Genomic DNA, 144,179 nt, shown 5'->3' with positions numbered 1-144,179 from the left:
GCTGGTCCCAAAAGCAGATACCACTTGTCCCCTCCTCTTGACTGGCAGGTTCTGCCAGTGTGAGTGTGAGTGTGTGCATACATACATTCAGATACACTTTTTATACACATAGGTACAGTTATTGCATTCAAATACTTTTCAGGGGTTCTGATTAGAATTTCCAGTAACACTAACAGTGACGGAGAAAATGGTTTTATGTGGGCAGTTGCAGGAAAAGGAAGGAGCAGCTGTCAAGATTTCTGTGAAGAATTCAAAATTTGAACTCCATGTAGCACTTGGACTTTTATTTGGCTTCAGTAAGTGTGGTCTATGGCAAGTATATAGTATGCATAAAAGTGACATTAAAGAGATATTAGTCACTATAACCTACAGGCAGAAAAATGTAAAATCTGGCTCAGATCCCACCAAGAGACTTGCAGAAAGTCAAAAATCTGCAAATCTATTTCAAAGTCTGAGTTATTCTAAGCAGGGTTATGATCTAAACTAATTCCATATTAAATACCTCCCTTTCTGAAGGTTTTATCCAGAAACTCATGAAAGATTTTGGGTTTGAATTCTCAGCCTAGTTGAAGATAGATGCCAAAACATCCTCCTGCAGGAAGCACTGCAGCACACATGCCTGCAGGTGGCAATCACACCAGCAGCCCAAAAGATCCAGTTTGAGCTTCCTAGAAAGAGCCAGTGATGAGAGAAATCAATGCTCATTACTAGTAGCCCACACTCTTTCACTTTTCCATTTTAAAGGAAAAAGACAAGGCAATGTGTCACTTTGGAGCATATAAATCTATGACCCTAAATAATAAAGCAGTTCATATCATTCAGTGTGGCAAAATCTGAACAATTCAGAGCGAGTCCTGAGGACAGGTGAGGCGTAAATCACATAATTTTCACACCAGCTGGGAGAGGATGTGTGTGTGTCTTTTGTTCAATATCTAGCACTGTTGAAACCATTTGACAAAAAACATTCAGTGGTGGTCAGTAAGTTCAGTAGAAGCAAATAAATCAAAACTAACCACTCTGGGCAAATAAATTCCCCAGCTCACTGGTTTGCTCAGGCTTTGAAATATTGCTTTCTCCCTAACCACTGGTTTTTCAGACTTCTCTGACCACATGGCCAAAGGAGAGCAATTACATGGTCATGGTTGCCTGCTGCTGCAGGAGAACCAACCTGTAACAACACAAGGCCTGTCACAGTGACAAGCAAGGCTGGAATGAATGTGTCTGAACAGAGAATTTGGTAGTGCCCTGAAGCTCTTTCCCAGGTGAACTGACATCTATGTCTATAAATAATGAAATGAGGCAATTGTTCAAAGCCGAATTAAGAAAAAATAATCCAGTTCCAGTGTGTTAACATAAGTTATGAAGTACTCTGAACCATTAGTATTATGAAATTGCTAACTTATAGTTGATAAACTTATTCTGTCTTAGTAAGACCTCATTGGACCTGAAAGGCAGAAAAACAACTTTGTTCAAACCCAGGCATAACAGGAAACTGACACAGCTGAATGAAACCCAGAAACCAAAATATAGATCTTGGAGAAATTTGTCATAAACCCCATCTCCTCTTATCCTACAAACCGAATTTATGTGGTATTTATGTGATCTCTAGCAGAGAAATCAAAATACATTTCCTCCTAAGAGGTATGCTGGTGAAAGTAAAATAGTAACAGCATTTAAGGGGAAAAATGTAATTGCTGGTATCATGCCATGGTTTAGCCCCAGGGAGCAGCTAAGTACCATACAGCTGCTAATTCACTCCCCACCCTGTCCCCTGGTGTGGATGAGAATCAGAAAAAAAAAAAAAAAAGAAAGAAAGAAAAGGAAAAAAAAAGAAGAAAATCATGCATTGGGATAAGAATTGTTTAATAATTGAGACAAAATTTAACGTAACAATAATAATAATATGTTTGCTATCCTGACCATTCTCCCCCTTACCAGCTTCTGTGTGCACCTGCTGGCTGGCAGAGCATGGGAAATTGAGAAGTCCTTCACTTGGGGCAAACACTTTTGAGAAACAGCTGAAGCCACCAGCGCGTTAGCAGCGCCGTTCTCGCGGCGAATGCGAAACGCGGCGCGGAGCAGCTGCGGAGGCAGAGCGAGCCCGGAGCCGCGGCCGGCAGGCGGCGCTGCGGCCCCGCCCGCCCGGAGGCGCCGGCCGCGCTCGGGCATCCCCGGCCGCCCCTTGCCCTGCTGCGGTCGCAGCGAGTGAACCACACCACAAACGCTGTCTGGCTGGGGCTTTTTGTTTGTTTTCCCCAGCAAAGGCACGGGGTAAAAGAGCCTCAGTGTTGGCTGAATCATGTAGACGGATAAGCGTTTTCCCCTGCTTGTGGCAAAGGCAGGACTCCAGTATGTCGTTGATCAGGTCACTACTAGCTCCAAAAACAGCATCGTCTTCAGTAACATCTTCAGCCGTGTGACCTGCTGGATGCTGGCCATCGCTGGCAAAGGTTTCCAGGCAGCGAAACCTGAGTGGTTCAGTAACTCCCTACAGATATTTTATCCATGAAGCCTGGGAACTAATGTGCCGAAACAAGCATTGTGCTGCTGCATCCAAATTCCTCCTCCTCCAGCTTCTGAAGGACTTTCTCCAAATTTTATTTTCTGCATGCTACTTAAAAGTTTCCTGACTCACTCTGGCAGGATTTTCCTGATATGTAACTCCTCCTGAGGACATGTCTTTCAGTGAACTCCCACTGCAGAAAGATGCAGCTCAAAGCCTCGGGACGCCTATTAAACACACTTCATGTTTTGGTGTTTTATCTTGATGCTGCTCTCCTTCTGCAGGGCCTCCTCCTTCTGGTGTGGCTGTCCCTTTTGGTTACCCATCTACCTTGCTTGTGGCTCTTCTCCACCAGCAGATTCTGGACTGTTTCCAAGTTTCTGGTTAGCAGACACCACTGGGTAACTGATCCTGCTGTCACCTTTGTTCCCAGTCCCATGACCTGTGATTTACCTCAAAGGTGCCTGCCTCTGTTGTTGCCTCACTGGACTGGTAGCCAGGGGAATTCCTCATGGATCTGCAGACTCCATTTTTAGTCTTCTTTGCTCCCATCCACCCATTTGTTTCCTGGGCAAGGACTGATAGAAACCTCTTGGTCTCTGTGTTCTGTGGGATATCATTCCCCTGAAGGCTGCAGCAGACAATTGAGAGAAAGTGTGTGCAATTATTGTTTTCCACAGGCCATTTCTGTCAACTCACCTCTCTTCTGCCTCCTGGTTTCTTTAGTTTGATCCCATTTATTTGCTCTGCACTACTTGGACATGCTCGTGGCAGTCCTTCCCCAAGCTATCCTGTTTTTGTGCTGCAGTAGGCTGCCTTGCAAAGACCTCAGGGTCACAGTGCATACACAGACAGTTGTGACAGAGGTGCTCTGGAGCTTTCAGAGTTCTGAAGCTCCCAGGTGAGTGCAGGCTACCTGTCATATGTCCATGAAGGTGTCACCCACCACTCCAGTTAGTACCACTGACATGTGGAGTGTAGCCTTTCCCAATCACCCTCATCCCTTGTCCTGAATAGCTGCACCTGGATCAGAGACTGAGCTCTAAGTCTACACCTGAATGTAATTTCCTGCTTGTTCATGAATACATAGCTTCAAACTTTTCTAAGTTTTTAACTTCATACCCTGCATGAAGCATTCCTTCAGTGGATTATCCTCTTCCATAATTTCCCCTTTTTATTCCAAACTAAACCAAACTTTTTTCTTATCATATTCTGCAAACACGTTGTAGCTAAGAAAAGGAGAAAGATTTCATTTCAAAACTGGATGGAAATTTGGTGTCTTCTATTATACATTTGCAGTATAAGGCCCTGTATTTGTTGAAAGGAAATCTGGGGTAACAAAGCTGAGGTCACAATTTAATTAGTCTAATTCAGGGAAGAGTTTGACTCACTAATTTCAACTTTCAGCTGAACAAATTCGAAATTCCCTTGGGCCATACCCTTAGGAAACTAGCCCCCGTTATTTTATTGGTTTACTAAGATGGTGCCACTCAAGATCTAGCCTGTCAGCAGACTGGATCTGTGGAAGGCTCACATGCCTCAGCACATTTCTTCAAGGCAATGTTGCAATTTTGCTAGATTCATACAGCTCTTAAGACATGGTTTTTAAAGCCAGCTTACCCTTTTATGCCTAAAAATAATTGCAGGTGGGGTTTATAATTGCTAAGACAAGTTGCAACTCTTGCACAGCAAAATACCCAACTGCCTCTGCAAGTCTAGTGCCAGGAAATAATCCAGTGCACTGCAAGAGCATTGTTAGCAACTCAAGCACTCAAAAGTTAGGAAAGGTGAGATCAAAAGTAGTCCATACACACAAAGATCAATACAACATGGACATTTTGATTATACTCAATCACATTTAAACGTAACTTAATATCACATTTAGTCCTGCTTTGAGCAGGGCTTGAATCAGGTGACCTTTGAGACCTTCTCCAAGCCAAAGTATGTTACAATATATAAAGATTTTTCTTATCATTTTTGATTGAAGAGTGCATCTTGCTGTGGGGAACAATTCTCTGGGGCCCTGGATATCTGAGCTCCATAGCTCCTTTCCAAACAATTTAGTTCTTCATAGTCCTTCCACTTCCTTTTAATTCACCGCCTGATAATTTCAGTGGGCGCCTCTTAGTCCCTAATGTAATAAGTAGGTACATAACTGTTCTCTTTTCCATACCTCTCATGGTGCTTTTTCCTTCTCCATCACCTTTTTTAATAGCCCATGAGATCTGTGAAGAGCTGAATACATCAGTAGTTTTACTGAGTCAGTGTGGCCAACACTCAGGTGAATTCCCATTTCACACACAGTTAAACAACAATTCCCAATTCCAGCTCATGCTGGGTGCGGCACAGTCTTTCTTCTCCATATTTCTCATCCCTGCCCTGGGTCCCTAAGGGTGCTGTTCCATAGCACCTGTGGCTGATCCAAATCTGCCCTGATGTAATCCCTGTCTCTGTCACTGGCTTTCTTTTGCTGTTCCCTCACCATGAGGCCACACCATCTGTTGCCATCTGCTCAGGGATCTTAACAAACTGCAGACTCTTTGCTTTATTTGTGGGGTTGTTTTTCATCCTGTTTGGGTTTCTGAGCTCAGCCAATAAGGGGCAGAGAAGCTGAGCCGGGAGGGCAGGAATACACAGAGATGGGCAAGACCACGGTGGTGCTCACAGACTCCTCTGGGAGTCCCTCATGCCACCAGGAGGGTCTGGCTTGCTGAAAGTGTCTGAAACAGCTCCTGCCTTTAATACTTGATCCCAGCTCTGCTTTCAAAATCATCATCTGGGCCACAGGCACTGCGCAGACACTCACAGAACAGCTGTCTCAAAACACTAATTTAAAGCCTAAGATCTGAATTACTAATTCCAGGTTAGCTTTAACAAGCCAAACTAGACTACAGCAGTAGCATACATCATAAACTGAGAGAAATTAAATACTTTTTCCTCATGAGATGTTTCTGTTAGTGACAATGGTGCTTCCAGCTACCATAAAAAGTACTTTGGACCTAATTCATATAGACAAGGAGCCTAATTTCATCAAGATTGTGTGACTTTTTATTTCCCAAAGGAATATTAAATTACACTTGAATGTAACTTTAACCAAAGCAGAAGTTGCCTCATATGTTTATATCTTTTACTGTGTATAGCAGGGAAAATGAGAGATAAACAATGTGGAAAGACAAGAACCTGTCAGATGCCCATCGTACAAAGCAAGATGTATCCAGTCTGAAAAGATGCTCTTATAAGCTACAAATTTTTGCCCCATTTCAAGTTAGGGCAAGGACTATACTGAGGCAGGGCTCAGAGTAAAATTTTATACCTTCCTTCACAGACCATCATTCTCTCTGTCAGAAAACTTCCAACATGATGAAACAAAGTCAGGAAAACTGGGGGAAAATTGCATTTTCTTCCCTTTTTAAAATTATTTACACTATTCCAAGTGACTATCAGGCATGACTGTGAAGCCTTCGGAGCACACACTTGAAAATGGAAATGAGGAAGCCACACAAGGAATGCCACAGTGCATAAAGGGGAGAGACACGTGGCCAAGCACAGGACACAGAGAGAGAGATAGACAGGTAAGCACCCAGCTGGAAAAACAGGCACTCACTGTATATTTTACTAGCTCCATTTAAGTAAAACAGCACCAGCTCAGATGTCAGCTTGCCAAAGAGAGAAACCTTTCCGGAACAAGATCACCCTTTCAGCCTCTGTTTATAGAGTCCCAAGGTTAAGAGGCACTTGGTTCGTAGCTTCTGGGAGCTACCACAGCACTGAAAAATAAACATAAATAATGTCATTAAGAAATATCTTCTGAAGTCTGTGTCCCATTTTGAGAGCCCCACATGATGCACATTTCCCTCTGGGAAATTTTCCATTAAATTTGAGCCTTGGCATTTGCCCTCCTGAAGAGAATATTTATTTAAAATTTCCTTTGGCCTTCAAGACAAGACTAGTAGCAGCCCCAGCTGCCTGGCTGCATGCCAGCAGACCACATTTCCCTCCTATGTCCCCAGCCATGAGAGTTCTCACAGCCAGGACAGCTCTCATAACATTATCACACAGTTCCATCATTTCGGAGTACTTTGGTAGACCTCCAAAACCAAAGGGGGAAGGATTTGCCTGCAAAGACAAGGGAGGCAGGAGGAGATCCCCAGACCAGCCTGAGTATGAAACTGTGTAGTTGTGCTGCCTCCCAGAGCAGGCAATGGCTTTATCTGATGCTGTTGATAACATCTCTGGTTTAGTGCCGCTCTGCTTCTCTGTGTCATCCTTCCTCTTCAACTCTTTAAACAGATTATGGGGTCGAAGCCAAGCCTGAAGGAAACAGCTTCAGCAATTTACTAGTAATAAAGTACTGTTATGTGGGGGCTGACTGACTGTGCAGCACTCAGTGGTGTCTCAGAGAGGACCCAGAAGAGAACATCCCAAAGGAGCCGGTGGGAGACCTCAGTAGGCAGACACACTGCCTTCCCTTCCCTGTCTAACCTCTGGCTGAAAAACTGGCATCCCCTGAAGAAGATGGATCTCTTTTTCCTTATCTTTTTCAAAACATTTATTATCAGAGAATCAGAGAAACACAGAATCACAGAATTATTTGGGTGGGACCTTATAATATCTTCTAGTTCCAACCCCTCTTCCATGGGCAGAGACACCTTCCACTACTCCAGGTTGCGAAAAGGCCAGTCTAACCTGGCCTTGAACACTTCCAGGGATGGGGCACTCATGCTGTGTTACAACCTGTTCCAGTGCCTCCCTCACAGAAGCATTATCAATAACTAAAATCCTTGAGAATCTTATTGCTCATCATCAGCCCCTCAGTTTCACACAAGCCTTAATGAGAAAAAAATGGCAGCTTATATCCAGTGAGGACTATTTTAAAAGTGTTTAGAAATATCTGGACTTGGCAAATAAATCCACGTGCATTACATATTTACCTAAGTAGAGCAACTTTCGTCCTAGGGGTCTGTTCTTTCACATTTCAATATGTTGGTAGTATAACTACTAACATCACTATTGTTACTGTCAGTTTGAATGAGGGTGCACATCCCTGCAGAGCACATATCTGCAGACAGTGCAACCCAGCCTGCTTTTGTTCATTTGAAAGAGATCTGCAGCTTTGGCTTGAAGGACTAGACCTAATCCTAAACTTCAGAGATGTCCAAGTGTGATTTATCTAGTGGTTGAGTCTGTTGAGTGAAGCAAGAGTAGTCCTGATGCCTGGCTAATGATGCTTTTAACAAGATTGTCAGGTACAATTACCTTTATTGACTGACTTTACCGCATGTTGTTTGCTAGTGAGTTGAATGCACATAGTGCTATTTGCTATCTTATCACTTTGTTGAATGAGGCTATAAAATAAAAGGAAACTATAATGAATATATACCTTTAACAGCCTTTACAGGTAAGAAGAGGGGTCCAGCATCTGGGCACTCTTTCACTGAATCTCTGGAGATGTCCATATCCTGTTTTGAAGAGAACTCTTTTTGCCTCCACAATATGCTCCCACTGGCTATCATAAAACAAATATATTTATTATCTGACTTGTTTGAATTCCATCACACTTCTGTATCTTGCTAATGTCAACACACCTAGCATATTTCCACTTAGTAAACAAAGCTTGTAGGAGCAGAAAAATTATAATAAAATAGTAATCTATTTATTTGTGACAATTCTCTGCTGAGGGTGGACAATGTTTATTTGGTTAATAATCTCTCATCTATAAGTGGGGTTCACAATAGAACAGATAAAAAGAAAGAAAACATCACATCATGTTGAAATTTCAGGGTGATTTGTATTGGCACAGTGTTTATATCCTACTGAGGATTCATTTTCTACTGGTAAATAAAAAGCAACAGGAAAATTCAGGCTAGATTTTGAGACTACAGCCTCTAAACCACATATTCAGCAGGGGTCAGCTCCACTAACTTGAGCAAAGATGTGATAGTCCACACGAAGGGAGGAAACTGTCCTTTTGGAAAAAAGATCATTTTCAGCAGCAGAACAGTTTATCAGCCTGCAAATGTCTAATCTCTAACAGCTAGATATCACCATGGGTTATGATCATTCTTCCCCAGTTATTCCTCCAAACTGAAAGGTCCTCACTAATGTGGGGATCATTTATAGCTTTGCTATGTGCACTGTGTTTTGCACTCTCCTTCAGTGTCTCTCTCTAAAGCCCCCCTGGAAGGAAAGGGGAGCTTACTTGCCAGGCTTACTTCCAGAATCTGGCAAGTAGTCAGTCTAAAATATTCTTTGACCAGTGTTAATCAACTTCAGCAAGCATTCAAGCTCAGTGTGCAATGCCAAGGCAGCTCTTTTCCTTATCGATCCCACAAGGATTTAGACCAGGATGCAGAAACAAAGGAGCAGGGAACAAGGAGGTGGAGCTGGGAGATGGGTGGACCCCTGAGGACAACGGTGTTCAAACACCTTTAGAAAGGTATTAGCAATATCAGCTCCTGGAGAGGCAAAGCCACAAAAATGCCAAGCATTAAAGGTTTTGGAAAATACATTTTTTCCCCTCCACCTCTCCCATTCAAGCTACTGTAAACTTTGCAACTCTAATCTAGTGAGTGGCTTACCTCCAAGTCTCTTGACTGTGATCCAGCCTCTCTCTGTAAGACACTGGATGCCATTGTTCCTCACACATTGTTGCAGCTATTATTCCTTGGCCTAACATTTAGAAATATAAATCAGCCAGAGATAAAGGGTGATTGAAACAATAATCATTGTACAGTAGTGACAGCTTTTTCTTATTTACCATAATGAAATGTCAGAGAGAGCAGACTGAGAATAATGAAACTATGGGAGGAATAAATCCAAATCAAAAATCCTGGAAATCTTCTAAAACAAGAGAATCCAGATGTGGAGACAGAAGTGCACATTTATGGGATTCAGACTCACTGCACAGTGCATCCTTAGAAGCATTGTAGGGAAAAGGGACAATTTGCACGCTTTCCAAAGCGTGTATATGCTTTGGAAAGTTTTGACATATTTATGTGCCTTTTTATCAAAAATGGGGAAAACTATTAATATGGGAACCAGCAAAAGAGGTATGGAAGAGGAAAAAGGATTAAGAGACAGTAAATTACCTTTGATTCCCACAGAAGCATTTATCACAGGGAGAAAATCTGAGAGAGCAATACTCTGCTCCACTCTGTCTATCAGCTACTTTTCTAGTCAAGGCCTGTGAGCCTTAGCTGTTCTCACCAGCAGTACCAATATGTGGGCAGACATGCACAGACCACATGGCATTGACAGAGGATTGCTGAGTCTTTGTTCTTTGGCTGAATTCTAAACAAGAGCAATGAAAGAGAAAAAAAAAAAAAGCATGAGAGAACAGAGCTAGGTGGATCTGGCTGCAGTTCTCAGTGGCAGTCCCACAGCACAGAGGGTGCCTGATCAGCAGTGGATGCCCACCATGTTTCCTCCCAAGCAGTGTACAACATGCTCCTTCTCCCTTTCTTGCCACAAGGCCTCATTCCTGCAGATTTGCTGGAATTAGGAGGTAAGCAAGCTGAAGGTGCCAACTGTATGTGTACAATAGCCTTTAACCAGTTTCTTTGCCCCTAGCTATGCTGTAAATACCATAGCAGCATGGCCACATGATGCTTGGAGCTCTGCCAGTAGCTCTTACTGATGACCACCCATTTCGGACAGCTTAAGATGCAGCTGAGAACGTGAACCAGGAAATGACATCCAGAGCAAGTAATCCCTCCCACTCCTTTAGTTTTCGTGCAGATGTGGTAAAAAAATGCCGACTGGAAAGCTGCAGAGATATTTCTGAGGCAGCAGCTCGACACACTGAAGTGGGTATAAGTTAATAGTAATTCTAAAATTACTGAAGCCAAGTTTTCTTAACGTGTAGTGGTGGTTGGAGAGAGCATCCCTACTCTACATAAAGCTTTTCTATCCCAGTCATGTTTAGACCTGGTAGAAAATTGATCTTTTGAGGTTTACCAATGAATAACTACTAGCAATAACTAAACACAACCCCCCTTTTGGTAGTAGAAGTGCACTTAGAACAATCATTTTGCATTTCTGTGAAAAATTATCAACTCCATCAAAGCCAGTTATTTATGACTTATGAATAAGACCTCTGTTTGCAAAAAAAAAACAAACCCAAAAGACCAACAACCCTAGCTTGTCTGGCAACAAGCCTGTAATTATTCAGAGCTTCGTGTGGGTGTGGTGAATCAGTGAAGCATACTCCCTGCATTTATTTAACAAATAAGTATACCTCTAGCATATTTGGCTGCCAACTCGTGATAATAATGAAGTTTGCTTCTGAACTAACTCATCTTGCCTAAGGAAGGGCAAAAAACAAATCAATCATACTTGAATCAAGCTGCCCTTGCACATTTTCCAATTTGCCGTTATTTCAAACTTTGAGTTCCAGCCACCTTTGGGAGAAAATGCCTCACACCATTCTGTGTATAAAGATGTAATTATTGAACAAATCTGCTGGTTTCAGTTCCAGATGAGCTACTTTTAACACCAAGTAGCTGGAGCCCATGATTAGAGCCCTCTGGGCAGTAGCCACACAGTTCTGGAAGTCCCACCATAGAGATTTTGCCATAGCAACAAAGTGAAGAGCGTTAGCTTTTGGATTCTGGAGATTAATAACAATTCTCTTTGTCTCCCACAAAATTACTCTTTCAACATACCTGCTTTTAGTCACTCAGCTTCAGCCATGGGGGTAGGAGGTAATGTTTTAATATTTCTGGTCAAACTTTCTCCATAACGAATCAGAGATGTTCTTCTTAAGATATAAAAAAATATTAGCAAAATATAACTACACTCAGATATAGAAAATAGCTGCCTTATTTTTTAACAAGCCAGATATGTCATTTGCAGAATGTGCTCACACAGGAGCTGCACGCATATGTTGACAGTTTGTACAAAAATTATCAGAAAAGTAAATCAGGGACATGATTGCAAGTATTGCTTCAGCAAGTGTTCTGTGCCTCAAAACATGTGCTGCTGCAGTTCATTAAATTCTGGACACACTGCATTTGATAGGGAGAATTTCCACACAGATCATCAAATCACAGAATTGCTTGGGTTGGAAGGGACCGTGAAGATCATCTAGTTCCCAACTTACCTGCCCTGGGCAAAGACAACTTTCATTAGACCAGGTTGCTCAGAGCTCCATCCAGCTTGGTCTTGAACACTTCCAGGAATGGGGAATCCATAACTTTTCTGGGCAACCTGTTCCAGTGCCTCACCAACCTCACAGCAAAGATTTTTTTCTGTATAAATAATCTAGACATGCTCTCTTTCAATTCAAACCATTCTCCCTTGTCTGTCACAATGTGCCCTTGGTGAGGATAGAACCATTCCTCAGATTACTGAGAATGCCTACACAGGTGTGAGGGGAGGAGATCTGAAAAAGTTGCCCACAAGTTGCCCACATTGTGGCAATACCTCCTCCGGAGCTCCAAATATTTTTTTAGTATATTTTGAGAAAGAAAGTATTTTGAAACATTCAGAACTCACACCTCTTAAGTCTTACTCTTACCTCAGGAAATGTCTGCAATAAAAAATGCATTACCTGTAGTGGGAATTGCAGTTCAGATTTGCAGTCCCTGCCCCACTGCTGTGATCAAACATAGTTTGACCTCTGCTTCAGGCAGCTGTGATTGGATATGATGATACAAACTCCTGGAGTTGTCCCACTCTCGTGGCAATCAGTGTTCCCACAGAAGGAGAGCTGGCAGAACAGGTAGCCTGTCCTCACTGAACTGCCCCATTCAGCATTCAAAATTCAGTCAATGATTGTTGACAGAGGCTGAGCAAGGCTAGCCGAGGAGCAAGCACAGCATCTGTCCTGCCACTGCCCTGGAGGGAGGGATGCTCCACAGTGAAGGTGAGAGCAGGCAGCTGCCCAGGGCCAGCTTCAGCAGGGGACATTGCTTGGGCTCATGGGAGTGATGAATTTGGGCTCCCAAGGTCAGACCCAGCCCAGATATCACAGAGGGGACTGCTGGCTCTGTGATTGCAGCAGATTCTTTCTCCTGGCACAGCAGTGCGCTGGCTCTCCTGTCTAATCTTCTCCATTGTTTTTCTTAAAGTTTGCCGTTGGAATAGGAAAAGGTCACAACATATTATCAGACACAGAAAGGACATTATGAGTGTTTATATGTAAGCTAGAGAAGGCATTTTGTGTTCATCTTGGAGAAATCTGTGTCTATTAAATTCTCCTTTTTGTATTTTTTATTTTTTTTTGTCTTGAAGTATATACACGTTTTGCTCTCAAATGTTGACAAGCATTGGTCTCAGACTGCTTATAACTCTATCCATTGCCAGCATGCCAACATCATCGGAAAATCCTTCATTCTAACCTCCTGCTACTTATAATATTGTTGGAAATACATGGCTACAAAGTCACCCTAGAGACATATATTATTGCCTAGCCAGGTTCAGTTTGTGTTTTAATAGAGATACGGCTTTAGTTCTACTTTTAAGAGCTGATTTCAAATTAGGACTTTAGTTCCCTAACTAGCTATTTCACTTTAAGTCTCTCTAAGGGATCCATCATTGTGAGAAAGCTGCTTAAAGTATTTAAAGATAAGATTTATTGTACCCAAGTCAGCTATGTTTTCCTTGTTCTCTTTCTGTACTGTGCCTGTCTGGCATTTTATTACACTTCTTTATTCCTTTTTATCTTCTTCCTTTACTTCATCTCCAGTAAACTGAAATGGATATCGAGTACAGCACAAACAGCAAAGACAATGCAGAGTAGTTGGGATTTCTGGGATTTCTGTAGCTGTCCACCAGCTATTTCAACATGAAACAGTGTTCAGAGTGCCACTGAGAGGCATGTTTGCTCCACTGCTCATCCTCATGCACCCCAGCTGTGCAATGGCCATTGCCTAGGCTGCAGCACAGCTTCAGGACACTCCCAGCTCCAGCAGTGCAGCACGAGCCATCTACCCAGGGCTCATTCAGAGCTGGGAAGTTTGTTGTGAACAGGTTTGCTGTAGCCAGAGCTGGGCTGTCCAGGCCCATAGATTAATGGGTTAAGTGACTTCAAATCTTCCTTTTTTTTCAAGTTTGCCTCTCCTCTTTTTTCCTGAGATATTTCAAGTGTACAGATACATTTAAGAGGTGATATGATAAAAATACTAATAAGATAAACCCACTGAACAATATCGTCCTGAGTGGAAAACAACTGGCCATTGTTTCAGCCTCCTCCTCCTGCTTTCTTATCTTGTGTGAAAAATACCTGTGGTTCTCAGAGCACAAACACGAAGCATTGAGTGAGGCCAGGTCTACAGCACAGACTTCTGCTTGGCAATGATACATCTGCCGAAGGTGTGAAGAACAGCGTTCCCTGAGAGACACAACCGTGCTGGTCAAGAGCTCCTGCACTGGTATGGCTATATCAAAAAATCTGCACTTCCTCTGATTTTAATCACAGAGTTCCTGACCAAATTTGGTGTGTATTTGTGCTTTAAAATATTGGTGTTATGACTGGATTTACCAGGACTGCTGGGAGGCTGTCGCCCCAGTGTAGTGTCACCAGAACATGAGGCTGGTGACTCCCACACCAGGCCCGGGAACAGACCTGGGGGGCAGGTGGGGTATTCAGCTCCCTTACTCTCTCTTTGAGTCTTTGGGGTGAAAGCATTTGTGTCTGTCCTGTATAAACATCTGCAGGAGTGAAGACAGATGAGACCTGTGTGAGCAACTGGAGTGGCACCAAAACCAGGGTGTGATTCTGGGTCTGTACATCTTCCTCCTCGACAGAGTGCCCAGGCACATGTGTGGGGTCACACACTCACACTGGGGTGACTGTCTGGCTCACAGTTTTGCAAAGCCTAGTCGCTGCTCTCACAGATATCACCTGCTTCCAGCAATGCCCCTTCCACAGAAGCTACTTTTTTTCTCTCCTTCTCTTCCACTGCAACCCAAGACAGTGTTGTTTACCATGAAATGCAGCAACCCTGTGCCAGGCACAAATCCCAGACATCTGTGGAGAGGAGCAGAACAGAAAAGCCTTCAGTGAAGGCACTGGAAAAATATTTGTATCTTTAGCTCTACTCTAAAATAAAAGAGGAAAAAAAGGAAGACTACAGTTTTGGTAAAATTCGGTCTGATCTTCTTGCTCAGACTTCTTGGACATCTTTCTGAACTCCTAGGACCGTAGCTGAAATCTGTGAGTGAACATATCTTACACATGTAAGACTACCAGACAGATTTGTTAGCATAGTTACCTCAGCAGCTAAAAATTAAAGAGCCCTAGTTCTTGCTTCTAAATTGTGTCATTTTCATAATATCTTTAAATATTATATTTTTAAGCTACTTTTATGTCAGTTTGGTCCTGCAGCCGCATTTGGGAAGAGACCATGTGTAACCCAGGAGGAAATTTATAGGGAATGGAAATATATGGAGAATTCATTTACACCTGTATACAGCATACACCCATTTACATACAGCATTCACAATGTACACAGATGGGAGAACTGTGTATACTGAGAGGCTGCTATAAGGTGTAACCTGGAGCCCCTGCAAGGATCATTGTAATGGCTTTTCAATGTTTTCTCAACCATCTGTCAAGAGGGACTGAGGGGGTGCTGCTTTCAGGGAAGTAGAGCTGTAGCACTGCCAGTTGTACCTGTCCCAGGCATTTCAGCCTCCCCAGCACTTCCCACTCTGCCCATGGCACAGGACCCCTTGTCAGTCCCTGACAGTCTCTGGGGCAGGACTGGTTCCAGTTCCCCTCAGTCCCACCCTGCCTGGCCTTGGACCTCAGACATCCATAGATATAACAGCACAGTTAAAGCCAAGTTTCACACCTCATTTGGCTCCTGCTGACAAGCACATTCAGATTCTGCTCTCATCTTCCTCTTGCTCCTGACTGAGCAACTGCACCACCTCGAATGCTGTGTTCACAGCATGTGGTGCACCAGCCCTGGCTAACTGGCCTAACTGGCTCAGAAATTCTTCTGACTGCAGCCTCATTATTTTTATACTTTTTAGTGTCTGAAAATTTATCACAACATGACTAACAGGAGCTTTCACACCTTTCAGATGACAAGGAGCTGATATAACCCCAATCCAAATAATTGTCATTTTAACAAATGCATAAATTCAGTGAGGCTCAAAGGATTTACATTTAAATAGCCAGAGGATTGAAAATTATGTGTTTCAATACACTGTGTAGGTCTGGGAAGGCTCCTCAGAAGCATCACAGATAACAAGAGTTCAATTCTAGGCAAAGGGAACCAATGTTTCAGTATCACAAATTAGTCATCTTGTCTATTATTTGATCATCTCCATGGAAAATTGGAAAGTTCTTGGGATCTTTTTATTACACGTCATTCTGTCTGCTTTGTTATGAAATTTCAACTTCAGTTGTGCTACATCAACACTGGTGCAGAGCTTCAGCTCAGCTGAACGGTGAGCCTATGAGCACTCTCCCAGGCAAATTCCGAACCAGCATGCATGGAGTTGAGCAGTTGGGTATCTCCAGACTGTGCCTGTCAGTTCTAGGGCAGAAATCAGCCCTGAGTAAGATAAGTGGAAAATAATTTGTTCACTGTGATATACTCGCTTACCTTGGTTTGCATAAGAATGTACTAGTGTGTCTTTGAAATGCTTATTTGCTTACAAGGTGATAAGGAGGTTGAGATTAGAGTCCTGGGTGTGTATATCTGGTCTGCTTGCTGTATCTCAAAAGAAGAGACTTAGAAGCTATCACAACGACCAGACTCAGACTACATCTGGAGAGTCACGCCTGCAAGGAGAAGTGGGGGATAAAAGGAAGGTTGGGACAGAACATTTTTGCGCGCCGTTGGTGGAGCAGGAGACTCCCCGGCCACCCAGCGCTGTGCTTTGCCTGCCTTACTCGCTTGCTATTTTCAATAAAATTGCTTTATTGGATTAAGACGCTTCAAATTGCCGTGTCACAATTTATAACAATTTGGTGCCGTGATTCGGATGGAGAAGTAGATCAGTCGCTACGGGACGATCGGGAGGCGCCCCGCCCTTATGGCGGCCCGGCTGCCCCAGGCATTCTGATCACTCTCCACCGACGAACCTAAATTGAGTAACGGGCAAAGGAGAACCGGTTACCCCTGTAATCTTTGTGCACGAAGAACCAGCGAAGACGCAGGACGCGTGAGTATAGGCCGGTTTCCCGCTCGGTTTGGGGTGGTTTTCCCGGAGTGCTGTGTGTGAGAGGTCTCGTGGAGACCAAGTGAGTGCGGACTCTGTATTAGTGCGTTTTCCATTCCCCGCGAGGGGCTGGGCCACGAACCAGGGGAGCACGTGTGTGAGAAACTGAGTGCACTCCGGAAGATGGGACAGAGGAAAAGCAAGCCCTCTGGTCCCATGGGAGAGGGGACCCATGCTAAACTTTCCCAGATTCCCAATCCCCTTGGGTTTGATGATAATTAATTGGGATGCTTTCCCATCTAGAAAAGGGAAAGACAAAGTTAAAATGATACATTATTGTATGGAAGTGTGCGGGAAGGGCCTAACCCTAATTCCCATGCAAGGAATGTAGAACAAAGGGAGAATCGGGAGCAGAGTTATATTTCTAGGGAAGGAAAAGGAAGAGGTCGTGAAATTGTCTGCTTCTACTATGGAAAGAAGGGACATATGAAGAGGGGATGCAAACAACGGATAGCGGATGAGAATGCCTTTAAGGAAGATTAGGGGTGTCAAGGGCTCTATTTGTTGGGGAAGAAACATCATAAGGAGCCCTTGGTAAAGCTTAAAGTGGGACCCCAACAACAAGAGATGGAATTTTTAGTGGATACCGGGGCTGAAAGATCCACGGTGCAAGCCTTGCCGCTTGGATGTAAAAAGTCATCTGACACTGTACATGTAATTGGGGCAAAAGGAGAGCCCTTTGAGGTATCTGTTATCAAGGATGTGATGGTAGAAACTGATTCCAAATTTGGTATAGGTTCTTTACTACTGGTACCTGAAGCAGATTACAATTTATTAGGGAGAGATCTGATAATAGAATTGGGTATTAATTTAGAAGTTGTAAATAAAGAATTACAGATAAAGCTCTGCCCTTTAAGGGTGGAGGATGAAAAGAAAATTAATCCTGAGGTGTGGTATACCCCAGAAACGGTGGGGAAATTGCAGATTAAGCCTTTCTCAGTGGAAATGAGTGATTCTGGCAAACCCGTAAGAATAAAACAATACCCTATCCCTAGGGAGGGAAAATTAGGACTAAAACCTGAAATAGATAGGTTATTGGAAAAAGGGCTTTTAGAGCCCTGTATGTCTCCCTTCAATACTCCCATCCTGCCTGTAAAGAAGTCAGATGGGTCCTACAGATTGGTGCACGATTTAAGAGAAATAAATAAGAGGACTTTGGCCCGGTTTCCAGTAGTTGCAAATCCATAAAAAGATTTAAAGGTAATTGAATCCGGACCACTAAGTAACTCCTGGTCTGCACAAGCTTGTGAATTATATGCAGTACTCAGGGCTTTAAGGTTATTAAAAGGAAAAATTGGAACAATATACACAGACTCTAAATATGCATATGGGATAGTGCACACATTTGGAAAATTTGGGAAGAAAGGGGACTTATAAACTCACAGGGAAAAGATCTAATTCATCAAGAGCTAATTGTCCAAGTTTTAAATGCCTTAAGGGGCCCGGCTCAAATTGCTGTGGTCCACTTAAGGGGACACCAGAGAGGATTGGACTTTAGAAACAGGGGAAATAATTTAGCTGACCAAGAAGCCAAGAAAGCAGCCCTACGAACTCGGGGGGACATGGGGCAGAGCGACACTGTATCTGTGGACTCCCCCAAAGAAAAAATGGCAAATATATAGTTTTACCACTCAAGAAAAGGAAAAATTACAAAAGATGGGAATTGAGGAGGGGTCTGAAGGGCAATGGAAGCTCCCAGATGGGAGAACTGTTTTACCTAAAAGCAAGGCCTCAGAAATTTTGCAAAGATTGCATGACCAGACTCATTGGGGAACTCAGGCATTAGTAGATCAATTTGCCACTAAATATATGAGTATTGGAATCTATGATTTGGTTAAAAGAGTAGTGGGAGATTGTCTGATCTGTCAAAAAGTAAACAGAAAACATCTTAGGGAAAGGCCCATGGGAGGAAGGGAATTAGCTCACAGGCCTTTTGCTAAAATAAAAATAGACTTCACTGAATTGCCTAAAGTGGGTAGATATAAATATTTGTTAGTAATAGTAGATCATCTCACCCATTTTGTAGAAGCTTACCCCACTACTCGGACTACTGCTCAGACAGTGGTCAGAATATTATTAGAAGAAATAATCCCTAGATATGGGATAGTAAAAACAATAGATTCTGATAGGGGACCCCACATGCCATATGATTTGGAGGAACCCCGAGACCACCCCCAGTTGAAGGACTATAAAATAACCTCATATATTATTGCCTTAATGAAACGCCGCAATGAACTTTGGGAAAAAGGAATCATTACGCAAAGACCCCCTTTAGATTTAAAAATACATAAAATATACCCAGGAGACTATGTGTTAATAAAATCCTGGAAAGAATCTACACTAACCCCACAATGGGAAGGTCCTTATCTTGTGTTACACACTACAGAAACTGCAATTCGGACTGCAGAAAGAGGATGGACACATGCCAGTCGAGTAAAAGGACCAGTTAACAACACTGTGTGGCAAGTAACCAGTCCTCCCGGGAACCTGAAATTGAAGTTACAGAGAAACTAATGGACTCTTATCAGATTGAATACACATCAGACTTATATTACTTAGATAGTGGACTAATTAGTAATTCAAGTGTTAGAGTAAAGTGTAAAAATCAAAATTGTAATTGCTATCCTTTTGTATGCTATATCTGTAAGGTGTGTGGGGAACGGTGGTGGTCACATTGCAACAGAGGGTATCCTCCATTAGGAACTTGCAATTCCTGTTGGAACGTACAAAGAGAGATTACAGCTTGGGTACTGACCTGTAAAGTGACTAGAGGGGAAATCCGATTGGAATCTAAAGAGTGGTGGGAAATTTTCTCAAAGGGCATTCATCCAGACTATTACTGCTACCATACAAACGAGCCGAGCCCATTTGTGGCAGAGATCATAGAAGGCCTTTGTAAGAAAGACCTAAAAGGGGTCAGTTGTACCGCACCAGAGGTAAAAGATCAGAATTGGCGTTCTTATTGCATGCGGCAAGGCACCAGAGGGCATAAATCCCCTCCTGAAGAATACTCTTGCTGCCGAGATGGTACACCCTGTGGCTCGAAGCACCCGAGTCGATGGGCGAGGCAGAGGAGTAAACAGCTGTGGAGGAAGGAGCCCTCAGGATGGAATACGCAAGCAATATTTGCAGAACTACCCCGGGACTGGGAGTAACAAAGGCAGAAATAGTTTTTGGGCTCAAGGGTATTTTGGTGATAACCAGCTAATAGAGGGAAAGAAGTCACAAGGGTATAATTGTTGCAGTGTGAGAAACCAGACCCCACATGCCATTTGCTTACTGCTTGTGATTTTCCTTTGTATATCTTGTAATACTGCGTAAGTAACAACTCATGAACCTTTCAAGTGGACTTTAGGAAGATGGGAGGATTCACGAGTTATAAGGAGCAATACTACAGCTGGAGCTCCCACTTTCCAGTTACCTGTGGCATCCTTAGGTACTTGTTGGGGTTCCCATTGGGTTTCATCGTTTTATATGTGTCCTGCTTCGAATCCTGGTAAAGGGTATTGCAATAGTCCTGGACAATATTACTGTGCATATTGGGGTTGTGAAACAATAGCTGATACATGGGACCCCCCACTCCTGATCCATACATTAAGGTGGTCTGGAAGCCAGATGGTTGTATTCCTCCCGGCTACTGGACAGGTCATAAACCCCCAGAAAATATTTGCAGGAATATACAAATTACTGCATTAAGGCCAGAGGATAGTATATGGTTAATTGGAAAAACTTGGGGCGTTCGTTTATATTCGGCTGATTTTGGCAATTTTGGTAGCTTAATATTTATAAGGAAGGAAATTATGCCCCCTGATCCTGAACCTGTAGGGCCAAACCCAGTGTTATTAGAAAAGGAGGTTGTTTTAGCCAACCAAACAAAAGAAAGGGATCAGACCCAGAATAAAATTCAGAATGAAAACACTTCAGGAGACAAACAGGAAAAAACCCAGGAGGGTAATATACTCTGGAAGGTTATGAAAGCGAGTTATGGTGTCCTAAATAGAACCAACCCAAAACTGACGGAAGACTGTTGGCTGTGCTATAATTTAAGACCCCCATTTTATGAAGCCATAGGGGTCACTGCAAAGCCCAGAAGAGTGAATGGAACTAATCCAAATCAGTGTTTGTGGAAAAAGGGTAAAGAGACAACACCGGGGCTTACCTTGGCTCAGGTAACAGGGAAAGGGAGATGCATAGGAAAAATCCCAACACAAAGAGAATACCTTTGTGGAGTAATAGAAACAGGTGAAAAGAAACCGGCTGACTGGCTATTGCCAGCAGCTAACACTAAGTGGGTATGTAACACTCTGGGTGTCACACCGTGCATCTCACTGAAACTGTTTAATCCAAGCCAAGACTACTGCATCCAGGTAACGATTATGCCCAGAATTACCTACCATACAAGTGACTACATATATGAACAACAAACTGTGCCAGAACACCATCTAATGAAAAGGGAACCCCTCACTGCCTTAACTATTGCAACTCTCCTTACCATCGGGGGAATAGGAGCTGGAACTGGGGTGGCATCCCTAGTAAATCAACAAAAGGAATTTAAAGCATTAAGAATTTCAGTAGATGAAGATCTGAGTAAAATTGAGCAGGCCATCGATGGATTGGTAAAATCATTAAGGTCCCTATCTGAGGTGGTGTTGCAGAACAGAAGGGGTTTAGACTTGCTATTATTACAACAAGGGGGATTGTGTGTAGCCCTGAAGGAGGAATGCTGTGCATACGCTGATCATACTGGAGTTGTTACAGACACCATGGCAGAATTAAGGAGAAGATTAGAGCAGAGAAAGAGGGAAAGAGAAGCACAGCAAAGTTGGTATGAATCATGGTTCAATCAATCTCCTTGGTTAACTACCTTGTTATCCACCCTTGCAGGACCTCTGATACTGATAATATTGGGACTGACCTTTGGGCCATGCATCTTCAATAAGGCAATAAAAATAGTAAAGGGACGATTAGAGGCAGCACATTTAATGCTCATTAGGGCAAAATATGAACCCATACACAATGTAGATGAGACCCTAATACTAAGTCACCAAGAGTTACAAAGATTCAGTGAACAAAATAAAGATGAACAAGAAAAAGGGGGGAATTAAGATAAGTGGAAAATAATTTGTTCACTGTGATATACTCGCTTACCTTGGTTTGCATAAGAATGTACTAGTGTGTCTTTGAAATGCTTATTTGCTTACAAGGTGATAAGGAGGTTGAGATTAGAGTCCTGGGTGTGTATATCTGGTCTGCTTGCTGTATCTCAAAAGAAGAGACTTAGAAGCTATCACAACGACCAGACTCAGACTACATCTGGAGAGTCACGCCTGCAAGGAGAAGGGGGGGGATAAAAGGAAGGTTGGGACAGAACATTTTTGCGCGCCGTTGGTGGAGCAGGAGACTCCCCGGCTGCCCAGCGCTGTGCTTTGCCTGCCTTACTCGCTTGCTATTTTCAATAAAATTGCTTTATTGGATTAAGACACTTCAAATTGCCGTGTCACAATTTATAACACTGAGCATCCCTACTTTGCAAGAAAAACTATAGCCCTTGAGTCTTCATTGGCCTGTTTGCTATCAGGGAGATTTTGCACAGGCTGAGCAAGGCGGGATTTCACCCAGGGGATATCCCACAGTTGTGCCGAAGGCGCTCACACTCGGCTCGCTTGGGGTGCATCTGTTTTCTGCTGGCAGGATATCAGTGGCAAGGGCACTGCTCCAACTGCACGTAGCCCTGACCTCACCAAACAGGTACCGGGGCTGTGCACAGCAGGCAACTTGCACTGGAGGCTTTTGTCTCAAGCTTTGAAGAACTAACAAAAGAAGGGGAACAGAAAACTGTGAAACTTCTCCATTAAATAGGATCCATAGCTTAAGACTTATCTTTTGTTATGAGGCAAGAATGGGTTGACTTCTGTGTTGAATGCAAAGAGAGTTTGGGACAGGAGTGCTGTTTACAGATATTTGCCATATTCCCAGTGGTCAAACCACAAGTATTTCTTTAATTCATTAGAGCTTACTTACAACTCTACTTAAGTATGTGAATACATAAAGAATATGCAGACTGTAGCTGGGCTCAGGAAAACAGATATTCTCTCCAGCACAGCTAAAACCAGTCGCAACTCTCTTCATCTCCAGCGATAAAGTATGAATTACAATTAAGCAGCACAAAATACCTACCTTTCTGGGTTTGAGGTTTGTGACTATAAAAAGAAAAGTTTTATTCCACCTCTGCAGAATCTAAACTTCATACAAAAATCTTTAAAAGGCAACTGAGTGAAGCTGGCTTTTAAAAATTCATGATAATTTTAAAACATAACTTGGCAAAGTTTTCAAAAATACTAAACACAAGGCACAAAAGAAATATTTCATATAGGGTGAAATCCCTCGTTTAAAGTGCTACCGTATCCCCAAGCATCCTTCAGCTTCAGGCCAGTGACAATTGCTCCACATATCTTATCCTCCATGCATGTCCTTCCTGGACTACAGCAGAGCAGCATCCCTGGACTGATTGTGTGGAGCAGGGCCAGCTGCAAGCTGATTGTTGTCCTCTTGCACCTCACTTTTCATATTCATTCAGCCCTTCAGTGTGGCATATGATGGAATACTCATACTGTAGTACCAGTACCATCCATGTGTCATGAGAGACCCAGCCACTGACTGAGTCTGAAAATGCCCAACACTGGGCTGTGCTACTGGTCAGGCTCCTGGAAGGCTTTCCACGTCCTCTGTAACTTTCCTTCCATTGTCACTAAAGGCCAGGAAAGCACTTTGTACAAAACAGCTGAGGGACAGTCTTGTTGCTTTGTCAATCAGTAAAAAAGAAAGCAGCTTTATCCATCTTCTAGGTATCAACAGTTCTTTAGCCATCTAAAATAGTGGTGTTAATCTAGCTATCTGGTTTCATCTTCAGTCAGTGGAGACTACATTAAAAACACCTCAAAAGGACAGTTCTTTCCATATTTGCTAGACATCTGTTTTAACAGGATCAGTTGCCCTCTGGAGGTTTTCTCTTCATTGATTAAAAAGACAGACAAGTAGCGTAGAACAAGTGCTTAACTTTTAGAGAACAAAAGCTAAGTAGATCTTACCCCTGATCACATATTTTCCTACATGAAGGAAGAAGCAGAGAAGACTCCCTATAAAGAGGGACATATTAAAAATCTGAGGTATAAAGAAAGCAAAATTGCAAAGATAAATCTGTTTTATGCCAGTGGTGGACCAGTCAAATATCTAGCAGACATAGCAAGGTTGTACCAGGTGGGGATTGAGCAAGTCCAGGCCCCATGATTGTACCACAAACCCTGGAAGGGAAGCCTGAGAGGAAGGTGATTACATCAGGATCACTGGAATGATTTACAGCCATGGTAACAAGAGCTTTTTCTTATTATGTCATTTTTTATGGCAATCATAGACAATTTCTTATATTAATTGTTAAAAAAAAATTGAAAAGCAATTCTGTGATGTAGGAAAGGCTTTTAAGCTGGCACAGAAAATTCACCACAAACTGATATGACAGCAGTGAAATGGGAGAAGCAGGACAGAGATCACTGCAAGTCTAATTGTAAGAACCTGCTACCACACCAGCTGGGATTGCTGCAGCCACTATATTGTCAATATTCTGGCTTTGGTGATGATGGCCTCTCATGCATGAATGAGGATGTGTAAGAACAAATTTTCTAGAGCTGTGTTGAGGAACCTGGCCAGATGTTCCTCCTCCAGAAGGGTAATCATCCTGTGCCAACAAACCCTACAGGTCTTGCACTTCTAGAGAGAAATTCTGGACTGTAGAATAAGGACTTTGGTAATAGTCACAAAATCTACCATTCATTTAGTAAGAGGACAGGTCAAGGTCGTTCACTCAGGTGAGGAACTAATAGTCTGAAACAAGCCTGTGATGGATCCCCACTCTCCTTCTCCTCAGGGCCATGAGAATCTCTTCACAAATGCTGGTTACTGGGGAAGGGATGCCTGGAATTCCTGCAGCAGGGCCAAGGTGTTCTTTGCCTTTTCATCCCTCACAGGAGGTAAACATAAATGGGATATGACAGTAGAATAATTATGACAGTATAATTATTTGCAGTCCTTTGTGTTTGAATCAGTATAGCAAATTCACTGAAAATAAAAATTGGCAAGAGAAAGTGGGTCTGTTACTGGCAGGAGGAGATCTCTTTCCTGCTCTATACTGTTCCCAAATAACACATAAGCATTTTACTCTATAGTAGAAATTCTGGAGTAACCTTTTCAAAGTGCTGCTTGGCCATTTTACTGAGTATTCTTATAACATACAAGGAGGAGTAAATGCTTTTCTGTACAAGGAGAGGTGAATTTCAGTTATACCTTCACTCTTTGCATGTCTTCCCTGCATGCTGAATTCCTTTTCCACTGTCTGGCCATTCCCTGGAAAAAAAAATAGTTTCTTTATCTCTCAGTCTCACTTAAGATATGTTGGTTGGATTGGATTTCATTCATGGTTGGATTTCAGCAGCGGGGGCTGTGGTAGGGACCTGTGTGGTGGGGACCCACATGCCAGTCACAGCTGGGTCCAGCCAGGTCTGAAACCAGTCTGTGCAACCACCACACACCAGAGCTGCAGCCAGGCAAGCAGAGGATCCCACAGCAACCCAGCTCAGACATATTTCAGGAAGATTAGCAGCCCTTGCAAGCAGGAGATAGAGATAACACTTTTGGACAAATGAAGACAAAGATAATTGTGGAGACATGGAGCTGGGGACACACTCTTAGAAGATAGAGCTCCATGTTAAAGGAAGGCAGCCTGTGGCTTATAGGCACCCCAGAGTGGGCAGGGACAACCCTGTGGGACTGTGGCAATGGGTGATCAACACTATGGAAAGGACAGCTCTGAGGGACTGTGGCCAACAGGCAAAACTGTAAGAGGCAAGAAGGACAGAGAAAAAAACATAAGAATGACAGATGGCCAAAGGGATACCAGTAAGGAGTGTGGAAAGGCAGCAGAATAAACCTGTTGTGTAAATGGTCCCAACCTCTGGGATTATTCAGTGCAACCCACATCAAAAACAGGGGGAGGTGAGACTAGGGAGGAGGAAAGGTGTTTTGCTGAATAGTGCCTGGGGAAGAAGAGTCAAGAAAGCTGCTTACCCAAGTGTTTGTTTAATTGTTCACAGTTTCTTTTTCTCAATACCTAAATCAGTGATTAGAAGCTTCTGTTCACTGGCAATAAACTGAAGCAAGGAAAAATTCCCTGAATTGAGCCGGTTTTGCCAGTAACATCACACACTAGGCATTTTCTTCCTTTACCTCTTTCACCTTTTGCAAATAATCTTTTGCACACTGCCCTGGTGACACCAGAGGACCAGTTTTTCCACAGATCCACCTCTTTTCTACCCTCTCTTGCATCTTATCACTTCATCCATATTTGGTCTTTGTTCTGCCTGGCCTGATCAGCTCAGCGTGGGCTTCCAGCTAACAAAAGACAAAGTCACAGCAGGAGTCTGGTGAGCAAAGAGCACCTGGACAGGCTCAGCAAAAGATGGTAGCTTCATCTCTGTGCCTGTGTTGTGAACCCAGCCAGCTCCAACAAAGGACAGTTTGGGACTGAGGGCAGTTTGTGGTTTCTTGTGTGATGAGTGACAAGCTATGTGATGCTTTCTTCCGAACTGAAGCACAACATTCAAGTAATACAAACAGTATTAAATACAAATAGGAAGGAAATGGTTTGCAATACTCTGTTTGCCTATGGCATCTCTTCTTACATTTTTCACAAACAATTTCAGTATATTAGACTCCTGCTGACCTTAAGAGACTCCTGAATAATTTTGGTCCTTTTGCTCCAGAAATATTTGATAGTTTTACTTGAAGGTGCTTGAATGTCCAAACAAGCTCTTTATTTCCCATCTGAATTTATCTGCCTGCCTCTTCCATTGCAGCTTGCCTACCACTCTGTTCAGAAACTGGGGAAAAAATTTCATATGGTGTAAAATGCAGCATTGTTTCCTGACTGTTTAGCCAGAGAAAAGCACTACACTGCACTGTTGTTATTCAGACAAGAAACAGAGCAATCAAGAAGCAGTGGATTGGAATAAAGGGCAAGCAATGAATTTCACTAATATGCAGAAGGCCAGCACAAGTCTTAGATATTAATTACAGGCTGGTTGAGAAAGAGTCTGAAATCTGATTGGGATCCAGGTAGCATACAGTTTTGTACTGGCTTTTACTTTAGACCATGAGTTTCACCCTTACAGCCCCTGCCCTTGAAAATAGTGACTCCTTCCTTGTGAAAGGCCACGGGTTCCCCCTGTCTGGTGAGGGTGGTGGGTACCCAGCCCTGCTGGGATCTGCATTGAAAGGCAGGGAATGAGGAGCTGCTGAGTCCAGTAGTGAGATCTCTTGAAAGATATGAGCAGCCCGAGGGTAAGGAGACGCTGGGAGAGACAAGAAAACTCCTAGGGAGTGGTCGAGCTAAACCAACAAAATTCTTTCCCATGCACATGCCTAATACTTAAAATAATAAAAACACCTTTTGGGGACTACTGAGCCATGGGAAAGCCAAACAAAATCTGTTTTGGATTTACTTTAGTCAGCAGCTCAGGAATATTAGGGACCCTGCTACATGAACTGGATATTTAAATACTACAAAATTCCAGAGAGTGCGATAAAGGTGGACTTTTATTTGGCAAGAGGGGATGTGCTTGTGCAATGTTCTCAGCAACAGTGCATTTACCCTCACCAATGGAGTAGTGCTTATCCCATAACTGGTGGGATTGTGTCCTTTACTCAGCCCTTCAGCCCAGTGCTGAATCCCTTAGTAATAACTTGGTCATAAAGCAAAAAACTCAGCTATGGCCCAGCCCAATCTCTCCATGCAGAGAAATTCTGTGACACTTACACATACAGTTAAGCAAAGCAGCTTCTAAATTTTGCATTAAATTTTGATCCTAAATTTTGATGGGCTTTCTCCAGGCTGTCCCTACTCCCTGCAGCACTGCAGTCAAAGCTGGACATCAGAAATGCAACAGCTGCAGCAGCCAGCAGCTCCCACTCTAGGGTGGGCTGCTCTGAACAGTAGTAGGTGTTTTTGCAGAAGTGCATGAGCAGAAAGGCCATGGTGAGCAGATGGGCCTCGAGCTGTAAACCACGGTGTGTTCTCCCAGTCACAGGGGAAGATCGCTCATCAGATGGGTACTTTGTGTAGAAAATGTGTTCTTCAGTATGGCTGCCTCTCATTTGGCCTGGGATCACATTTTACCTGATGGTAACACCTGGGCAGATGTCTTCAGGCATTCCTTTTTCTTAATGCAAATATATGCTGGTTCTTTGAAAGACACCACATTTTTGCTGATTGTGGTTTAGGTGGTGGTGTGGAGACACTGCGTGGGACTGGCAGATGGGCACTTTGGTCTCTGCCTGAACTTTGAACAGGATAAATTCTTGAGGTGACTGGGGGTAGACAATCTGGAGGACTGGCTCCCCTTCCATGTTTTCCCCTTCATGCTTTCTCCTTCCACGCTCCTCCTTTTGCTTTGAGGAGCACCGTGAACACTGCAAAATACTCGTTGTGTCTGCATCCTCCCATGGGAACAGAATCAGACACAGTGGGGAACACGATATGGGGACTCTGAAACTGTTAATTCAAATTCGGTACAGTGTAAATAGCGCTGGGCTGCTTCCAGACTCGTTGAAGGACATCTGTGTACCACTGCACACAGCCAGGCTTGGCCTCTCACTGCTCACGAATGTCCGTCACGGGGAAAGCAAAGATGCGCAACCACTCAGCTGAGGATCAACTGGATGAAGAGATGTGTCAGAAAGCGAGGAACAATAGCAGTATTCAGTCATGACCAACATGGTTTGAAAGCACTGAACTAGAGATTTAAGGGATTTGCTACAGATGTGTCCTCAGATTCTTTGGGGCCCCAGGAAGAATCCAGGCCACTTGATGATATTGTAAATACAGCTTTAGTGCTCTGATTAGGTCAGAAATGCTGCATCCTCTTGCCAAAAAAAGATCTTTTAAAAAAAGGGTGAAGTAGAAGTAAGCCTTGTATCTACTATCCAGCCTACTTATTAAGTGTAACAGTTTTACAGACATATGGCATAGCAATTTCTCTCCTCAGATGCTGTGTGAAAGCAAGATATAAAGAATCTCAGAAGAAGACTGCAGGGGGAGGAAATAGCTGAACTGACAGTGCCTAACATCATGTTTACAAAGTAAACAAACTGTGAAGACAAAAGCAAACCTTCTCTCAAATCTTTAGTTAAAAGAGCCTTGTGTACAGCATGCAGCTATTAGCGCCAGCACAGGACAGATGAGACAGAGAGATTTCAAACTGATGTTTCTTTAAAGAGCTTTCCATGTGGTGCTGCAGCATTAGCTGTCTCTTAAAATCCTGGTTTACGAACAGACACTATTTACTGGATTACCACCAAGCAAAGGCCTGTCAACAAATTTATTTCCAGCAGTTGCATCAATGGGCACTGAGGTGCAGGATCTGCGAACCATTGTCAGTGGTAGACTGAACTTGCATCCGCAGCAGCCATCAACTGCAAACCAGCAACACAAACCCTGCCCATCACCTCTCTTAAAGGTGCTTTTTGAACCAGCTACAGAGTGGATTTGGAATATTTCAGTGCAAAAGGAATGAGAGTGCCTTGTGCAACTGCAGCTTGCCTTACACAGAGATGTTTCAAGTTATTCTGTGTGTAGAAGAAAAAATCCACAAGTAACTGCTGCACATGGACACCTTGAATAATTAGAGGTTCATGAACAGTGTAAAAACTGGGCTCACTAATGCATCCTGCTAAGAGGATCTCCGCATCACTGTTCCTTCTGTTACACCAATGTGCTACAGAGACATGGAGTCTGTGCCTTGAATTACTTACTAAATAAAGTTACTGTTTAGCTTCTTCTTAAACAAAGATGCGTCAGGTTTGCCTTTGCTGAAGCCAGCTCTGCCCATAAGTGGGGGCTAAGGTGAGAGCTCCACACAGTCCCATACTGATTCACTCTCTCTTAACTCTCACTTACTGAATCCTGAAGTAGGAAATTGCCCTTAATTTCCCTTACAACTTTGCCTTCCTTGGTCTCACTCTTTTTTCCCCCACCAAAGCCTTGTGGTGGTATCCAGAGCTACTACCTTGTGGTAAATATCCACTGTTTTGCTGCGGGTATAGGCTCTGGGGGCAGCCAAGCCGTGTTGTGGTGCTCTTATTGCAGACGGTAATGTGCAGAAAAAATTATAAGGAGGCTGGAGAAAGGCAGATGGCTGATCAGGGTCAGTCAGTGTCCCAGCTGTCACAGGTGTTAGCTTTCCACAGGAGGGCCTGGCCAAGGATGCCTGGGTGTCCTGATCTAAGGGACTGTAGGAAATTGCACTATAAGCATTCAACACTAAAGCCATTCTTCTCACAAGACATGGAAAATTCACTCCTGGATCAGAACATATCCTTGGTTCATTTTATTGGCAAAATACCCTGGAAATGAACCTCCTAGCTCTCACACAAAGGTCCAGAGAGCTTTGGTTTCAGAGGGGTGGGAGAAGGTGGTGGCGTGGGGGGGGATTATGCCTGGCTGTTGTTCTGTTGAAAGTCGGTCTGTTTCTGTCTCATAAAGTATGCAAGAATGTTCCCATGCTCTGCCCGGGCCAGCCCCCAGCAGCATGCTTTGCACATTAGCAGCTGATGCTGGAATGCGGCGTTCCCTGGGCAACTGGGAGCCCCCCATGGGGCACAGCCAGCCCCCACCATTGTGCAGCCCCGGCTGACGCGGCTTTGTTGGGTGAGGTAATGCCGTGTGTATGCAAACCAAGCCAGGGGCACAAATGGCACTTGGAAACTGTTCCATGACTTCAAAGGGCGGGCTGCCTGGCCCCCAGGAAGGCTCCCTCACTCCAGTCTGCACCTCCGCTACTGAATTTCACCTCCTCTCCCGCCCTGCTGCTGCTGTCACAGTGACGGTATCCTGGGCTGCATCATTTGCACAAACCTCTGTGGTATGGTTTAGTGGGCACAGTGGAATTTGGTCCAAGGCTGGGTGTTATAGATGGATGGCCATTTCTCACATGGGCTTGATGATCTTGGCTGTCTTTTCCACCCTTAATGATTCTATGATTCTATGAAAAGAAGAGTAACCAACAGGTTGAGGAAATGGTGCCTACTCCACTCTGGTGAGAGCCTACCTGGAGTACTGCATCCGCCTCTGGGGCCCCCAGACTTAAGAAGGACATGGATCTGTTGGAGAGAGCCCAGAGAAGGACTGTCATGGCTTAACCCCTGTCAGCAATCAAGCTGTACTAGCAACTCTGAAGAAAATTAACTCTACCCCAGCCGAAACCAGAACATTGGGCCACTAAGTTGATCACAGGCTGGAGCATCTCTGCTATGAAGACAGGCTGAGAGAGCAGGAGTTGTTCAGCATGGAGAAGGGAAGGGGCTCTGGAGTCACCTTATAGCAGCCTTGCAATATCAAAAGAGTACATGAATTCTGGAGAGGGACTTTTTACAAGGACATGTAGAGATAGGCCAAGGGGGAATGGCTTTAAACTGAAAGAAGATATATTAGATATTATCTAAGAAAGACCTTTTCTTTACAAAGCAGGTGGCAAAACACTGGAATACATTGTCCAGAGAGGTGGCAGATGCCCCATCCTTGGAAACATCCAAAGTCAGACTGCATGCAGTTCTGTGCAGCCTGGTGTAGTTGAAGATGTCCTTGCTCATTGCAGGATTGTTGGACTAGATGTGCTATAAACCTTCCAACCTGAAATATTCTATTCTATGACAGCCCTATCAAAGCGTGGCAGGAGCTCTGCAGTGGACAGGACTCAGGTATTGCTATCATTTTGTCAGCCCCAGCTCGCTCACCCATGTCTCCCCACATGGACCTCTAGCACACAGTCAGAAGGCTTTTTTGCAGAATATTTTATTTCTTGATGCCGGAGTCCCCTTCAGTATGGGACTGAAAAGAGTGCTGCCTAGTAAGAAAGAAGAACTGTCCTCTCAGATCCATATTCCAGCCATGGACACAGCTGAATTCTTACCCACTGCCTCCAATAATTCAACTAATTCTACTGCACTGTATCCTCAAGAGATAGAGCTTCATATTGATTAGAGGCTTAGGCTCCAGTGAGCAGTGACTTGATGTATATCTAATGCTATGTAAATGTTAAGAAACATTATTGTTGTCCTCAAAGTTTTGCTGTATTCTACAGGTAATGAATATTGAGAGAGGAATTGGGAGTTTGCCACCAGATACAAAAAGTGAGAGCAATGTTATTGTTACATTTAAAACTCTTATTAGATAGCTGTCTAAATTACATGCAGAAACAGAACATATCAGGCCATTAAAGGAACAAATCAATTCCTTAACACCACCTTGAGCTTAACAAAAATGTTGGCATCAGATCATGCACTTGCCAGATTGATTGATAAACAACAGATATCTGCCTGTTCTGTGAGCCTAGTTTCTGTTCTCAACAAGAAAGTGGAGGAGATATTTCAAAGGATATTTTAAAAAAACTGCAAGTGGAAAATACACAGTGATCAAAACAATCTTTATGGTATTCTTTGGTTGTGCAACAGCAAACCAATATACAACTAGGACTGAGAAAACTACTGCCTGGGAACCAAAGGCATCCCAGTTCCACACCTATTTGCAGACTGCAGAGTGCTTTTACACTGACATGGTGTTCTAGTACATTTTGGCCCAGTTTTTCAAATATGCATAGGGTGTCAGAACATGCACATATGCATCAGTGAATTAAGTGTCTAATGTATTGGACCATGTGTCTTCCTATTTGTGTCTTTCACTACTGTGACTTTGTCAAAGTCTCAGACATTTCTGTAGCACTTCTGAGAGGCAGGCAATTCCAGTGCACCAATTATGTTTCTTACCCAGTGCAAAATCAGTAAGCAAAATGGCTAGCACTGTGGTCACTGTCAGTGACAAAACAGGGACAAGAAATCCTCCTGATTCCAGGAGGGTGAGGGTGAACATTGCTCCCTCAGATTTCTAGGTCACCTGCCGTACATTGAGGTGATTTCATGATCACACAGTGCATCTGATGGGAATGAAAACTGAATTACAATGTTCTCTGTAATAAAGATAAAGCAAAATCAAATAAAACTACATTCTTGAAAGCCAAGAAATTCAGATACTCTTAGAGCAAACTTACAATGTGGAAATAAAGATTATATAAAGTATATAACTTTCCAATGTATTCTTACCAAAACTGTAGCAGAAGGGCTTCCGCATCAGTTATCCGGCTCCCTAAAAATAAAGCTGAGTAGAGAAACTTCCTGATCTGCTCTAATGGGACTCAATTTTGCTTCTCTTCAGCTTATACAAAGCTTCCATTACTTTCAGTGGGAACAGCTTAGCAGTTCTAGTAGAGTGAATGGATGCATTATAATGTCAGTAATAACAAATGTCATGCACATTCCATGATTAGCTAGAAAAATGATTCCAGGGTTAAATAGGCATGTCTTATGCAGATGCATGTCACTGAGCTGGGACCATCACCTAGGTACTGGATGCCATCTCTCTCTATTTCTCCTTCTCCTATTGCTAAACATGCTAATCCTGGGCAGCAACCAAACATCACTATTTCAGGCTTGTCCAAAAACTATGCAGGGACAATTAGCCTCATTGGCAAAAGGTATCAAAGACCTCACAGTATCAATTATCTGTTTCTCAGTGCACACGCACACACACAGGCATCCAAGGGATTTTAAACATAGCTAAAGACAGTTCTCTGTGAATGGCAGTGACTTCATGCATTAAAAACTCTGCATCTCCCCCTGTGATGTAATGCTTGTACCCTGAGATGAATGGCTTTGATGCAGCTTTTTGTCCTGAAAGGCTAGGAGAGAGATACTCCCAGTCCCAAGGGAGACTGCGGCTGAATGTGCCCTATTATGATCACACTGGCAGCATCTGTTGATCGCAAAAAGCAGGTGGCAGCATCCTCATCAAAATAAACACAAGGATGAATCAAACACCTCAAAGTGGACAGCAGGGAAACTGGGAAAGAAGAACTTAGAGGAATATCACCGTTTTAGTATCTTCTAGGTATAAGTAATTTGCAGCAGTAGGAGTTTGTACTTGCAGACTGCTTTAGTAGTATGAACAGCCACAGTGCTCCTGAAAAGTAGGAATAACATCTCCTTTATGATATTTATGTAAGAAGCAGTAGTTGTGTTCAGTTCTCAAATGTAATTCCAGCATCCACAGAGACTGAGGGGTTAGAAAGATGAAAAGTTAGGCAAGGGGGTGCAATAAGGAGCCAGATGTTTACAGAAAACTTTAAGTGGTATGATGCGGCTATAAGGTTGTGCAGCAGTTTCCATATAAGATGATATTTTTAAAGGAGTACTTCTTCCTTTAAAAATACTTTTCATGTATTTTTAAACTGGTTTTTATGACCACAATTAATATGTGGCCTAAATTAGTTATTTTCTTGTTCAGTACGTATTTATTACAAGCATGTGCTGTAATACAGTTGCGACAAAATGCCTGAACCACTAGAGAAAACCCGAGTGAATCAGCCTACTGAACAAAATACTAAATCACTTCATACTTTATCTTTGAAAGAACTTGTCAACAGGGAATGTGAAAAAATCCCACAACTGTGAGGAACTATTACAACTGTAATTTTTGTTGCGGACTTGGCAGAGCAGCCATAGCTCCACCAAAGTCATGGAAGCTGAGAACTCAGGAGCAGCTTACTCTCTGCAAACCTGCTGAAGAGCGTCTGGGCCGAAAAGCCCACTCACTTTTTACAGCTGTATGAGCTCTTAGTGCCACATAATAGCCTTGCCCTGGACCACCGAGGCTGCAATAGTCTAAATGCTGCAGCTCTTCAAACAGGTGCCTTTCATAGGATGATCTGAAATTGGTGGCTATAAATAGGCACAGCCATTCTAAAAACATAGCTCTTAAGTCATCTTGAAAATAACAAAACTAAATTTTCCCAATTTCCTTTAATAAAAATATTTACATGCTCTGAAATAATTTACAGACTACTAGCAACCCCATAACAGCCCTGTGGAAAATCACTGTTATACCAACTAAGTACATTTCTACATCGAGCTACTTTTTAAGGGCAAATTAAACCACACTGAAGAGGCTGCCCACAACCTTTAGGAATCTGATTTTGTTAATAATTAAACTACACACCATTTCCTAAAGGTGGTGCTGCAGCCAAAATGCAATTCATAGGTGGGCAGTAGAAACCAGGCAAAGTAACTGTTCTTCTAATAAAGAACGATTACTGCCTTCAAGCATAATGCTTTTGACAGGCTGGTCTAAACTCTTGTCAGGGTCACAAGGTTAATCTCACAGCAGCCACAGGCCTCCTCACTGTTGAGCGTGAACAATATGGTTAACATTTTTGGAATGGAGTTAAATTTCTTTGTCATTCCTAGCCTACACCTGACAGATGCAGCCCTCTTCTCTGCTTTCATAACCTGCCATCTGGAAGATAACAAATTCTTATCTAGCCAGTTGATCTTTCCTTCAATCGTTATGAATGTTTCCCACCACTGACCAAAAGGCCAGAAAACAGGGTTTACCCACCTGAAATAAACTCTGAGTTTTCCTGAGGCTAATTCCTTCAGATCCTGCAAAATACAAGAATGTGTGACACAGCAAAGAGCTCTTAATACCAGAAGCATTCCTCTGGCTCATCTCCACAACCACCACAGATCTCATTCCTGGGCTACTGACTAAACGCAAATAAATTTTGACATTGTTTTTTGCCCACTATCTCATTGTATTTGGCTTAATTCACCAGTTTATCCCATGTAAGGCTAAGGGTAAGTTAATACAGGATGGATGGTGTTACTTTGTTACATCCTAACAAAGAAGAGGTTGCACTTTGCTGGAGCACCTGCAGTGACAGTACAATATTTGCCTTTAGTAAATAGCATGTAAACAACTAGTTACTGACAATTTCAGTAAGGGGCTATACCTGTCCTCATAAAGACTTGTGTCCCAGTCAGGGAGAATTCTGTATATCAAGTCCTTGCAAACATCTTCAAGTGTTATTTTTACAGACCAAGTCTTACCTAAATGTACACATGGCTCATCATATCTTCTTGCACTTGGGCAAGCTGCTGGTCCCCAAAACTGAAGGTGTCACAGACAGTGTTTCATATCCCAACCTCCCTCATGCCACCTACAATTAACCAAGAAATTCCAAATTTTCTTTGCTAGCAGTGCAATCAAGCACTTAAGGTCCAGACGACTGCCAATTTACATGCCAATACATGATTGACATCAGGTGCCTATGCAGACCTGGACTATTGAGATCTATTTATGTTGCCCAATTTTAGGTGAGATAATCTGTACAGTAATAGAAGAGAAAGGTCTCCCCAAAGACAGTCAGAGATAGGGTTTTTGTTTCTTTATTAGACTGGCTGATGTGCCCCATCCAGGGAAGATGGAAAGAGAATGTACACTGGGAAAGGCAAGTACATTTGAAGCTACACAGCTCTTCCAGAAGAGAAGAGGCATGGTACGAAAAGCTGGAGAATTCCCTCTGCTAAGTATCCTTGCTGTTAGAAACATGGATAGACTATCTCCCAGTTGCAGCTACCCCAGATATCCACTCCCATTCTTCTGTTTCACATCAGATCTAGAAAGGGGAAATTTTAATATTTAGTCTTTTTCTTTCTGTGAGTTAGGTCCTACTTGACATTTCAGTAAACTTTATTAAGCAGGGTTTCTGCTGCAAAAGTTGTTTGCCACTGCAGCAACTTAAGCTGTAGTTCCCGTTATCCCTCCTTGTGTCTTGTTGGAGCAAGGTTCTCCAATTCAACACAGAGTTAGAAAAATATTCTATCAATTTTTCTAGGGTAGGCTGAATGGCCTTCACCCTGCAGCTGTATCATCACTAGAGTGCACTCCAAAGAAGCAGCAGAAGAAGACAGAGAGAGGGAGAGGAGCAGAACGTTGTTTTTGGCTGGATCAGTTTAGCTGCAACCTGAAACTGTAATCATAAATTAGGTGCCTTAAAAACAGAGAGCAGGAATTTGCCCCTTGCCACCCAGGAGCTTAGACCACAAGGCAGGGACACAGTCAGCCATGAGCCATGCTCTGTTTGCCTCCTCAGCAGGTCATGACATCCATGATTTCAGGGTCTGTGTAGGCACATAGAAGAGCAATCCTTCAATGCATCAGTGCCAATAATGCTCCCCTCCTTTGAAATGGAGGATAGGCCTGGATGCACACATGTGTATATTTATGGATGAAGTAAAATGAAGTGATCAAGTTCAAATACTTTCAGGAATACTATTTTCTGTTTCAGAGAGATGAGCTTGCAGAGGAGAGAGAGCAGCTAGAAAGCAAAAATGCTGTAGATATCTGAAATGACCTTATGCCTGCCAGTCCAGGGACACTGGACTGGCTTTCTACACCTGACATGTGACTGAGACCATGACAAAGGTGTCTCTATTAACTTAAAACTATTTACCCTACTTATTTTTACCCCTGCAGAGTCACAGTAAAATAAAAAGAAAACAAAAAACTGATGAGCATAGATGGCCTGTAACTGGCACATGCATGGTGATTGGAAATTATTACCTTTTTCTAATTTCCTTATAATTATTTTCAACACAAAAACTGAAGTAAAAATGTATCTGTTACCTGAAAGGAAGTTAAAAAACTGAAAGAATTATGGGATGGGTATTATAAAGTGCTATGTACCTTAACATGAAATTTCTCAGTGGCCTGAAAAGGAAGATATTACAGCATAGGATGCCTGGTTGAAGTGTTTTAGCCTCTTCAGAAAAGGGCTCTTGCAGCAGCTTGATCATGTCTACATGTCCAGAGCCCACTGCACCCCCTGAGAATGAGACCCACCCCCAAGGAACTTCCATGCCAGCAAGACTTCCCTCTGTTAGAGCTCAGCTTTACCACTAGAGATGGAAGGGGTAACTCTAAACATTGCTTTTACTGTTACTGAGATGAGTATTTCTTCTGTCATTTTAATGGAAGAAAGAGAAACAGCTATTTTTAAAAAGTAGGACTCCTCTGTGGGATGATTTCCAAGAGGCTGTGGACATCAATCCAATGGAAAAAACAGAGTCATACAAACCAAAACTCAACCCTCAACCTTGAATTCCAAGATTTCAAAAATCAGTAATGGTAACAGTTTTTATCGGACATAAAAAGAATTAGGGAACACTTCATACCCTGTACAGATTTTGAATCACTTTACATTCTGGAAGTAGCTTTAAGTGAACCAGGCTGACTTGCGTTTCTCATCTTTACTTGATGTATGATGACAAAAGGAGATAACCTTGGTATAGATAGCATGATTTATTCAGAACTGAAGTCAGTGAGACATGCTTACTGTCATTGCAGATTAGCAACCCCTGTGTGTACATTTTTTATTACTTTTGCCTTTTCTCCACTTACCAGACATCATCTCCAGCTTTTACTTTGTCTTTGCCTGTCTCAAAGTAATGTCCTTTCTAAGGACAGAAACCAATCCCACCAGGGATTATATTTCAGAGCCACATTCTTTATTTACAAGGGGCTTTCAGTGCTCTAGACTTTTTATACTTACAAGATAACTAAGTTGTTTTTATAACTAGATGAAATGTTTATAATGTGATTAAATAGCTTTCAATACAGAAATAATTTAATGAGATGAGTTGCGGCTGACATTTTAACACTTCCAGGCAGCCTCTAGAACTACTGAAATTTGGTGAAATGTGATTATTATTTCTTGATATAAGCTTTCATATCAACTCTGTTTCTTTTCAGGAAGAATACATTTTCTTCTTCCTGAAGAATGACAGGTTGAAACACTCAATTCCAGGTAAATTGTTTTGTTCTGGTACTAGAACTACCACCTCCTGCAGAGACGAGAAAAACACTAAAACAGGCTAGGGGCCTTATGACAGGTAAGCAAGCCTCTGACCAGAGTGCTGCTGCTGTGAAGGGTAGGGGCAGAGCCCTATCTCTAAGATAGTGCAGGTTGTGGAGCACCTTAGAACCTGAGCCCCAATTTTAGAGGCGAGAGCAAATCCACCCTTGGGCACCCACCCAACCACTCAGAAGGAATTTAACAGGAATGAGGGGAGATCTAGATGCCTCTTTTTCTAATATACTTAAAAGTACACTCTCCGGGTGGAATAAATCCCGTACTTCAGGCAGTTTTCCTAATTTTACCTCCTGTATGAACAGATACCATAGCACTCTTCCTGGTCATCTCTTGGCTCTGCACAGGAGCTGGGAATTCATTCAAACCCCTTACTTAGTGCCAGGTAATGTGATGAGGAAGAAAGCTGACAGGATCTACACATTAGTAATTTTATCCAGAACATGATGGAGAGAAGAGTATTTATGGAATGTGTCTGTGCAGGAGATTCACACTGTACAGTAAAAGATAACCTTTCATGAATTTCAACAGCATTTTTAAGTCAGATGCTGGCAATGACTCTTCTTCATGTTTGGATCTGTTTTGCCCCAAGTAATGTAAAAACATGATTTTTTTGGCACTTTAGTTAAACTTACCACATTTGACTCCCATTTGCATTGACATTGTTGTAAATTCAAATTATTTCATTCTAAGATCTTAATTTGCTACAACATAACTGATTTCTACTGACAATTTTTACAACCCTTTGCTTACAGATTTCACTGGTTCTTTCCTGTCATATTATATTCTGCTTCTGCTGCCTAATTTCAAAGATCTTGCTGCATTGACACAGCATACCAGTGTTAATACATAACTGATGCATTTACTAAATGGGCAAGAGGGAAAAACAGATGAGCAAGAGCACGGTAAGCACTTGACTGTAATTATCTGTGAATAGGCTTAGGTTAGCAGTGATAATGGCAGAAATAGATTTTACACATCAGGCTAAATTCATCCTGTGGGTAATTAAAATAATTTTAGTGCCATTACTTCATGGAAATTTTCAGCCTAAATGTGCCCATTTTCTTTTCTCCTTTCATCCCCCATTTCTCATTTAAGAAGCAGGATGACATAGCACATAAGGGTATCCCTTTGCTTCCCTTAAACTTGCAGGATTTTATGCATATTTTTGGCTTTCTCTCTATTTTTCCCCAAGGTAGGGAAATCTGCAGCACTGCATGGTAGCAGAAGGTAGAGAAAGGGCCGCTGGGGCATTTGCAAGCGGTGGCCTCTGTTCAGCCAATTGTTTCCTGCACGTAGGATTTCAGAGCTGGTGGAGCTGCTTCCAGGCACGTTTCCCTTCCCATGCACTCCAGCCCCCTCCCCATTCCCCCTCCAGAAACACCAGCTCTCCTTTGTGCGGTGGTGGCAAGGTGCTCCCCAGGCAGGGAGCTGCAGGCAGGACCCAAGCAGCCAAGATTACATTTCCTCCACATCCCAGTTTGCTGGGGGGTGGGGATCAGAGGGAACACAGGGGATTTTCAAAAAAGAGGAAAGGCTGATGCTTTGGGCATGAAAAAAATCTGTGGTTTTGTAGAAAACTCTTTCCTGGCCTTACTGCCTTTGTAGATGGATCTTTTCTGACTCTACTGCTTTTTTATTAATACGCTAACACTTTATAATTGCAGACATTTATATTATTAGATCTAGGGAAGAACAGAAAAAACAGATTAAAAGAAAAATAAAAATTTCCCAATAGTATAAGAAAAAAGCTTAACCATGGAATATTCTTCCAAATATTTCCAAAATTGATTAGTTCATGTAAAAAAATCCACCCTTCCCCATCATCTAGTAGTGTTATTCTTCTTTTTGGACCACAAATATATAAGTCAGCTAGAGAGAAAAAGTTAAAAATAGGAAAACAATATTACAGACAGTAATTCTAATCAAAACAAAAATCAAAACACATAGCTGTAAGGAAGTAAAATGAAGTGAAAAGCCTTTGTGAAACCCATGTTCAGAGACAGCAGAAGCCACATAGTCCTCTGCAAGGTATGCTTTGGCAGGATTATTTCTTTAGGGGTCAAGAGAGGAAAACTTGCAGGGAACAGACAGCCAGAAATAATTCTTTATTAAGCAGTCAATGACAATATGTGTATATGTTTGCCATGCTGAGGACATGAAATTATTTTAGTGTTTTGATGGAAGCCTAGCAGAGACATGATAAGCACTGTGAAATCCTGGGCAGCGATTTAACAACTCTGGCATGGTTTCAAATTTTCAGAAAGTAACTAAAACTTCACAGTTTGAGTTTCAGTGTATGGTGAAATCAGCAGACAACTCCTGTCCCCAATAAGGAATTTGTACCAGCAGCTTATGCACTTTGTGTGTATTTAGCTGCAGATACCAACTTGCCAAAGCACCTGTATAGGCAAAAATACATCAAATGGGTTCTGTCAGAGAGAACGTGACAAACATACATGGTGGTTGTGCCACCACCAGCTGGGATCTCAGGAGGCTGTGTAATGAGTGCAGGTTTGGGCTTGATTAGAGCTTGGGTTAGGAAACCTTGAAACCAAGGACCCTGGGAATTTGGTCAGAGTCAGAATAAAACCATAAGCCTTTAATGATGTTAAATGATTTTGTGTTACTGAAAGATTCTGTTTCTCTTTATAATGAAATGTAGCTTGTGACCGTTTTAGTAAATACAGTCCCACAGAGACTCTGCCAAGGGTAAGAGTTTCAACCTCTGTGCTCTAGGGCCAAATTTGATTTATGAACCCAGTCTCCCTACCCAGATTACCCACCTGGTTTTCAAAGGCTGCTGACAGAGCAACCTTATGCAGCTGTTTACTACCTGAAGGTGTCTCTGTTGAAATGTCAAATGAAAAACTTATTGAAGAAGAACATCAGGATCCTCTGGGATGAAAGATGCAATACACAGTGACATATATGGCACCAGAGACAACAGGGTATAAAGTAAAATCTCCCATGTCCTCCCCAGTCACATGGCACATCCCTGGCACAGCAGGCATCCTTCAAGTGCCCACAAGCAGTTTATGGCTCCAGACCTGTACCTTGGCCTCACTTGCAGAGTAATGTGGTCAATGATCAGCACAACAGCGTTTGACTTTTATTTAATATAAACTGGTGTCTTATACCTCACTAATTATACCTACACCTTGTATATGGTGTTTGGTATAATGACTAATTATTACCAATTATGTAACCTATATTGTACTAGCAGATAAGCCACACTGCAACTTTATTTTTACTGTTTACATGCTATTTTAGATAAATTTGATATTTCATATGTAAAAAAGAAAAAAAAAATCCCGACCCCAGAGCTCAGAATTAAACCTGATTTTGCAACAGACATGTTAATCATGAAAGCCATAGCATGATGAATAGTCTCACTGAAGCTATTGATCATTTTCTAGGCAAAAAGCTAGAGCCAGAAATCAGAAAAATCAAGAAGTAACACACACTGAAAACATCACCAAATACGATTTTGCTTCAGCATGTATGCTAACAGAAAGCAGATTGTTATAATTTCAGTGTAATACCTATGATGACTGAAAAATACACAAATAATTATTCCTGCAAGAGCTGCATCATGGCTGGAAAGTGTCTGTATGCAGCTGATTAAATCTGACTCTGAGAATGCAGTTCTGCAAACAGCCTTTCATGCAAGACATTCAAGTAATTTTTTTAAGTCTCCCTGACTTCCAGCTCACTGCAGACACAGTTAGTTCAAACTTTTCTTTAGGATTCATTTCATGCCCTCCTTTCTGCTAATATCCCTGAGATCAGTCCTTTCTCTAATGAATAGCTGACCTATTCTTCTTTGATTTGCCATTGATTTCCTCCGCTTACCTCCCAACGCTTTGCCTGTTGATTAAACGCTAGACATAGGAATGCTTCAAATTTCTGACTTCTGAGTCATCCTCTCATGACTTGAACAGCTTGAAGCCAGCTTCAGCTCCCCAGACATCATTAGTGAAAACTCCTTTTGTTTTTAAACTCTACAAGCAACCCACTTCTCTCCAAGCTGAGGTGCTGCTTGTGAACTAGACAATAAATAGTAGCAACAAAATTATCTCCTACATGCACCATGATAATTATTGTAAGAAGAGGAAAAGGATACTTTTTCCGAGACAGAGAAGGCAAGCCACAGCTTTCCCTTTTGCACTGGAAGATCTCTTTGCCTACATGCAATGCAGACAAGACCATGAGTAAAGACATATGCTTATTCAAACTTTTATTTTCGCATGGGGTCCCTCTGACTCCAGTATGACTCTGCATGAGACATCGGCTTACAAAAGTTGCTCTTTTTTCTGAAGACACCAGCTGTTAAGAACCAATCCACAAATCCCCCTCTCCAGCTTCCACTTTACAGGCATGCTGGATGAAACTGCTTATCAGCACTGCAAGAAGGAGAGCTGGAGTTGATGCTTTGAAAACTTGCATTGGTATTTCCTTGGAACACAGATACCTTCAGAGTCCAACACTTTGATGTCTCCTTGAAAAACAAACAGGCTGACAATATCTCAATTTTCCTGCAGTCCTGATGTTTCTCAAACTGCAGCTTGTTTTTTCCAGAGTGCCACACAATCCTAGAAGACCAGCTCTGTGCGATAAATACTATACTTCCAATTAAGGTAATAGTACCTGACATTCTGTACTAAATTCCACTTCAATTGGGAACATCACCAGCACACGAACCACACTTTTCTTACTCTCCTACTCAGGTTCTGTGTGAAGGAAATAGCCCTAAGGATTCTACTGCAAATGATGAGAAGAGCATGTTAAGGTGGTGCCACGGAGCATTCCCCTATCTCAGCAGCCTAGACACGGTGCTTGCCTCCTGTCATAGCTAAAGCACTGTTTCACAGAAACTGGAGCCATGACTTTGTAAGCTACTGTAACATTTTCTTTTCCAAATGATCAAAACCCAGAAGAACACAGCAACTGTTCAGAGCTGTTTGCTAACATTTCAACTTGTCCACCAGCTGTCAGAATATGACAGAAAGTCCTACTGTGAGCAGACTGTGCTGGCTCCACTGCAGGCTTTATGTATGATACAGGGCAGGTTAAATAAGAACAGATTCAACAACAGAGCCTACACTTGGGCACTAAATTCTGTGCGCTTACATTCAATCCTGCAAATTCATGCTGGAAAATAAGTGAGGAAGAGTACGTGATATTACAAGATGCTGCTGACTCCAGCAGTGGTTGGACCATTTCATGAGACAATCAAATCCACCAACACAGCAGACTACTCTTCCTGAAAACAAACAAACAAAACAAACAAAAAAAAATTTTTAGGATTTTCTGTCCATTTAGTGACATTGATAAGTTTAGCAATCTGAAGTGCTCCAGAGCGGGCTTAAGGAAAGTGCTACAACCCTGAGCAAAGGGAGTGAAGGAGACAGAAGATGATACAGAATAAAAATGGACAGTGTAACATGTTTCTATGGACAGAAGGAAGATGTCATGCCAAGTCAGCTGCCCATGAAAACATGCATTAGGCACCTCAAAATAGCTTTAGAAACAGCTGGCATGCTGAGAGGGCAACTACATAGATCAGCCTTGGCTTAACAAAAGGACAAGCCATGAAAGACTTCACCTCGGCCATTGGGAGTTGTCTCTATTCAGTTAGGACCCACAGCCCTGGAGCCATTCCTGAAATGAAGTGTTCATCCATTTCTCAGATAATGAGTAGACACCAATATTTTCTCTCAGAAGATTGTTATGGGATAAGATGTTCCCTCTGCTCACAGAGCAGCCTCACTGTTAGAGTCCAGCTGGGAAGAGGAAAAAGTAAACTGTCCTCTTCATTATCCATGCCAGCAGGGCTCTGATTTTAGCCAGTCTCGTGTCCAACCTCAAATGCAAGATTAAAACCTGGGGGTCAGTACAGGTGACCTGGTGCCCTGCTCACATCATCCTGTCAGGTGGCCATGTCAGACCAGCAACTCAGGCTCACTCTTGTGGTTCCTCCTGGGCAAATCTCCTTTTTTTTTTTTGCTATGGAGTTGTGCAACACTATGCAAAAGCCTTCTCACCTGCTCCCTTTACAGCCTGCTGCCAGCCCAGCTCCCATGCCGGCTGCACCCTCACATAGAACTGGTATGTGGGGAAATTGAACAACCTACTCGTGAGGGAGCAACTAAACAGACAATGAGATGATGTCCACCTTCTTTCAGAAAATTACTACATTAAAAAGCAGAATATAACACAGAAGAGGGAGGGAAACAAGAGGGTTTATGCCATGCCTGCAGCACAGCATCTCCCTCTCGAGTACTGTAGCTCCCAGCGCCCGAAACTCCAGGCGCGGAGTTCTCAGATCCGATCCCGACTTTTACACTGCACCTCTTTACGCTTCGAGCCATCTCCCCCTGCCAGCATCACCCACTTAACCTGGCTGTGGCACAGCCACCTGGAGCGAGTTCCGGTGACTTGCTGTGGTTACTCTTAATTGCAATTTCCCCTACGCAAACTTCATTGCTGCCAGTGCGGTGAACTGAGTAGCCACCAAAACCAAAATAGCCTCGTAGCTCCGCCAGCTCCGCCAGCACCGCCTCATCACCGCACGCAGGGCGCCCGCCGCCGCAGCTTCCCCGGCACACACCGCCCGTCCCGTCCCGACCCGCCCCCGCCGCCTCCCCTCCCCGTGTGCCGCCCCGCCTGGCCCCGCCCCAGGCCGGTGCTCCTCCCCGGCTCGGCGTGCGCCCGCCGCTGCCTCGGTGGGCGCTGGATGCTGCACGGGAGCGGCCGGAGGAGCTCCGCGGCGGGGGCTACCCCGCGGTGAGTCCGCGGGCTCCGCTGTCGGGACAGCGGCCAGGGAGTGTCCCGGGCCTTCTGCGGCAGTGGTGTGAGGAGCCAGGCGCGGTCCCGGTGCGCTGCCGGGGGACAAAGGCGAGAGGGACGGGTCCCGGGTGGGAGCGGTGCCGGCGGAGCCGCCGGGCGCGGCACGGCTGCGGGCGGCGGTGCGAGCGGAGAGCCGCGGGGCGCCCGGCTGCGGCCGCCGCCCGGGGCGGGGGACGGGGGGCGAGGGCGCTGGGACCGGGGGTGCGCTGCTCGCGGGGCCGGGAGAGGCTCTGTGCGGCGGCGGTCGGTCCCTCCGCGCGGCAGCGGCTGCGAAAGTCTATTTACAACTTTGTGGCTGGATGGGCGGTGCGAGCCTCGGCCGGAGCGATCTCCGGCTGTGTCACACTATCAGGGGGTTTTCCCGTTGGAGCCGCCACCGTGGGTGTCCCTGCCCGCTCCTGGGCGAGGCAGCGGGAGCGGGGAGGCACAAGGTGGGGACAGGAGGGAGTGGGGCTCTGGAGGAGCCTGGGGTCGTGGTAACTTATCCGTCCCTCAGCGTCGTGGACCGGGTCCCGCCGGTGGGTCTCGCTGGCGCTGGATGATGGGGTGATGCTGGGGCGGGATCAGCAACACACCGGCTGCGCGACGGGAGACACCCGAGGCGGCTGGCCGTGTCCCAGAGAGCTCCCGTGGGGCCGTGCCATGGCACGGGTGTGGGACGCGTCCCAGCTGGTGCTCGGTTGGCTGCCACCTGCCTCGCCGGTGCCGAGGGAGACTGACGGGGACACGGCCCCGCGGGTCCCACCCTGTGGGGCAGCACCTGGGCCGCCTCCTTCCGTGGGGCAGCCTCGGTGGCGGGGGCTGGGCTAGGTGGTCTGACAGCCGTGCGGGACCTTGATGCATCCGTACTGGACGGGACGGGAGGAGAGTGTCCCCGCAGGTGTGTGCTTGCGGGAGAAGGCGTGAGCAAGGCAAAAGCCTCCATATTTCGTTGTTTCCCCACCTCTTGGAATTCTTTTTTGGTAACGATTTACAGGGAAAGGCTTTGGGTTTCCTGCGCTGAGAAGTCGTGGTCGTCTGCATCGAGAGATGTTTCTTCTGCTGTTCGGCAGTGACAGGCTCTCAGGTTAACTCCCCTGTGGCATTTAAAATGCACATCTGTGTTTTTCCACCACACCAGAAAACTAGCACACCGTCTGAACCTTGTCCCTTCTTCAGAGTACCGCTGTGATGTCCAGGCCCTGACTATAAATACTTCAAAAATGTTTTAAAAATCCCAAACCAACAAACCACAACTGTTTGAACACTGGTGACCCATTAATTTGTTTAGCATTTTTAATTTAATTTTGTTCCTGGAAAATTTGGAATGAAAACAGAATGTCTTGGCCTTACTGTTGTTTATTCCTCCCATTTAATTGTACAATTAAACACTCTTAATCAAAGTGTTCTGGTTTTAGCACTGGTGGTGGTGGGAGTCTGTGTAGTAGCCTGTGTTTTGGCTTCAGATAAGAAGTGTCAAATCAGAAAAAAATGGAATCTAAGAGGTGAGTGGGGGTTGTGCTTCTTGTAGACATGACCTTAAGTAAGAAAAGAGGGGAGGAAACAGAATGCTGTTGAAGAACACGAGTTGTAGTGGTTCTTTGCAATGGTCTACCAAAAAATCTGTCAGTGCTTTTTGGACAGGTTTTTTTTTTTCCCTTAGAATTTGTGTTGTTGTTAACTGAATTTTTTATACGAACCTGATAAAATGGGATGAACACCAGTAACACCAAAACCATTTGGATTTACATGTGGTTTTCTCATCTAAGTCTTTTTCTGATAGAAATTTTTAGACCCAGGAGAGGGCCTGGTTTTTAGGGTGTTTTATGGGTGAATTTTTGTGGGATTTGGGTTTTTTTTTTTTGTTTGCTATATTTCAGGGTTTTTTTTAAATCAAAGTTGATAGTACCTTAAAGCTACAGCACTTTTCCCAACACTGCAGGTAAAAAACATATGAATCCAATGATTAGCTCTCTATCAGTTGACTTTTGTAGTAAAGTCGTTTCCCTATTGTTTCTCCAAAGTGAGACAATGTAAATTACTTGCACGCTTACTGTTCTCCACGGTTACACTTCTTTTCTTGCAGAAAGTCCCCTGTTACTGCACTGCTGCTTGATTATCTTGGTGGTGTTAAGCAGTGGTACCTTAATTCGTAGTGTGTGGTTAGTAACTCTTCACAGAGAAAATGATAGGCTTGGCCCAAACAATATCCTCTGACAAGGAGGAGCTGCTCCCTGGAGAATCACAGGAGAAGATAATTTGCTTCTTGTTTAACCATTTCTTATGTTTGCCTTTTTGTTTTCCCTCCATTTCCTCTTTTTGCGCAATTCAGCATTGCCTCAAAAATGCAGCACTATGTAAGGCTGTGGGTTTTTGGTTTTTTTTTTTTTTTTTTTTTGTTGTTGTTGTTGTTGTTTCTTTTTTTGTCTGTGTCTTCCTCAATGCTTTGCTAAAGCTGATGTCTGACAGTGCTGTGTGCAGTTTCTGAAACTGCATCTAATCATAAAGACCCTGCTGTTTGTGTTAATTTTATCAAGGTATTGGCAGATTGGCATTTTCACACTTGTAACAGAGACAAGTTGTGTTCCAGGTGGAGTTTTATCTATTCTTTTGTGCATCTAACATACATCAGTATTCCTTTCTGCTCTGAATATTTTCATGACTAACTGTACACTTGAGGGGGAAAAAGAAGCAAACTGATGTAGAAACTGCCTGGTTGGTTTGGATATTTAGATAGTGATTCAAAGGCAATGAGATCTGCAGTGGACTTTCCCCTTTCTCAAGGGTAGCAAGCCAATTTTTTTTTAACATGATTATTACTAGTAGCAAAGCTATTCTTCCTCAGAAGAATTTGTTACATTGGTTAAAAAAAAAAAGTCTCTCTTATTTGTCCTGAAGCTCAAGGTATTGCTTGTGAAATTATAATTACGCTTTGCTATTTATTTATTTATTTAATAAATACTTTGTAGTCTGCTGCTTCTATAACTGTTACACGATCTTGGTGAGAATAGAAATGAAGAAATTTTAGGACAGTTCTACAACAGACTTCTGGAGTCATCGGGATGCATTCCAAATCAGTCCACTGCAGCTAAAGTGAAAAAATATTATCCCTGTAAAATAACTTGTACAAAGACAGAATTGTAGAAGAGTATCTCTCATCTGATGTGCTTGAGGCAAGAGTATAATGGATGCCCTTGGGAGAAATCCTGTTTGTAGCCTTGGTAGACTAAAAATGGAATATGTTTCCAGTTGGAGAATTAACTGATAGGCTTTTGGGTCAGGACATGTCATGTATTTGCAATTTGCACAGTAGAGGAAGGTGCTTCTCTTCTGAGCTGGCAGTAGAGAGGCCAGGTCTTGCTGCTGCTCTCCTGCTCTTCCTAAATTTCCTGACACTTGCAATGCCTGTGAAGGAAGCCTGGCTTTCCCTTATTGTAAAGAACTTGCTGCCTGTACTTAGCCTCTCCTGTTTCCTGTAGGTAGAAAAGATGAATGGTCTTTACAAAGAGCTGCGATTTACAAGGCAGAATTGCCAAGCACTGGAGTGCTAAATTGAAGTATCTCTGTTCTTGTTCTTACTCTGAGATTCTGGACCAGCATTGTCTTCGCTGCACTCCTGGCTGTGCATTTGTATGCCCATAAATAAGATTTCCCTAAGGGTCCATCTCAAAAGAGACATATATATATTGGTGTGTTTGAGGGGTGACAAGGTTGCTGTTACTGAATGGCTATTCCAGCAATTCATTTCTCTTAACTTTTGCAAGCTCTCATGTGTTGTGTGTTGGGATCCAGCTGAGAAAATGGAGCTTGGCATTTCTGACCAGGCTTCCTTTGCAGCTGCTCTGTGTGAGGTGTAATGGATACTGAGGCTGGCTCATGCCCAATGCCATATTTTGCAGGTTTTTTCTTGAACTTCTGCAGTTGTCTAGGCCAATTGATACCTTAAATTACCACTTACTCTTAAACTTTAATTAATGTGTTTGATTTATGAAGTATGAGAAAGACTTATAAGTGATTGGTATTCAATAAACAAGTCTATTAGTAGATTATGCAGCAGTCATGAAATTTATTGCACTAGAAACTGCGTGTCAGTAGTCAGATGTGATAGGGTGCATACTACTACTTTTACCAGTCAGTGAGAAGGAAGAATCAGTTGATCCATTTGTCTTCCCAGGTAAAAGAGTATGCTGGAAAGGAATTGCATGCTCTAGATGCAGACTTTATGGTTTGGATGTTCTTTAAAATGTGTACATTGCTAAGTTTTGCATGTAGTACTGTTAAAATAATGTATTTTAAAGGGTTGCCTGTTTTTGTGTACAAAAATTCAAAGCCACTTTCCATCACTTAAAAGCAATGGAAAAACATAATCCCTGTGAGATCCTAATTCGTCCCTTTTTGCCTGTAGCCTTTAATACTCATTGTCTAGATCTTTCAAAGAGCTCCTGAACTCAGTTTTGTTTCAGCTAAATATTGAGCTCATAAAGTGATTCATGTGCTGTCCTGAAAGGGAGCAAACTGCTGAGGAGCTTTTTTCCTCCCATGGGAGAGGTGGATGGAAGTGTGGCAGCACCCTGCGTGGTCCTGCAATTGCTGCCCTGCCCTTGTGCTTCCAGGCGCTGCAGGAGCACCTCCTTTGGTGCTCTGTCCTTTGTTAAGCATTTTTTCCTCTCCTTCAGGACTAGCTAGTGCACCCAAAACATGAGTCACTTTTATTTGGCTGCAAGAGAATGCCAGCATCCCTGGGTTAGGAGAGTTGTCCCTGTCTTTGAGCTTAAGGACTATGGCAACCTACAGAGTATCATAGCAGCATGGTCCCAGGTTAGGAATGGGTGTCCACAGAATTTTGGAAGATCTCTTCTTCCTAAGCACGTTGTGTGGGGTGCAGAGCAGAAGAGTTACAAGCACTAGAGCATGTTTCCTGTTCTGGGATTCAGTTGTACTGCTTGATGTGGGGCAGGAAGGCTTACAGCACAAAGGTGGGGAGTCTGAGCAGTTATTCCTAAGAGCTGCATCTAATCCAGCAATGAAGACTAGCGAGAAAAAGCATTTTCCTTGCTAGTGTCAAAGCTCAGTGTCACCAAGGAGTGCTGCTTGTACAGGAAGAAAGGAAAAAAGTATGTTGGCTGGTATCTGAAACCAATGCTCAGCGATTTCCCTGTCACATCTGCTTGGATTCACAGCCCTGAAGTTTTTGAAGGCATCTTGCATTGCACCTCTTGAAGAATCCTAAAGGAAAGGTGGGGGCCAGGCCCACATCTTAGTCCTGTGAGAGGACTGTGTCACACCTGACCAGGTGCAGAAATCCTGCTGTAGTTGCATCTCCCACTTCCGTGGGCTGAAGCCAGTTGTCTCTGCTGTCAGTGTTGCATGTGTCCAGAGCCAAGCTGCACCAGTTCTGGAATCCAGTTCTTCAGAGCACCCAAGTGACTGGGAGGTGTCTTGGTATTCCTTGTTCAACAGCTTTGAATAGGAAACCCTAGTCTAAGCTGTTGAGCAAGGAATAACAAGACACCTATTCAAAGTAGTGTGCAGTGTTTGAAGACAGGTGTGCATTTTACCAAAAAAGCAGTGCGTGGATGCCAAATTTGGTACCTTACCTCCCTGTGGCGTCTTTCCCTTGGATGTGTTGTGCTGGTCCTGGAATCGTGCTGAGGTAGACATGTTTGAAAAGTCGATGTGCTTCTGGGAGTTAGCTGCAGGATATGACCTAGTTGTCCTGACTGCTGATCACAGGTGGCACTTTTCACATCGTCTTACAGCCATGACATAAAGCTATTTAGCTTCAATCTTGTTTTCTGCCCTGACAAGCAACTTTGTTTCCGCTCCTTCCTGGTTGATGCATCTTCTCAGAGAAATTTTCATCATTGCTGGGGTTAGTCAAAGGAGGTGGGTGGAGTTTTTTAAAATTGCTGAGAAAGGCTTATACATGACATCTGTTACTTGCTCAGGCTCTTTATTACTCTCTCTTGCAGATAGTACTGGGGCCCTACAGTGTGCATCTGAGGGGACAAAATACCTGGAAGGTGAGGGGGGTTTTCAGTTCTAGGACTGTGTTTCATCCTGAGTACAAGGCACCCCAAGTGTGGGTTCCTGCCAAAGGCAGATTTGTTTCCAGGCAGTTGTCTGTCTGTCTTGCTGCAGGACTGCCTTGATTAAAGCTGCTTAAGCTGTTTGTGAAACTGCAGCCTAAGAGCCTAGTGTTCTTAGAAGCCCAAAGATCTCTGGATGATGTCTGGAAAATATTAAGAAGAGTCTTAATGTTTCTGGACAATTTTTCATGAGAGGCTGTAGGGCCACTGTGGTAAGATTTCATCAGGGAGATGCTCAGTGCTCATTCTCTATCAGCTCTAGCAAAAGTAGATGTTTTACTGTAATAAACCTTAAAAAGCATGCTTCCAGGTGTTTGTGAGAGAAGCACATTATTACCTATGTTTTTTTTCTTGATAGATACGAACTTTGTTCTGCTTTGCTACTCTGAGTTGGTAAGTTATGGTATCTGTTCCCTTTATCCCCTTGAGATGTGGTTGTATCTGTACCTAGAAGCTGAAATGAGAATTAGGACCCAATTTGCTGTGTGATACAAAGTAGTGTGTAAAATACAGTGGCATTCATTAGGAGAACCCACATGCTGTCTGGATGAGACCTTCTCCCCAAATTCAGTGGTGGCAGGACATCCTTGTGTTGCTGGGTGCATGGTGGGGTGTGAGGTGTTTCAGTGAGCCATCCTGCTGATCCCTGAGGCACATGGCTCATTCCTTCTCATTCAACTCCTTTTCCTCCCATGGGGGGCTCTGCTGGTCTTTTCCACGTTGCTGGGGCAAACCTCATCCATTCCTGCTTTAACCTAGCAAGTGCTGAGGTTCTGACCCTGTGCTGGGAGGCAACTTGAGGGTCTGTGAAGAGAGGAGGGGAAGATTTAATTGAGTTTTTATGACCATGTTTGAGCTGCTTAGTGAGAGAAGGCTTGAAGTTAATGACAGGCATGTTTCCCAAAGATCCTCTGCATGTGTGTTTAGGTAAAATAAACACTGCTAAATAAGCTGTGCCACAACTCTGGACACTAATAGGCCTCCTGTCTTATACCAGAAGAATACAAATAAATAATGCCTTTGACTGTTTTAATTGATAGACTTGCTGGCCCTTTGACCAAGCAATTATGTCTCAAAATGCACTTCTTCAGCAGCTAAAACATGAAGTGATGTTAGTTAAAAAAAAGCAACACAACAAAAACAAACAACTTGTAGGGTGTCCCAGGGGCTGATGATTGACTTCAGCTTTTATTAATTCATCTGCAGTGCATTTGCTGGAGCTTTTATGGTTTAATTGAGGTTAAGAGGTTGAAATCTGTGGTAAACAAAGGAATGGCATATGGACAGTCTGAAATTGTGTATGTTTAAGTAAGAGCATTCCTTCTGGTCACCTGTTTTCATTGAGCAGTTACTCCTGACTCACAACTTTTTTTTTTTTTTTTTTTTTGAAAAGTAAAGGTGTAAACATGCATTGCTAGCAAGTTAATGATTTATTATGTTTTATCACATCCTAACATACCTCTAAAGAAGAGAAGGTTGAGCTGAGTTTGTGTTTGACCTCCACCTTCAGATTAAGGACGTTTTTTCTTTAACCCCTTACCTGGCATGGGAGGGTCCAGAAGCTTATTTGTTTTGAATCATAAGAAGAAAATCACCTTCTCTTCTGCCTTTCTCAACTTCCTCTTCTAAGGGTCCACAGCTGTTCTCTTAAAAATTCAAATGGAAAAAGCAGGTGTGGGGAAAAACTCTCCAGAAACTTTTTATTGTAGAGGCCATGGGGAAGTGGGAGTCAGTTTCTTCAGCTGTCCAGAGGAATCTGTGTGCATGTGTTTGTGTTTTGTGGTAACTTTTTTGCCCTACTTTCAGTTCTATTTGTAGCCCCCTGAATGTCTTCACTGGCTGCAATATCCCCTTGTGAGAGGGAACGTGTAATAGCCATTGCAGCCGTTTGGCAATGAAGATAAGTTCATACTTGAGGTCTTTATGCTGCTGATAAAGTTTATGGCATGAATTACATCAGCTGGCAATAATAGTGGTGACCTGTTGCCCTCAAGTCATTCTGTAGACATCTGTAATTTATATAGAGCTGTTAATAGTGTGTAGTCCGGACCCTAAGAGTGCATGTCAGTATAATTATTTCATTAATCTAATATAATAATATATATAATTCAGTAATATATTTTCAACAATTATATAATTGTTCTGAAATAATACTTTAATAGCTTCCTTGTCTGCATTTTAAAAATGTTCTTCTGTCTTATAAGGAATGCTCTACATAACTTGAATAAAAAAATTGCTTTATTAAGAAGCATTGTATATGCTGGCTTGGCGAAGGCAGTGCATGGAACAGTTTCTGTACTTGCAAGAGGATACTCCTGGATCTATCTTGTATTTGCATTTAAAAAATAATTTTAAAAAAACTGATGCTTGAGTACAGAGTTGAAAGGAGAGGGATAAATCCAAGTTCTATTTGCTGTACTCTACATTATTGTTTGCTTTTCCCATCTCCCACACAGGAATTTGATTCTGCCAAAATTTTCTCCTGAACCAGGACAAACATGATTTTAAACACAAAATGCTTTTAAAACTTATTTGTAGTGCACACACAGGCATGTACATTCATATATGTGTATGTGTGTTAGCATAACATGGCCTGCTTCCCTGCTGCTTGTGATCCCTCATCTTTTATACATTGTGGAGAGTGAAGGAAAAGGCCATGGCTCCCTTCACAGCCTGAAGGTGGGCTGGGCTGGGCTGTGGGTGGTGGGAGAGGGTGGCACTGCCATAACCAGTGCATCGGGCTGGGGTCTGCACCTCTCCCTGGGTGTGTGGGGACTCTGGGGACAGACAGCAGCCAGCAGCACCTCTGTTGCTGTGCTCAGGTGTTGATGGTAGAAGGGCAGCTTTGTGCCCTTTGTTCAGGGCAGCTGGGGGCTGACTTACGTCAAAACTTGTATGGGGATGGAGTGGAGCCCACATTTGGTATCTTGCTGGTTGAGGTATCTGCCTGCAATGATATCTAACCCACCCTCGAAGAGCCTCTCCCCTTCCTGATGGATTCAAGTGCCACAGGACACTTCCTGAGAGGAATGCTGAGAGCATTGGAGAGGACTATACATAAAATGGTACAGGTTGCTGAGGAAACTGTCTGACCTAGCTATAAAGTCAAGATGATGTTGGCTATTCTGCATTTGGTTGCACAGAAAACTTCCATCTCTTATTTCTGTTAATATCTGAACTTCAGCTGTAAGATGTTTGTGCAGCCTGTGCTCAGTACTTGAGAGGAGGGCAGTGCTTACCTCACAAAAGGTGTTACACAGTGGCTCAGCCTTTTGAGTTTGTGTTCCACCTCCTCCTCCTCTGAGTTGAGGTGTAGAGGATTTCTGGCAGTGTTTTCCCAGGGTGTAGGGATGGAGTGAGGAGGAGGACGGCGCAGATGAAGTCCTCTGCACTGACATGTGCCTGTTGACAGCCCATTGAAATCTCTGCTTTGGGAGTGTGAGGTACCTGGCTGAAGGATGGGACGCTCCCCCATGTCACGTATTTTCAGGCAATGGCCCAAGGTGCCACCTGCCTTATCACTTATACGAGTCTGGAAACCTTGAATTATTGAAACCTCCCTGGTATGTTATTCCAGGGAGACCTCATTGCTTTATGGCCCTCTCATGGGACTTTAAGCTGTTTAAAAGGTTGACACTGCCTGATTTGTGCTGTGATGGTGGTGGAAACATTGACTGGCCCTGGAAAATGGATGATTGTTGGGAGTGGTTTTGTTTTTAAACATCTCATCACATGCATGCTGTGAGCTGCTCCCGGTGCCAAGAGAAGCACAGCACTGATGCTCTCGCCTTTTCAACAGGTACATGGGATGAAGGGAGCCTGACACGTGTCTGGAGAAGAGACTCCAGCCCTTGTGGAGCTGCCCACCATGAGCAGGACGCTGCTGGCAGGCAGGATGCAGCCAGAGATCCGGAGCGTCTGCGTCTTCCTGCCCACCCGCGAGCAGCTCAGCCTGGCCGTCGGGGTGAGTGGCCGGGAGGTCGCTGCATCGCGGCCACGGTTCAGTTTTGTTAGCTCCCATTGTTCTCCCAAAGGCCTGCTGCTGGTCTGCTGACCGAAAGGCTATTAGCCATCTTAGGGTAATTGGTGCTCCATTTTCTAATTGGGCAGCTTCAACTCCTTCGCAGAGCTCCTTAGAAGTCCTGGCTGTGTTTGTAGGGTGGGGGTCTCCTCTGCTCTTTTTCTGTTGTTATTTACATTTTATTATGTCTGAAATGGTTTTGCTGCTCGTAATAATCCAACAATTTTTTAAAACTTGAACCTGAAATATCTTGATTACTTAGCAAGTGTACCAAACATATGACTGTTTATTCTTGTAAAGAGTCCAGCTATCCCTGGTTTTGACAGCCTGCAGATCCCTTCAAAGAGTCTAAGGCAAACAACCATTGAGGGTGGGTTTTTTCCCCTCCTCTTGAGTACTCATACACACAAAAAAGCAAGGCAAGTTGCTTCATTTCTTTGATTGCTGCTTCGAATGTCTGAAAGTGAGCATGAGTGACAGCAGGGCTATCTCAGCTGGCAGCCCAGGGTGGCACGATGTCTGCACAGCACGGTGCCTCTTTGTGCAATGCTGGCTGCTCCTTGAACTTGTGAGAAACCGAGCTTAGCAAGAGGCACTTGGCGTTGAGAGGACCAGGGAGTTTCAAAGGTAAGTGCTTTCTTGTGAGCGTGTGTGTGCACTCGAGTGGGCTGGGGAAATTTGGCTTTGTTTTGGGTAGGTTTTTTTCCCCTGCTTTGGGATGAGGAGGGGGAGAAGACAGTTGAGGTGAACTGTTATTTTAAATACTTGATTGAAACTGTGGCTTTTGAAACTATGCATGCTAATCTTCAAAATCCGTGTCGGAATTTTCCTACCTGCTGTGTGTAAGTGTAGCGTCCTTAACTGAAACAGCCTCAAGGGCTGGATGGAATAAAGCTTTAGCAGAAAAATCTGGGACGCTCTGCTTCTAGGTTACTGGTTCAAACCCAGCCCATCCACTGCCCCAGAAGGTTTCTGTAACTGCTGGCTTTTGTGCAAGGCAGAAAACGATGATTTAATTAAGTTCTTGGCAGCAGGTGTACAGGCCTGGGTAATGGTCTGTTGCAGCTGACCCTAAATCTCACCTTCTTATAGCTCTTATCAGGGAGGCTAAAGATGGGAGATAGCAGAGCCAGCCGGCCGTGGGGAAGGTGCAGGAGGGCAGTGCACCAGCAGGGCTGACGCTGTCACTGCTCCTCGCTGTGCCTGTGCCTGAATGGAGCATGCAGCTGTTCCTTCACCACTGGGTCATGCTCCAGTAAATCATGGAAACCTGCAGGTTATCATAAAATAAATTCGGGGTGAGAAAGACTCGAGTCCAGCCATAAACATGATGCTTCCAAGTCCACCACTAAACCAGGTTCCTAAATGGTACATCTGCATGTCTTTTTTTATACTTCTAAGATATTTAATCAGCATAAGAAATGATCTTTTGCATTGAGCACTGACAGGGAGAGAGGAAAAGTGCTGTCCCTTTCTGTTTCCCTCTCCTGTCCCAGCCTGCTGCCCCTCCAAAAAGCTGGGGTGCCTTGTGTATCACTACATTGTCCTGCAGAGGAATCCTCCACAGCATCCCTTTGTATTCCTTTTAAATACATTAGCCCTTGTCATTTCTGATACCATTTTCTTTCTGGGTCTGGGAAATTGGGAAAGTATGAACATGGAGATGCCTGCATGAAAGGGAATAGCTGCCTGGGCCAAAACATGAGACCTCAACACACAGTTGTGTCCTAATTGCATAGAGAGTGAAACATGACCTGTTACAGCTGGGCAAGTCACCAGAAACAGCTTTTCATTTGGCTTCTGACTTTACCACAACACTCATTCAAAACAGCAAGAAAAATTACGATTTCACAGCTGGAGAGATCTTTCTTTTTTAAAGAAACATCAAGGCAATTTTCTAGTGAAATTGGTAGAACCCAAATGTAATTAGCACAACCACAGATGATACTTTGTGCATTTATTAGAATAATAATGCCACTACTAAAGATTTCCAAAGCCTTTTAACCTCTTCAGTGTGGAATGCAAATACTAAACAAGCTTGCAGCTCAGTGAGGTAGGTAAGAATGGTTATCTTTCCAGCAGAATAAATTATAGATCCTTTCCATGAAAAGTGCAGTGTTTATGCAGGTAAGTCCTCCCTCTCCCCTCCCATATAAATTCCACCCTTCCAGATAAGAGTTTACCTATATGTGTTTTATGTGGTCACATATAAACTGAAGCTTGCTCTTTAAAATGTATGTCTTACACCATTCACAGATAGTGCTGTTGAAGAGGGAAGAGCAGGAGCCATTTTAAATTCTCTTGCCCCACAATCAAGTATCTCTTAATTAGCTTTGATGTCTACCTTTCTGAATGTACAGTGGATTTGGGGAGATGGTGAGGAATAAAAATGCCTTCTTGGGACTGACTGTGAACATGAGAAGCAGAGCTGTGAGGGGAACTAGGGTGTGCTGCAGCTCACCAGCTACTCTGAGGAGGGCAAGGCAGAGTGGGAGAAATTTATGGAGTGGAGATAGTTTGGTGAATGGCAGGCGTAGGTCTGAAGTCTTCCAGTTGTTCTGTGTACAGGAGAGCTGATGTTTCAAATCATATGTACTAAGAAAAATAGATATAGGTAACTAATGCACGTGAATATCTGTACACAGAATGACCTTGGAGTAGCAGTTACTTTCTGTAAACTTGCACTTGATTTCACTTTGGACTAAATTTCACGTGTAAAGAAGCCCTGAGCCTGACATGGGGCAAGGCTGAGTATCAGTGGAAGGAATGAGTCATAACATTTCTGAGATCAATCTTGGCACAGGAACCATATGCATAGGGAGGAAAGTCCAAAGATGAAAAATGCAAAAGGAAGTATTGGTTGCTTTGAGCAGAGGGGAAAGTAGGAGGAGGGAACAGCAGTTACAAATTTAATTGGTATTGCATAGCCTTTAAGGCTGGGAGTAGAACTTGATACAGAAGGGAAGTGCCAAGAGGAGAATGGACAAGGTAGTAGTAACATACCTGTTGTGCAAGAACTCTGCCTAAATCACTGTTTAGAGCTATGTGCCACAAAACTGTCACTTGAAGTGCTCAGTTCCCTAGAATTAAGTGTTTTAAAACAGGTTTTTCTTTCCTTAGGTATGAAAGCTTGCCACTTAGAAAATTTTTCTCATTGTGTAGCATTTACAGGGAGTCCTGTGCTGTCAGTGACTCTTGTAAATGCCCATAACCATTCTGGCTAGAGGTAGGTCACATCTTTCTTAGCAAATCCTTCCCAGGTAGTAGAACATGCTCAGAGCTTGCTGCTTTGGCAAAGGAGATTGCTTTGTAACCAGCTTTACCTTCCAAATGTGTGTTCTGGGTGTCTGACCATACACTGCGTCTAGGTGTGAGACTGAAAGGGTGCAGTCTCACACAGAGACTCATAATTATAAGACCCAAATGTGCTTTTGGGTCTTATCAGAACTGTGCACTACCTCCTCCATGCTCAAAGCTTACGTGTGTTTGCATTGGTGTAGTGCAGGCTTCAGGGCTCCTGATAAAAGAGTAGTGACTGTCTGGCTACTGATGCCTTGTCAAGTAGAAGAAAATGAGTACTTAAATGACCTCCTGTTCCCCATTGTCCATGTCTAGTGACATGGTACAGCCTGGGGCAGGGAGGTGAGTGCAAGCCAGTTTCTGGGGTGTGTGGCATACCTACAGTAAAAGAGCTTTAAAAATGAGGATGGTAGTTGGTTTGTAGGAGAGTTAAACAGTCGACTTCTGTCCTGTCATCTTTTGTTGTTCAGTAGGTAGCACTGCACTATACCCCTGCAGGCAGCTGCTCCTGGCACTGCTAATCTGCATCGCCCAGCAGTGGGGTAATGAAATTCTAAGGTCCTGGCCCATTTTGCAGCTGCAGCTGGCTGCACTACAGCCTGAGCTGAGGTTGTTTGTGCCAGTGCTGTTCTGTTCTCCCCATCTGCTCTTTCTCTGAACTCCTTCCCCCGTGCCTCTGTGGGCTGGGGGAATTTCTGAGTTTGCCTGTGGTTTGTCTGTCAGTAGTCCTGGGATGGTGCAGTGGGACAGGGGGAAATGAGGCTAGGGATGGGAGGATGTTTCGAGGGGGAATCTTCATATCACAGTACACATCCAGGAGTGCACATGCAGTTAAGCAGAACCATGCTCCTTCTGGGAAAGTCTGTGCGTTACCGGAGGCAGGAATATCAGAAGGTTTCAGTGTGCAGGGAAACAGGCAAGGTCTTACAGGCTTTTGGCTGCAGCTGCCAAAGATGAAGATGTCAATGGCTGTGTGACTAGAAGTCAGCAGGAGACAGAACAAGCTCTTCTGTGTGGGGTACAGAAAAACCGTATCTCTAACCTATGAGATACTCAGTCTTGTGTTTGTTTGGGTACTTTTGTTCCTGGTTCTCCTGAATGAAAACTTTGGGTTTTGCTTCTTTTTTCTTTTCTCAAAAAAAAAAAAAAAATCTGCAAGAGAGCAGTATTTTCATTTCTGTAAATATTAATGATTACTATTCTCTGATAATAGCAATAATACTGAAGACAATGCATGTTCTCTGGTGTGGTTGTGGTTGGGTATTTTGTACCCAAAAATGTATTGTCCTGCAGCTCTTCTTTAGAACTCTTCTTTAGAAGAGTTGCTCCATCCAGGTGTGTGAGCCATCTGTAATGTTGGATTGATTGTGTCTTTCAGGTCAAAGCCACTGGACAGGAGCTCTTTCAGCAAGTTTGTGATTTAGTGAAGATTAAAGAGCCTCACTTCTTTGGCCTCAGCATTGTTAAAAGTAAGCAAACTCAATGCACGAGCAAGTGACTTGGCAAACATCCACAGACCTGCTTGTGTATTTACAGTGTGTGCATATATACACAGTGGCTGTGCCTGCGGGGGCGGGGGGAATCTGATTGTAATAAGGTCACAAAGTATGTAGATTATGCAGAGCCTTCCCAGAGCTCTTTTGATCTTTGGTATGTGGGCAGACAAATTGAGTAAAGGGGGGGCTTTTGTTCTCCACCTTTGTTCTTGGATTCCACCTCTTTGTGGGGCTTTCTTTCCCTCCTGTAGTGGGAGTTGCTAGTCAACATATTTGTGACTATATTCAAAACTATAGGTATTGAACAGGAGGTGGATTTTAAAAGGATTTTGGGGCTAAAAGTGTTACTTCTGAAGTCACTTGTGAAGAATGTGGCACTGGGGAGGAAGCTCAAATGATTGTAAGGGACTGAATGCATGCATGGGACACATTGGGCTTTGAAATATTACATTATTCAAAACTTCTAGACCCTGCATTAAAGTCCCGTTTGCTTGGTCCTATGGTTTAGTATTGGCCAGGAAATGATGTTAATATGATGCCTTAAAGAAGAAAATTGATATGAGAGATCACATTTTGGTATGGTGTAAGCATTGACATTCCCTCCCACACCTCAACTCTTAGTAATTAGAAATGGATCTGTCATCTTGTTTGTCTTGCCTCCCCGCATTTCCAAAAACCCTGAAAGACTTGTCTCTCCTCCAAAAACTTTTCTCAATTATGTTATTTACTGCTGCAATTCTAGATATTCCATTGAAATTACAGTAGTCTTTTTATATATCTTTCTAAATAAGGTTTCTTTTGCCTCTTTATAAATATGTAGGATAAAATAAGGTGTTTTTTCTAAGTTTGTCTCATTTTCTTTATGCTTTCATTCTGTAAGAACTACTTTTTTGAGTACAGTGTTCAAACTGAGAGGAACATAAGCTTTTTTATCTCCATAAGGTTTTTAGAGTCACCAAGAGATTCCTTAAACCTAATATACCTGTGCTTTAAACCTGTGCTTATTTTAATGTGAGGAGACCTAAATGCTCTTAACTTTTTTCACAAATCATCTGTGTTTCTGAATACTTTCCTTTGTGACATTTTTTAACACCAGGTTTTGCCTATTCCACTTGCAGGACATCTTGGCTGAAATTGGAACCCTTGTCCTCTCCTGTAAGACAGGACAATTTCATTCCTATTTTCTTTGAATTCTTCTCCTGTTTCTTTCACTTTTTTCCCACTTCACATGTTTTTTGTTCCATATTTTCTGTACCTTGCTTTTTCCTTCACTCATACCTTTTCTGTGTAGCAGTTTTCTTCACCCTGTCAAGCATAGGGCTTCTGGTCCCAAAATACCCTGTAGTGTCAGATACCTTTCAACCTGTTGGAAATGCATTGTAACCACCACATCCCAAAGAGCATAACAAAGCTGTTCTGACTAGACTTTAGAGTATATTGTCCACAGCTTTAAGTGGAAACAGTCTTCTCACTTCATGAAACTATTCTTCCTTCTTATAGCAGCTAATTCTTCAAGAAAGCTCTTAAAAAGTCAAGGAAAAGAGTTATAAGAGTCCAGTAGCCTGAATTAACATCTTCTTTGTTTGTTTCGGGGACTAATTATTTGCTTTCCTGAAAGGAAATACATTTTCTGTTCCAGAACTTGGTTTCTCTCCACCTTGTTTTGATCAACAGACTGGTGATCATCTCCCTTTCTGCCTGTGGTAGCTGAGGTCTTGCCTCTATAGCAAGTGTAGCACTGAATCTGGCATTTGGAAGTAGCCTTTAAGGTATTGCCTGTTTCTCAGGGACTTTTGACTTCACAACAAGTTATCATCTCAAAAAAGGGAAGCGCTCGGGTCATGGGGAAGCCTGGGTAAGGGCTGCATTCCCCAGGTTGCCTTTTTCATTCCCAGGGTTGCCAACACCTGTGGGTGCTTAAGTCGACTGCCTTGGCTGAGTAGCAAGTCAGTGTACATCCCACAGAGGCTGTGAAGGGGGGGAGGCTCAGAAAAAGCTGAGCTAGGTATCCCAGAAATGGAGGGGAAGCATCTACATTTTTGAACAAGGTAATCCTCTCCTCCATCATGCTTTCACCTCTATGCGGCAGCTTCAAGAAACATTTTTGAAAAAACAGCCATCCTGGTTTATTAATGATATATTTCCCGGTTTCTTAATGTGTATTTATTTTTGGCAGTCTGATACTGCCACATATAAAAGAAGGTATTCTAATCCACCTGCATCCATTACTTTGCTAATTTGTCAACAAAACCCCGACTGTCAGCAGTAGCAAGAAAATGAAAATTAAAGGATTTCTACAGAACTGTAGCCAATCACGCTGCATGGATTATCTGGATTAGGAACCCATTTGACCTGCAGACGTTGTACAGATACACTAATGCTCAGTTGGTCTCATAGTAAGTATGTGTGTGAGGGGGAGAGATTGGGGTCCTTAATCATAAACAGAAGTTTAACTCCCTAAGAGTGACAAAAAAGGGAAATGGGACCATAAAGCACCATGCAAGCTGCAAACCACGAATGCTGTAAGATCAAAGTTGCAGGTCTTGCAGCAACTTTCCCAGCATTTGATGCCTAAATATATTGCCTTCTCTTCTGGCTGTTGCAGAATGCTGAGGGCAGGCTCCAGGATTAAGGGTAACAGTAATAGTGTCAGGATGGAATTTTTCATCCCTTCTGCTCTTGAACTCTTTTTTTATTCTCAAGAGGAAAACCACTTCAATCAATATATCTGAGGAGAAAAAAACTTGTATCAGTAAGAAGTTGATCACTTTGAAAATCAAGTACAGGAATATGCATTAATGGGAGGTCCTACAAACCTTGGGACATGTTGCTCTTCTAGTTTTGTCATGGATCATCATCTACTCCTGCTGCTGAAGTGCTTGTTTTTTTTGTTTTTTTTTTTACTTGTAGTTTGCTCAGTGAAAGATCCTGTGACCCTGCCAGGTTCAATCTGGTTCCATAGGCTTCAGCAGCAGGGTCTTATATGGCAAATCCTCCTGTGGGGTCAACCTTATCTAGTGCCCTGCGGGAGGTTTCCCTCTTGTTATCAGAAAGTGTGTGCAGCGACTCATTCAGTCTTCTAACACACAGCGGAATGTCAGCAGACAAAGAACAGCCAGACTTCGTTTGTTGTTATAACCCAGATCTCTTCGATCCTGAGTTTTGAGTGATGCCTTTCTAGGAGCAAACCTTGCCGTACCGAAGCAGATGGAAGCCTTCAATTGGGAAGGAGCAAGACTGCAGCTCCTATACCCTGCCACTGTCTCTGTGTCCTCTTATGAATTTGTCAGGCTGGCTTTCTTATGACACCAAATCCCTTTGCTTCAGCTCCCTTGCCTCAGGGATAATAGTCTGTTTTTTAGAGCTATGGCTGTTCACCTTGCCAGGCCTATGCTTCCCAGCGCATGCTTACCAAGGAGCTCAGTGATTAACTCTGCAAAAACCACTCTGCCTCCAGTTAACTCTTCTGCATCTGTATATCCTCCAGTACTGAAATTCATGGACAGAATATGCTAACAGGTTATCTTTATATCACATGAGTGTCCCTTATAACAAAGAGTTATTTAGGAGACAAATAACAGAAGTTCTCTGAAATACCTTATGATTTCTATACACCAGTCCTTCCTCACTATCCATGCTTCATGCCTGTCTTCTCTTAAATCTACTTGCGTAGTTGAATCTCCTTTATGAATTGCTTCTGTTTTCTAACCTAAGGTACAACTCTATTACAGTTACTTTGGTACCTCAGACAAGTTAAATGCAATGTAAGAAAAATACGTGCAGAAATGTACCACCTAGGGGGAGTTGCAGGCGTTCAGATGTACAGAGAGTATAAAGTATGCCTTGAAAGGACTTACATGGTCTCCTCCTATGAAGGCAATTTTTTGCTGTCAATTGTTTCTCCTTTGGTATCAGAATAACATCCAGCCAAGTGTTCCCCTGCCTGAGAATTGCAAAGGGTTTGTTTGCCTCTGGCTGAGCAGTGCTGGAAGTGGTTCTGCAGCTCTTCTTGTGCAGAAGAATCCCCTGTGACACTGCTGAAGTCTGAAGATCTTTGCCTGGGCATGCCTTGTTGCTAAACGTAAGATGCCAATGTAAAATTCTGGCAGTACCTATCTATTACGAGGAATGACTGAACCTTTAGCTCAGCGTTCAGACATCAACAGTTCCTGACACCACGAGATCTCAGGCTTCTTGATATTGTCTCTTTATATACTACCCTCCATGTGCCTTGTGTCCATCCCAGGTAAAGTGACCTCAGCCAGGACCTCCCTTGCTTTACTCCCAGCCTCTGTTGTGATTCTTCCCTTCGCTTGGGATGCATGTACTTTCCAGCTAAAGCTAAAAACACAAGGTTATCCTGAACCAAGTTCTTTTAGACCCTTTAGTAAACAAGTCAATCACATATCAGAAAGTGGGCAACATTTCTTTCTATTGGCTTGAAAGGTAACACTAGGAGTATTGAGAAGCTATGCAGAGGTGGTGGGAGCAGGTGCCATGTGGGTAGTGATTTTCCCAAATCACTAATGCTTGAAAGCTTGGGGAGATCTACATGCACAAGGGGTGTGTAGCTGGCTCTTCTTCAATAAACAAACAAAAAAATCCATGCTGGTGTTCAGGTTATGTGAGGTCTACAGCATGTGTTGTGAGGTATTTTGTAGTGTTGTTTATTGGGTTTTTTTAAGGTTCAGCTCTCCCCTAACCCTAGCATCCCTCTGTCCTGCTCCTGCTCTCTTTCCTGTTGCATTTCAGGGGACATGGTGGTGTTGCCACGAAGCTTCTTGATGAGTCTGGGAAAAGTTAAGTGCAATAGCCATGGATAATTTTTTCCCTTCTCTTTTAGGCAGAAAATGGTTGCTATGTGGAAATTTGGCTTCACACTAATTTATATTTTATTTGAATCCTATTCTTCTGGGCTGTCTAGTTGCATTACTAAAATATACATGACTCAGCCAAATTTGTTAATGGGATCTTCCTGGCTGCCTCTGGGGCCTAAGCTCTGACTTTTGGTAGAACACCTTGGTGGAATCTCTTGGTGCTCCTAGCCCACAGTGGGCACAGGAGGAGAACAGGTTTTTTGCATTCACCATTATTTAGCTTTTATGCAGAGGAGTTACTTTTCATAAAAAATGAGATGAGGAGGAACTGGTTAATGCAAAATAATGGCCTTTGGGTTAGCAATGACTCAGAACTGATTTGACCCTGTATTACAGCCATAATTTTCTATTCCCATTTTTCCTGCAGTGTAAATAATGCCTATTGTAAGTCTGCATTACTCACTGGAACTGTGTCACTTTTTTCTAACTGAGGACCTGGTACATTATTTTTTTGCAACAATGCGTGGCCTCTATTTTTTTTTAATACATAAAATGTGCTAAGCTAATTCTGCAGAGTAGAAGTGTTCTACATTTCCAGTAACTGCTTATTTTGAATGTGATTTTTACAGCATAACCTTTCAATCTCATTTGAGAATTCTTAAAGGTGGAATTAGGAGAAGTGTGTATATTTATTTACTGCAAAGGAGCTGCCTGTCCAGATGCATTCTTGGGATTACAGTGCAGTGCGAGTTGTGCCAGGTCTGGAATCCGTATATATGTACATGGGGGAACCTTTCAAGAGGAGCTGATGTATTTGTAAGATCACCTACAGTGCTGAGATGACAGTCATGAACTTGGTGTCAGTAGCTGCAGGTGGATAAGAGTGTATTTTTATGTGTGTGTGCTTCTCAGTCAGCTCCTCAGTACCTTTCACTTGTCCTTCAGATGAGCCACTGAAGCAATGACAGTTTGTACCTGCTGAGTATCCATCCCTGTTTAGTTCAACAGATCAAATTTATTCTTCCCTGGAAAGGAGGCCATCTGTGCATTTCTATATTGTCCTTTACAGCACTGCTCAGAGGTGCTGCAGTTTGGTGCCCTCATATCTGTTAGAGACACTTATTTTCAACACAGACAGTTTTAGCATCTGGCATAAGATCTCAGGGTTTCATCGCTAATCCAGTGTAAGGGAAAAGAAAAAAAAAACAAACAAATAAAGCCATCCACAAAGCAGTAGGGCTGTGGAGGGAAGTACTTCTTTGTTTTTGTAGATGGAGGCTTACATTGCAGGTTGACATTCCAGCAATATTCACTTCATTAAGGCAGGAATGCAGTGCTGCATTCTTGCAGGGGAGGGAGGATGCTGAACTGGGCTGGGAAGGAGTGGGACCCTCAGAAAGAGATGATACACTGGGGTGTCCTCCTGTAGCCTGGCTTAATCTTGTAGTTTATGTGTATCTCCCAGTTACTATCTCCCTGATAATAACCTGGAATCCTCAGGTGTGACATCTGTGCCCTCACAAAATCATCTCTAACCTAATTAACATGACAGATATAGAGGGGCTCCTGGGGTGTGGGTAACAAATGGCTTTACTGTAGTGTAATAGTTCTGTCACACTTTTCCCTTTCTGAGGTAATATTCAGGGGTGATGGGATGGTTTGGGGTATGTCACTGTGCTTGCTACTCCAATTTTTCCCTCCTGATTGAAGAATAATGAATGTGTTTCTCTAAATGCCTCTGGGCATGGCATCATTGTTGAAGTAGAAAGGAAAACTGACTCTTCAACTCGTTATAGCCTCTTAAGAAGGTGTCAGCTAAAGACCACAGTGCTGGCAGAGCTGATAGAGGCTTTACCCAGCACTGGCTGTTGTGCCAACGGGACCAACCCCATGCTGTGTGGGGGGCCCATAGTGGAGGATTTGCCCTGCTCCAGGACTGCCAAAGCCCAGGGAGGGACTGGGTGGCATGCTCATTTTATCCCACTCCTGTGGCTTGCTGTGCAATTCATTTCTTAAATGAGCTTTTACTTAATTTTTATTAAAAGCTTTATGGAGTGATGCTTACCAGCATGGCAGCTGACAGAGACAAGCCTAATATGAACAAACCCTTCTCTCTCTCTCTCACTGACTAGGACTTGTATCAGCCTCTTCCAGGCAGTGTTACCTGATCTTACTGGACCTAGAGAAGGAAGGGCTGGGGCCAGTGTAGCCCCCAGCCACCCTATCTTAGACAGAAGTGAAGAGGCAGGTATGAGATGCAATCTCTGTGATGATAAAAACTCCTCCTCTCCTTGTCAAAACAGAAAAAAATAACTTCCATATCATCCTGTGTGTTACAGCACTTAAATTGCCACCACAGATACTTTCAGAAATTCCATACAGCCACTTTGATGGTGCAGTTAAATACTATTTTGTTTCTGTATGTGATGTGTCAAGTAACACAATAAACAAGTGTAGGTATATTAAAAGTGCAGCTGCAAGCAGTACAATGCAGGAAAGAGCATGGAGACAGAAACAGGATTTTTTTGGGTTTTGTCCTTTCTCTATGCAGTGTTACTTCTATTTTACAGGTTTCCTAGTAGGGTGATGTGTGGGCCAGCTCTGGATAGCACCAGATGTGGTTTCTTTAACTTGAGGTAGGAGCTGAAGGAGGTAGCAATAGGAGGTTGTTTTGCTTGCTTGTTTTTTGAAAGCTAGCAAAGAAATCGGTTTTTTGTATCTGCCCCTGTAAGGATCTGGAATGCTTAGGAAGGGTGGCTGTGAGGTTGCTCAGAGCCCCCTTCAGCACTGTAACATTGGCCATGCCATCTGCCATAATACAGACATGAGTGCAGGCTCTCATTTGGAAGTCTGGGCTGCTCTTAAGGGGCAGAAGTTTGTTTTGTGAAGGATTCTTTTTTCTTTTCTTCCCTCCCCTTTTTACTCTTGCTCCTTTCATGTTTAAGGAGCAAGCTCTTCATTTTGGCACTTGTGTCACCTGTCAAAACACTGTCCTAAGCAAGATCAAAGAGTAGAGGGACTGGTCAGGTGAATGTGCTCAGCTGGCATTGCTACTGCAGCCTGAAACACCTGTCAGGTCTTGTCTTTTTTTTTTTTTTTTTTTTTTTTTCTCTCTCCTTAAGAGACTTGAAGACTCAGGAAAAAAATCTTTCATTAGCTGAGTTGTTTGTGTTTGATAATTGGTAAGCAGTGTTATGAAACATCAGTTTTGAAAGCAGCTCAGACCTCTTTCAAGATGATGTGCCATTCAGGCTGTGTCTTGTTCATTCTCAGTAGGGTGGAGAGCAAGTCTTGGTCCTTTAGTGTTTTGAGGCAGGCCAGGTTTCCCTTCCTTTCATTTATCTTTTCTCTATATGAAAGAAGTTGGGTGTGAACAGGATGCACCAGACCTTCTGAGAAAGGTGTTTGTGTTTGGTCCTCTTGTTTCTCACCCTTTCAGAGGATCCCCTTCACATGCAGAGGATGAAACCTGTCAAATACCCAGCTCTGTTTACTTACTTGTGCCATGTTGGACCATGGTGCTACATGATGGTAGAATACAAGCTTGGGTACGGCTTGCTTGTTTAATAATAAAAACACTGAATCTAGTAAACAGACAGTACAATTAGCTGGGTAAGATGATGTTTCTCTCTTTTGTAAACGGCTTATTGATTATAAAGCAGGAATTCTGCATTTTTGGCTAAGGTGTTTGGGAATCTGTAGCTCAGGATCTCTTGAAGGTGTGAATGACCTTCCTTCCTTGCTGTCTGGAGTAGCATGTGTATTTAAGAGTACTCCTTTTTTTTATTTTCTGACCTGTCTATTTCCTGATCAGAAATAACTTGTAGAGTAACCTAAATGTTTAATGAGATTTCCAATTATTTTATGCTGAATTGCTTTTTTCTTATCTTTCAGATAATGAATATGTTTTTATAGACCTGGAGCAGAAGCTTAGCAAATACTTTTCAAAGGAATGGAAGAAAGAGACTAACAAAGTAAGAGAGGTGTTTTGGACTGCACAATGAAATGAAAACTCTTAAACTAAGGTCCATAAAGTATTTCTTGAAGATGGTCTGTAGAATACTTTTCAGTAACAAGATGCAGTGACTTTTGCGTAGTTATACAAGTAATCAAAAGAGCTAAACCAACCCCTTATGCAACTTTAGCTGAGCAATAGTAACCACATGGTTGCTGCTTGGCTGCTGCAGAAGTGTAGAAGGTCAGTTGGTCAGTTTTGCATTTTAATTTATCTGGCTCTTAATCTGGAGACCTCATTTTTATCCTTAAGCAAAACAGCCTAAAATAACCTTTTGTGACTACATCTGATACAGAGAAAATGGCTGGATCTGTGACTCTTCCCAGAGTATGTGCAGAAGGATAGTGGAGGGAGAGGAAGGATATTTTGTTTGAGACAAGTCCTAGTTCTTTAAAGCTAGCTAGCCCTGACAAGAGAGGGAAAACCTACATGAAATAAAGACAAGCATATGTAACTGTTTAATACTGCTCATTCAGACATGATAATGCCTGTTTGTGTGTGTCATTAATAGAGGAGCAATTGTCTAGAACAAGGTATATCATGCAATTGCTTTCAGATATCTTAACTGGGTTATTGTAAAAGTTGTAAATGTCTTTGTTCCACCTTGCCTAAGTGTTTTGTTTTGCAGAGTAGGCACACTTGCCATTTCTGCTGCTTACAAAAGTTTGTAGGTAACTAGTGAGGTTTGGGGATCTCTCTTATCCCCAAGCATGGACTCTGCTTTTCTCAAACAAGTGAGAGTTACTTCAGAAACAGCCAGAGGCATGTGGAGGGGCTGTCTGTCCAGCCAGTGAGAGCTTCCCAAAGCAGGTGTTTCTGGTCACCTCAGGATGGGGTACGCTTTGAGGTCGCTCTGGGATTGGATTCTTGCTACACTTTTCTGGTCAGTATAAGTGTTGAACCTCTGGTGTGATGTGAATCACAGAAGACTGAATGAGTTTCTCTTGGCAGTACTACAGTCTGAGATGAGTTAGCCTGTTGGACTGGGTTAGTTGACAAGGATTTAATTCCTATGAAGATGTTTCAGGTGGAAAGGCCAGTCCAGCTGATAAAATAGGGTGACTATGAACAAGTTCAGAAATAAAGTGGAGATGTTTGCATGGTCAAGAAGCTGTCTGCATATGGAGGGCATGCCTTTGTCCCAGTGACATGGATCTGACCAGCAAAGTCTTGGAACTGCCTGTGGGAGCAAAGTTACCTGTGTGAACATGAAAGTGGCAAAGTAGGAAAGATTAGAGAATGAGCTACTAAGATTTTCCTTTCTTCTTTTACCCTTTTTTCTTTTTTTTTCTTCTGCTCAAACAAACCTGTAAGTCGGAAAGATAGGCAGTAGTTAAAACAACAGGCCTCATGCTGGCTTTCTTCTAAACAGCACTCCTCAGTGTGAAGCAGACACCACCACTGCCTTTTGCTCTGTGGCTGCAGGAATGTGTGAATAACTAACCAGGAGCCCTGCCAAATAAAAGGCAGGGAGCAGATACCAGGCTGGTGTGCCTCAGCCGCAGGCAGTGAGCGTGGCAGCACGTGTGTCTGTGCTGGGTGATGTCCTGTGGTGCAGGGAGGGATGGTTGCTCCCAGGAGTGCCCTGCAAATGCCAGGGCCATGCCAGCGTGGCACACTGCACTGCTGCCTTGCCTGGCGCTTCCAGGGATCCTGGCTTAAACTTGCTGCATTCAGCACAAATGTGTTTGTGGTGCTGCCAGGTGCTGAGCTAGGTAATTCTGGGCCAGCTTGGGTGTCCCCAGGCTACACTGGGACTCTTACACCAGCTCATCCCTCCTATCCAAAAATCTTCTGCTCTTCCTAGGAGATTTTGTCGTTCAACCTGTCTGAAAGTTTTGTGATGCCTCATTGTCATGACCCTCCAAGACAGATTCCCTCCTAAAATTTGCCAAGAGCTAAGAGTAGCAAATGGAAAGCAGTATGGGGAGTGAATTTCAGAGGAGAGAACATTACCAGATAGGGTGACAGGAGTTTTAGATGTTGATCATAATTTAATTTGTCTTCGGTCTTTGCTCTAGGGGACAGAGAAATTCAGCCCTCCATTTGTTGCGTTCTTTAGAGTACAATACTACGTAGAAAATGGAAGAGTAATAGGGTAAGTTCTCTTCTGTGGTAATTACTGTGTTTTGAATTATTCAGTGTGTTCTTAAAATGAAAGAAAAATGTTTCTTTGTTAAGCTCATCTCTGTGAACTCATTGAAATAAGCTTTAAAAATCTGCTTGAATCTTTTTTTAAGACCTTCACAGACGTCCTCACTCAGCTATGAATGTTTTCTGCCTGAATCATACTCCATATCCCTAGGAAAATTGTGACTGCTTTTCCATCTGTGTTGAAAGTGCAGGTTGAATGACGACGTTATCAAAACACGATTAGCACTCTTTTGCTGGTGTCTTTTGGTTGTATGAAAGGCACTGGATAAATATACCAAAAATAGTTATTATACTCCAAAGCACATGCTTTGGATCTGGTTTTTGTATTTGAGCAGTGCTCTGTGCAGTCTACTCCTGGAAATGGACTTTCATGCATTGACAAAAAAAATGACTTCATAAGTTAAGAGTTTTTCATTTGTAGTCCATTCACATGGAATATGGGCTGTACTCAAAACAGCACCACCCTCACCCACGGTACAGAACAAAGGATGAGGTAGTTAAAAATGAACAACTGACAGAGTTAATTTACATCAGCACTTCTGGTGTGGCTCTGTCCCTGGGGGAAGCCAAGAGCTGAGATCATTTAGGTGGATTAAAATCTTTACCAAATTTTTGGTATTTGTTCTTGTCTTGAGCAAAGCTTGTGGTTTTCTGTGTTTTCTCTCCCCATAATCTTTCACTTTGGGATAACAGGGGGCTCTTTCTTATGGAGTGTGTCTGTCTGAAAAGTGTTTTTTGTTTCATTTTGGTTTTTTTGTACAAAGAGAGATTACGTATAATTCTGCCACTCCCGAATTATCTATCCTCCACCATCACAGGCATATTTCTCTTGCGCTAGTAATTTAATTGCAGAGGTTTGTACAGCCATGCAGAGATAGTTCTCTGCCCCTTCAAACTATACTTGCACACTTTTACAAGCAGACCATAGTGTCCAGCACCTCATCTGTATGCGTATGTCAGCAGCCCTCTTCCCGTGTTCTCTGAGGGCAGGGGGTGTGTGGGTTATTAAGACTATGCCATAGTTATTCCTTATCAGACAATCCCTGTTTAGCAACTTGAGGAAGAAGACTAAAAACAAGCCCAGGGCTCCCGTGTCTTTTGATCTACCTTGCAGGGAATTAGCTGTTCAGAACTAACATGAGCCTAAGGCAAGGTGAAACAAAAAGCAGTGCCAAGTTTAGAGGGAAAAGGAGGACAGGTGTGCAAGAAACAGGACTGGGAGTCCAAGGGAGTTGATTCCCCTGGCTTCTACAGGCTTTCCAGGGAAATAGAAGTGCTTGATTGTAGTCAGTCTCCAAAACAGCTGTGATGTGACTTTTCTTTCATCTACCTTCTGCCTTCTGATCTTATGCTCCTCAAGGTAGAAGCTACCATTTCTCATGTTTGTACAACACTTAGTGGGAGAAGACCTTGATCTTGGTTTGGTGCTCCTTATACACACAGCTGTATCAAAGTGGCATTGGCACACATGAGCTGTGTCAAAGTTTAATCCCTCTTCTCAGCATGATGCTTTTGAGGCGCCTTATCTGAACTTTGTTCTTGAAGTAAATTTGTGTTTGTCTTGCAGCGATAAGGTGGCACGGCAGCTCTACTACTGCCATCTCAAAGAGCAAGTACTTATGTCTCATTGCAACCACAAAGAAGAAATCTACTTCTTGCTGGCTGCCTACAGCTTACAGGCAGACTTGGGCAACTACAGAGAGAAGGTCCATGCTGGCAAATATTTTGAACCTCAGGCTTATTTCCCACAATGGGTAAGTTTGGGGGGAACCTGTCAACAGATCATGCATGCAGCAGGAGCTATGCCAAGGCGGTACCTGACTGCAGCCATGCAATTCCCCATCTCCCACTGCAGTGATCAGGCAGATGGGTGGAGTATCACCCTGAAGGTCCTTCAGGAGATCTCTTGTCTTTCCACTGGATGTAAGTGCACATTCCTGGGCTCACTTATCAATGAGGTTGGTGGTACATCCTTCCTTGGTGATGAAATGTGTTGGTGTCACATGAGTAATTCTGGCAGTGCAGATGTCTTGTTTAATTCTTCTATGGCTTAAAGGGTTACATGTTTCCAGTAGTACATCAGCAAGATCTGCACAACCCAAGCTCTCCAGAAAACCTCAGGGCTGCAAAGCCAAGTCTATTTTGCTTTGTTCCCCTCTCTGTAATGCTTGCCTCAGGGATGGATAGATCCGAAACCTATGGGGTAATACTGCTCTGCAGTGCCTCTGGTGCTTGCTTTGTCATTAATCTCTGCCTCAAGTGCAGTAAGAGGAAAGAGAAAGTATTTGCATGTCTCTTTAATAAGCACGTGCATGTGACTTGTGCCCTTCATGACTTACAACCAAGAATTGATTTAGTTGACAAATGAAAGCAAATTAGCTAAGACTCTTGTTAGCTAGCTGCTTGTCCCAGGCAAGTTGCATCTCCCCTGTAAGATGGCACTGTCTTCTGCTCTGGGGAGAAGGTTCAGACCAGTGACAGGACTTGTCCTGAAGACCAGTATCTGTTTTATGCACAAATCCTAGCTTGCCTGCCTTGCTGTGCATCAGTGTGCCTTTCTCCCAGCAACAGACTGTTATCCCATGCCATTCTTTGTTATGGGGTGCCTGTCAGGAGGTAGCTAACAAAGAGCTGGAAATGGTGGGTCTTGTGTGCTGTTTGAGGCAGTTAAAGGGTGTATTACAGACTGTTGCTCACCTGTGCTGAGCCACAAGTATGTGGGTGATTTATTACATCATTACAAACAGTGGCAGGCATGAGGACGCTCCTCTCCCTGCCCCTGGGCTCCCACAGGGAGATAGTGAGTAATCTCCTCCTCCAACACAATCACTTCCTTCAACACGTGCTTCATATCATTTGGCCAAGGGCTGCTGCAATTCTTGTGCCAGTGAGGAGAGGCACTGCTGCCCTGGGCTGGCACACCCAGGTTTGAACCGTGGAGCTGGCACATCTCTTTTTGCTGATACTGCACAGCTGATAGCATCAATATTGTCCTCCACCAAGGCCAGCCTTCCTTGTGGGAGGGCAACCAATCTGGCAGGGTTGGCAAAGGTGTTAGCAGAGTAAGCAGGGGCTTTAATATTAAATATAAGTGGGAACTGGGTGGTGGTGGGGTTGTGATTTGAGCCAGGACAGATTGTTGCTGGCAGGATATTCTCAGGTACCTGGTGCAATCCAGTTTCAAATGATCCTGGTGGTGGGGGATGTTGGGAAGTGAATTCAGCCAATCATCCCTCTTACCTGTCACTGCCACTCACAGCCTGAAAGGAACCAGCTGAGTATGGGAGAGGGCTGAGCTGTGCAGTATCCTTGTATATGAAGAGGACACGTGGGCAAACATGGGAACTGGGCGCTTGCAGGGCAGGAGCAAAAGGCTCAGGGCAGGTTTTTCCTACTGCTTAGTGAAGCCACGTGCCTGCCAACCACTCCTAATAGATAAAAAAAATACCTTGAGATAGTGTTATCCACCCCTTTGAGAATGGAAATGCTAAATAAGCCTAATGTGTAGTTTCTGGTCTTAAAAGGAAAACCTAGTATTTCTGCCTCAGCAGAGATGTTGCTGCTGATTGTGTTGGCATGCAGAGGAGTATTTGTTATCTGCCCATAAACATTTATGGATGCCAAGAGTTAGGAAAACTAATTCCAATACTTAAAAGTGAAAAAGGCTGACACGATCTCTGTAGTCTTGGTCTGTTACAGTTTTGCCACTAGGATCTGTTTGGAGACATCGGTGTCATCTGGGCGGTTTGAAAAGCTTATCCTCCAGGGAGGTAGAGACAAACACAGACCAACATCTTGAGGGAATATATGAACCTCCTCCACCTCTAGCCACTGCTTTGCTGTTGATCACAGCTGCCTCTCATGGGGGTTGCTGAAGAGTTGCTGACCTGTTTGTTTTCTTTGTGGTTTAGATAATTGCAAAGAGGGGGAGCGACTACATCTTGAAACATGCCCCAGAGATGCACCGAGAACAGCAAGGCCTGAGCGCTAAGGAAGCAGTGCTGAAGTTCATTAAGGAGTCCTGCCTGCTGGAAGATGTGCCTGTCCACTTCTACAGGCTGCAGAAGGTTAAACAAAGAGCTTCTTATTTTGAACTTCTCTCCCATCATTAATTGAGTGCACCATGGCATTTTTCTCTTTCTGTTTCTTTTGAGGGATGGTTGCCTCTGATTTAGAGAGGCCAAACAAATCTAAAATGCTCAGCTAAATGAGGGCTGTCCCCACAAACAAATCTAATATACAGATGTCACCAATATACAGATGTAGCTGGAATTTAGTTTTGTTCCTCAGCCACAGGAATGGCAGCAGGAACTAGCCACAGGAATGGCAAAACTTCATATTTGTCCCTGCCTGTCAGTAGAATTGCACCAGAGAAGTCAATTAAGCCTTTTTTTTTCCTTGTTGTAGTTCATTGAAATAATGACAAGAGGTCGGCCAGCTTTCACACAAATGTTGTGTAATAACTGAAGGTGACACTGAGTCATTCCAACTTTTGTATCCCATTCCTTCTCCAACCCTGCCAGAGTGGCTGGCATTTTTTAGCTATGTGCTTTTCTTGGCAGTTTTGAATTCCTACATTGTTCCTTGTTAGACTTCTTACCCAAACCTGTTTAAACAGAAGGTGGTTCATTTTCACATGCTGTGCTTAGATATAGAAATGGTAATGAGAAGTTTTCTGTTCCACTTAGGTGAGTGAAACCTGCCTATGCAATTAGGAATGGCTTAGGATTTTTTTCCAAATGGAGATACTCTCCTCTGTCAGACTCATAATTAAACTTTGAGTTTTTGTGCTCAGTGGCAATTGTGTCTGGGAAGTATACATGTCCTTTGAACATATCTAACAGCTTCCATTACTGAAGAAACATGCATTTTGTAGAGAAAATAAATTTTGATCAGTAGTCCAGGCTTAGTTGCTTGCAAACCAAAGATGCTCACCTACCTCTCTTCTGTTCTCTGTTTTGATTCTTAATGCTGTTAGTGATGCAGTCATGAGAGAGTTAGTTACACTTGAATGCTATAAGAAATTCAGCTGGCAGGACATGATACATTTTATATCTGAAAACACCAAGGCTGTGAAATTGGTTGCTCTTAGTATTTAAATTCCTGTCTGCCTTGAATTTAGGCATCATGTACTCTTCCATGTGTTATTTGACCCTTAATAGTCTTATTCCTGCTGTGTGACACAGTTATCTCACTTTGTGGTGAGAGATGCTCCTCCTGGGTGATGCTTGCATCACAGATTGCCTGAGCAAGTGCAGAGAGGTGCCAGGTGAAGGTGTTGGTGTTCTGATTGCTCTGAGATTTCAAAAGCAGTCACTTTTGTCTTAACACCCTCCTCATGGCTTCTACTGAGCTTAGGAGCTGCAAAAGAAAACACAACACACCCCCTATCTCTCATTCAGACCAATACTGATTTACAAAGCTCTTTGTCCTTAGGAGCCAGAAAATATTTTTTGTTATTTCTTAATGTTTCTTACTTTGAGCAGAAGATATGGATGGTACCAGGGACAAAGGGGGTGGTAATAGGATGGCATAAGGCTTGTATCTTGCAAGCCAGATGAGGAGAGAAAGTTGTGGCATAAAGTTTGAGCTCTGTGAGCCCATGCATCTTTACCCCCATGTTTTCTTTCTGCTTTTCCTCCTAACAAAAAAAAAAGGTATGTGTTCCCTTCGCTAACTCTGCTGTGTTAGAAGAAGCTGAAAGAATTGGTTTATTATATTGTTGGTCTTCAAGCAAAAGAATCTGAATAGAGGCCAAGTATGTCATACCAAGATGCAGCAGGAGTTAAAAGTCAGACAGTATTTCAACCTGGGTAATAAAACTCATGTAAAACCACCTACTCCCAACACCAAGGTCGAATGTTAGAATGAAAGGCCCAGTAACTGGGCATTGACTAGCTCTCCCCCAACCAAGGGACATATAAGATCTAACAAATCCCTGGATGGGAACAGCAGTGCTGTGGCAAGGAGAGGGGAATGGGTTCTCCTTCTATTTTGGGCTCTCTGTCACCTGGAGAGCAAGAGTGGTGCATGTTCATGGGGGGAGAGTGGTTACAAGAGAGTTTACAAGGTACTTCTGAGAACAGTAATTGTCCACCATTCTCAAATCTACAGGATTCCTTGTCCAGGGCAACGAGGATATATGCTGGTGAAATGCCTGAGCCTCCCAGTATTGAGGGGATTTTAGGTGTAGGTATTTCAAGGGTCAACAAGGCAAGGTGCACTTAACAAACATAATAAAAACCAAATGAGCTGATGGCATCTGTGTGATGAGGAGTCCTGCTACCTCTCCTGCAGTAGGTGCCAGAACAAGAGCATGGTCTTTGTAGATTAACCTTTGACTCTTCTGTTCTTTTAGGATAAGAAGGAGGATCGACCAACAGTTATCCTGGGCCTGACCCTGAGAGGAATGCACATCTATCAGGTAACAGACTGCTGTGAAAGCCTTCTGGTGTAGCATTAACTCTGCCCAGTTCCCTGTCCTCCCCCCTCACCGTGGCTCCTCTGCCTCCCCTGCAAACCCCAGGCTCCACATATCTCAAATTCTTGGTTGTTTGCAAATTCTTTGCACATTGCTGATTCCACCCTGTACCTGCCAGTCCCTGTGTCACTCTGAGTTTGATGTGTTGCAGGAGGTGAATCACGTTCGCCAGCTCCTCTACGACTTTCCCTGGTCACACATCGGGAAGCTGGCCTTTCTGGTGAGTGATGGAATGGAGGCCATCTGCCAGTGGCTGCCAGCCTGGGATGTGGCAGAGCTCTCGGCCTGCCTGTGCTACTGTGTCAGGTCCTGTCACTTGCACGCGTGAGACCACAGCTATCTCTGGTAGCTGTGTGGCTGAAAATCTGCTCTTGCTCATTTCTTTGGCATCTTTCCTCTTTGTGCAGGGGAAAAAATTTGAAATCCAGCCAGATGGTTTGCCCTCTGCACGGAAACTGGTTTACTACACGGGTTGCCCCTTCAGGTCACGCCATTTGCTGCAGCTACTCAGCAACAGCCACCGGCTCTTTCTGAATATTCAGCCAGTTTTGAAGCAGATCCAAAAACTGGAGGAGGCTGAAGGTATGTTAGGGAACACCCAAGTGAGTTTAGTAAGAGGAAGAATGCAGTGTGTTAGTCGCTCCTGTTGTTTCATGGTGCCTACTCTCATCGAATTAATGGTGTTTCTGCTTTATCGGGGTGCCAGTAATAGAAGCAGAGGTGTTAGGTGTGTTTCAAGTCCATTCCTAAGAAGTATTTATGGTTCCCACATTCTAGACTGTGATCAGAAATTGTGTTTGTGTGAGAGCAGTAGAGGGATATCTCCTTTCAAGTGGTTTCTGTCTTTCCCGTCAGTGCAGTTACAGCAGTGGCCTTGAGCTGTGTGGGTGCAACCAGTGGCACGTGCCAGTCACCTGTAGAAAGGCTCACTGATCAAGTGCCTGTGGGCAAAAAGCCCTCAGTTGTTTTGTGTCCATTAGTGTCGCATGGAGTTCTTAATCCACCATCAACAGATACATGCCATGGGAGAAATAATAAATCATTACCAAATACCAGCCACAGGAATCTTGTTCTGAGCTGATTTCATATAGTGGTGGGTATTTCAAGAACCAATCAGTGCACCTGATTTTAAAGATTGAGCACCAAATTTCACTAATTCCCCGTTTTTGTTTTGCTTTGTTGTTATTGACCTTCACTCTGAAACCTACTGTTTTCTGTATCATAACTGCCTCTACCTGCCTGTTCCAATTTAGGAGATGCTGGGTTTACTGTGAGTATGACTAATTCTTTTACAACCACCTGAGCATCCATCTGTTGAGCAAACAAAATACAAAACTGTCCCTGTATTTGTTCAGTAGCTGCAGCGGTTGTTGCTTAGTTGTTGGCTGAAGCCAACAGAACTTCCTGAATATATTTTGTTACCTTCCTTAAAGTTCTTATTGGCTTCTCCCTTCTTTCTTCCTCAGAGAAGAAGCGCTACCGGGAATCCTATATCAGTGACACTCTAGACATGGACCTGGACCCGTGTGACAAGAACTCCCGTGGCAGTGGGAGCAGCGGGGGCAGCCGCAGGGATAACCGCCTCTCGCGCCAGTCCACCGGGAGTCACGGCAGCTCCCACACCTCGGGCATCGAGGCTGACTCCAGGCACCGCGTGTCTGTGGAAATGTCCGTGGATGAGCCCTTCAGCATTGACCGGGTGCACAGGAAAGAGAAATCCTGCAGCTCAACCATCAGCTATGGTAGCTCTGGCATTGACAGTGGCAGCAAAGGGCGGGCTGAAGATGATGCTCAGGATGATGGTAAAGAAATTGGACATGTGGAGCAACTTCTAAGCCAATTTTTCTCTTCTCCTGCAGGAGGGCAGGGAGTAAGAGACTGTACAGCAGCTTGGAGCACAAGTGTAATGCTAACTATTCTCCTGCTGCTCTCTTCCTCCTAGAGCTTGAGCTGGCAGTAGATGAGCCAGAGGAGATGCCTGTAGATGAGCCTTTAGAGGGAAACCAGTTAGAGGAGGCCACTGTGGGAGAATCTGTTGAATCCCTGCCTCTAGATGCTGCTAGCTGCCAAGGTGAGATGGCTTTCTGCTGCTGCTCAATGCTGTTCTTTAAGGCTCTAGCAACAGGCATAATCTGAGCAATCTACAAAAACTCTTATCTCCTTCTAAACAGCTACCAGTGCTATTTACTGTCCTACTGCAACAGGATTTGCAGGCAGCTCATCTAGAGTTTACAGGCCAGCATTCTGTATTGTATGTACAGTGTTGCTCCTCAAAGTCTCCCCTCTCTAAATGTGCCAAGCTTATATTCAGTTAATGACAAAAAGTTAATTGAGGTAAACCTTTTGCAGGGAAGTAATATGCTTTAATGTCTTGTATGCCACAAAATAGCCAAGGGCCTCAAACACAGAATGTGGATTTCTCTCTCGGGGTTCCTGTAGGTCAGGGTGACCCCAAGAGAGATTCGAAAGAGTCTTTGCTTCTCTAGCCCAAACACAGTTAAATGAGGAGTCTTGGGATGTTTCTGATTGTGTTTTCAAGGTTGTTTATTTCTTCTTATCTGTAATATTTTCTCTGACCTGCCATGGTCTGCCTAGTAGAGAAGCCATAACAGTCTGTCCTCGAGTCCTGAGCAGCTCCCACATTATATACTCAAAACTATGTGTACCATGTTTACAGTTCCCCTAAGACAGTTTACAGTTCCCAACATAAGATCAATGTTGGACAGTGTGTCTCTACCTTAAACCAATAGAAAAGTGTCACTGTCACAGCAAGACATGAAGGACAAGAAGAAGGTCAGGACATGCCCAAATCCCTCCATCTTGTCCCCTGAACCCCTTATCTTAAAAACTCCAAAATTCTATTTTTTCCACCCTGTGTCAATTCACCTATTACATTACTCAAACCCTTGTGACTTGTAATTCCTTGTACAAAATTGACAGTTTTCCACAGGCTAAAATTGAAGCCACAAATATTTTTGACTTCTTGCCAGGGTCTCTGAGACCCCTGCTATGGTTTTGAGACAGCCAGGCCAGCCAGAGGGGTGTCCTGGACTCCAACAACAGAATAATGGGATGGTCACAGGAACTCTTAGGTAAAGTTTTGTGGCTTGTGATACAGGGAATGCTAGGCAACAGAGTTATACAGGAGTTGTCTGGCCTTAATATATACAGCCTTTATAGCAAAGGTAGAAGGGTGAAAATGGGGCAAATTGGTAAGAAACTGTTTTCTTGAAAGTTTTCAAACGTTGATCTTTAGGGCCAAAAACGAGTACTTGTGAGCAAAACTCCTGGAGCACTGAGGGTGCTTAATGATGTATATTTATCTTAAGAGGATACCACTGTTTGAATGTGGCCTGTGAGAAAAACTTCCCTTTTCTACAGCCCACAAAGCCTCAAACTTGCAATGCTTTTCACTTCCTGCTTCTCCTTTGCAGCTATAAATCCGGAATCTCTGTCTGTGGTGCAAGTCACACTAATCAAAATGAGAGGCCAAAGTGTGGAATCCCTTCAGCAGGTAAGGAAGAGGTTGCTCAGCAAAAGGGTCTGTGTGTGAGCATTGAACTAAGGTCTAGTGTAATGGAGACAGCTGCAAATTAGGACACATGGATTAGTTTGGGTTTGACTGATTTTTACATGGTGTAATCAAAACCAGCTGCTGGCCAGCTACCGCTCTCAGGAGTAGGATAAGAGCAGCATTTGGGCTCAGAATAGTATAGAAAGTTATTATCTACCTTAGTCTTCTGGATGGGACATGGAAAATCAATCATTTCCAGATTTTCAGTGCAATACAGCGCAAAGATGCAGTTTGGATGTGAGTTGCAAACTTGATCATCTTGAAGCCAGAAGTAGCTTACATAAAAGCAAAACCAGATGCTCAAGCTCTAGTTGTTACATCATTTGTATGATTATAGGCTGTGTGTATTAAAGTCCTTGTCAAGGTTTTCTTTTCATCAAACACTTGAGAAAGGCAAACTATATTTGTCAAAGTACGTCACAGAAGGAGTTATATTTGGAAGAGGCTTATTAAAATGTCTTTTTAAGACTTCTTTTCAAAGTATAGCTGTATCCACTGCAGTGGGTTGTGGTTTTTTGAAAAATGTTGTGGTTTTTTGAAAAAAACCCAGCCAAAAAAAAAAAAAAAGGCAAAAAAAAAAAAAAGCACCTCTACCCTTTCTTCCCTCTCTTAATCCAAATTTTCCTTACCTGTTGAGAGAATTCTAAAACTCATAACAAGGATTTTAATCACTTCTTATGACTTTGTTTTTAATTTTGCATGCTTCTTTCTGGACCCAGTCAAAAATTAAAGAAATTTTCATTTATCAGCAAAATAGCCCATAAAGTGCTGTAGGAGACATGAACAAAATCTTGGTTATTTTTTCCAAAGCTAAAGACCATACAGTACAACTCATAATGAATTTAATTCTCTATTTGAGTAGAAGACTTAACAGCTCATGGCTGGAAGTAGGACTCTTGCTTAAAGCTGTGATGTTTCTAAAGTTACTGTTGTTACCATGCTTATGCTGTTAAATGATCATGAGGTATCTATTTTATAAAAATGGTTTTGCTCAACACAGGACTGTCTTTATGATTGCATAGACCTGGCTACCGCTTTAGTGCATCACATACATGGTGCCTCCTTAGAAAACTGTCAAAATCTTCCTTACAAGGCCATGTAACTAAATGCTGCCTTAGAGTTGATTAGACAGTGCAACATATTCCTGTTCCTGGGAGTATAGCTGAGTCAGCACCCGATTTCCTCAGGGTAGTTTTTAAATTCCCTTCCCTTGGCAGTGAGAGAAGTGATACTGGGAGAAAGTCTTCTGTAATGCCAATGAAAGTGTCTTGGTTTCAAAATTATATTCTTGAAATTAGCCTTAATATTAGCATTTAACAGGTGATTATTAAAGAGGCAGAGCAAGTAAAAAAATACAATTGTTAATGCTGGAAATACCCTCAATTGGTCAATAATTCCTTCACAGAGGCTTGTGTAGCAAGATGGTGCCTCTGGGAATTCCTTCTGATTTGTTGCTGCCCTTTATGGAAGAGTGTTATGTAGATGAAACTGTTTGTGGCAATTACTGGACACTGTAACCCATTAGTTTACATGGTTGCCTTCTGAACCTGCCTTTCAGCTCATTAGACTTAATGTGTTCAGGCACTTGGCGTAGTTTTTTGTTAAGTGCACTTTGTCCATTTGAGGACAACTGCTTGGATCTTCCAAGAAGTGTGAGGTCATTCAGGTGTCAGTATATGTCAAGTGTTTCATCCATTGTACTGAACACTTGAGACACAGGGCAGACAGATCAGGATCCAGCTCAACATGACATGGCAGCTTAATGCACTTGTAATTTCTGAATTGTTCACAGCTCCTTCTTTAAGCCAACACCTTTCAGAAGGCTGGTGGGGCTCCTTTGAAAGAGGGGAAAAAACAATCTTGAGAAACTTTTAGCATGCACAAGCAGCATCCTTAGGCTGTGTCTGAGCTCATTGTTTTTATTAGTGTGTGTCTTGCTGAATTGGCAGGTCAGACCGCCTAAAAGCCGAAGCTGCATGGACCAGCACAGCCAGAGTTTGGATGACATCCGCTTGTACAAGCGCCGGCACCCATCGCTAAGTGCCACACTGTCTTCAGACACGTCCCACAGCTACACCTTCGGCTGCAGCCTGGAGGATAAGCTGTCTGTCTACGGCTGTGTGTATTCTACAGCGGACTGCAAAACCAAGTCTGCCCTTTACGGGAAGCGATCCATGAACTGCCTCTCCTTGGATCTTCTGGGAGAGGACCAGCTCCCAGAGGAGTTTGTGGTGTAATGAGATTGGAGCTCTTCCAGACCAGGAAATAGCTCATCATAGCAATATATACCTCATTAACACATGTGATGTCACTCTGGTTCTTGCAGGAGATGGTGAGCGGCTTTGTTATTCAGCTCCGTATCAGTAAGTGGCATCACTTCTGCAGACATGGCTACAGGGCAAATCAACTGGAGTGTAGCACTTAACACTGGCATTGGTAGTATCTGTCTGAGCAGAAAATGGAAGTGGCCTGCACCCTTGGCAGGGACACAACCAACATAAAAACCAAAAAATAGCGGACCAAAACTGACACTGGGCTAGTAAAGCAAACTTTGTCTAAATGGATTAATCAGAAATGTAAAGTCTACGTCATGTTCCTACCTTTCTCTTGTGGTCTATGTCTCTTAATTTTAGTGTACAGATAGTTTGTCTTCAGTTTGTGCTGCTGCAACATTGCCAGCAGCTGTCAGGCCAGGATATACTCTTAGCACATTAGGAGGGCTGTGTATGGAAGTATCTGGCCTGCTTCAGTTGTAATGAACACAAGTTGCTTATTGGCTGCACTGGGAGCAAGACCTGCTCTGCCAGTTGCTTCTTCTTTTGTTGTTGTTATTTTGTTGTAAGCATCCAGCCAAATACAATGTGTGGTCTTTTTTTTTTTTCTTTATTGCAACAAATGGAACTGTTAGCTGTCTACTACTGCTGTGATGCAGATTGGCATTATATTCTTGGGGAGATAGGGAGGAGATAAAGAAATGACGGCTGCTTCTGAGAGTACAGAGGGCAAGAGCATTAATTGGCAGGGAGAAAGGAGTGTGACTGGAGAATTTGTCCAGGCATGATCGCCCCTTAACTTTGATTCATACTTTAATGCTGTTCTTTTCTTTGTTTTTAATAAATCTGTTCCTTAGATTTTTTTCCCTCTGCTTAGGAGGCAGGTAAGGACTGGAGAAAGTCACTTTGCAAGGACAGACAGAGTGACTGTGCCCTACTTAGTCATGGATAGGTCATGCAAATATGTGTGTGTGGTGCTGCAGGACTGATGATGGTGCAAGTGTAGGGTGTGTGTGTGACAGACCAAGGTTACTTGTTTTGGTGATCTTGAGAGTGGTGGATCTGGCTGTGCTGGCTCTCACTAGGGAAATAATCATAATTATGCTGTTTGATTCAAGCATTTGGTGTGGAAAACATTCTGCTACCTTGTTACATGCAAATAAATATGTGTTTGGTTTCCTCCCCTCATCAATTCCCAGCATTGGGAAGCTTGTACTTGAAGGCCCAGCTTTGTGCCCAGCTTTTGACAACCATCTAGGTGTGTTCTGGCAAACTCTAGAAGCAGGGGAATACTATTCTGCTGGTTGGGGAAGTGTGTATTCTGCATGTCATCAAAAGCTGAAGATGGCATAATTCAGGAAAGGTTTGAGCTGCTGCTTTGATGGTGGGCTTGCAAGCTCAGTAGTTGTCTGGTAAATTGCATTCTCATAAATCGTTAAAGTAGGAAATCCTCGAAGTCCATCATCTTGCTACTTCTGTGTGAATGGGATGTAGAGACAGGCCATGCAGGTGCATCTGCATTTACTGAAGTGGGCTCTACTGATCTACATCCAACAAGATGAATCCAGCACCAGACGCAAGCTGCGTGCACTGTAGCCATGACTTAATTAACTGTGCCCTCTTTGATCACACTGTTCTTTCTTGTTCTAATGAACAGTTAGGAACTGTGTGTTCACTGTAGCCTCTTTTCCTTTGTTCCAAACAAAGCCAAAATGCCTTTGCAAAGAGTACTTGAGGTATATTTACTGTGTCCAAAATAAATTCTTCTAAATGGATCTAAATGGGTAAAGGAAATCTGGTTAGCTGCTCTTGAACAGTCCAGTCCTCCCACTGTCAGTCACTCCCTGTTACCTGGGTCCTGTTTGGCCGTAAGCCACGGGAGATGGGCATGGCCAGGATCCAGGAGGCCAGTGGCTGTACAACAGGGAGCAGCCTTGCAGCAGTACCTGTCTGTGAAAATGTGATGGGGAGGTCTGGAGTGGGGACCCCACTAACCTGCTGCTCTCCCACCCACACAGATGTACAGTTACTTGTGGTTCTGGGAATGATTGTTAACAGGAAAAAAAGGTCAAAATTCAGTGGGTATAGCTGTTTGGAAAATGGTCATAAAATGTGTGTGCACCATGTGCACACTTCTCTCAAAGACAATCACATCCATATCTGCTTCAGCCTAACCACATCACAAAAGTGTTTATTGCCACCAGGCACCTCACTGTTCTGTTTTTGCAGTTGCATCCAAAGGATTTGGTGAAGCACGTAATCCTGCTGCCACTGGTTACAAAATGCACCAATGCCCAAAACCAGTGTAACTGACTCTTGCATGAACTTCCACTGCCTTGGACATTCCTGAGGAGTTCTTGTATTTATTCATGGCTGGTAGGGAAGGCAAACTCTACAGGTCTGACTGTCTTCTCTCTGTGGTCTGTGCAGTTCCCTCCAGTACTGTAAGTGATATATGCATATGAAGGGGAGACCAGACACTTTGTGTATAGACTGAGAATTAATCAATAGCTAATGAGCACTGTGAATATCTATTATGCAACTTTTGTATTCATATAAAAAAAAAAAAAAAACAAACAAAACCACCTGTTTCTGCTAGTAATAAATTTATTTTTTGCTTGGATTTAGAAGGTCTCTTATTTTTGGGCTTGATAGTTTGGTAGACATTAGTGTGTAAGCATTTATCAGCTGATATTAGAAACTAGCTGCCAATATTTGTACATATTTGTAAAATACTCATGTTATAATCACTCTATTTTAATGGTAAAAGTTTCTCCTTTCCATGAAAGGATTTTCTTGTTTAAAATAAAATATAAATAATTATATATACACCTGCAATAAAGTATGGATAGAAAAAAGGTAATTGTGTAGCCATTTTTGTGTCCAAGGAGGATTGTGTCTTCCGTTTGAAATGGGTTGTAGAAATGAATTTGCTGCCAGACTAATCCATATGAGCTCAGCTTGTGATGACAAACCCAGAGGCACTGCAGTCACTGGAACAATCCTGTTCCTCCTTGCTATTCTCAGTAGCACGATGCCAAAGGGTATGTCAGGTATTAACGCAGCTGAGCAGGCTGGAGTCAGCAGGACGCTCAAGGGGGCTGAATCTGACTGAAGAGACAAGTTAGGCTGCTCCTGGTGGTTAGTCAAGTAAACCAAGCCTGTGAACTCCCAAGGAGGTAGAGAGATCCTGTCAGCATCCTCCGGGGGCTGCATCCAAGGACAGCTGCCAGCCCACAGGATGCACAGTGCTGCTCAAGAGCACTCCACCAAGGTCACCTAACCTGCTGGCCAGGAGTCTGGCATGGATAAAGCAAAGTTTTCTTTTCTTGGGTCATAAATCTATGAAGGACTGCTGCAGGACTATCTGGATCTCTTCTTGAAGAAGCTTGCTCACTGGGAGCCTCTTATTTTTTTTTTTTTTTTTCCTCTGGAAAAAATTTACTTTTTATGTACTTTGGTATTGTATATAGTGTTACCTCTATTCTTAAGATTTCCTTTCTTGTGCTTCATATTTTTGTCCAGTACATGCTATGTTTCCAGTATACAAATTTTCAAGGACTTGAGAAACTCATCCAGCTTTGGCTTGGGGATGCTGGGAGTGGGTGATTTGATTACACATGGAGCTTTGTATGGAGGTAAAAATAAATAACAGATCAACATTAAGTCACCCAAATTTGAAGAACTTGGTCACTTCTCTTTGTTTCTTTGCTTGGCAAGTAACAGCACTTTATTGCCCTCTAGAGTGGACTGCTGCTGACCAACACGTATAGAACGAGTCTGTCTCAGAAGATGGGGCTTCTCCTGGTACCAGCGAATCCTGTGTGACTTCAGTCAAGTGCTGCAGTGTGGGATGGGAACAACGTGGTTCCTACACTGGGTCTGTTTGAGGCGTGCCAGCTGTGGGAGCTGCATGGAGGTAAGGCTGAAGGTGTGCGCTAAAGCTGATGCGTAAAACAACCCAGGTGTTTTGGGTGAGGTGGGAGCAGTTCTTCAATGGATTTCTTGGCAGCAAATTCTGAGACACTGGAGGCTGATAGCATATTTTAAGAGTCTGAACATTTTTGAGCAACAGCTGGTGCTAAAGCCTCTCACTGGAAAGCTGTAGCTCTTTGTCCCCCAGCAAGGTTCTTATCGGGTCGGGTGGCTCCTGGTTACTTTGTCCGGCTTCTGGCGGCAGCTCTGCTCCCTCATCCCTCCCCTCGTCCGCTCCACCTCTACCTCGGAGCCTCTGCTTTGATGCCTCCCCATTCTTGGAGCGTCCTCCCGGGCCCGTGGTGCCCAGGGCGTGGCTCCTGCCTTCGTGTCTCTTCTGGACGCCCAGCATCTGTGGCGTGGGGAGGAGGAAGGGGCCGATCGTGTCCCCGGCGGCTCTGCCGGCCTGCGGCGGCAGCGGTGCCCGCGCGGCTCCGAGGGCAGCGCGGCAGGGCCGGCCCGGGCCGCGCGGGGGCGTCCGAGGAGCGCGGCGGCCGCACGGCCGGGCCGGGCTCCAGGGCGGGCTCCGGGCTCCGGAGCGGGGACTCCAGGGCGGGCTCCGGGCTCCGGGCCGGGGGCTCCGGGCCGGGCTCCGGGCTCCGGGCCGGGGGCTCCGGGCCGGGCTCCGGGCTCCGGGCCGGGGGCTCCGGGCCGGGCTCCGGGCTCCGGAGCGGGGACTCCGGGCCGGGCTCCGGGCTCCGGGCCGGGGGCTCCGGGCCGGGCTCCGGGCTCCGGGCCGGGGGCTCCGGGCCGGGCTCCGGGCTCCGGGCCGGGGGCTCCGGGCCGGGCTCCCGGGCTCCGGGCCGGGGGCTCCGGGCCGGGCTCCGGGCCGGGGGCTCCGGGCCGGGGGCTCCGGGCCGGGCTCCGGGCCGGGCTCCCGGGCTCCGGGCCGGGGGCTCCGGGGCTCCGGGCCGGGCTCCGGGCCGGGCTCCCGGGCTCCGGGCCGGGGGCTCCGGGGCTCCGGGCCGGGCTCCAGGCCGGGCCGACCGAGCGGTGCCGGCTCACCTCGGGCGGCCTCTGTCAGCGCTCTGCCGGGTCCGGGCTGACCGTGTACCCTGGGGCGATCGGTGCTTGAGTAAGCAGAGCCCGAAGCCAGCGGTGGCCGCCGGGTGCTAACTGGATGCCGCACAAAAAGCGTCATGGAGCGTTCCCGGCCTCGGGGTCCAGCTCCAGCAAGGAGGGATGTGTACCTAAACTGCGCTGATGCCCTTTAGCCTCTGGTCACCCTTGGCACGGGGTAATTTAACCGTGAAACGCTGCTACGAGTTCAGAACCTTCCCTCCCTCTGACAAGCTGGTTTAAGAAAGGAAACGGGTTTAATGGGATGAGAAGTCCCCGAGGAGCAGGCAGCGGCGCCGGAGATGCTGTGGCTGGGACAGCTCTGTGCCTTCGTGTCAGCACGGGCCATGGTGGGGACAGGACGGGTGTGAGGGAGCCCCAAGCACTGCTCAGTGATGCGGCTTTTCTCTGACGTGGAGCGAGCTTCCTTTCTGCAGAACCTCTGCCGTGTCAGAGCAGCACCACTGGGTATTTCCCTTAGGTGCACCCAGGAAATCAGACGTACTGAATTTTTAATTTCATACTGAATTTTTAATGCCATCTGAGTGCCATTGCAATCACTTGCCCACCATCCAGCTCTAGCTCCATGGCCCCTTTGGGTAGCTGAATATTAGGCTTGGCCTCTGTCTGTTCACAGCTGGGTCCTTCTGCCCTTGCCTTCAGCCCATTTGGAGCAGGGGCAGCTGGCACAGTGGCTGAGCCCACAGCTTGGCGAGACACTGCACAGGTGCCTCTTGCACAGCACCCGGCTGGCATGGCACGCCCTGGGTAGCCTGACTGCTGCAGGGCTTCAGCAGGAGTGGAGCACAGGAACTGAGTCTGGTGTCAGCAAGAATGCCTTTGGTCAGCGGGGATGGGCTGGAGGAAGCAAGGAGATGATGGAGAAATGTACAGAAGGGGTCTTGTTTCACTTCTCTCATCCAAACAGCATTTTATAAAGTAAACCCAGCTCAAAGTAGTTCCTGTCCTTCCTTTGCTGGCATTTTTTGAGGGCACACTGGAGCTTATGGCCATGCTGTATTTTCATGCTGCCTGTCAGCCAAGTAGTGGCTGTATCTGTCCTTCTGAATCCTGAGTTTGTCTCTGAAGGCAGGAGATTGTAGTTGCTAGAATAAGATCCAGATAGCAAGCCTTGCATAGAAGTCTGTTGTTCTACTGCAGAGATGAAATGATGAAAAATCATATTTATCCTTTCTGGCAGACTGCAAGGGCAGCTGAGTATGGGTTATTCAAGAGCATAGCTGTGGTATTTTAAAATTCTGCTTTGTTTTTACTCCTGGAAATATCACATTTTTATTTTGAATCTCATAAATACATTTATACCAATCTTCATTTTTCTTTCTCCAATCAATGCCATTCTCATATGCAATGAGATGATTGGATATGGTATATGCTGCTTTCCAATCTACAGCCTTACATCTCAAGTCACCACGTGGAAAATACCACTTCAGTAACAGCAGAGCATTCAGTGTAGGAAAAATAATTTTGTGTTAGCCACGGAAAGCATTCAGCCCCTTTGATACAACCAGGTGACAAACAGCTCAGCTGAGCTGTCTGACAATCATTGCAATGGAGACCAATTCCCACATCCATGTTCTCTACCCTTGTGAAAAAGAAAGCCTTGACTATGGGTCTCTGTCAAATCAAGGACTTTTAGACTGGAAGAGTTGCATCAAGGCAGTCCCTCCCTGCTTTTCTGCTCAGTGCAGGCTTTGGGGTTACCCTCCCCTCTGTACCCTCTCAAACTCAAGTGCCTGCAAAAGACCTCTGGCTATTGGAATGGAAATTCCTGAGCAAAATCTTACACTGCAGGAAGCCAGGTACTTTTCTCTCCTCCACGTATAACTTCTGGGGATGAGAGGGAGGAGGTTTTTGTCCTGTTCTGAGATACCCACTGCTGGAAATAAGGACTGAGATGCAGTTTATTGTTGCTCCTGACAGTGGTATTGAAATCTTTCCTGTCTGGCACTCCTTATCTCTAGGGTTAAATGGCTCTCTGGGTGTATGGGAGAGGCATGGGAAGCCAGCCTGGATTTTACCTGTATTGTCCCCTGAAGTGGATCCTTAAACCCTCTGTGTTTGCAGGACCAGTGACACTAGCAGTGACCCACTCCTCTCCTCTGGTGAACATAGTGCACCACTACCTCTCTCAGGGAGGGTTTTCCACCCATGTGGTCTTTCTGTGGCTAATGCAAACTTTCTGCCTATGGTCTTTATAGTCAGATGTGAAGAGAAGGCTCCCATAATTCCTATGTTAAAGTTCTATTGGATTAACTGATACATTTTTGGCAGCTCCTGTTCTTGGGATGGTCAGCAAGGACATGCCAGTCACCAGAGTGGGTGCATTAAGGCCAGTGAGGCACCTGGAGGCAGGAGACAGTGTTAGTATTGCCACCTTTGTCCCAACATGTGTGCAGGTGTTGCAGTGCTCTAGGTTTTCTTTGGAAACCCAGGCCCCTGAATCATGCTTCTGCACAAGGCTTACAGCTTGTAAGCAGGAAAACAAGGAACGCTTTGCAGCATACCTGGCTGAAGGGAAAATTTGGCAATAGGAGTGCTTAAGGGCCCATGCCAGAAGGGCAATAGAGAGCCTTGAGTACAGGTATGTTTTGGAACATCTAGATCCAAGCCCACACTTACACAGTGCCTTGAGACTGGGAGAGTGGACAGCTCCCCTGGAGGGGCTGTGCTCCCAGCCTGTCCCAGCCCAGCCTGGCTGGCAGCACTGGCATTCAGCTATAGCCACATCCTGCAGCAGGGTTTGCTGTGGGAGCAGCTGGGTATGACTTTGCTTAACTTGTGCTCTGCAAATAATAGAGAGGGTACAAACCATTGCTTTCCATTCTGCTTCAGCACAAACCCATTTGAGCTCCAAAATTTTCAGCATTAGTACTGAAAAACATAGGGCAGCTTAGGCAAACTTAGGAAGAGCTCCACAGCCATAATGCCAACTTTAACCTGTTTTCAGGATTAACACAGGCAGATAGGAGCTCTCACAGACTTCTTTTTCCCAAGGACACAGCTGAGCTTTGGGACAATCCAGTATCTTTAAGGTTAACAAACTTTAAAGACTCCTCAAAGCTGCTGCTTCAGACTGCTACTGCCACCACTCTGGCCTTGCTTCATCAAGGCAGTCCTTAGCTCAGAGCTGCCTCTCTAACTCCAAGCAGGTGCCCACAATGCTCCAAGTACAATTTCTTTCAATTTCGGGATGAAGTGGTTAAAATAGAGATTCCCCACAAGGCATGGTGACAGCGGAAACAGTGAGGGGGTGACATCCCAGGTGTGGAGGAGCATGGAATGGTTTCTGGTGTCTAAGCCACTCTCTTGCACCTGACAGCAGGGACCACAGTTTTCCTGGTGGCTCAGGTGTTTAATTTGCTGCAGCTTGGTAGCAGGTCCAGGAGGAAGGCAATCAAGGCACAGGAGATCAGCTGTCTTTCTGATGCAAAGAGCCAAGTGAGAGAGAAGGGCTCAGCAGAAGCTCTGTGAGAAGTGACCAGAAAGCTCCAGTGTCATGGTCCTGTGGATGAGCTGCCCAGGAGAGAAGTAAGGAGAGACTTGCTGGGGTAATGGGGTAGGGCTTGTTTGCTTCCTTGTCTTTTCCAAATGTTGTTCACTCTAAGAGCCATATTAGCTGCTGGGATGTGTCCTGCAAACTGTTTCTACCTTCCTCCTATCTGGTGTTTCCTAATGGTGAAACTGCCGACTCTTCCCTGGGATGTGCTGGTGTAAGGAATAACTTGCAAAGACTACAGGCAGTAATAGCATGGGTGAGGGCATCAGTAACTTGGCAGGACCTTGATAGGTCTTCTGTGCTCTCTGCATCATTAGGCCAAGGCTTCTTTTACTCCTGATTGCCCTTATTTTATCACATCTGTGGCTCTTGTGTTGCCTGGAACTTGGGATTCTCATGGATAAACAGCTCTGCAGTCCTGGTCTTTTGAGCTGCAGAGGACCTTGGCCTCAAACATGTCAGTTGTCCAACAGTGTCCTCTCTCAGGGCACATGTGCTGTGATTGCTGAGTCTAAACTGGGAGCAGCCCTGTCTGGATGTGGGCCACAAATGCCTGGCAGCGTGAGCTGGGTGAAGGAGACAGCAGGATGTAGCAGTAGGACACCTGCAGGGACTGGCCTGGTGGCAGTGCCACTTCCTGAGTGCAGGTGGGAGACACTGGGGCCCTTCTTTAGGAGCCTCTTGGACCTGCTCTGTCAAAAGCAGGTGCCTAAGCTGAGACTCTGGCCAGGATCTGGCAAAATCTCAGCAATGAGAATGGGATCTCAGCTGTGTGGTGCTAAGTGCCAATGAAATCTGATCTGCCAGGGCTGTTTTCAGGACTTCAGTGAGTCAACATTTGTATGAGTCAGTGTCACAGCATCTCCACTATCTTGTGCCTGCCATTACTTTATCAAAGCTCCCTCGGGACTCTGTGGCCTTTTCCATTTTTCCCTTTCACTCCTTTTGGGAAGTAGATGGTGTCCAATAGTCCTTGGCCTTCTTTTAAGGTTGGATACTTTTGTTTTCTTGTGTCTGTGATGAGGTTGCCTTGCCTTCAAGCTCCCCATCACCACACCACCCTGTAACTGTGACACTGTGTGTTGCCCAGAGCACACCTGGCTGCAGGATTCCTGTTTGCTGTCCATGCCTGGTCTTGTAGTGTGTAACCTTCCCTGGCTCTCCCAGAGCATCTGGGGATGTTGGGATCCTCTGTGCTTGGCTGGTCTCTCCAAAACAATGTCCTGGGTGAAGGCAGTTGTTCCTGCCTTGTGCAGCACCTCAGTGGCACCAGCCCTTCCCTGGCTTGGCAGGGATGTTCTGCAGAGGGACCACCTCACCATGCCATGGAAGTGCAGGGCTCACTTCAGGAGAGACACAGCATGAGTATTCACCTCCAGTAAGAGGAAGTGGATGGAGAAATATGAGTGGAGAGAGCAGCTGCTCTGTTGGTCCGAATATGGCCTGAGGTAATACCTGTAGATACTTCTAAGCTCATACAAGGCCCACAACCAGACTGGGTGAAGTCCTGGTGATGGGAGGATCAGGAGCAGTACCTGTGTGCTCAGCTTCCCCAGGTGTTCCATTTCCCTGCTGTGGAATTTGACCAGGGAAGATTTCTTTACCAGGACTCTTCCTGGGACTGTGCAGGTAGCTTACTTATTGTCCTCTGCTCCAAGTCCCCATGCAACTGCACATTTTAACATTTTTATTATTCACCAATTCTTCTGCCCTTTGTCTGTATGGCACAGAAGCTGAGCTCATGACATGCAGCTAGGACTGCAAAGGTTGTGACATTTGGGTGTGTCTGGGTTTATGGGACAAAGCTCCTAAAAGGGTTTAACATAGACCTACTTGTGCTGGAAAACTGTAGGCCTATTGATTGCATCCCATGTCCTTAAAGTGGCTGTTGTGAATTTCTTACAGCCAGGTGATACCCAAACCAATGTGTCAATCAGTATCCTCTCTCCTTATTCACGTGGGCAAACAAAAGAGCTGATGCTGTGAATGTGTAGCTACAGCTTCTTGTATTCAGGCATCACAGTCACATCCTGCCCCTTGCTGTTGCAAGTGTTATGTCAAATCTAGCAGGTAAAACAGATTCTGGTAAGGAAGCAGAATCAGCTTTTCTTCTGGATGGAGACTGGGCACATCTCTCCATAACGTAGCATCAGTGGGGGCTCTCCAGAGGTACAATGCCCTTTATGGCCCCTTGTCCTCACTGGTGTCAGCCCAGGCAGAGGCTATTGCATTGCCTGGCACCTTCCCAACAGCTGGGTTATTGTCCCTGTGGGCTGCACCCTGTGCCATCTCTAGGAGGTGTTTCTGTTTAGGTACTGCAGTATTGAAATGCCTCTTGTAAACTTTGTTCTGTCTCTGTTGGGAAGTGCTTCCCATGAGAAAGACACTGTAAAATAACTTGTCAGATCTGACTGTCTAAGCTTGGTTGCATTAGGAGACGCTGACCATTGGCATGGTAAATAGCTGCTAACAATTTTCCATGGATTCAGCCTTGGCAGCAGAGCCCATCAGAGCAGCATGGGTTCCTCATCTACCTCCTTTATAGGCAGCACATGGATGAGTGCGTGCATCCACCCACACTGAGCCACCTGCTTTGGGGAGGGTGTGGGACATGGGTCAGGAGAAAAGAACTGCGGACACATGGATCTCAAATACAAACAAAACTTATCAGAGCACGTGTAATGCACATTGTGACAGGAACATTGGTGCTGCTTGGCCAAAAGGCTGGAATTATTTGAGGCCCAGGACTAAAGCGTAAAGAAGCAGTGCTCACTAGTGTTATCAGTTGCCCTGCAAAATGCTCCCATTTCTGAATTGAGTTGTGTGTTTTTCCTGAAGCTTGTATAATTTAAAAGAACAGCTAAGAGAATGTAGTGGGCAAAGTCTCTGTGTATGTGTGCATGCTCAAAGGAGGTGGATGAGGCTCATGCTACAAAAAAAACCCAGACATCTGAAGTGAGGAGCTATCATCTTCTGTCTCTTGGAACTTCAAAGCTTCTGGTGTGGCTTCCAAAACTTTTTATAGTAGCGGGGTGGGGCTTTTTTGTTGGTGGTTCCTTTGGTTTATTTGTTTTGTCTTCTTTTATGTAGAAGAGGGACACAAGTAATTAGTAAAGTCCAGAGGACAATGAAAAGGAAAAGCACTGTTGGTGCAGCTTTTAAGTGAACAGCTGGGCAATGACTCATGCCAATCAGGATAGCAATTTCATGTAACAGAGTAAGAGGGGATACTTGCAAAACGTGTTGGAGGAGATACTTGCAAAAGTGAAGCCAGGGGAGCTGGGAGAAGAAGGGGGTGATAATTTGACTTAACTGAGGTTCCCCAGGGAAATTAGCAGAGATGCAATTTTAGGCCTGAAAATCTGTGGATAAGATATGCTAATATAATGAGATACATTAATTCAAGAAGGCTCAAATTTAATCTTATATTTTTTAAAAATAAACAAAACAAAAAGGGGAAGATGCATTGCAAGATAAAATCTAGTTTGATAAAAGTGGGTGTACAAGAGGACAAAAATAGTTGTAGGCAATGTTACTTCTCTCGTGTCCTTCAATTAGATCCTCCCTGTGTCCTCCATTATATGATATGTGGCATTTTGATCTGGCTGGGGCTATGGTTAATGTCCTTTTTTAAATGCCAAGTTGGTTTTTTGAAAGGCTGCAGTACCCTTGGCATCCCTGCACTCTGGGCCTGCTTGCTCCTCCATGATCAGATGCTGCTGCTTCTCCTGGCTGGAAGGGACTTGCAAGCCCATCAGCTTGAGACTGTTTCTTTTAAGCAAAAGCCAAAAGCCTTTTCCAGTAACCACTTCATTCTCCCTGTTCCTCACATTTTGCAAGGGTTTGGAATAGTGCTTCATAAAATGGAATCAGCAATTTAGTAACAAATTTTTGTGAACCTTCCAATGCTGATTATGGTTTTTCTAGCCTGGCTAAAAGCAGCCTCTCGTTGTGGTGTGGCTGCTGCCAAATTATGAAGCCACACATGGAAATTAAATATATAATTTTCAAACGTCAGCATAGGTCAAGGTTTTGTTTAAGAGTGGGCAAAAGACACTGTCTGGTTTGATTACTGGTTTGTTTTAACCCTGTGATGATATGCAGCTCTCTTAAGCAATGGTGGATCACTGTTTTCTTTGGGCTCTGCTGATAAGAGTGTTCCTAGGTGATGAGGAAGATTAAGGGATTGTCTGGAGGGGGTGCTGTGAACTGCAGTGTGGGTTTACCACCAAAGCTAGAAAAATTGTAACCTGCCCTGCACAAAGGTGTATCTTACAAGTGCCAAGTAAAACATCTTCAGAGAGAACTGTGGAGACCTTCTTCTTTGCCATGTGATCTGCTCTGCCTCACTTCATGCAACCTTGCCCTGTTCAGAAAGCTGAAAACTGCAAGGGAACCGAGGACATATTTGCAAAGGGTGAAAGGCACGTGAACCAGCACTGCAGAGCTGGGCAGGCATGGTAGGGTTCAAGGCTGAAAAACATAAGTGAAAACCCTCCACAGCAGTTGTATGTTCTTCAAGATAAAGTCCTTGAGCAATCAATTTCCCTGGCTGTGGCAAACTGAGTGTTGATGCTCTAAACTCTTTGCCTGGACTCCCTTGATTGACTAGGAAGGCAGAGTTATTGCTGAAACTAGATCTGTCCTGTTAATCCCTTTCCTTTGGCTGCAAGGTCAACCACCAACCTCAGCTGATAAATTCAGTCTGTAATGATAAATCCACAAAGAAATATGGGCACCAAACTGTAATTTTGGGCCAAATTTTGGACTTGTACTTTAAAGGTCATTGTGTCATTCTTGCTAAGTCTAGATTTCTGCTAACTTAGTGTAGGTTTATGTGTACACTTATCTGTGCAAGCATAGTAAGCAGAAACCTTAGACAAGCACTTGCTGCTATTAGGCCTTGGGGATTGGTCTGTCAGAGTCCCATTTTCCTCACCCCATCTCCAGATCCACTAAATGACCTTCAAGCTAGAGCAAATTGCATACTGGGAGAAACAAGAGCTCAAAGATTTGTCTTTGAACTGGATCCAAAGTTTTTGCTTTCTGGGAGGATGCTTGGTCTATGGGTTAGGAGTGTGGAAGTTGCTTCCACTTTTAAGTAAGGTGCTCTGGGGTACATCTGCATGACTGTGGGACCCTGGGCCTCCCAGGCAGGTGCTGTGCTGGTCGGGCTCCACACCGTTGGCTCCTTGGCCAACTGGACACTAAACCAGGATGCTGAGTACCAAAAGCATTCATGAGAGCAAATTCTCTTGTGTTTGCTGTGGTTTCTGCAGGGGGCAGGCTCTTGAAGGAAGAGTTGGAGGTTTCTGGATACTATTGCTGAAATTATTTGCTCAGCTCCTCCACAGGGAGCTGCATAAATTGAAGAGGAGCTCATGAAGGGCAAACCCATGGGTAGCTGGGATTTGTGGTGCCTTGCAGCATCACGTAGATGTGTGCCTATTTCCTAGGCCAGCCAGGGGAAAGTGTGACATAGGTGAGCACCAACTGAAATGTCACAAGAGAAAGTCGGGGCGCAGGGGAGGAGAATGAGAGCCCAGCAGTGGAAGGTTAACATGTTGACTGACACCAAGGCATGTGGATCATGGATAGGAAACAGCTCTCCTCTATACTGAGCATCACTGTGAGACAGTGACCCAGTGACTTGTCTGAAGCAGGGCTGAGAGTGCTCCAGCTTCAGTGCCCCAAGACACGAGTTGAATGCTACATGCACTCATGGACTTCACTGAAAGGATCTTCACCTGATCTACATTGTATTTATGCTCATTTGGTTGTGCCCCTGCCCTTACAGAGAGTAAAGCTGTTTTAGCATATAAACTACATGGGCATTCTTAAGAACAACCACCTTTTCCCTGGTGCTTATGCCCTTCTATCTCAATATTTCAGAATTCTTTCAAACATCACCTTTCTTCTAGTGTTGGTATGTGTGTTTCAGCTTTACAGTGCCAATATAGTGAGGACTGGTTTATCAGGATAGGCTTTAGTCAGAGATGGAAACCTTGAGGTCAGCTCTGTGAATGTCTATCACATCTGCTTTTCTAAAATACATGTCATTTCAAAGCACAAAAGACCTAAACACTGAAAAATGACAGCAAAGACGTACAGGGTCTTGCACATGCTGTTTTGCTTGCTCCACAAGACATGTTACATGTCAAAATATCATCCTTTGGCAGGCCTGAGTGACTCTTGGGACAGAAGGCAATTCAGCTTAGACGCATGAGTAAAGCCATTTCACCCTTACAGCTTTTACCCTTTTTCCCTTCTGAAACTGCGATTGAGCAATCACATCTCTATAACCCAGGAAATTCCAAACCTGAAAGTTGTTAGGACAAAATGTTAACCCTACTGCCCTGCATATCCTGTACACTCTGTTGTGCAGGTCAAACAGTGAGTGATATGCTATCCTGACAAGGAAAACAGGATTAGGGAATGCTGCATACTCTCAGTTTGGCAGAGTTAATGTTAATGTAGAAACTTAACCTTTTTGCTCATATTTGAGGGGTTTATTTCTCTGCTTCAATAATAAGTACTGCTGCTTTTCTCCTACAATAAAGATTATAAATAAATCCAAAGTTTTGCAGGGCGGTTTTTCATAAGAAAGAACAACTCCTGGCAAGTTGCACTTCTTTGTAACAGTTAAAGATGTCAAATCCTTAAAATACTTGAACTTACTTTTAACTGCTGGTAGAATCAGCCCTTGTTATTTAACCTCTCTTTGAGCTGTAATCCAGGCTGCTTTAGTAACCCAGCTGACCAGAGACTACGGTTAGCTTGAAGCTGCTCCTGCATTTTGTTTACCAGGCTGACGTTCCTTGCTCTGACACTTTCCTCACCTGAGATTGCTTTACTGACCACTCAGCTTCCTAAATTCCCATGGCCAGGTTTGTTTTCTACCCCTCTGTTACTGCTGCAATTAGGTAAAGTTAAGGCTTTTTTACCCTCATGATATATTTAGGATAACAAGTGTTATTACAGCTCTCTGGTTCAATACTTACGTTCTGAGCACCACAGCACTGCAAGCAACACGGCAGCTGTTATATATTCAAGGGTGAAATTCCAATAATAGTATGCTACATAATCTCTGGATAAATATTTGTGCTTGTGAAGGTTAAGTGACTTGGAATACTATAAACTCCAGCTTTTGGGGCAGGCCACTGCAATTTAAGCCTTCTTGAGGTGACCTAACAACGACCTCTCTCCCAGTCTAGGGGCAGAGTAATTGCTGGTGGAAAAAAAAAATTAAGAGTGACTCTTAAGGCCTCTGCTGAGCAATAATTTAGTGCACCGAACACATCAAATGTTGCTTGAACCCAATTGTTCATCTTGGGCTTACTTCTCACCTCTAACATTATTGCTTGAACTTCCTTGAAAGTTCTCCCAGTGTCACTTCATTTACAAACTCTGCCATTGTCTCACCATTGGTGTAAAAGGGTGACAAACAGCATATCACAAGCCGGTGTTTTGTGTTTTATTCATGTGGCTATCCTTTTTTAAGCTGAAGGTACAGTGTCAAGGTTGTGATGTATTTAACTTGCTTCAGAAATGCAAGTGAAACAATAGGCCAGATTACTACAACAGTTGTACAAGTTGGGTCCCATTAGGATCTGTAGTTCAGGGCCTCTCAGCATTCATGGAGCAAAAATACCCCCCAAACAGGCAAAGCTGTGGGTTTAATGAACTCAGCAGAGCTGGGACTCATTCCAACTATTTAACTTAAGTGTGTTTTCAGAGAGTTGTATAATCCCTCATTTGCTTTCTAAGCTACATTCCAGAGGGCTAACAGATACAGCCTTACTTATTTTTCTCCATCTCAGTAATGCCATTATTTCCTACCTAAAACCAGAGAACAAAACTCCATTCAGTACAGCTGATGTGTTCCTTTACACTCCTACCTGTTGCTAGTGCATTAGGAATGACCCCATCCATGCCAGATAGAAAAGCAATTAAAAAATTATGTGTCTCATTTTAATCCAAGCTGGGAGGAAGTATTTCACTTGCTGATATGAAGCACTGGAATGATATTTAGACTCCTGGCTTCTACTGAGAAGACAGGATGCATCCTTGGCTTTTCAGAAGCAAACCACCCTAAATCAGGGCCCTGTTGACTTAGGGCAAGCAGAATTAAAGAAACACATCACCAAAGCCACGTCTTATAGGCCAGTTTATTTCTCTACCATTCTACCAGGGTGGGTAGCTGTTGTCAATACTTGCTATTATCTCTGGAGCAAGAGCATCATTAGCAGGTTTATTGCTTACTAATACCATGGTGAGGATTGTTTAACTGGCAGTTGATATCTAAAAGAATGGCTTAAGGACAACAATATACATTTCAGTCTGAGGAACTCATTAATGATACTTTAATCCATAGGAGTCTTAGGTTTTATTTTCCTTTACTAGGCACTGGGAAATTTTTCTTCTTGATTTGTCCTCTCTGAACTTGCCGAGCACGAGTTCCAAATCCCAGAGACTGCATTGATTCTGTTAAGTACTTTTGGCCAGGGGAGATGCACAGCATCACCAACAGTTTAGCATCACCTCCTAAAAGCAGGGGAAAGACAAAACATACTTATTTACCTCATTATTTTCAGTAAGTTATACATTGTTACCATACTCATCTACACAACAGTGAGCACAGGTTACCATTGCTTTCATGAAGCAGAAGACTGCTCCTGGAAAGGGCTGTTGAAACAGACAGCTCTTTCATGAGTCTATATCTAACAATATGATGTTTGCTCCCAAGTATTTAACAATCTCTAATATAGATTTTTTTTTCCCCTATTAGCTTCATCAATTAATCAACATGTTATGGTTCTGGACACTAATTTAAGTTCTGTCAAATATTTGTAAATTTGGGATAATAGCAAAATGGCTTGTGTGACAGTAAAACAAAATATACTTGAAGTTTGCAAACAATAATTAAACAAAGGAGGACACAGCCATTTTCAACACTTCACAAAACAGACTTAGTTTAAATCAGGCTCAGCACCCATAAAACACAGCTCTCACTTCTCTTTTTGTCTTCCCCTTTTCACAGTAGGGACTCCAGTATTAAGTGAAAATCAAAGCTTAAGCAAAAAAATTCACAGTATTTCAGAAACTCTGTAGAACCGTTACCTCATTCACTGTCAATACCATGAACTGGAAATTAAAAGCATAAGGGCTAATATTTTCTGGCTGAAGAAAAATGGACTAATGTACTACACATATGGACACAAATCTGACATTACTGCAGGCATAACACTTGCTTTAAAATTGCTTCTGCATTAATGAGGAGCTAAAGAAGAGGAAGTGATCCCAATACAAAACTGTAGCACAGTGCCATGTCCTGTGTTCCTCCCTTGTCTTGCTGCTACAGGGCACAATGCTAACGGATGTGCAAGCATTCCTGTAGTAATAAAGATTGAAGTTTAACTTTTAAGCTGTACCTGACATGAAACACTGGTGAAATGCAATATTTACCCATTAGACGATCCCATTGAGATGTTCTTCAACTGAGCTTTGGAAACAACAAGATTTAGCCTGATTCAGGAGTTCAGAACTGTTGCTATGTACTCACACAGTGACCCAGAGTCTTTGAAATAGAGGGCACATTCAAGCAAGGAGGAGAAGGTCATCTTCTAGTTTTACACAGACAAGGAGAGGAAAAATCAGGAGAAGAAATCTATATTGTTGAACAAGAGTCAGAATAACCCCTCACCTACGGAGTCCTGAAGCAGATGTGTAAGTTTGCTGTTCCGGTATGGGATGTGAGCTCGCTGCTCTGCTATTGCTCCCAGAACATCAGCCAGGGCGGACAGGCTGCGGTTGATGAAGGAGGTCTCTCTCAGCACTGCCCCTGTCACTCCAGACATACCTGGTACAGTGTAGAAAAAGGCACTGGTAACACTAAGCAAATCTGCTTCAAAACTCTAATGTAGAGAAAAGGTTAAAGAAGATTCAGTGTCTACAGATGGTCCAAAGCATCTCATGTTAAAGTTGATCTCTGCAGATGTACAATGCATTTTTGGCTCCATGTATATTAAGAACAAGGAACCAAGGAAGTAGATCAGACAAGACAACACACTTTTGAAAACAATGGCTCCACAATGGCCCCAAAGAGAAGCCTGTTTTGTTCCACCATTTTTATGATAATTAGCTGCCCCATTTGTATCCCTTTGGAAAAAGAGAAGAGACATTGATGGCACAAGCTGCAGAGAGAAAACTGTACAAGAGCCACAAATGTGAAGTGTTTGTATTCACCAAAGCCCGTGAATTACTGTTTTATGGCATGATTTGCTGTAAGGAAATGGATGAAGGAAAATGGTGCCCTTCTACCACACACCCAGCATGGTTGTATGTGGCTATGCTGCCCCCGAGCAACACTGTAAAGGTTTGGTCTATGGAACACATTGCACCAATTCAAAAAGGTGCTGCAAGCTCAACTCTTTGATCAGTCTGGATGAGGATGCAGTTAAGAGTAATTAATTCCTGCTGTCCTTAGCTTTGCCATTTGGGGAAGAGAAATTTGCTATTAGCATTTAGCATCGTATTATTCAAATTCAAGCTTTCCTGAGGAGAGTGGATGAGGTGCAGATCACTTTTACCCAGAGCACAAGATCCATGTCAGGCAGAGCTGATGACAGTGGGATGATCAGATGGGGCCAACATCTTCCTCTACTGCCTATTCTTCTACCACTGGACAGGTACGGGGAGTGGCTAGAAATCTTGTTTTCCGCTTAGGCCAGCATTTTCTAGCAAAGGAGGTGTTCAAGAGAGAAATGTGAAGAAGTGCGGTAATAGCAAAAACCCCAGGAGTCTGGACAGGGAGGGCTGTAGAACTATGACTGTGAGAGAGGATGAGGTTAGAGTGGTAGAGTCTGCAGTTGTCAGAGACAGAGCAAAACAGTTTGAAAGACCCTGCCTGTTGGAGAGGATAGATAAATATAATTATTCATAAATAATTCAGCCAGGATGAGAACAGTCCTCTCTGCTAGCCAGACAATGCCCCTGCCTATGGGTGGGTCCAGGGGTCAAGTGGACTGTTCCATCTCACCCCCCAAAACGTATGGTTCACCCCGCACCTGTAACCCTCCCCTAAAACATCAAGTGCCTGTGACGCCATTGGCCCAAGCCTTGTTCCAGCCCATCCTGAAGCCCCCTGATAAGGGGGCTGCGAGGGGCCAGACGCTCTCTTGGAACTTCCCCTCCTCTTGGAACTTCCCCTCTCCTAGAGCATCCTCTTGTCTCTCCCCTCCCCCATCCTCTCAAGCCTCAACAAGTGCTGCGTAGGCAGGACCTTTCTCCATCCCTAATAAACCTTACTCCCCAAGAGCAACCTTCAGAGATCTCTTGTCTCCACTCATCTATACCATCCAGGAGCAGGCAGCGTTCCCTACACCTCCCAAAGGGTGGATAACAATCCAAGATAGGATGAATCTCAGGGTAACTTTGCGGTAATTATATATACAGCCATCCTCAGGCTGCTTGTATATCAAAGAAAAGTGGACTCCTGGGATAACAGTTATACTCCTAAAGGAGAAAACGGCAAATAGGGGAGGGGGTACATGTTTGCTGTTTATATGCATTTTGATAGATGAACTTTGACAAAGTATTTAGCTAAGTTTTCAAAGTGAAACACAGTTTGCTAAAAAGGGACCAATTGTCTTGTAAATGCTGCAAATGACCCAGGCCAGCTGTAGAGCCAACAGGGCTGGGTGCTGATGTGTGTGAGAAGCTTGAGGTACTGCTGCTCACTCAGATTTGCTCACATTTTAAAACAATTATGAGTTAACACTGCCCTCACTTTCAGCAGAGTACGTCCACTAGCACATCTGATGGCAGAGGTCAGTCTGCCACTGACTAACTCATCTAACACCGATGTGAGCACAGCTCTTCTGGCTTCACTGGAGGATCTGGCCTGCCAAGCCCCAAAGAATGTTTGTCCTGGTTTAACTGAGAGAACAAACACACGCCCTGTTGCTCAATTACATGTTTTCAGCATTTAGAGCAAATGAAAAAATAATGTATTATATTAGGTTTCTCTGTAGAACAAAAGTTTAACAGTGAGCAACAGCAAGAATTCTTGGCAGTAAAGTAAAAGACTCTTTCATAATACTGGTTCACTTTTCAAAACATTATTTCTGGAATGATACATTTGGCTTCATGGTCTTTCTTGGTAAGAAAGCTTGTCCTTTAGGAAATAATCAAGTTTTTGAAATTATTGTGTGCATAGAGGAGGCAAGAGTAAAATGCTTTGAAGAAACAATGAAAACAATATTATCTTTTCAACACTAATTTCCTCCAAGACTTTTTCCACAATAAAGCAGAAAAAATCCACACATGGTGATATCAATTATTACAGATATTTGTAATATTTAAATCATTTTTGCCCTTTAAACATTCCTGTATGAAAGACATGCTAATTTTCAGAGTAGAAAAACAGGTCTAATAAAAGCAGTCTGAACAAATAGTGTATCTATGATATGGATAAGTGTCCTGGGCTTATTTCAAGCTTATACAGCCATACATCGAGTTAAACTATACCAGTGTGGAACTGGATCAATCAGCCCTCAAATTTTGTTTATGCCAGGATCTGTGGGTTTAAACCACCTCTGTGTGAGAGCAGGGTAGCATGTATCCCTCCCTAGAGAACTAAGGCATTTATTGTAATCTGGATCCATGAGGATCCATGCCCACGAACAGACACATTCACTTACCAACACACTCGCTCCCAGCCAGGTCCACCAACTGCAGTCTTGTTTTGACTTGCTTCATCTTCTCAGTTGCTTCAAGCTGAACTGGTGAAGAGGCTCTGGAAGAAGAGGTGGATTTATTGTCTCTCATTTTTTGTGCAAAGGTGAAGGAAGCCTCTTTATTTAGTCTCTGACTGGTTTGTTCATCTTCACATAAAGTACCTGGTTAATGGAAAAAACAAACGAAAGCTTCTCACTGACACTGAGAATTGACATGGGAAAAAAATGGGGCATCAATAGGGGATGTAAAGTATCTGCTGCTTCAAACAGAAGCAATGTACAAGCCAAAATCCATGGCACAGGCAGACTGAATGACTTTTTCTATCTTATTTAAAGTTTTACTCATCAAACTGATCATACCAGTTGGTAACAAGCTTTGGTGTGGATTGTGTTGCATCCAATATCCCTATTGTTGACACATCTGTGTGGAAAGCAAGAAATGAGAGTACAGTAAGGATTTTAGAGAGACCTTTTAAAAAGTTTTAGACTGATTGCAACCAAAGTCAATTTCAGATGCTTGGGAGCAGTAGGCTCTGAAAACTGATTCTATGTACTTGAAACATCATCTCCTGGTGCTCTGGCAAAAAAAAAAAAATAAAATCCTATCCTGCCTCTTCTATTTTGTCCTTTGCTGCTGTTCCCCCTAGATTTCCTTCAGCCCTCATATCCCACTGTGAGATCTCCACATGATGAGCTATTATCCTCAATAGTGTTATTCTCACTTGTTCAGGTTGGTTATCTACTAGTATTATGCCTCTGCAGAAGCATCTGGCTTTCTCTCTTTGTTGGGAAGGAAGACAAAGACTCTCTGGGAAAGCTGCTTTCACATTAGTTTAGCAGGAATATATGCAAAATGGATTTCCCAAAGCAGTTGTTTTTTGTTGTTTTTTTTTTTTTTTTTTTTTCTTAGTGTCTTGGTTCTCATTTATCTCTTTCTTTCTCTCTCTGAAAGAATAAAAGAATAAAAGGCACATATACTGCTACAGGTTATAGAGACAACAGACCTCCTTGGGTGCTTACAGTATTCTAGTTGGAACAGTAGAAAGTTTCTAACTACAAAACTTGACTAAGGAGCAGACTGACTTGCATTACAGAGCTCTGTACTTCTCCAAGCATGCTGCTGCTAAACCCTGACCCAGCTCTTCACAGTGTAGGCAGAGCAGCTGGGTTGGTTTACACAGAAGAAATGGCTTCAGGCCATACAGTGTCAAACTAAGTGTTCCCACTCCTCTTCAGTTTTAGACAATGAAATTAAGAAACAGCTTTCCTGAAACAACAGATAATATTGATCAAAATACTAAAATGCCTTAATCAAACCTGAAGAAGTGCTGGCTTGTCAACCCTGGTTTTAGGTGCAGAACTCATCACAGACTTTACAACTTTTTATTTAGGGACTCAGGTATCTGACATTAAGATGTTTGACAATGGCACCTGGCTTTTAAATCAGGATCCTTTAATTTTAAACAGGCCAGGCTGTGCTGTCACACACTGCTGCAGTGAGGCCCCAGCTGCAGTGCTGCTCTCTGTTTCCTTACAATGCACATCTTCACCCACATGCTGTGAGTCAAAAGCCAGAGTCTGCATTCAACACAATTAGACATTTCTGCAAAGCTTTGCTGCCAGGCCACAATGGAGTGGCTGCAGTTAGAAGTGGCAAAGGGAACTCTGGACTAGACAAGATTGCTGCTGTGCTAATGGTACAAGCACTGAGTTTAGGTAAGTACCATCAGTCTAACTGACAAGAAACTGGAGCTGGCTACAGTTAACATCGGGAATGCTGGAACTGCAACTTATGAAGTAACTGTGTCTTTTGGCAAGGCCCATAGGTAAAAAAGGGCACTGTTTATTCTGCTTTTCTGATACTGTTGGTTTAATTTCTGATAGCAGTCTAAAGGAAAAAAATGTTAAATATTTCCCACTTTCTAAAATCATATTGTTGTTGCAGAGTATGAAGGAGATGGACCTCAGCACTGAAAGCAGAGAGCCTAATTATAATGTGAGCAAAAGAAAACAAATTTACCCCCAAGAGCCCAAATAGAAAGTTGTTCCTCAACCAATAAAATGTTAAGTCTTGGTGTGGTAGTGGAAAGTAGAAATATAAATGTTGCCATAGTAAATAGGACAAGTATTTTGTCTTTTCATACAATGGCCTATTATTAACAGTTCAAAAGATTCTGAATTTAATGGACATTTTTGCAAGGCAGAGAGTAAATAAATTTAATTCTCTCTCAACCAAGAGCATATGATGATCCCTAAAATTTATAGGTAGCTTAACCACAAACTTTGTATGACATGTAATTATTCATTCTAAGTGATTTAGCTACTTTGATTATCTACCTTATCAAGATCTTTCCTATCTTATACCTTATGACTTTCTGATAACACTTATTCATTAGTTGCCTCATGCAATAAAACTTCAACTCTGGAAGTCAAGCCATGTAAAGAAGAGTGCTATGTTTTTATGAAACTGAAAGGTTGAGTAGCAGTCAAACATGAAAATGGTCTGTTATTTAAGAAGGAATGTAAAAGTTAGAAAACATGAAAACAACTGAGAAAACAGTTGGAAAAAGGAAACATTGGAAAAAGAAAGAAAAAGCAATATGGAAACCTCCCAGTCCACAGACTGTTTTTCTAAACACAACTGCCTCCAGATGTATTTTAGTAACATCCTACTTACCAAAGTTATCTCCAAAGACAACTGTGGTTATGGTCAATGTCACTACCAGATGAGAACGAGAGGAATGAGCATGCACCAGTGTTGGGTGTGTGACTCTCAGCTGTAGGCCTTTGTTGACAAGATGCAAAAATTCAGATGCATTTTCAACAGTCCTAAGAAGTAAAGAAACAGGAAGGATATTTCACTGACTCGCAGGAAAGATCACACAAGAAAGCTGACAACTTGAATGAGAACCTCAGCATTTCCATTTCTCTGCTCTTCTCCTTATACTACTCTCAGTTTTTAGCTGCACAAACAGACTTTTTCAGGTGGGATAAAGATGAAAATTCAAGCCAAAATCTGTGAAGCAGTCCTGAAACTGCTGCAGAAGAGGTCTGCCAGCCTTACAGGTCCAGAGGTACTATAGCTCAGCCATTGAAGCAACAGACATTTCTGTATCTCCACACTTTGGAAGAAAAGACACAGGTTTAGACATTGCTGGAATCCCTGGCCTTACAGAAGTAGATTTGTGCAGTTTATGCTGAGGAGCTCATTTTCTTAGGTAAAACACTCCAAAATTTCTCCAGGCCTCTGGAAATCATATTTCACATTTGGAATTAAATCCAGAATCCCTGGAAATAAGTCCAGTTTCACTGTTCAATGAGTACAACATCAGAATAAATAGATGTGATTTCTATAGACCATTTATCTCATACTATCTGTTTTCCTTTCCTGTTAAAGAAAATACTGCAAATATGATCAATCCAGGGGCAAAGTCCTAGCACACACAGTGAAATACACACAGAAAATGAAATAAAGTGTCTAGGTAAAGAAAAAACCGACTATCATTTTCCCTGTTTGCAATGTTTAAAAGAAATGAGATAAGACTACCCTTTTCTTTCACTGTGTTGCCTTCTTCAATAATCACTGAAGGTAAAACACCTAAAGAGTTGTTTTTAGGTGGGAATATAAATTATGACTGCATATCATAGCTTGGTCATGGAATGCTCTGTAACAGCACAACCATTAATAACTCTCATGACAGGCCACAGGCTTGGTTCCACAATGCTGCAGTAAGTAGCAGCTAGCATGTGATAAAAGGCAAGGTCTTTATGACTTAGATTTGGCTGATTTCAGTAAAAGTCACACCAGGCACAAACTTATTTTATGCTAAGAGCCATACTTGAAGAGTTTAAAGACAGAATAACAAAACAAAACAAACTGTACTCAACTAAAGCAATTTCCTCGAAAAACAAAGCAAGGGCATCTGAAGCATAGAAAAGCATTTGGCCACACCATATCTATAGGCACTTAGGAGAAGCTGCCATCTAAGTGCAGTTCCCTGTGTATCCAGGGCTACATGAGGTGAACAATCACTATATACTTGCCCTATCAATCCTGAGCCACACATGCTGGCCTCCACTGTGACACCTCTACTTCTAGGCACTCACTGTGGATGTCTCCTCCTTGTTTGACCTGGTACCAGCAGAGAACCAGTGGCTCCAGCTCCTACAGTCAGAGCCTTACACTGGGGTGACCTGACTATTACCTCACATCCAAGGAGGCACAATCCTGCCTTCCCAAGCCTTGAACTGCATCATCCAGTGGCTAGTCAGCCAGGACTGGAAGGCCTGAGGGGCAAGCGGCCTTGGCTAGGATGCAGCACCAGGCTGTTGGCTTCTGCAAGCTGCTGCTGTGAGCTGGCAAAGAATCAGCGCTCCAAGCTGCTGCCCCATCTCTGCATTTGCCAAGGAAGACAGGGCTCAGGGTGTCCTGTCAGTGCTGGTCACCTATGGCTGGGAAGCTGCAGCTGGCTTTGAAGACAAGCAACATCCCCACCCCAGTGTGGTGAGCTTGGCACAGTAGTTCCTCCACAGGACTGGCAGAAATAATATTTTAGTATAATCTCTGCAACTTCATCGTGCTCTATGTGCCGCACGTTCCAGGACCAGATTCTACAAAGAGAAGCCCTGTTGTGGTTACATTAAAAATTTGATGCTGAAAGTTCTCCAAAGTCAACCGAGCTATAAAAGAAGAAAGAGACTGAGGTTTTCATGATTCAATAAGAAGAACGTGTTAGCAGGAAAGAGACTACTGTACTTTAGTGGATATATGGAGAAGCCAATGAGACCCAGCAGGCCAATATATTCTAGATGAAATATTATCATAAATGAGGATGTGTTTTTATTCAAAGCACCAGCTGTTTACTTTAGATTTTGGGCAGCTGGGTGGCCTCATTCAATGGTTCCTTTACTTTGTTTGGGTTTGTTTTTTCTTATTAACCTTTCTATGTAATTATTAATATAACCTGTTTATGAATTGGACTTTTTTCACTGCTTGCATTGTAACTGAGATACATATTTTTATTTATGTTTGCATTAGAATTTAGTATTAACTGAGATAAATGGTTTTTAAGAGTTTTAGTTCAAGGCGCCAGGTTCCTTTGCCATAAATGAAAATTTACAGAAATAAACAGAGCAGCCATTTTATTAACTAGAGGGACAAATGAAACCTTATTGCAGTTTCTTTTTTTTTTGTCTCTATGGCACAAGTCCCACTGCTTCTCACCTCTCTCTTTCCCAAAACCTATGAAAAGAGATGGATCACCCACTAACTATGCAAAGCTCCCTTGGGAAGTGGGACAGGCATTTTTCAGGAATAAAATTATGCCAGGCCAACATCTTAGTTACTGAAATACCATAATTAAAAACTACTTGGAGGTTTTGATGAAACAGGCAAAATTCAACTCCCAGCATGCCTACACTACATGTACCCACCTTCACTTTCTAAGTCATATGGCCCCTTTCCTGTCTAGTCAAAGGAAAAAGATTAGCTCCTCCAAGAGATTCAGCACACACAGGTAAAGTTCTGCTCCCAGCCTCTTCTGGAATTTTTCATTCCCTTGACAGGAGAGCCTTAACTAGATACTAAAAGTTGGAGTAGAGTCACAATTGAGGAAATACAAGAATAGAGACATATAGAAACCCACCAGTCAGCATAATATAGACAGAAAGGGCAAAAGGATTAATCACTTTAAGCTCTAGTCACTTTTCATTTATTCCATATTCTTATGGAGCATGCAGAGTGCAATCAAGCTTGCAGAATTCTTACGGAAATTGTATTTAACCTCAAGACCAAAGAGCAGGCAAAACCCAGATACAAATGTTAATCCTTCTGAGAATATTGCACTGCTTATTGTTTCATAGAAAGAAAGGAGAGTCCTATAGCTCCTACAGTGAAGAAAACTACTTGACATTTTTTCTGGGTTCCTACTTTTGTATGAGCAGTTAAATTGCTAGAAAGTACAAATCAATAAATGCACAATCCTCCAGTGCTTTCTTGTATTTTTATCAAGGCTTGATGGGAATAGCATTAAATCCACATTTCAATAAAGCTTTCAAAAGATGTTTCTTTTCACAAACATTATTTACTCAAGGAGCAGGACACTTCTTTATGTGACATCTCAATAATGCACATACTTCCTTCTGGAATCTGTTCTCATGCTGGGTGCTTACAGAGAGATGTCCAGTTTAATTCCACTGGGTACGCCATCACCTCTCTGGTGCTTATCCTAATTTGTTTGCTAATGTTGATACTATTAGTGTAAAGCCCAAAGAAAGGCCATAAAAATGATGAAAGGCCTAGAGAGGAAGCCACATGAGCATAAGCTGAGGTGACTTGGTCTGTTCAGCCTGGAGAAGAAGAGACTGAGGCAAGACCTCATTGTAGTTACAACTTCCTTGTGAGGGGAAGCAGAGGGGCAGGAACCAACCTCTTCTCCCTGGTGACCTGACGGACCAGCCGGAAGTTTTGTCACAGGAAGTTTACATTGGATATTAGGAAAAGGTTCTTCACCCAGAGTTCACCCAGAGGGTGGCCAGGTACTAGAATGGGACTCTCGGGGCTGTCCTGTACAGGGCCAGGAGTTGAACTCAATGATCTTGTGGGCCCCTTCCCGCTCAAGACATTCTATGATAAACAACACAGACAATACTAAAATGAAGCATCTGAAACAGATTCCCTCTTGTTAATGAATGAAAAAGAAAGCACTGTACATTTGCTTTGTATGCCACGCTTACATAATGCCAAGAATCATTCCCATGAGTACTAGAACAAATCTTTGTAATGCTTAGTAAGTAAAATAAGGCATTAAAGTAAGTATAACTGTAGCCTTAAATACCCTTGCACTCCCTACACTGTCAAGTTGTGTAAATAAGGATCAAACCTGGCATACACCAATGCTGGGGAGGGACATCTTAAAAGTGAATGGTGAGAAGCTTTGCTGCTTAGCTTTCAGTCTGAAGAACCTTGATTTTCAAGACCTACCAGTTCAAATGCTGCCAACATAACAATTCCAGCTTTAACACCTCCAGTTATGAAAACAGAATGTTAAGTAATATTAAGATGGGTATTTGTATTAAAAGATCATTTAAAATCTTATTCTAATTTTTTGTAACTCCAGTACATAAAGGGAAAGCTAATACCCTTCAACTGCTTAACTACTTGTACTTAAATTTCTATTATAATCCGTAAAATTTATAATTCAATAAGACTGAATGAAAAGTGCTTTGTGACTAGATTATCACTTCTTTTTCTACAGCTGACAAGATACCATAGATCCAGCAACAACAACATGTGCAGCAATCTTCAGGCATTCTAAGAAGAAGGCACTTAGCACAGGAGTATAACTCAAAGTAATTGTACAGTTATTTCTGGAACTATTTTGACATTTTCAGCCAACTGCAATCTAATAGACTGAGCTAACAGAAACATTAATTGTTCTTTTGCATATAGTAAGGACTCATTGTTTAGAAGCAATCTGGTGCCTGTAATTGCAATTTTGTGACAGCTGTACATGGCGTTAACACCAGATAGTGTTTGGATGGTAGGAACAAGCCGTGTACTCACTCGTGTGTCAGCAATGGCACATCACTCTTCCCTTCTCTGGTTGTGACAACATCACGCTTGATGCCAAACACTTTTCCACAGCTGTCTTTGGCCAGAAGATCAAAAATTTCATTATTATACACTTCTACAATAGATACCTCAACCCAGTAACTTCCTGGTGGCTTTTCTGAAATGAGCCTGGCAAATAAATAAAGAGAAAAAAGTTTGAAGAAAAAAGTCCAAAAATGTTGAAGTCAAACCCCAAATGAACAATCTATAAATAGAGATCTATTCTTTAATTGTAATATAATTACTATCTGATAATAGCATTTATTAAGTATCTGCAGCCATGGAATTGCCTCATCCATATGCTAATGTTAACTTGAAGAATCAGAATATACAGTTTATTTATACTTGAGGAAGTAAATAGAATTTAATTTTCCAAACAGCTGTGTCAGCTTATTTTTTCCACTAGCCTGCCACCTCAGGATTTTTTTATACAATTTCTCTGCTGGCAGTTATTGCACTCAGAGCATAAAATCTGGCAGAGTGCAAGCAATGAATAGAGATGGGAAGTTATATCTGGAAGAAGTTATATGATCACAGCCTCAGAAAATCCATAAATTAAGGACTTTTCTATTCAGGAGAGTATTTACAGTTAGACAGTTATTCTCATACAAAATTGGTTGGTTCTTTGATTTAGCTTATACACTTTTCCAAAACAAACATGCTTAGCTGGAAAAACTTCTAATGGCTCTTCTTCTATAACATAGCAGCATATCAGGTCAATCCTGTATTATGTTTGACTGCAAAAATCTAAGAACACTTAAAACAAGAACAGATTGTAGTTAAAAATTCTACTATCTTTCTTCCTCGGGACTGGGTTCTAATCTGAATCCTCTTCATGTATTCCAGTTGTCAATTTTCACAGAACTTTTTGGAACTTAATTATCTTTTGGACTCCCATAGCTATGGTTGAAGCATTTTCAAAATTTTAGAGTCTGAAAGCCAGATGGACAGATAACTCACAGTAAAATGCATAATCTTATTGTCTCAGAAAATCAGATTAAGCAGGAGAGAGACTAGAAATCCATATGAAGCCTCAAATATCAAATGGTGGCCAGAGAAGCTATAAATATTAACCATTTTGAAGCTGAAATCTGTAATGATAAATACACTGCAAACATTATTTCATCCTTCCTATGTAGTTTAAAGTGACTGCTACTGACAGCGAGGCTTTACTTTGTTTTTACCTGAACACTTCTTGGGTAGCTCGAGGAATAATTCCAAGTTCTGATTCCTCTTCTGTGGTGAATGCTAAGTTCCCCTCTAACTGTGGTCCCAACATTGTGTATGTCTTCCCACTTCCAGTTTGCCCATAAGCCATGATGCACACATTGTACCTGAAAAATAGAAGTGCTGTAATTTATTTTACCATTACCAAATGTGTCTATTAGGTGGGAAGTCAAACTCCAAACAACTGGGGAACACAAACTTAAACAAGAAAATAAAAACACTGCCCCTGATTTCTTTCTGCAGATCTCAAAGTCTGACAGTTATTAGTGTGCATAACATCACCTAAACAAATTCTATTTTTTTTTTAACCAGAACTGAAGGGATGCTTTTAAGTAGAAGTTTAACGGACCCTTAGCTTGGAATGATTGATGCTGTTAGGCCTCCTTGCCTGCCCAACTTTCAGCTTTTGTGCTACTGAGCTGCTTTTTAATCAGCTCCTGAACCAGTGCAGTTTACAGTTCAGCATTCTAATGTAAACCATTTCTGGGCTTGATTTGTGCTACAGTGCTGTGCTGCAAACCACTGCACTTGTACCCTAACAGCTGGGAACTCTTCATCTCTCATAGCCTTTTTCAGGCAGGCTCATCAGTCACAGTCCTCAGAGAAGACAGCCCTAAGAATAGGAGGCACAAATTTTAAACCAAGAGCACCAGTTGAGAATGAGCATGCACACAATGACTACTCTGAAACAAAGGTGGCAGGAACTGCTCTGATAAGGACAAGTAGAAAATTAAAATGTACAAGATCAGTGCAGAGGAACAGGCACCTTTGAAACATCATCTTCTGAAGCAGACAAGTAAATATGTCTAATGAACAGAACTCTGAAAATGCCTCTTGGCTGCACTGAAAATAATAATAGAAAAAGAATCGTTCACAGCTGTGAGCACTGTTGTGAATGTCTGTGCCACAGGGATGAACTGTGATGAAATGTATGAATCCTATCTAGAAAATGTGTTACTAACACAATCAGATGAAAGTCAACTTCTTAAGCAAAATAAGTGGGTGAATACAGATGCATCCAGCCACAGTACTGCTTTGTATGAAGGACCAACACTGTGCTGTGCAGCTGAAGTTTTGCCCCTCCTTGTCTGCTCCTGCTCTGCTGCCCTTGCCAGCCACTCGATGCTGACCACAGTTCTGTGCCAGCCAAAGCCTTGGAAGACATCCATTTATGCTGACAGGACTGCTCTCTCCCTGGACTATCTTGTTTGTTCAGAGATACAACACTAGCAGAACCTTCATACACAGGAAGTGCTCCACAGTTTTAAGAAACATCTGCTCTATTAGAGTTGCAAGAACGGGCCTGCTCCTTTTCTGTCAGGGAATAAAATTTCACTTCCTAAGCTACCTCCTCTGTGAGTAGACCTGAAGCAGCTGCTTCTGATTATCTGATGCTTTTCCTCATATCAAAAATGTAGTTTCAAGCACATGCCAGCATATTTCAATGAACACCCCTCATCTAATTGTTTTAAATGTATGGTTTCAAGTAATGAAATACTTACATGCATATTAAACATGCCTAGAAGCAATTACTTCAGGAGGATTATTTTGGAAGCTTTCACTTGTTAGAAAGGAATGTGGGCTGATAAGTCACACGGAAAATACCTGGGTACCCTTTCTGGGAATGTGAAGACAAAGTTGCAGTCAATGAATCTACAGTAAGGCCCCTCCAGATTTTAGCATGCACTACAGAGTATAAAATAGGAGTCTAGTCATAGATTTGATGAAGGAGATGACATAACAGTAACTGAAAACAAAGAGCACTACAGTAAAATTAAATGTGATAGCAATTAGGGCTGTAAATCTGAAATTAGAGATTTCCTGAAGTATTCACTGCTGACATATCTCAGTAGAAAAGCTCACACTAATTTTGGTAGTTTTTAGCTAAACTAACCATGAGTAATTTTCACAGTTCCACCCCTCATACACACTCCCTGGCTAGCCTGTACCTTATTGAGACTTCTAGCCCTATTTAAAAATTAAACAGATCTTTGGAACCAAAAAGGGAGCCAGATGTTTTTCCTTAGGAAAAACAGAATTAGTCTTATTAGAAGTTTCTCCTAAAGGACTTTCCTACAGTTCAGCTATTTAAACTTTCCTTAATTGCTGCTAGTTGTAAGACAACAAGCATCACTGACAAGATACAGATTATAAGATTAGAATTAATTGGGAAGAGGATTGTAACATTGAAGATAGAGGTGCAAGTCAGGTATCAATCAGTGGTAACTTCTTTGCCAAAGCCAAAACAGTGTTTCAGTCAGCCCTAATGAGGTAAAACTGGCCAAAGCAGTATCTAATCAGGTACAGGAGATAATGAATTGTTGTGGGATTCAACAATAGGACAAGAAGCAGATTACTTTATATTTATCTGTATAATAATAGTTATTTATTATAGTTTACATCATTGGAGATCTAGCTCCAGCATAAAGCTTTCAAATACAGAACTCTGAAGATTTTTTTACTATGATTCAGCTATGTGCCCTGATATTTTTCTTTCTTCACTTTATTATTATATTTAATGGTTATATTATTGTTTTAAAAAGTTCTTATTGTCAAGCTAAAATACAATAGTTTTGTAGCACTTCTCTCCTGAAAAGAGTCTGGGTGCTCACTCTAGCAAAGTTACCCCTAGGAGAGAACACTGTTAAAGGCAATGAAAGGGGGAGAAATTAGTTCTTTAAAATAAACTAACAAGTTGGATTCTTCAATGCTGTAAAGAAAAGAAAAGTTATCTTACTCCCCTGTTGGTCCTGTATGGCTCACAGTAAACTTTGAAGCCTGCTATACTTTGGTTTACATATGGAAGAATCTTTTCTTCCTGTATATTTGTACTGAAAAATGAAACAATCCATTAAGAAAGAAAAACATAGAAAAAATAAGGAAAAGCAGAGAACACTCCCTTCTACTCGAGCTAGAAGTTGTTACAGACCCCTTTGGAACCCAGACTAAAACAATCAGGAGCAGCAAAAAGGTTCAAGGTTCAGACTAAGTATGTCTGTTTCGCATTTACAGTGGGAAGGGTGCTGTGCTCATATGCACAGACTTGCCTTTCCTGAGAATCTGCTTCTGTTTAAACAGCACTTCTGAAAGAGCAAGACAGGTCTTTTGTTTTCAATAACAGAACATTTCCTAACTGAATACAAAAATCTTAGCTTTTAGGAAAGGATTCTCCCCATGTAAAACTTAGTGAGTGGGAAGTACAGCAGATAAAGGTACAGATCAGGTACATCTGAAGACACTTAAGGGATCAATAATGCAACCAATGCAATTTTGCCTTTTGAACCAAGGCAAAATTATGATAATTGCAAAAGGAAAAGTAGGGAGAGAAAGCAGTAGTTTTAAGATGTCTTTAAACTCCTGCAACATAGTGGTCCCTAGGCTGGTCAGCTAAAGAAACTGTGGTTACTCATCACTGGTAAACAATAATAATGAAATCTATAACTTCCCTCAGCCACGGAGCCCTTGGGGGCCTCTCTGTGGCATATGGAATTCCCAATATTCACAGTATCTTTAGATACCTCTTCTAGGATGCTTTTAGCAACAGGAACCTTGGAAACTTCAGTGTGCAGGCTGCTGGGAACAAGGATTGCCACTGTTCAACTCTGCCACTGTGAATGGAAAGGGATTGTCTTTTCCTCTACAGGGAGTGAAACATCCACGACAGCCCTACCATATAGTTAACTGGTATTGGAACAGGGATGAAAAAGGAGCAGAAAGTTATGTATAAAACTCAGTTCAAGCCTCAAGGATTATAACAAAATGCACACCAAAGCCTCTTTGCAAGAGTAGGTTAGTTGGCTCAGTACTTCTGAAAAATCACACTTTATGAGCTTCAGTAGCTAGAAGTAATTTCATGTATTTCATGTTAGTGCTTGTTACTGATCAGTTTTTTATTCAAACCAGAATTCTGTTTTACCCCAGTGCCTGAAGGAGCAGTAGAATGACTGGGAATGTTCAGTTCTGGTTCAACCAGGAATCGATTCCACCACCTCCTATGGTCCTGGCAGGTCTTTTGCACAACATTCACAGTGAACACACTGTTGTAAAAGATGTATCATACAATATCTACAACTGGAAAAGTTATAAAACATAACCTAAAGAATACAAAGAAAAAAAATGACATCTTCCATTAGAAGCATCAATTTGACAGAAGCAGATCATAAGAAAAAACTGGGATATTTTTATTTTTACAAATTTATCTGCTCCGTTAAATTTTGTAAACCATATTTTCACTGTTTATACAGAGAAACAGCGTTCACTTGGTACTGAGCAGAAAGAAAACAGGAAAATGGAACTGCAAAGCCATAAAACTTAACTAGATCACTATTGTTAGATATTTTCATTAATAGATAGATTTCAGTAGATTATTGTGCTTTAGCTTTCTTACTGCAACCTTTTAACTTACCCATCCAGAAGAGATGTTAGCAAAGGGGCCACATCTGCAAATATTGCATCTTGAGACTCCAAATCATTGTAAACTCTGAGGAACAAAGTGCAACGATTAATCAAAGAAAACATGTAAATGTTGTCACAAGAACACAGACCATAGAAACTGTAGGCCAGTGACATACAATTTTGGATCTGCTGACATTTCTGTGTCACAGAACTGTAAATTTGAACTCCAAAGTTCTCAATCGCATTTTGGGAGCAGCTGTTGTGTGTTTTGGGGAGAACAACATATGGGTGTACCCTTGTGGATTGAGCTCATCCTAAACCTCCTGCCTGCCCCTCTGGAACACAGAGTCTTTTTTTTAGGCTGTACTGGATCCCTGTAACTTTTTCACACCTACTAGAATGTGAAATAGCCCTACTGCTTGGGATTCCTATATATCACTTTTTGGAAGACAGTGGTCAGGTTGTATTGCTTTTTAGATGTGGGTAAAGTTTGGTGAGGGAGCAGAGATGGGGGAAGAGGTACAGAGACTGCAAACTTGCTGAGGATTTGTCTCAGAAATCAGAATGCTCCTGAAGGTATATGTTTAAGGATGCACTATCTTTGTGGAGAATATCAGCCTAAGGTATTTCCATCCCCAGCCCTGATGAATTACCTACTCTGAAATCAACACTTCTCACTCAAGGGAAGACTTTCTTTTACATAGTGGAATGCAGACCTTCTTAAGTAGAATGGAATACAATTAAATTGCATGAGTTATTCTACCTTTTAGAAAAGAGCAATGACATTTCAATACTTGGGCCAATAGATTGATGTCTGAAAAAACTCTATATGTTTTTCGAATGCAAGGAAAAAAAAAAACAACCCAACAGTTATCTTCAAAGAAATCTTTCCTCCAACCCTTTCAGGTTTGAACAACACAAAATCAAGACCTGAAAACAGGAAATAATCAGAGAGGAAATTCTGATCATAAAACATGGATATCATTAATTTCTTCTGTAGCACATCAAAAATGTATCCTCCCCAAGATTACAGCCTGCAGCACCCATTGTTTACACAAGATGAACAGAATCTAAAACATGAATGTCATTACTCACAGTTAAATATTTGAGGTATGAATGTTTATCTTTTGAAAAAGTTTCCTTTTCTGGTATCTTTCTGTGGTGATTTTTTCATCTAGCTCTGTTTTCCAATAAGTGATATATGGTCTTTATAGCTCACAGCAAAATGGCCAATTAGAAACAGGAATTTTGGTAGCAACAAACATTACAAAGTGCAATCTCTTCTCTGTGTATACAGTACACCAGTACACTTCACTTAACAGTATCCCACAGATTGTACAGGACAGTACAAGGTTAACTGAATAAAACCAAAGTGTGCTCTTCAGCATTTACTCAAGCATCTTTGTATATCTGACCATGATCTGTCTGGTACAGTCTATAGACTGCACAAATAGAGTTTTTGTATTCATATTCTCCATAAATAAGATTATACAGAGGGATCACTGATAAACAGATACAGGATTGGAGCCAATGCACTGAACTCAGCATTTTTCCTGACAACAGCCAGAGGAAGGAGCAAGAGACTATATGGTGGCCAGCAACACAATAATTCATCTCTGTGCTTCATCCTAATCATTAAAAGCTGTATACTGGCCTCAAAACTGAAATATGAGTTGAATCTCTGTCTCAAAAAAAACAAAAAATACTATTAGAATTAGCATTCAGTTTCTTTTTGCATCTTGCAAAATTCTTGGCCCAGAGCAACATCCTGTGGCAACATATTCCACAGACTAATTGTAAGCTGCATGAAAATGTACTCTCTTTAATCAGGAAAGGAGCTCTTGTCTGGTTTGATAGACAAATACTGCTTGTATTGCCATTCCACTGATATGCCATCATAGTGCACTGAGAAACCAACAAATATGCACAAATATGTGGCACAGTTCGAACTGGGAGTCAGAGACTGAATACTCTGTCCCTGCTTTGCATGCACATGAGCATATGCTTCAGTAAACTTTGCACATCCAATCTGCAAGGTCAATATAAAAGAGCAAAAGCACTTCCAAACACTTTTCTCTGCTTCATCTATCATCTGCAATTGATGAAATATTCATTAGCACCCAGTTCTCCATTTTAACCAACTAGGTCTCTAACTCAGTATGTGTTGAAATATTTTTTTTCTTTGCACATCAAAACATCTCGGAGCTATGTTGTAAATTAAAAAAAAAAGAAAAGAAAAAAAAAGATAAAATTACTAAGACAGACAAGATTAAAACATTCACAGTTGATGACTTTTGTTGCCTCAGAAAGTAAATACATTGCCACTGGCCACAACCCAGGCTAGAATCAATCAGTCATTTGCACAGCAAAGTAGAATCACAGGATCAGTTACCTTGGAAAAGATGTCCAAGGCCATAAAGTCCAGCCTTTGACTGAACACCACCTTGCTAACTAACCCATATCAGTAGGTGTCACATCCAGTTATTTCTTGAACACTTCCAGGGATGGTGACTCCACCACCTCCCTGGGCAACCTGTTCCAGAGCTGAAGTACCCTTTCTGTGAAGAACATCTTCTTGACGCCCCACCTGAGCACAGGCTGGACACACACCTGAGCCCTAGTACAGCTTGAGGCCATTTCTTCCAAGTTCAGCCACAGCTGGGGTCACTACAGCTACGTCAGGGTCAGACTCCGGCCCCAGTAGCTGATCCCAGGAAACGCACATGATTCCATGCTACAGTAACTACTCAAATATTTACTTGACTTCCTAAAGGGGTTTTGCTGCCACTACTTAGCTGCTGTGATTCAAATGCTATCCATACTAAAATAAAGTGGTTTAAAGTAGCCTTGAACTAGTTTATGCTACACTGTAACCACAGCTTTGGCTGAAGCATGGACACCCACTTCATTAGCTATCTGAAACCATGAAAGATGCTGCAAATCCAAAGAATCTCTTTCTAAAACCCCATGTATTTTTACCCAAATGATAGATTTGTCCCTGTGCACTGATTAATGTGAGTTTCACATTGAAAATTCTGAGCTACCTTTTTATTTTGCTAACTGATTTGCCAATAAAATTATAAAAGCATAACATGTTGAAAGCTGGAATTTTCTTCCTGAGCTGAAATCAAATATTTTGACATTTATTAGTTCCATAAAACATTGCTAAAAAAATAAACATTTTAGAGTTCATAAGAAACATATGCTTTTCTGTTTATAAAAAAATAGCTGTACTGGGACACTAAAAAAACATTCCTGGAGAACTGCATTCTTTGGGGGATTTACATTTTTTTAACCCTTTTCCTGATTACCAGGATCTACACCACATTTCCAGAATCACAGCACCTCTGGAGTAGTGTGTCAATACCATTAACTGTGATGCTTTACAAAGTCGAATTCCAGCATTATTCTGTATTTACTTCAACTGGTATGGCTGGGTTAGGTACAGCTGAAGAATGAAAGGAATTACTTTGAGTAGCTTAGCAACATGTGAGGGGGCCATGTACCCTAAGAGATTTTATATGCCTTGAATCAAAAAAGTCTGTAACCTGTGGGATCAGTAAAGCTTCCCCAAGATCTGCATTATCTCAGGATTTTTCAGGTGGCCTGTATGACAGCAGTCCCCATTCTCCTGTGAGTACAAAACTGTAGCACTTCACAAGAACGCCTTGAGGAAAGGGTCAACAGCTAAGAATGTTTAGCAAACCTACAGGAATTTCAGCTGAACAGGCTCAGACATTATGTTTAAACCAGGACAGATAATTCATGCTGGGTACACCTGACTTTAAATCAAGTTTTGCCTTCAAGCAAGGAAGCATGAAATTGTCCTCCTGTTTCCAGAGGGTTTTGCATCATGGTTCAGGACGGACAGCCTCCTCAGTAATTGCAATATACAGATTCAAAGTTTGCATTAGAAAGAGGCATTGGGGTAAAATTTTGTATTTCTTCATTTACAGAGTTCTCATTGTATTATTTAACTCTTCACTCCTGTTTTGAGATGTCAAAGTCAGCACTATTTCGAGAGAACAGAAGGCACCCTTCAGCCTGACTCCCACCAGTTTTCTGTCTCACTGACAAGAGACTGGTAGTGACTCTGGTGTCCCATTAAAGCCCTTCCCCTTATCCCATTCATCTGTGTGGATTTTTGAGCATCTACTATGGAAAGTAGTCTAACTGTAGCCTTTCCCTTGGGGAGCACCGATTCCCATGCCACTGCTCCACCTTGGTGCCTCTGGTCAGGCTGTTTGAACATCAGCTTGTACAAGTGCTCAGTCCAGTTTCTGCCAAAGTCATGCTCTATGTCTAATGCTGAAATTTTGCAATGTGCCTCAATTCATGGAACCATTGAATTGTCTGGGTTTTAAGGAACCTTTAAAGATCATCTAGTCCAACCTCCTGCAATAAGCAGGGAAATCAACTAGGTCAGGTTGCCCATATCACCTGCCCTCGGATGTTTCCAGGAATATGATATCTAGTCCCTCTCTGAGAAACCTATTCCAGTGTTTCACCACATTCATTGTGAAAATATTCTTTCTTATATATAGTCTCAGTTAACCTTCTTTTAGTTTAAAACTATTACTCCTGTTCCTATTGCAACAGACTCTATTAAAAAGTTTGGCCCAATTTTCTTATGAGCTCCTTTGAAGTACTGGAAGGCAAACAAAGCTTCCTTACCTTTGAAACATTCTGCTACTTTGCAACATGTTGCAAGGATCAGGACAGCTACTCATGTTGTGAAAAGAGTCAAGTAAGTCTCATACAGGTTTCGAACTTGGCCGTATCAGTAGTCTTTACTGCGAGGGAAGACTGTTATCTATTCCCTGAAATGCATTATCCTGTCCTGGGAAAAATATAATGATCACACAAAAAAAACCCCCAAGAATTTTCATCCTACCTGCCCTACTCAAAAATTCTAACCAAAAAGGATACCCTCTATCTAATGTCTACCAAAAGTATTAGTCTTCACTACACAAATCTTCCAGCAATTCAGATTTCCATATTTCTACAAAGGACTACCCACCTCTCAAACTGAAAAGTCTTGTTTACTGAGGCATGACCAGGTCGACTACACTTGACAAGGATGGTTTCCTAAGAGAAAAAAGTAAATTATCTATAGTTAATATCACAGGCACACACACAGAACCAAATATCCATCAATCTTAAATGTATTGGGTCACAGCTTTAAGGACCAGGAAGTCCAAAGTCTTTCTCCAGCTGTCACCAATTCATGAGGCTTTAGAGCATGTATAATGCAGTGAACTTGCAAAACCATAAGAAAGGCTCTCAAAACCCATTCAGATTATTAAATAACAACCAAAACAAAACATGCACTTCAGTTAAAGAGAAAGATCCAAGCCCTTACCTGAACTTTCTATTGGACCTAGAAAGTCACAGGCAAGTAAACAGAAGTTCCCCAACTGCCACTACAGGCACAAAAATATTGCAAAAAAGAGTTCTTTTTTTTTTTATTGTTGGGCACATTTTCACAGTGCCTTTTCAGACTGATTTCATAGATAGCTCTGTCTAGAACTAAGCAGATGTACATTTTATTAAATAACATGCTAGTCCACAACTAAGAGAAAGAGCTGCACTACAATGATCTGTAGAATTCCATGAGGTTTTAGTGGAATCCACTTTCCAGATGAATTATACAGTAATTTTGTAAGTCTGACAAACATGTAAGCAGACATTTAAACTATTATCAAAGTACAATCACAGCAGTCTGACATGGCTTAGCTATCAAATTCTGTGCTCTTCTGTTCTTCATGGCAAATGTTGCTTAATTCCTGAGAAAAGCAATGAAAAAAGACGTGGGGTCTTACAACAAATTGGGTGGAAGCTCTCCAGCACACAAAATACTTCATCCAATTCAAAGACATTTTCTAGCTTACTAACCTGCGGTTACATTACTGCATTTGATGGGAGTGCTGAAATTCCTAATGTGATTCAGACAAGTGGGTTGGAGTGCTGAACTAGTGGCCTTCAAATAAGTATTGCCACAAACTGAAGTTATAAAGAGCTGAGCAAATAACAATCACATAACAGTATGTCGAGTGTGCAAAAGGCTAATAAAATCAAATTTCTTCCTTTGAGTTTATGAGTATTTCTACCTCTTTGGAGAGGAGAAATGTATAATTATCAAACTAATGATGACAAAGCAATTACTCCACAGAATAAGCTATGTTACCCACACCAGTAGTGGCAAATTTGGCTGAGTACAGATGTCAATAGAACACTGCTACTAAATGGTCTGTAACAAAAATTCGAATAGGATCAGTAACCAACAGGCTTCGGGGGAAGGAAAAAGGAAAAACTGAAAAATATATGGAATGATGGAATAAATTTCTGATTCAGATATCTAATTTACTTGCAGACAAGCTTTCTCTAAGGTGAGAAATAAGAGAAAAAAACTCCTATTTGCCTAACATAGAAACAAAAGAGTTTACTGTTAACAGGCAGAAGTTTCACATGAGCATTTGTAACGACCACATCCAGTTATGCTTTGAATATCTCTAAAGATGGAGATCCATATCCTCTCTGGGCAACCTGTGCCAGTGTTTGACTACCCTCACAGCTTCTTCTCACAGCTGAGGGTTTGACTACCCTCAGCTTCTTCTCAAATTCTTTGGCTGAATTTCCTGTATTTTAGATTGCACTCATTCCTCCTTGGGCTGTCACCACTAGAAAGAGTCTGTACATTCAGTACCTCCTCATCTGCTCATTTTCTCAGGTATTGACAATACCAGCACTGTTCAATGTCCTAATCTGTGTGGAGTGGTTCAACCTGATATGTGGTGTGTACTCACTCTCCACAGTTATTGCACAACAAGCCTCAGAAGAAAGGCTCAGACAGTTGTTTATGTTATGTTGAGGAGATGAGCATACACAGGACAGCAAAAAAAAACTTCAAAAATCCTTAAGTAACTCAAAACCTGAAATGCAATGCTCTTCTGGTACACCTAGTAAAATCTTAAGTCTTTTTTAGACTTAAAATCAGAATCAAGTTTCTCTAGTTAAGATGAACAATATGTTGGAAAAGACCATGCGTCTTAAGAATGATAGGAATTTCCAAACAAACAAACAAACAAAAACCCACTCAGAGACTAAATGGAAGTCATGTAGCTCCTTGAATCTGCTTTCTAACACAATCATGGCAAATAACTTGCTGGTTACACTGCACACAAAGTATTTTCAGGAAAAAAAAATCTGGAGAGACAGTCATGATTTAGAAAGCAAAACTAATAAACTCAGCATCTTTACCACACAGAATCTTCCTTTACCTTGTCCTAAAATCTTCCTTTAAATCATTATCTGGGAAATGGTTAACTTGTTTCCGGAAATACAATCTTTGACTGTGTTGCAACTAAAAGCTCAATACAAGTCAAGTCCCATATTTTAATCTGAAAATTGCACATTTATCCTAGCTACTAGCATATCATCTTCAGTTGTTAAGAGCAAAGTAAACAGGCAATAAACATTGTTTTCCTTTACTTTCATAAGTTTAGTCTAAATTGACTGCTTTTTGTAAGAAGGTTCTTGCAACAATATTTTTTTTCTTAAAGAAAGATAAATTCACAGTAGGAAGCTAACAGACTTCAGGTGTTTCATCAAAACTGGAAAGTATTTTAACTAAATAAATGTCCAGGCAAACCAATAAAACATTTAAATTCTATGTTGTGTTTTCTAAAACCAGGAAGTCAGCATTTTGCAAATTTAATTTCTCAATCCTGTGCTTATATTAATATTTCTGAAATATTTAATAAGATTTTCATATTGAAGGTCACTCTTGAATACAAACTAAAACTCAATTTTGCATAAGTAAGCCAACACTGCCTTGCCTGTAAACATATCAATACTGTAATACATCAGATTTCTATATTAAATAATCCAGAATCTAAGTATGCCTAATTTCATTCTCATGCAATAAAATTTAACCAGTCATAAATGGCTGCAGTATTTTATAGTACAATAAATGTGTCAGGATACCTAGAATACTAGGTCTACCATTACAGATCCCTGTTTTTTATCTCCTGATATATTTACTTTCTTCATCTCTTTATGAGCTCCATTAGTTACCTAATGGCACATATATAGATATAGATACATATATATATATAATTATCCATATTATGCAAGTAAGATCTGCCTAATGAAACTATAATTTGGGAGATTTAAATGCATAACATACCATAGGTCACTTCAGCACTATTTTAAGTACTACACTATAAAAGAGAATTTGGCTCATCACCATGTAAGTAACAGTAAGCAGTCAACTAAGAACTATAGCAGCTATGAAAATTAAAGCCCAAGTTAATACTTTGACCTTAGCTCACACTCCTGTGCATTTTAAAATTTTATATCTTGGTAATGGCCTCAGTTAATGCTGGAATGTCATTTGGATTTGCAACCTCAATGACCATTCCTCCTCCGATGGATCTAAGCCAGGATACTTTAACATGCTTGACTGCAGCACCACATAGGCTGCTGTGGTTTACAAGATATCAGATTTCTGTCCTAATGCATTAGCTGTGTAGCAATAGCAAAATTTGAAGAAAGCCTGGCATAATTTTAGAAATAGCTACAGCACATACAGGTGGCTCAAAGGGACTGACAGCAGGAAGTCAGCGGCAGTTTGACTGTTGCAAACATTCAACCTCCGGTTAAAGGATGGCTGCCCCAGCAGAAGCTCCAAGCTATTACCACGAAAGAGAGCCAGGATGAAAACAGCACAAATCACCTGCTATTGCACCCGCAGGTAATCAAATCTGAGAACCACTTGGCCTCGTTGTTTTGTTTTTTTTTTTAAACTCATGATTCTCATGCCCCTTTTGTTTCTTCTTCTAGTGCTGTTGAATTCCACCATCAAATACTCACATCATCAGCTGCATATGCCACTTTTTCTGAAAAGCTTCTCTGCCTGTAAGGGAAGAAAAAGCATCAATAGGAGAAGAAGAGGTACTTTTCAAACCATAAGTGTTCAATTTAGCTGAGAAAAAAAAATGTTTAAACTGTCTGTAAACTACACACTGTCTGAAGAGTACCTTTGCCAGTATTATTGTACACACTAACACCACAGTTAATTTTGAATAAAGAACAAATTGAAGTGTGATCAAGCAAAATAATTTGCTTTAGAAAAGACATTTAGAACAAACCAAATAAAGATAAATGCACATGCAAACCCTTCTATTATTTTGCAATTATTGCATGAGCTTGTAAGAAGAGGTTTTCACTTCAGAAAATTAAAGTGAAAAACACCCTCTTTTCAGGTATTTGTCTCTGATCTTGAATCCATGATTAGTCCAAACACTGACTGGGATTACTGAGGTGTATAAATCTATTTATGTTTGCAAGTTTTTGGAGAATCAGTCCATAATTTTACAGATAAATTTTACTTAAATTACTTTTTGATACATTAAGGAAAGTCAACCTTGACAATTGTTCATGTGGCCCAGTCCATCCCATTTTACACTGCAAGCCACTACCTGATTGCACTATTTCATACTTCAACAAAAAAAGTGAGTGGGTTCCTTCCCAGGTGTACAAAGCACAGGTTAATTCAAGTTTCAACTCTAGGCTTCTTGAAATATATTGGCTGTTTTAATTAAAACAATGTCAAAAATAACAATATTTTTTTTAAGATTTGCCAAAAATCAATAAACTTTAAAACACTGAATGTACTATTTTAGAATTACCAAGCAGTAAAAGTAACAGAAAGCCCCAAATCAGGTATTTACTGATAAAGCAAACGATAACATTACTGGTTTCTAGCCACCCACCTAGTTTTCCCCTTCTTTCTTTCCTTCTTTGTATACACTTCAATCCCTACTTTCTTTCATGTTAGCCATCTATGGAGATTTCAGCCTGCTAAGCAGATACTTGCATCTAATCCCTCTTTTCCTTTTGGATCTTGAAATGTTTTGACACATCTGTTACAGTAAACATTTTATAAATTAGGGAAACAGAGCCAAATTAGACTGAAATAGAATTACCAATGTTTGTGGTGACAGCCAGTGTGTTCTATAGCATTACAAAACAATTGTAATGCTGAGTGTGTGTCTCTACCCATGACATTTGGCAGCTACCACATTACTGCATTCCAAAATTTGTATAGGATAGTGAATACGTGCTAAACTGATTGCAGCTGTGTTACTTCTGCCAAGCCAAGGATAATCCTGGCTTGGCAGAACAACTATGGCTTTCTATTGAGATGGACACACTTTTAGGCAGGGGGATGAGACTGGCTAGAGCAAATCTAGCAGGAGAAAGAAAACAACAATTAGTGTTTATGATACCATCATTGTCTCCCCACACACATAAAACCAGAAAAATCAAGGACACAGTTGTTCTCTTATAAACATAACTATTGTTTTCTCTGTACTTGAATTATGAGTCAGATAGGCTCTAACACAATCAAAACAATTCACCTGTCTTGTGAATATCCAGCAGCATCATCAAAAGGTAGCAACGGTCGAATCCTGCAGTGGACTCTGATATTTCCTCTCAGTTCCTGCGATAAGAATATTAGGCTGTATTTAACACAAGTTACTGGAGAGGATAAATACACTGAAATTTGTGAAACAGACATGAACATGTTTAAGAAAGCCAGTGTTTACCACATCAAAGCCCTAGATTCTGTGGGGAAAAATATAGAGTCAATATAGTTTGTCCCAGTAAGGTAGGACAAAGTATTTGAGGAAGAATGAGCTCTTCATAGAACTGGAATTGTATAGCCTTCTCTAGGTCATATGGACAAAAAAAAACCCTCAGCCATTTTTCCCTTCCTTTTTCTCCTTCTTCCTTACACAAGCTTTTTCAGACTGTATTAACTCAACAGACAACATTACACACTCGATTTCTCTTTCACCAGTGCTGAGGAAGATGTGGAATATAAAATATGTTGTATATTTTCCTCTCCAGTGTTCCTATATGATTAAAAAGCCAGTAGCTGATTTTTCACTGTAGGCCATTTTAGACCTGTTTATCTATTCCATTTTGTTGGTGATCAGTTCTTCTCATTTTGTATGACTGAACATGGCTTGGCTGTGAGGACTATTGACCACTGGTATTAATGCCCCATTGCTCTGGGGAATATCCTTTCAACAAAATGCAACACAAAGCAAAATTTAGAAGGTAATTACTTTTTAACAAAGATATTCATTGTCCCAGGTAAAAAAACTTTTAAAAATTTTGTTTGAAGGAGGCTTGTGTTTCTAAAAATCAGGTCCTGATTCAGGAAACCCAAAACTTGTGGGGAGGGAAGGAAGAATAAATTTAAAGTACAAACAGGAAAAAAATAATCCCAAATGAACCATCACTAATGGCCAAGCAGGATACAGCTTGAGATATCTGGAAAAATAAAAGACGACTACTTTGCAATATCAAGTTAATAATTTTAACAATTTCAAAACAATTTCAGAAGCTGCAAATTTAGAGAAGAGAATGAAGAAACTCAACTTTTGTCCACTATTCAAAATGCATGATACTCCTAAGGGCAATAGGTCACATGAGAGCGTTTGGAAGATTATGTGTAAAAAGAAAGGAGTGGGATTTATTATAAGACAAATGTGCCTCAGCAAATAAGCACATCATATATAGACAGCTGAGGCAAGTGATATATCCATATGAAACATATTCTTTACTTATATTGGTGAGGAAATTATGGGAATAATTTCAACAAAATAAGCCAATGTTCTATTATTAAACATACTTACAATTAAGCTGTTATGTAGAGCCTTCCTCTTCTGCTTTTCTTTCTCATATCTCTCTGTCACCTCTTGTAGAGACTGCTCAAGATCAAAAGCTTTTATTTGAAACACTAGAAGAAAGCAGTTTCAGAGATATAAACTACATGACTTTACAAAAGGAATTGTCTGGTACCACCTCATGAAATATAAGCATAAACCCTCTCAACTTCTACCAAATTTCAATTAGGAGGCTTAGTTTCTGATTTAATAGACATCTGTGAAAAATCTCATCATAGTTCTTGCTATGTGAAGCTACAAATTATTACCACAACTATACATGTGAAGTCTTGAAAAGCAATCAATAATGTAAGATATTTAAAGGCAGCTCAAATGTCTCAGTTTAGTCAGAGTGATGTTACCTGCCAGCAAAGCCTGAAACCTACATTTGAAGCAGCCTGCTGCTAGATGGGGCTGTCACTTGCAAGGCTCATACCACATCTGCACTTATTAGACTTATGTGGGCTGACTTTACAAGACGTTAACCTGTCATTTACCCTTAGCCTCACAGTGCTACTAATCCTTTAGAACAGTTGTAAGGTTCCCCTTTAAGATGGGTCCATCACTCCATGAGGAATTCATAGGAAATATGGATAATTTGAACCCTAGGGAGTCTCTTTCACCAAACTGAGAAGACTTATATGGGTCATTATAAAAGCCTTCTAACTTCATAAATGGTTTTATTTCAGCCATTTATTTTATTTTCATTAACACTGAGCAGGCCTAAAACAGCCCAGAAGACACATTATGCAACTGTAAGCTTGTGCAAAAAAGCAAGCTTTTAGGAACCCCAGTGGGAAATTGATATCCCCAGCAATTAGTGAGCAGTTTGGAGATGTAGAGTATCAAGAAGTCAAAACCAGGGTCTGAGAGCTGAATTAGCTGGATGGCCACCAGCCTCAATAAGTGCTACCTTGCAGAGCAAGGAGCAGACTTAATATCTCAGCATGGTCACACATACAATCTAATCTCTCTGGTATAGACTGAATACAGATAATTTCAATGGACATTTGTGTTCACTAGAGATTTCTCAGATCTCTTTTTTCTAATACCCATGCCATTCACTTCCAGCTCACAATGTTCCTCCACAAGTGCATGCATGCAGGGGAAGCATGATGTTAATAACTGGGAAATAAATGTCTGGGAGGTTCACTAGGAAAAATCCTTCTTTTGCATTCAGCAAGAGTATCCAGTGGAGTAACATGAGCATACTTTCGTTTGGAGAACCTCATGCTAATATGTTACCATAAATTTTCAGAAGGGCCACTTATAGTCACTGACCCCTAATTATACTGTAATTTTTAAAACACAAGGTTAGACTCCATTGATTATACAAGTAATATTCCATTTATTATTTAAGTAACTTCCACAATAAGTATCTTTATTTACGTATTTGTGTACACACATTTTGAGTTCCCCAAGTCTCTGAAACAAGCAGTAAGGTAAAGCAATAGATGCTGAGAGTACTCTTCCATTATTCCAGTCATGAAAGAAAAAAAGTTTCCTAATGCATAAATTATTTCTGAACTACTTTTTTTTTTTTTTTTTTTTTTTTTTCTGAAAGTAGAGTTATGCATTTAGAAGTATAAACACTCATTTAACATTTTCCTAGTTTTCTGCTTGGCATCAGATGCCAGCTATGCAGGAGTTACATTTTTATCCTTAACATAGGGGTAGACATTGGCTACATATGTTTTAATAACACACTCTTCATTAAGCAAGAAAAGTAGTTACCACATGAATGTAACCGTTACAGACATCCCTTTTCCCCATCCTTTGCCCATTCATTGATCAATATGGAAATTTTCTGAGAGCTGGGAATGCCAACAATTTTTCTGTTTAAATGTTACTGATCACAGTAACATCAGTCTAAAAGTTGTGATGCCTTGCAGGCATATTCAGGACTGTGACCTTTACAGTCCCCCTCCTTCAATGGACAGTCCCAAAGCTTCTTATTCCCTCCCCCTTCAGTGCTGCACCAGACATTCTGCTGTGCTCACACAACTACTTCCTCAGTCACACAAAGGTCTAAAAGCAATTATTCCTTCTGAGCAAATTCTCTCCTGGCTCAGCTCCCTGATCTGTTCTGTGTGTAGTTTCACAAAGAGTTTCACAAACATAACAGAAAGGTCCATAACAGAGACATGAAAAACAGGAGCAGCATTTGAGATATGGATGTGTAGCAGTCCCCATAATTCCCTATCAGTCTAGAGTCCATTTTTAAAAAGAAGATCAATCTAATCATGTCTTCTAGGACAAGCAGCTATGATGCAATAGATTTAATACCAAAACTTCTTTTGAATTCAGCTGTATTTCATATTCCACACTGTAACATTATTTTTTGCATGGCCTGTTGTAATAGGTCAAAGGGTAATGGTTTTAAACTAAAAGAGGGTTGACTTACATCAGCTATAAGAAAGGCAGTTTTTACAGTGTGGGGGGGTGAAACACTGAATAGGCTGTGCAAAGAGGTGGTGGATTCCCCATCCCTGGAAACATCCAAGGTCAGGTTGGATTGGCCTCTGAGAACCTGATCTAGTTGAAGATGTCCCTACTCACTGCAAGGGGAATGAAAATAGATGACCTTTCCAGATCTCTTCCAAACCATTCTATTGAATATTTTTTGGGCTACTACAATATTTTTGTTACTGGATCCAAGTACTGCTCCTACTTCCCTACTCCATACTAAGGGAAATGCTCTCAAAAGGCAGTGGAGCTGGTGAAAGTCACCTATAGAGTTGAGGCTAAAAGATGATGGTAGTTCACATTCCACCAAGACAAGTCATTAGCACAGTGCAGAGCTCAACTTTCTCCAACAAAAGCAAAGAACATAGGTGGTAGCACATGGACAAAATGGGAAAGCTCCTTTTTTAATCTTCTCCCACCCAGGGAGGAAGTGTCCCAGAATTGCAAAGCATATCTAAGTCACTAGGCATATAAGTCACCACAATTTCCCCTTTCTGATAAAATCTGCATGGTAAAGCAATCCAAAAACTAATCTTAAATTTTTATGAATTCCTACCTTTCCAAAAATCTGCTGAATTACTGCATCTATTTCAGTAGTATCACTTGCAGTTTGGTGGCCAATATTTTTAGCAAAAATTGTATCAGCTTTATCCCTGAGGGAAACAGATCTATAACAACAGAATAATGGGCACTTCTCTCTATTATGAATTGTGACTGCTTCAATTCTGTGGGAAAGGTGGCAGTAGCCTGGTTTTCAGATTGTGAATAAATATTTCTAAGCAAAGGACCACTCAGTTATTATAAGAAAGTTTTATAGCTTGTTGCATGTCAACTACAACCTTGAAATTTACCTACGCAAATGTTTCTTCTGTAATTTTCTCCCTTGTTTTCAATATCTATTTTAAGATTAAACTGGTAATATATACTGTCTCCAGAATATATACTTAGGGCTTTCTGTCTACAAAAGATTACATGTAATTTAAGGATGGCAATTCCAATGGTCATATTCAACCTTAACAATAGAGTTTCCATCTAAAACACTTGACAGACAACTGAAAACCAGCCAAATTGAAAACAAAAGTCATCCACCAAAGTGGATACTAATTTTGTTATAGTTAGGGAAGCTTCTCCTGCTTATGATTTCAAAGAACAATCCACCAGGAAGTGCAAATTGAGAATAGTCAATGAAATTTTGCCAGGCTTCCAAAGGAATGCTTATTATTTATTTACACCACAATAGCTCAAGTGCCAAACTCAATCTCATATCTGTTCATTTAGCCCCCTGCTTCAATAAGAGAAAAGTTTACTTTTTAGATAAAGTTAATTTTCAACTTTGGGATTTTTTTCCTTGAAGGAACATTTTCTCTATAAGAATAATATAGTAATCAAATAAATTTTATTTATAACTTAGTGCTTAACATACTGGAATAAGTTCTGTAAACACCCATCACCAAGAGTGCTGTTTGTTGCTATTGACATGAGGAGTCCCTTTGGAACCAAATCAGTCTCAAAAAGAAATAATTCAGGGAAAGAAAACATACCTTTTAAATGGTGACACTTGGATTTCAGAGCATCACAAAGGGCTTCTGATTGTAAATTTATGTATTTGTTGTAGTTCACCAGGTTGCTACACATCAAACAATTTAAGCATTGCACATGTCATGTGATTGTCAGGCCTGATAGGAACTTCACCAGAATCAAGGCTATTAAACACAGGTGCAGAGATCCACACCATGGGATCCAGGTGTAGGACCAATGCACTTAATCCTCAGGGATGAGGGCAGAGTGTACCAGTGCACTGGCTCTTTCCTACGTATATATGAACAGGGAAGTGCCTGAATTCCAGAACAGCAATACATGTGATGTTACTATCTACAGTCCAGCAGATGCAACTGGTTTTTGATTTTAAAGTAATTTTTTTTTGTTATAAATACACAAAAATATTAAAAATCCAGTCTATCCTAATTTCAGGCAGTATTTTCAGAAACCTCTGAAATAAGCCAAGTCCTTTCCTGATACAGTCAAAAGCAAACAAATTTCAGCTTTATAAAGCAATGCATTCTTTATTTGGCTCTTCTAAAATAGCCAAGATAACAAGCCTGAGAACTTCAGTTTAAAAATGTTACAGCTGAGCCAACTCAGCAGCAGTCTAATAGCAGCTGCAATCCACACAGAAGACAAATTCAAATTATCAGTCATAACCTCTGCAGACTTATTTGTACTTCTAATGCTTCAGAACTGCTTGATGATTTAATGTCAAAAGAAACAAATGCTACAATTTCAGTGACATGTTTCTCAAAAATCAAGCTCAACCTTTTAACATTAGTAACATTGAACAATTACACTGTTGATGTTACATGTTTGAAATCTAAGTGCAATGAGCCTTACTTTGCATTGCTTCATTCTGCAGCTGTATCCCCTGGACTGCTGCCAGAACTTGGTAAAGACAAGTCTTGCTTTGACGTTGAAAGTCTTTTGAAAGCTCAAGAGCAAATGAATGAAGGCTCTTCAGGTCTTGCTTAAGCCTCTTCTCAGCAAGAAGAAAAATATGTTATAAAGGCACAGAACCAGCAGTAAAGAAGAATCAATATAACAACCCAAATTATTATGGTGAGACATCACAGGCAGGAAGAACTCTCTACTTGATGGAAGGAAGCCTTTGAAAGAATATCTTTCAGTATGTTTAGAGGTGGATCCTGCAAAACATTTAGCAATGTAATTTCCTAAATTTTCAGCAAAACTTTATGGATCCTTGTTATTTTATCATACCAATTTTGACTATAACACAGCTTCAGGTAAAACCAATTCTCTTTGTTATTTCGTCAGACAAAAATAAGTATGTGTGAGCATGTGTGGGCTCTGTCCACTTTTAAGTCATACCCAGAATTAGCAATGAAAAATTGTGATCCATATATCCCTTACTTTCATTTTCCACACATTGATCAGAAGGTATTTGCTAGGATTCACTCAAGGCATTTCTTGTATAGGCTAGTCCTGTCTTCCTATGAGAACAGATGTCTTTTGAAAAAAAAAAACCAAACAAAACAGAAAGTGACGTTGTTCAGATAAGTATTTGTATTATGTATGTAATTCAGTGTAATATACATTATGAGACTTTTAGTTGTTTGTAAGATCAGCCTGTATTCACTTACAAGTCCACCTAAATAAAAGCAAATTTACCTGATTTCAGGATTAGTTTAGGATTTCTGAAATCCAAGTCCTGAAATGGACATGTAAAACCATCTTTAAGGTGAACCTAGCAATACCTTATATCACAGAAACACTATGATATTTCATTGTCAGCCTGTGTTACAAGGTGTTACATATTCTGTGACATTTTATTTTTCTAACTGTGGTACTGACCTGGAATTAATTAATTTGTTTCAATGATAAAAAGGCAATCTAAACTAAAGGGACAAAATAATTGCATTTCTCACTCTTAAAAGCCATACAATGTAAATGGGAAGGAGTATCTTTTTGTTATTATGGGTATAGGATGGCTGTTCATCTAGACTTTTATTTAGAGGGCTTTGCTCCCTCCTAGTATTCATTGGCATCTGATGGTTTACTACCTCAGTCCACTGGTATTGCATCACAAGCAGTTCTGCCATTCCAGCTAATCAAAAATATAAAATACTACTACAAAATTTACAAAGCAGAACTGCTATCATTAGAGTAAAACAGTATAGTTCCACTGGAAGGGACCTACAACAATCATCTAGTCCAACAATGCTCCAGTTAAGCTGCATCCTTCTGTCTGTTAAGAATCAGATTTTTTCCTGAGATACTTTTTGGTCATTTTATGCAGGCATTTGGTGCTGCCCTGAGAAAAGCTGATATTTGGTAGTGTCCATAAAAGGAATTCACTACTCTGTGGAGCAACTTCACAAATAAGTACTTCAACAAAGGCAAATATTATGGTATTGGCACTAGGAGAACAATTTCAGTTTCTCTGATGGAAAATTAAAACCTGAGTGAGCATACAGCAAACTACTCTTCTTGTGAGATCTGCCAGAGAACCCATAGTAATCAGTGGGGCTCTAAAATGCTTTTTTCAAAGGATTTGCCTATTTGGGTAAAGTATATCACAATTACTGTTTCTAAGGATGTCTGTATGACAGATTAAAGTTTAAAGGTTAAAGTTTTGACTACAAAAATACCTGTCTCAGGTATTAATAGCATCCTATATGTAAGATCCTGGAGCTCAGGACCATCCACTTTTACCAGCCTCTCAGGTGGCTTTGCAGCTTATTACGGCAAAACTACTATGAAATCACTGTTAAACCTCACTGTAAGCTCTGTTGTGAATACAATAATGCCACAGATCAGATTCATATCACACAATTTTCTGGGGTTTGCTATATTTCATAAGCACGTAAATGTTTAGGGCATTGATTATGTCTACATTATTACAAAATGCCTTTACCTTTATTGCTTCATGCAGCTGGGTTACAACAGAACTCCTCTGAAATTTCATCTGTTGGCCATGAGCAGCATAGAGCTGCAATACTTCATTAGTGCTTCTTCCAGCCAACCCTTGATACTATTAAAAAAAAATCACAAAATATCACTTAAAACATTCATGGCATTCTGTCCCCTTTTTCCTCTTTAAATATTGGTAATTCAATTATATGATAACATAGGATATTGCCAATACTTAATTTCTTTGCTTTTACCTTTTTCTGAGTTATGGGAAAAATCACCTCATAGCAACAGGCTAAGATCACAAATTTCTACTTTCTTGGGTCATACACCTGAGCACCAGATTACTAAAATGCTTCTGCAGTACCTGAATCCTCTTACTTATGCTTGAGGTGGATCTAAAAGGTTAAAAACCGTGCCTTCACTTAGGGAAAAGGGCTGGTTACACAGCTGGATTAAGTGTCTCTGGAGATGAGATTTAATGCAGAAAGCACTGTGGAAGGACATGAAACAGAACAAACGTGTTAACTGCTGAAGTCCTGAAGTAGTAGCTAATACACAGCCCCCAACTTTGTGCCCCTGACAACACCAACTCCACTACAATCTGTAGGGCTGAAATAGTGCCATGCTGGGCCAACAAAGCCCTACTCTGGATCTTCAGAGATCACAGCAACCAAAGCAATTTTTACAGTTTGTGGAGAAGAATGCTTTCTCACAGTCTAAACTTACCTATTATGCAAAAGCAATTTTTATGGTCAACTTGATAATTTTTTTGAGATGTTGAAATCAAAAGGAAAATAGAAATAATGCAATTTTAAATATTTACAGGCATGAATGCAAGAAGAGTGATCTTGGCAGAGACTTCTTGTGAAATTCTGCACTATGGAAGAATCTGCATAACACTAAAAAATGCATTTTTGTAATTCTCTGACAGTCCTGGCGCTTAAAATGAGCTGCAACTTTAGCTATTTTCCCCTGCCACCTGTTCACATCTACCATTCATTAACCAGCATCAACTGCCTCTATTTTTGAAATGCACTTGTCTCTTGCACAGACTTATTTCCTACTTTATTCACACCATATATTCTGTGACTGTAATTCCCTGTTATTTAAATTAGCAAAGCATAGAAGAGACAAAAGACATGAAAGAGCTAAACCTACTCACACAATGGATTTGATCCAATTCCAAACATTGGATAACAGATAAAAAGCAAACATTTAATTTCATTTTAACTACAGGTGAAATGGACAAAAACAGTACAACATCCTGAAGCTATTAGAATAAAGACAGATCGTATTTAAAAAAAAAAGTATTTCACTTAGCAGGAAGAGGTTGCTTTTTTTTTTTTTTTTTTGTTACAGGCTTTAAGGTCCCAGATATTGAGATTGATTCTATACAGTGTTTAGATGCTCTGAAAATATAAGGATTTTCAAGATTCACGTTACTCAGATGCAATATTTGCAAACAGCTTCACAAAAATGCACACTAGTAGTGCACCAAAATTCATGTTTTGTGAAAAGTTAGGTATATGTATATAAACAATTGCAGTACTCAAGCCTTATTATTAAGTAAGCTTAGGGTAGTTAAAACCTCCTTTTAGCACCTAATCTGCACCATCTGCACAGATTCCCCTTGACCTCCATATTTCTCAACACTAAGATAAAAGCAGAAATTTCAATGCTACTGTCATTGCATCACTTTGTCTGTAAAGTTCATCTTTGTTGCAAATGTTGCCTTGATTTTGGCGTTTTCTCCACTAAAATAGTTTTAACATTCACCAGAGTTGTTCATAGGCCAGCACTTGCAAATCTGTGCTTGAGCATAGAAGCAAAAAATGGACTAAAACTTTTTACAGTCAACTTTATTATAAGCAGAAGTGGAACAGAACTATTCAAGAGTGTTCTCCGAAGTGAAGTCTCAGTTTTGCAATCAGATCCATTCTGGCAGACTTGGCTTTATGTAAAGAGGGCTGCAGGGTTAGAACCTCAAAGACTGCTAATAAAAGCAAGGGCTATGCAGGTAGATAAACAGACTTCCAAACAGGAAAAAGCAGGGCAAAAGGAGGTCTACCTAGAAATCTGACTGCCTGTGTGCAGTAACAACCCCTCCAGTATGCTGCTGGGATAACAATATATCAGGCCGCAGAATACACGAGAAGTGCTGAAATTCATCACTGTTTCAAGGATGTAAAGGAAGGTCTATAGGAGATGAAATTTTAATAACTGATGCAACCTATAGACAAGCATTTACACTGCAAATCCTAATTTATGGCAATCCTGCTAAGTTTGTTTCCAAAGCTTCCCAGCTCGCTCCAGACAAAATGGATCCAATTAGCTTTTACAAGTTAAGAATGAGACCTCTGTTAACCCTGGTCCATGTGACAGAACTTGTTACAGCTCAATCACTCAGGCAGCTCCACTGGCAGATCTGAAGGATCAGGGATAGAGAGTCAAGGTAAGTAGCTTTTCTCACCAGCATAGCTCGTAGAATATTAAGACATATGGTGGAATATTGCACAACCTTAAATAGTATTCATTTCAATTAGTATTGTTTTTAATAGAGAGTCTTCAATTAAGGTAAAACTATTTCATAGATGTCAGTTCAGCTCATATTTTCAGATTGCTGGGGCAAATTAACCAATAAGAGGCACATTTTTAAAGTGTATTTAAATAACTGCCTGAATCAGTGCAAGAACAATTAGTGCAAGGTTAATTGCAAAGGATTTCATTTGACATTGTTTCTGACTGATGGTGACAACACTGCCTACACTTCTCCTGTGTCTGGAGGTGCCCATTTCTTCTGGAAAATGAAGCAGTGCTCTATTTCAAAAACAAGGCTTCATTCACTAATACACAGACAACTCCTTCCTTCGCCTGATATACATTACTGACTAGAATAATTTATTTCATGTGCTTGTGAGGATAAAAAATAATCAGCTGAAATACTTAAGGCTTTCAATAAATATTGTAAAGAAGAACAAAGACAATAAATACATTTCCACAGAATAAATTAGTGTTCTTTTGTATATCTAGTAAAATTCATTTCAGATATACCACCTGTTTCCAGTTAGACTTTGAAAAATGTTAAACCCACTTTTATCCACAGGTGTTAGCAACCCCACAGGGAGGGCAAATGGCTTCCTTGAGGTCACCAAACCAGTTAATGTTTCAGCCTAGATTAGAAACTCTTGGCCAACAGTTTGTTTCACCACTAATACTCACAGCTGGCTCTGCTCTAGCAGCCTACATCTATATTCAAAATTCTTTCAATTCCTAAAATCCCCCCACTTTGAAGGCCCCAAACATTATCACAGGCTGCTCCTTATTTCAGTGAGGCTCTAGGAATAACCTATGCTTCTGTAGAAGGATATAAGGCAATGAGGGCATCCAGTTACTGCTTTTGCTGTGTGACAAGGCATATGTGCAACAATACCAGTACTGAAAACACGCAGCAAGGCATTCCTGGTAAGTCTACTCCTAATGAAATGTCTCTCCTGCACTCTGTGAACAGTTCTTTTCAAAGCATCATTCCAACTGCTTCTAAAAAGTATTCCTGAAAAATCTGCCATTGTCTTTTAGACAAACATGTTCCCTGTAAGAAGAAAGAATTTAATGCTTCCAGAGTCATTCCCTCAGTTCAGCTTTCTAGATTTAAAACAATAGCAAAAATTAAAATTCAAGCTGACTTCTAGCTACTTAATCAGCCTGTCATTACTGCTACTATTCGTGATTTTGAAAAGAAAGAGATGCTGAGCCTTAACCCTTCATAGATTTTCCCAGCTGGCAAAGAGGGCAAAACCTTAAAAGAGGCAGGCAGATTTCAGAGCCTTTTTTCCTATTTCCACAAGAATTCTTTCTTGAAAAAAAAAAAAAAAAAACAATAGTCACCTCTGCAAGTTTCAGATGAAGGACAGCATTTTCAGTTTCTAGGACAACTATTCTTTCTTCTTTGGTCTAAGGAAGAAAACCCATCCAAATATACAAAAATGAAAATTAAAAAGAATATGAGTCTAATGAATACAGTTTCATTGTGATATTGCTAAATGATCATTAGCTGTCATTACCATATTCCACCGTTTCTCAAACTTACGAGATCAATGGACTACCCACCCCCATCCCCTAATCACAACAGTACTTATATACGAGCATGCAAAAATTAGGATAAACGCTTAATATTCCTTTATTTCTATCTTTTCTGTTATGTTGCTTGCTTGTGTAGGAACTCATAGGTACACAACTTAGAGCGCTTTCGCTTTGCGAAACCGCCTCCTCCCGGCATTTTCCAGAATGTAGTCCTTAAAAAAGCACTATTTTATTTATTTATGCATAAGCACGTGCAGCAGCATTATGAGAGGTCTTCAGCGGCGTCGTGGCCAGACGCTCCCTCAGCACAGGGCCGCTCCCGGGAGCGGGGCCGGAGGGAAGGGGAGCTGCTCGCTGCTCTGGCACTCTGCTTTCACCGCCGCCGCCGCACACGGCCGGACGGCAGCGGCCCGCGCGGCAAGGAGCCGGGCTCGGCAGCGCCCGCCCGCCCCGCCCCGCCCGCCCGGCCCCGCCCCGCCCCGCCGCCCCCGCCCCGCCCCGCCCCGCCCCGCCCCGCCCGCCCCGCCCCGCCCCGCCCCGCCCCGCCCGCCCGGCCCCGCCCCGCCGCCGCCCGCCCCGCCCCGCCCCGCCCCGCCCCGCCCCGCCCCGCCCCGCCCCGCCCCGCCCCGCCCCGCCCGCCCGGCCCCGCCCCGCCCCGCCCCGCCCCGCCCGCCCGGCCCGGCCCCGCCCCGCCCCTCGCCCCCTCACGCGCAGCCGCTGCTCCAGCTGCCGCACGCGCTGCGCCCACACGGAGCTCGAGTCCAGCCCGCGGCGCGGCCGCATCGTCCTGCCCGGTCCCGCGCCGAGGCGGAGCGAGAACTCCCCCGGCCCCGGCTCCCGCTCCGGCTCCGGCGGGGATTTAACGCGGGACGCGTCTGGGGCGGGAGCGCGGCTGCCATAGCGACGGCCCCGCCCCTTCCCCGCCCTGCTGAGCGAGCGGCACCGTCTGCCGGCCGCGCCCCGGCCCTGAGTGGCAGGGCAGCCAACCAATCCGCGAGCAGGGCGCGGGAACGGGGCGGGGCCAGGCGGGCGCCCGTGACCGAGCGCGCCCCCCGCAGGGAGGCTGAGCCGGGAACGGGGCCGGGATCCTCCGCCTGCAGCTCCCGTGGACAAGTGACCTCAGAGGTCTATACCCATTATCCATGGGGCTGGGATCCTCCCCCTGCGGCTCCGGTGGACAAGTGACCTCAGAGGTCTATACCCATTATCCATGGGGCTGGGATCCTCCGCCTGCAGCATCCTGATCTCAGAGACCACGGCCAAGGATTAGGGCACTAGGACAGGGAGTGCAGGAACAGAAGGAAAGCCTGGAGCTCCCAAGGCTGGTGTAAGTCTATCCTGCTCCTGGGTTCAGGGGCACAAACCTCACATCAGTGTAAAGGGCGAGAAGGACAGAATTGAGAGCTCTGATGTTGGCTACACGACTTCCCCCCAAAGCAGTTGGTGATGTGTTCTTTGGGCTAAGGCTGTAAGGGCCACAAAGAAGATTAAGGGATAGGAACATCTGTTACACGGAGTGTCCTGGGGGAAGTGCAGCCTGGAGGAAATACCTTATGGGAGAGTATGAACACCACAGACTGTGCTCTGTGGTGCCCAGGGGCCAGGACAAGAGGCAGGAGTCTAAGGATAGTGTGAGGATAGTCAAAGACTGGCACAGGCTGCCCAAAGAGATGGAGGAGTCTCCATCCTTGGAGCTACTCAAACCCTGATTAGACCCAGCCCCAGTCAAGCAGCTGTAGCTGACCTTGCTTTGACGCTGAGCTGGATGATGCAGCACAGAGTCTGTCCAGTAACTGTGAACACGGCTGCCATTAGGGCTGGTCGTAGGACAAGCACAAAGCTTATGGGTTCAGGCCGTGTGGGACTCCTGAGAAGCCACCCAGAGCAGAAGCTATTTATCCAGATTATGGCGGGTGGTCTCACAGTGAGGTTTCCAAGGTGAAAATGTGACATGCATTACCAATATTACTTGGTACTCTACTGTATTGCACTGAAAGATTTACATGGTCTTGAAAGCAGTCATTATACTATTTGGCTATAAAATACATAAGTATACCAGATACAGATGTCAGCTTCTTGGAAGTGGGAAATAGCACTATTTTTGCACTACAGTTATTTGGGTTTCTTTTTTTAAAAACCAAATCCAGCATGATAATTACATAGGAATCCAGTTCTGCAAAATAGCAGTCTCAAGTTACTCTCTACTGAACATGGTAAATGTGCTCTTTTACAGACAGTAGAAAATCTGAAGACACAGAGCAGTGAATCCATCTATGTTTGGCACAAAAGAGATAGTGCTCCTTTACTAAGGAACCCAGGTACTGTCCATCTTTCATAGACCAAACCAAACACTGTGCAGCTCTATCCACAGTCTTCTGGGATCCTGCATCTTCAACAAGTTACTACAATCTATAGCCTCTGTTAAAACTGTTAAAAAAAAAAAAAAAAGACCCATCTGGCTGGTTGCAGTTAGGTTTGGCACACAAGAGTGTAACTCAGCAGTTCCTCCTTGCAACTAGTTCTACTTTGATGGAAAAATGAGAACTGACAAATGGATACAGGCTGAAAAACACTCAAAAGTGCTGCAATGGTGTGGATGTTACAAGATGTTGGCATTAAGTAAGGCAGACAGGATTTTAATCAACATCAGCTATTTTGGGGAGGATGATTTAGTTGCTTGAAGGGTGTGACTCACAATTCTTGACAATGAGCTATGATTTTATATGTAATGCTTATCCTGCAGCAGCAATCAAGTCAGAACAATGTTATTTTCCAGAGAAACTCAGCTTCATCCCAGAAGTCTCACCTCTGAAGTGTAATAGTTGATCTCTCCCTTACTGTGGATTGTACCCACTATTAAAGAGATTAAGGATCTTGTTTCTGTAGGCTTTAACAGACAAGACTTAACTTACTAGCACCCTTTGAAGTAGTAACCTAAAACTGAGCACCCACTATTCCTGTAATTTCTGTATGCACCTCTGACGGTCAAATAGAACTGAAAATTGTCCCATCAGTAGGAAAACAAAAAAATCTCAGTATGATGTGTGACTCTTCATAACAGCAGCAAATCTTATGGATTTTCCTTTTACTTTCAAAACTTAGAATTTGCTTGATGAATGAAACAGCCTGATGGTGAGACCTGGGAGAGAAAGAATTATAAAATCCAGTTTGTTTTTTTTTTAAATGAGACTGCCAGACTGGTGTACTGGCAGGCAGCACACTCTTCTAAGACTGATTCCCTACTTTGAAGAATCTTTTTTCCCCCAACTTTCATCAATTTGATCCCATATTCCCACTGCAAATTCAAGACCCTGCCATATTATAGATCCTTCTGTGGAACTTCAGGGCCA

General features: G+C 42.5%; 2 protein-coding genes across 2 annotated transcripts; one reads left to right on the top strand and one right to left on the bottom strand.

The window, feature by feature from the left end:
- The first annotated feature begins 45,281 nt into the window (after window positions 1-45,281).
- FRMD1 (FERM domain containing 1) lies at window positions 45,282-86,224 on the top strand. The gene is made up of 14 exons (XM_021544196.2): window positions 45,282-45,333; window positions 55,264-55,428; window positions 60,164-60,254; window positions 68,993-69,072; window positions 71,135-71,211; window positions 72,835-73,021; window positions 75,179-75,334; window positions 77,626-77,691; window positions 77,900-77,968; window positions 78,156-78,330; window positions 79,215-79,550; window positions 79,691-79,819; window positions 81,183-81,262; window positions 83,272-86,224. Exons 2-14 carry the CDS (start codon window positions 55,333-55,335, stop codon window positions 83,557-83,559), a joined length of 1,830 nt encoding a protein of 609 aa, XP_021399871.1. The 5' UTR covers window positions 45,282-45,333; window positions 55,264-55,332; the 3' UTR covers window positions 83,560-86,224.
- A 14,072-nt stretch (window positions 86,225-100,296) lies between these two features.
- KIF25 (kinesin family member 25) lies at window positions 100,297-141,612 on the bottom strand. The gene is made up of 15 exons (XM_077781757.1): window positions 141,538-141,612; window positions 140,635-140,700; window positions 136,751-136,867; window positions 134,713-134,851; window positions 129,829-129,932; window positions 128,542-128,624; window positions 126,992-127,034; window positions 123,138-123,205; window positions 118,128-118,202; window positions 113,680-113,829; window positions 112,448-112,624; window positions 107,561-107,712; window positions 104,848-105,045; window positions 101,850-102,005; window positions 100,297-100,690 (listed from the first exon to the last, which is right to left on the bottom strand). Exons 1-15 carry the CDS (start codon window positions 141,610-141,612, stop codon window positions 100,533-100,535), a joined length of 1,761 nt encoding a protein of 586 aa, XP_077637883.1. The 3' UTR covers window positions 100,297-100,532.
- Between the last annotated feature and the right edge of the window lie 2,567 nt (window positions 141,613-144,179).

This window comes from Lonchura striata, chromosome 3 (assembly GCF_046129695.1).
Source record: "Lonchura striata isolate bLonStr1 chromosome 3, bLonStr1.mat, whole genome shotgun sequence".
NCBI lineage: Eukaryota > Metazoa > Chordata > Aves > Passeriformes > Estrildidae > Lonchura > Lonchura striata.
The sequence above is the reverse complement of the archived record's forward strand: the minus strand, read 5'-3'. Positions and strand labels throughout refer to the sequence as shown.

What these genes read in the sequence shown, in the direction of transcription:
- FRMD1 (XM_021544196.2), top strand. Translation starts at nt 55,333, where the DNA reads ATGAGCAGGACGCTGCTGGCAGGCAGGATGCAGCCAGAGATCCGGAGC. An exon ending in AGGCTTATTTCCCACAATGG is followed by an intron (nt 73,022 to 75,178) that starts GTAAGTTTGGGG and finishes TTTGTGGTTTAG; the next exon opens with ATAATTGCAAAGAGGGGGAG. An exon ending in AAAACTGGAGGAGGCTGAAG is followed by an intron (nt 78,331 to 79,214) that starts GTATGTTAGGGA and finishes TTTCTTCCTCAG; the next exon opens with AGAAGAAGCGCTACCGGGAA.
- KIF25 (XM_077781757.1), bottom strand. Translation starts at nt 141,612, where the DNA reads ATGCGGCCGCGCCGCGGGCTGGACTCGAGCTCCGTGTGGGCGCAGCGC. An exon ending in TGGCATATGCAGCTGATGAT is followed by an intron (nt 123,206 to 126,991) that starts GTGAGTATTTGA and finishes TTTTTCTCTTAG; the next exon opens with GAAACCATCCTTGTCAAGTG. An exon ending in AAGACTTTTCAGTTTGAGAG is followed by an intron (nt 118,203 to 123,137) that starts GTGGGTAGTCCT and finishes TTTGTTCCTCAG; the next exon opens with AGTTTACAATGATTTGGAGT.